The sequence below is a fragment of the Hirundo rustica genome, chromosome 2, assembly GCF_015227805.2.
Source record: "Hirundo rustica isolate bHirRus1 chromosome 2, bHirRus1.pri.v3, whole genome shotgun sequence".
NCBI lineage: Eukaryota > Metazoa > Chordata > Aves > Passeriformes > Hirundinidae > Hirundo > Hirundo rustica.
Window position 1 is genome coordinate 81,118,248 of NC_053451.1, and position 144,179 is coordinate 81,262,426.

Sequence of the window (144,179 nt, forward strand, 5' to 3'; positions counted from 1 at the left end):
ACTCAATAGTAACAAGAAATCATTATCCAATATTTGTAAAATACATGTAAGATGTTACTACTCTGTGTGTAATCTGTGTGTAACACCTGGTTGTAGAGGGACAGGACAATTTTTTTGAGCCTCTGGTGGATTAGGTTGCTTTACCCAGATAGTGTATGTGAGGAGAATATGGTAGCCCACAAAATGTCCTTCCTATGAGAAAGCAGAGAGAAGAGGGCCTAGACACAATGGAAATGAGATTTCATCTCCATGGAAGCTTGGAAAAAACCTGATCTCTCTCATGACTCTGAGACAAATGAAAGAGCTATGGCCCAAAGAGATAACTGCATGTGGCAGATTTTACACCAGAAATATGCACAGCTAAGCCTATCAGCTCCCAGTCATCAGTGAAATGGTAAGAGTTGTTGATGAACCTTGACTCCACACCGAAACAGTTCTACTAACAAAATACACAGGCCTGGGGCATGGGTGTAGAGAAAGGTGTTACATGAAGCAGTAAAATGTAGGTATTTAGGACTGAAATGAAACCTGAGAACTTTTTGGTCCCTGGTGGAGACAACACCACAGAGCACCTCTGAAGTACAATGCTTTTGTTAGGTAGTTCCTTGTTCCTTTCTCTGCAGATATATACAAAACTTTTAGTAGCTTATGTTCATGGTGGTGACTGTTGACACAATGCAGTCCTGATACTTTAAAACAGACACAGATCAAAAACTTTCTCCTTGATGAAGCAAACCTCACAGCAGATATGTGGAAACATGCAGATGTAACTCTGAAATTGCAACCAAGTCTGATTTTCCACCTAAATTCTTATTTGGAAGGCTCTAAAACCAAAAAAGGAAGAATATTTACCTTTTAAATGGAAGATGTAAAAAATATGAGCCGCATCAAAACTGTGGAAGTGCTACACTGTGCCTGAATGTATGCTGACAACATATCAGGATGAGACCTAAATGCACTTTGTCTCATACAGCATCCTTCCCTCTCCTCCACTGCTTCCTCTTCCATTGGATGAAAATGTGGGTTGTGCCTAGAAAAGGATTTACCGAGAACTCTGCCTGTTCATGAGAGCAGATTTATGGGGACACAACATAAAGCATACACGGCCAATATATTGTCGCTGCTCATGCTTAACTGGTTAATATTTCAGAGGTACTTCCATTAAGAGCAATGCATAATAACATACGTTAGTAAAGGTGGAAATAAATGGTCCAAACTAGATTACTGTTTCTACCTGATTAACATAATTTCTTCCAGCCTAACCAGGATCAAAGTTTAATCTCTTCAAAGCTTGTCTTGTATACATACATCTGCTGCACTTGACATTTTAACCAACATCTGTTTTCACTTATCTGATGTCTCTATTTCATTCTGCTAATGCTGAGAATATGTTCTTGTGTGCACATGGAATTTTATCTTTCTGCCTTCCCAAGTCAGTGTGGACATCTGGTGTTCATGAATATTTACTCTGCCCACTGATTTTGAGGAAGGACGGTGTCACTGTTCAGAAAAGGAAGTTAAGGTATATTGAAGTTTTAACCTCTTTGTTACAGGAGGCAGGTAGTTGTCCAGAGAAATATTTTTGTAGAGTGGACCGTGAATAACACTTCTAAGCAAGGATTGCTTCTAATGAGTTAGACAGGACAGTATGTGTCCTTAGTATGCCAATAGGAAAGTCAAACAGGATTTGAGGTTTACATTTTTCCTTATCTTTCTTCAGTGAGGCCAGATTCATCTTTGATTCTCTGAGATAAAGGCTGGCAATAAACTCTTAAGCGTAGTTTGTCTGGCCTAGATGTAAAATAAGTTAAAGCATTTATTTTAAGTTCTGATTTTAAGTGTCAACAATCTCTGCTAGTAACTTTGGACAATTTGTTTCAGTGTGGTTGATGCAGTGTGTGATATGAACAGAAACAGGGTCAGAAGGGAAGTTTTCCTTGGCACTAAGAAAATAGGGAAATATTTATTATATGAGTGGAAAGGGCTTGTCTTTCTCCTATATTTATTGCAAACAATTCTACTACTAAGGGTACTGTTATTTAAAGGTCTGTGTCAGGATAAAACTGTGCACATACAAGAAGAAACAGGGAATCTTGGCAGCCCTTAGCATAAATTTATCCTCTCTCCAAACAGCATTAACTGGTACAACCATTTTCCCACAAACTGAAAAAATACTACCTTGTAAGAAATGACAGTGAAGATCTACAAGACACATTTATAAATACACAAAAAAGCTCACTTGTGCAGTCGAAAATGGTACTAATCTCATTCCAACTGCATAGCAAATGCACTGAGTCAGCAAACACCATTTAATCACAATATTTTAATGGAACAGAAGAATATTAGTTTTGGCACGGGGGAAAAGAAATTCTCTTGTTACTAGAATAACCAGCTGATTGAGCATATTCTGGTTAATTGGAAAAATCCAAAGGCTCATCTCTCTAACCAAGAGCAAGTTTAACAATACAGGTTGAATCTATACAGCCAAATTCCCTCTCAAAGAGAACTGTCTCATCTTTGTTACCTATTGGGAACACTTCAAGCCCTCTGCAATCTTGAGATGAGATCATTAGTGTAACTGCAGTTATTGTCTTACATTGTAGTTTTTGCAAACCAGGGTGTGAGCCAAAAATTGTGTCAGGCAATAGAGTAACTATGATGTGCAGTGCTACATGCTATGTGTGAAGCCATTTGGTGATCATATTGAACTTGCTACTACAGATGTAGCCACAGAGATTATGATTAGGGATTTGTATGTGGTTAGAAACAAAACAGTACCTAGTAAACAAAACAAACAGTAGAAAGCAAACTATACAATTTTACAGCCATAATTTGCTACATTTAACTGGTAGCCCTGCTCTGGCTGGGCATGTTGGTCTAGCTAGTTGGTCTAGGTCCTCCAGAAGTGTTTTCCATCTAATGCAGTTCTGTGCTCCCTCTCAAGGTTGAAAGGTTAAATTATATTAACTTAGAAATACTGGCATTTAACAATGAAGAGTTTTCACTGATCTACAATATCATTCATGACATGAAAATATGCCAGGAAATAGATTACTCAAAATTTACTTCTCTGCAAGATAAAGATGTATATAAAGATGAAGTGTCATCAAACCTGGAGCACTTACAGTAGTGTCCTAGTGGTTTTTAGAACTATCGCTCCCAAGAGTGAATTTTACAATAGGTTGTGAAGAACACATTTCATAACATTACACTTCCATGATGCTTCCTGTTTTGATTCAGTGCAAGCTGGTTTTTTAGTCCTCCAATATGTAACAGGGAAAGAATTCAAAGCAAGGTTAAGTAGTAGTTTGTGTTACTACAGTGTGGTAAGTACAAATAGTTGAGATGATTTTCTTTTGAATATTTAATTATTTTTATTTATTTTTTTTTTTTGGTCAATCAGACAACCTGGTGATTGTAGCAAGAGCAATAGATCTCTTTATTTCTCCATATTATACTAAATAGGTAACAATCATGACTTCAAGACACAAGTTTTCTTTAATGGGCTTAATTTTTATATCATATAAATATTCAAAAGTTAGCTGCCCAAATCTAGGATATATTTCTTAGATTTCCTTTTTTGTAAACAACGAATATTTGCTGACTATTTGAGTAACTTCAGAGTTGCACATTTCACCCTAAAATGGATATCCCTCATTATCTCATGAAAGGGAGAAATTGTGACACAAGTCCAAGGCACAAAAATTCTTTAACAGCTCAAGAAAATAGGGTTTGCATATGCAGAACAGTTAAAAGAGTATTTTCAAGTGGTTAAAAGGACATGGTCAAATATTTTAAAATACTTTGCTGTCCATGTTTAACTCCTTTATTTCATTCTTTGTTTATAAATATCATAATAGACAAGGAATGCTGGAACTGCTCTATAGAATCAAACCAAAGTTAAACACATTTTGGCATCCTGACCTTGGAAGCAACTCCAATGCTTAGGAAATGTAGGAAGTGCTGGGTGATCCACCTTTTAGTCAACTCTTGATTTCCGGTAATTAGCCATTTAAAATTTTCCCATAAAAATTACACCTGAAGTGTAGTATTTAATATTCACTACCAGCCTAAATGCCTGAGAGAGGTATTAAAAATGAACATATTTGCCCGTTTGATCTCCAAAATGACAGTAACAAAGAATTCAACACTGCATTCAACATGTGCTGTGTGAGAAAAAGTGTTTGTTTATTGTATATCTGATGAACTTTTGATGACAATCCATAATTATAATGTTAAAATAAAGATAATATGATTCATAACCATATTTACTATATCTTTTTCAAAAATATACAGATCTTGATGCTATTTCTCCTCACTCATTCATACCTTTTCAGACTCAGTTGCATTTTATGTGGGTGATACAACATATGTCTAATTGTTCTTCGTTGTAACATTTTTTTCTAGCTCTGTCATAGTCTGGTTTTAAATCAGAGATAATATTTTTAAGGTAACATTCTAGGCATTAGTTATTTATTCAAGTCATCTGTGGATATTATACTTTTCCAGAGACCTGTCCATATTGACTGGAGTTTTCTTTCTCTATACCCAAATTAGAGATTATCACTGTTAGTACGTTCTGGGGGTGTTTTTGTTTTCCTTTTGTGTGCATTATTCCATGCTTACTAATGTTAAATTTCATATGTTATTTCATCCTTGAGCCACTGACTGTGGAGAAATCCTCTTGAGCTCCTTACAGACGCTTTTGATTTTGACTATGTAGAGTAATTTTGAATTATTTGAAAACATCACTGCCTTTTTATTTATCATGTTTCCAAACATTTAGGCATATATTGAGCAGCCAATGTCCAAATTTAAGAAATTCATGTGAGAGCTTGTTGAAAGCTTTTTGAAAATAGAAGGATAATTAGATCATACTTATCCACCTATTCATTGATACATTGAAAAAGCAGAAAAATTTGTAAGGCATATTTTTCCTTTGCAAAGCTGATATTGACTCCTTATCAATATTCTTTATTTATCCTGTGTTTACTAGTTCCTTTCTTTACATAGGCTTTACCAGTTAGATTGATATATATCAGTCAAAGCCTTAGTTTTCACTGTTTTAAATATATTTCATATTTTTCTCCTTCCATTCCTCTGCCTATGGATTAAAGAAATAGGTTACACATGGTAATAAAATGCTTACAGCTTCATATCAGAGTTCTTTAAAAGTTTGTTGGAAATTATTTAGTTTTATTCAGTTCACTGTACTTTCCTTTTTTTTTTTTTTTTTTTTTTCCTAGATCTCACTTAGGAAAGATTCAGTTGGAAGTACTTCCTCAAATTCATATTTTAAAATTAAGACCTGATTTGAGAATCTTCCAGATTACTTTTGGGTTCAGTCAGATTTTAGAAATTCACTTCTTTATTCCTCAGTTTTCTCGTGACAACTTACTGTATGAGTTCCTCACATTTTTTTCATTGTCTGCTGATACTTTTAACTCTCTGACAAGCCCTCTGCTTTTGATATGTTTGGAAGGATTTTATTTTGAGTCTTTACACCTCAAATATAGATTCTTGATGTGCTTCTTGACCTGACATTATGGGTTTAAATCTGAATTTCCAGGTTTATGCTCAATTGCATCTTTCATGGACTCAACTTGTAATTTTTGAGGCCTATTTCTCCCATGAATAAAGTCCATTTTAAGACTCATGTATTCTATCATTTCAATTTCTTAATAATTATCTTTCTCACATACATTTACCTCCCCTTTTCCGTAAACTTTGTCAATCTTTTTCTTCCTACAAGGTGCAGAACTAAAATATATTATGGTGATCGTGTCTACCAAATAGCAACATGAAGGTTAATCAAAAAAGTGGTCAGTGAATTTTATTGTGCTCTCTAGAATAATACGTCTCTTCCCCCACAGCTGTCTGGTAGAAACTTCCAAAGGGTTTCACAGTTCCTTTTGTACACACATATAGCCAAGATTAGTGCAGGAGTTGCCTTTTTTCCTTGTGGTGTGGCTGATCCTCCAGGAAAAGGTAAATTATACTGTATAAAAATGTAACACTCACAGCTCGACTTGAATTTTACCCAGTATACATAGGAGTTATTGAAAACTCTAATTATTTTTGTGTTTCAATCTTTGCAGATCCCTGATTTGTCTTTGTATATCATACTTTATGCCTATAATAACAAGTTTGAAAGCAATAGAAACCCCTGCATATAGTTATCTGGAGATTTCTATTTCTTGATTAATCTGTAGTAAGTTCTAATTCTACCCAGTTCTTTCTGTGTATGAGATAATTTCAGAAGTACTCATATCCCAAAAGAGTACTTATCTCTATTGCAGAACACACACTAAAGAAGGAATTTTTGTGACATAGGAACTAACCTAAACTATCCAGTATTTTCTTCCTTAAGTCATTCTTACTAGCATAAAAAACAACAGATAATATATGGGGAAGAAAAAATGCTTAAGATAGGCATTTGCTATTATTATTATTACTGTTCACATTAAAGTATTCAATCAGTCAATCAAATTAAAACTTTGGTTTTTTCACTGTAGTCATTAGTTGAGGATCCAACAGGATTCTGTTGGAAAACAAACATATTCTTTTTTTCTGTGAAAGATACTTGGATTTTCAAACCTTCTCTTTTAGCACACTAATTTTCTTTTATTATTTCTTTGACATCAGGAAATTGTGACTTCATTTGATATATTTTGTAATATGTAACTGAACACACAATTTTATTAGCATTATAAAAGCTCAGAAATATCCATTTAATACCTATGGTATTAAAGTTTCCACTTTCTTGAATATAATATTTAATTCCATATTTTTTCAGCTGACAGTGTCAGGTTTTTTTTTTTTCCCCATTTGGATTCCTATTATTTCTTTGTTATTTTACTTTGCTAACTTTTGGGGTGTTTGCTTTGTTGTCTTTCTGATTTTGATTCCATATGAAATAACATTCACTTTCTGCTCCATCAGAACCATTCAAGAAAATCCAGATCACTGAACATGTCATGAATCACTAAAAAGGCAGATTTCATTAAAATTTTTTTTTAAATAAAATATCTGAAAATATTAAGATTTGGATTTATTTTTTCATAAATATTTAACATTCTCCTTCAAAACAATAATTTTGCTGGAAGTGTGCAGCTAATCCTTTTCAAGGACATTTAAAACAAAATATTTACTAATACGAGTTAAAAAATTATGTTACAGTGGCTCTGGTTGACCTTACTATGTTAGGTATTAAACTGTTATCAAAGATAGTGAGAAGACCATAAAGCCTTACAAAGCAAGATGATGGTGCCAAGCGAGTCAAACAACATGAGATTAAACACGTAACTGATTTTATTATTCTAGAATAATAACATGAACTCATAATGGTTGGGAAGAAAAAACCCCAAATTATTGAATCTAGTCTTTTAACAAACATCACTTCGTTGACTAAACCATAGGTCTAAGTGCTATGTTCAGTTGTTTTTTGAGCATTTCCAGGGATGGTGATTTCACCACTCCCGGGAGGTCATTTTAACACTTAACCACCCTTCAGTGAAAAAATCTTCCTGATGTCCAACCTGAACCTGCCCTGGAACAGCTTAAGGCCATTTCCTCTTGTTCACCAGTTGCCTGATCTGTTAAACCTAACACATCTGAATTATTTGAAACTGACATTTCTCCTCTTCAGCAGGTATGAATAGTCAATGTTCTTTTGACAACAGCAGAGAAATGAGTCTTACAGACAACTTAGGTGTAGATAATGTGAATCTTCATAAAAACGGTTTGGGATCACTCCCTGCATAAGAAGCAGTGTGAGAAAAAGGTTTTCCAGCAGTGGTAAGTAATTTTTTTTATGTTATAGTATATTTGGCACAAAAATTAAATAGAGTGTCATTTTTAATAAGAAATTCAACCCATTTCCAGTTACAAATTTCTTTAATAATTTTCTAATTGAGCTAAGGAAAAAGAAATACATTGGGCTTGATTTTCTAAGATTGATTTTCTAATGTTATTTGACGTATTTGTTGTCATATCTCCTACAATATTATGTAAGTACAAAGAGAAGAGAAATTATACATGTGATTACAAGTGGGAGCTGGACCAGCAGAGATATACTGAAGAGAAAAACTTGGTAACAATTCCTCTATGGTTAAAGTTCAAAACTTTAAACATTCATTAAAACAGGACTGAACAAGGATTATAGTCTCAGAAGTATAATTTTATTCAAAAGTGTAGACTGGGAGGAAACACAGAAATTACACTTTTTCATACTTATAAAATACAGTTTAATTCTAAATTCACTATTTACACATAAATGAGTAATATAAGAAAATCATATTATGACATAGAAATCATGAAAATATTGACTACTCATCCCTGTTCTCTTATATACACAGCACACAGTGAATATTTGAGATAGATATTAAGATGAAAATGTCAGTGGAAAACATAGTGAGGTAGGCATTGCTTCCAGTTCTGTCTTCCTTCAGCCAGATCTCGATCCTTTCATACTTTCTTTTTCTCATCTGGAGAACAATGGCTGCTGGGAAGGCTCCCAGGAAATTTTTGGGAGACAAGACAATCAGTAGGACCTACTATAGCAGATTAATGAAAGAGCAAGGGGAGGAAAGATCACGTTTTTCAGACTAATACAGAGAGAGGAAAGAAAGACATATAAGTCAAGGAATAACAATGCAGTAAGTACCATCTCACTATTCAAAGAAGAATCCAATTACTTGTGGCTGAGGTAACACACATCAGTCTCACATGTTTTCCAGAAGCTTCACCTCTTGGTCTCTGACCTCACTTATTTGCTTTTATAGGATCCTATAATGGGATTTTATAGGTGAATATCCTATAAATAATCCTATCACAGGATTGCTCAGGCTGGAAAGGACTTCATGACTCTAGTTCCACCTCTTGGTCGGTGCTGAGGTCAGATCTGGTGTGACATCTAATTACTCAGGGCTTTGTCCAGTTTGGTTATGGATGGAGGACACAGTACCTGAGCCTAAGCAGCCTCTCTATATAGTCTAAAAACTCTCTGGCTTTGCCCAGCCTTCCTCTTTCTCACTGAATTCCCTGTGGCAGCAAAAAAAACCAAAAAAAATAAATCATCTTTCTCTATAGGGTCCAAAAATGACATCATGTATGTAGCTAGGTAAGTCACAACAGTGACTTCATAATGTTAGAGGTAGAAAAAAGGTGATTATCGCATTGCATCAATTCACATTACAGCATTTTTTTCAGACATTTTCAGGCATCTTTGTATGAGCTTGCCACCTAAGTTCTCTTTATACCCAAAACGGAAAAAGCAGAGCATGTATCATGTTTCATTCATGCGCTGTAGATGACTGAAATAGGTTAATCTAATTGTCATAGAACTCCATTGGATATATTTTCCGGTTGATCTATTGCTTGAAATTTGCTATGAAACTTAGTACAAGTGTCTTGGTTTGAAAGACAGGTATCTACTAGGGAGGAGCAGGGCCTCTCTAGGAGTGGGGAATTCCAATCCCTTCCCTCCAATTTATTATAATTTAGAAGATTAAAGAGGCTTTTCAGTCAGAGGTATGGGGAAAGGAATAACAGTTCTTTACTAGTAAGTATAACAAGGCAAACAAACAACAACTACAGCATTAATAATAAACAGAACCAGGAACCTCGATGGGCTTTGTTTCACAAAGCCTGGAGCAGTCTGATCTCTTGGGACCCCGAGAGCACCAAGCTGGAGCAGTGGAAACTCCGGGGCTAGTAGCTGGTAGAGCGGGGCGTCCCCAGCAGGCAGGGGGGATGTCGTGGCAAAGTGAGCAGTGCTGAAGAAGCCGCGATGACTGGACAGGGCTGGCCCAGCTTCAGCAGGGCAGGAGAAGGGGGCCTCGAATTGCTGGGCACACGAGCAGATGATGGTAGAATTCTCAGGACTGGACTTTCTGTTGACAGTGGACTCCTCCAGCAGCAAGCAGCAGCCTGACTGTCCTCTCCGATGCCAAGAGCAGGAACAGAGCCCTCAGCTCCCCCAGCACTGTCCTTTTCCCTCCCCCAAACTTATGTGATTTTCCCCCTCCCTTGGCCACTTCTTTTGTGTGTGTCAAGCACCCTCTAAGCATCAGTATTTAGTCTCTTAGCAATTTATGAGGGAAAAATTCTATAGGGAAAAAAACCCCAAACAAACATACAAAAAACCCCAACAAAACAAAACGAAAAAACCAAAAAAACACAACCAAACCAACCCCCCAATAACAAGTTATTTCATGTTTAACTAAAATTTGTGGCCATTACTTTGTACAGTTTATAAAAATGAACTTCATTAACCTTGTAGACCTGCTGTTCAATTGCACCTCAACAAATTTTCCCAAGACAGGATGCTCAATGTTGCTCCTCTTTTGCCAGTCACATTTGTTTCAATATGTTTGCTGGTGAGGTCACTTCTGATACCACCTAGCTCTATATTAGATATATGTATATATCCATGATATTAAAAAAGTCATTTAGAAGGAAGTCCTGGCTGACTGGTAAAAGGGAAACATAATAATTGTCTTTAAAAACTGAAGAAAAGAAAACCCTAGGACCAGTATTATTCAATATCTTCATTAATGACATAAATGAAAAAATCAAATGCACCATCACCAAATTTGAATATACCACGAAGCTGAGTGGTGTAGTTGTCAAACCTGAAGGACCTGATGCCATCCAGAGAGACCTGGACAGGCTTGAGAAGTGGGCCCATGGGAATCTCATGAGATTTAACAAGATCAAGTACGAAGTGCTGCACCTGGGCTGCGGCAATCCCTGGCATCAACAGAGGCTGGGGATGAACAGATCCAGAGCAGCCCTGCCCAGAAGGACCTGGGGTAGCTGGTAGTGACAGGCTGGACATGATCTGTCGAAGTGACCTCATGACCCAGAAAGCCAAATGTATCCTGGACTGCACCAAAAGCAATGTGGCCAGCAGGTCAGGGAAGGTGACACTGCACTCTGCTATGGTAAGACCTCACCTGAAGGGCTGCATCCATCTCTTCCAACACAGGAAGGACATGGACCTGTTGGAGCATGCCCAAAGGACAGATATCAAGATGATCTTATGAGGAAAGGCTGAGAAAATTTGGATTCTTCATCCTGGAGAAGAGAAGGCTTTGGGATGATTGAACTGTGTCTTTCCAGCACCTGGAGGAAGCCTACAGGAAAGGTGGGGTAGGACTATTTACAAGAGCGTGTAAGGGCAAGTGGCTCAAAGGAGTAATTAGTTCAAATTTAATGAGTAGGTTTAGATTAGATAAGAGGAAAAATTCTTTACTGCGAGGGTGGTGAGGCATTAGAATGATGGCCCAGAGAAACTGAGGCTGTCCCACCCCTGGAATTGTTCAAGGCCTGACTAGGTGGGACTGAGAAATCTGGTCTAGTGGAAGGTGTCCCTGTCCATGTCAGGGGGGTTGGAGCTAGAAGATCTTCAAGGTCCTGTTCCAACTCAAACCATCCTATGATCTATGATATAAAAAGTGCAAGACTGCTACGGCACAACAAAAATTAAAACATGCCAATTCTTAAGTTTTTGAGAGTATTGAAGGATGAACTACTGTTCTTTGGAAGAATTTGATGTTTAGCATTTAAACAAGGATATCTGTTTTTTCTTATACAGAGATTTTGAAGAAGTAGGGAATGTATTCTTACTTTATTGGTTAAGAGTAACTGGTTTATTTCCACATGTCATTTATTTTGATTTATCTCTTAAATATGTTTATCTGATTGGATAGAAATGACAATTCTGATACTATTGTTTTGTGGTTAAAGCCTAACATGTTATTACTATTTTGTCAAATTCCTCTTTTATTTCCCAAGTGCTCATTCAATTGAAAAATTTGGGAAGCACATTTTTGAAAATATTTAACATCTAATATTTCAATGTCACATTGCTGTGCAATTTGCCTATTAAAATAATTTAGATGCCAAGATAGTATTGTCATTTTAACAGGTGATTGATAACAGCTTGTAGACAACTTTGAGATTAGTGAAGATGAAGACAGTTAAATTGTCAACTGACCATGACATGAACTTCAAATCAAGCAAGTCCTATGGAAATATTAAAGTATTTTAGCTAAATTAGTGATAAGAGTAATAAAATGCAATGTGAATTTAATCTATTGGGACTTTGTTAATTTGTTCATAAGAATGACTGGGACCAAATTATGAAGACAGCATCACAGTTGTGAAGGCAGAGAAAACACGTCAGAGGACAGGTGAGTCACTTTGTGACTCATGGTTTTTGCAACCTTTTAAGACCTTTTAAGTCTGCTTGAACGGTACTTTATAGATGTGAAGTATATCTTGCATGTGAAAAACGGACCTTTGAATCTTGATTACATCAACTAACAGAAAAGCAAGTGCTTTGACATCCCAGATCTCTTTAACAAAAGGTTATATAAAAAGCTCCCACAAAATAATCAAAATCAACCCCCCAAACATCCAAAAGGCCCCCATAACAAGGTGTCCTGGGGTGACACGTAGCGCTTGCTTTGGCGGGTTTGGGGAAGGGTGATGTGACAAACCCTTATATAACTTAATAACTTAAAATTTTTGCAGTCTGGAGTTTGGCCCATATATTTCCTATTTTCAAAAGTCTTCATTATTGTCATTGAACTCCTCTGAGCTAGGAATTTGACACTGCTTTTTATCGATGGTGAATCAAAAGAATCCAGAAACTACTTTATCTCCTCAAGTTTCTCCTATCTTTGCTTAAGAACTCTTAGTTTGACATACTCTACTACGTTGAAATAAATATGATTTAAATAATTTGTTCCATAGATGGGGCAGAATAAGAAACATACATGCAATCAGTTGGCTAGTAAATTTTAACTACAGCTAAGCTGCCCTGACTCAATCACTAATTCATATTCCTATGTACTGAAGCCAGTAATTGAAAATTTTGAAATCTAATGCATGTCTTTAACATATCTAATCCTTAAACACTTTCAGTCTCTACCTTAAATGTAAAAGACAAGAATAAAAACAAAGGTGTGACTCTACAAATAAGGTCAAATATACATTTACTGAAAATATAAGAAAGTGCATATTCACTGAGGTTCAGTAAGGACATAGCATTACTTTGTTGTTTTTCTTTTCAGAAATTGAGTGACAATTCCCCTGAGGAAAACAAGGTAGTTCAAAATAGCATTTAACAAGCTAGTAAATAAACAGAACTACTGCCTTGCTTCATGTGGAAATTAGTCTATTAGATATGCAGGCAACATGATTTCCATGGTTACAAATGACCTGCTAATCTCTTAAATTATCCAGTCATCACGAAAAACAAGCCTACTAAATAATTATGCTAAAATGCAAGAACTGATTCCAACAGTGAAATTCTCCCAGAGAAAGGAGTTTTTTACCTGGTAAAAAGTTGCCCCACTATTTTGATGTAAGCTCAACAATTACTTTCTTTGAAACAATTTGCCATGAACAATTTAATTTTAAATAACATTATTTTATCCATCGTGCTAATATTGTAGATAAGAAGAATAGTAACCTATTGGGCAGAATGGGAGGTCTGTTGTATTTGAATACAAAGTGAAAACTCAATATAGATTTTAATATTCTTTGTTGCAAGGACACAATATATATTAGCCAGATGTGCTTCTATTTCTGGACTTTTCTACAGCTAATAGTCACACTTTTCCATGAAGTAAATTAATTCAGTTTGTTTATATTGAGTTCAGTTTTTCTAACTGAAGGGAAACAAACCAAACAAAAAATATATGTCATTTGAATGATCACTCTTCATCACATATGAACTAAATATATGTCTTCAGAAATTTACTCAGAATTTTCTAAATCTAATGTAAATCTAAAACTGTTCTGAAGTGGCAACAGGAAAAGCTCTTCATGGTCTCTTACATTAGATTGATATACGTATGCAATGACTGCTATGGGATATATATTTCATCATCATAATTTTAAATCAAGTGGTAAATCTGCTTTGCTATCTACCTAAAGACGGAGAAAAAACCATTTTGCTAATGACTGATTCTTTGTATACTACTTCAAATTGTAATTAATCCCAAATGCTTATTAATGTCAGTCCTCCCTTAATGTCTCTACTATAAAACACTGCAACTCCATTAACCTCATTTTTTCCTTTTTTTGGGATCCTTAATCAGCAAACAGCTACACATTTGATTTATTTTATCAGAAAACTTCTATAACTTTACCACAGGCATATAATATTTAATGTTTTTAAAGCCTCAGCACCTTCTAATCTTCATTATATGAAGATTGCTGCAGATGCAAACTAAGTTTATATACCTTACAAATGAAAAGAGATGGTTTGGTTCCACAGTAACCTTTAGTTCCAAATTTGAAGGAAAGTCATAGAAGATGAAATATTTTACAATGTGAATTTTCTGGGGCCTGACTTGAGTGCTGGGTAGAAATAATTGTATTCATTTTAAATGAATTGCCGGCTGATTTCTCTGTGACTTAAGATAACAGTGTGATTGTATTTTGACTTGATTGTTGTTAGGAAAATTAATCCACAAACACCAGAGGTTTATGTCCAAAAAGGAGACAGAGGAGTCCTTTTACTTTATTCGAATAAAGGGAGAGGCCATGGGGCATTTCCCCTGGGGTCTCTCAGTTTTTCGGAGGACGCAGCCTGCTTTTTATCCTAATTTCCCATCCGCATTTCCCTCTCTCGTTCCCCATTGGCAGAGGTACTTCAGAGGCACAGACTTCCCGAAATGCCTAAAACCTAAGATTCCCCTTTTAATGTATAACCCCCCGCTAATTTTTAATTTTTATGGGATTTGTGGGTTTTCCCAATTGTTGCTTTCACCTTTCAATATTCAATTTCATTTACAAAAAAAGTATAGTTTGTTTGTAAAGTCAAGTATCTTCTTTTCCATTCATCAATCAGTAGAATCCTTCCCATTGTTTCTCTTATCTCTCAGTGCTAGTTTTATCTACTAGCAGACTCAGGGCTTGTTTGTAAAGACAAATCTCATTCCTCTCATTGTCTAGATTTCACTTGAATCTCTTTAACTTTCCCTATTTAATAACTGAGTTATATTTTTTAATCAATACCTGAATTATGAGAACTAAAGTCTTTATCTCACATTTTATAGCATGGTCTTTCTTTTTGCCAGTCTTTATTATTTTCCTCCTTTTCAATTTACCATTTTAAAGTACTTTAAGAGAATGTAATCTTTTTCCTAATTTTACTTGGACAATACCACCTTCCATGTGAAATTTTTCACTGTATCCTAATAAAAACTTGCTCTTGCTTTTTTTTTTTTTGCCTTTTTTTTCCCCCCAAAGTAGATTAATTTTCCACCAAAATCTTATTCCAGCAGTTTAGCCCTTCAGTAGTGTTTTTGACATCATTGTCCTTTCTCCTTAATCCTAGGAACTTTTATCAATCATATTTTTCTGTACATTCACCAAAATGAGGGAAAATTATTAATAATAATAATAATAAATAGTAGCACATGGCTGCTGCTCTAGTTGTCTAAGTCACCACTGACAAGCTGGTCCAAAGTTTCTGACATGGTGATTCTATACAATGCCTAACACAATGCTACTCTCATCTTTCAGAAAAGCCTACATCAGTAACTCTGGTAATGCTGGAAATTACATGTATTTGTATTTCTCTGGACTTTTCCAAAAAGCTTCTTATACTTGTGAAACTTACTGCTTTTTTAAAAGCAATTTAAATAAACTTTTAAATAGGCTAGAGTTATAGCATGCTCATTCACCCTTTGTCCTGAGTCCATATTTCCCACCTTTTCCTACTTAACACAGAAAAGGAGATAGTAATTTTACATCTCAAACTGTATTATCTACAATATCTGTATTGTCTCTATAAAGGGATCTTTTATAATCTAGAGGGATGTTTTTACTCATCATAGCATCTCCTTCTGAGAAAGCCATGTCTAATATCCTTAGAACTTAGAGATCTGCTATCTTTGCTCTAGTGGCTATGGTTTCAAGCAACAACTTTTTGTTTTTAAAAGAAGCATATTTATTTACTGTTATTTTTTTATCCCAAAAACTGATTGAGGTGAGGATCTTTCACTGAAACCCACATTTTTATGCTTAACATCTATAGTAGACCAGATTCTGACTCAGACTCAGAAATAACATTTTAAAATTTTCACACTGTATTTCAACAGAGGTTTGTCACTCTAAATTCTGTCTCTATGATATGTTTTATCTAATTAGTCATCTTCATTTTGACCAACAGTGAGAACGTGGCTCTGATTATTCTATCTTTCAGTTATAATGAGGATATATAGAGAAGTTTTACAACATGCCTAAAAGGAAAATGTTGGGCCTCAGCCATTCTTAATGGACTTTTACCCAAAGTAATTTGATTTCTGTTTGTTTGGTCTCAATCAAAATTCAATTTTACGCTGCATACAGTATGATTACAACTATTTTAATTATGTATGCTTTTAGTATAAAGGAAAAAGTCTAGAACATGAGCTTTTTTGAATTTTCCCACTGGAGAATGCCTAAGAATTACTGAGAGAGGAGGACGGAATCAGTTTTAACACTTCATTGGAGCGAAGAGTTGTTTATGACTCTATTCATTTCTGAACGTGAACAAATACTACAACAAAGACATATATTCTTGTCTGTGGAAGGGAAAGACGCTTTCTTCTAATTAAAGGTTGGCTAGACTGCTTCCTACTTAACAAGAAAGAAAATGAATCTAGGGGAGCTAGTTAAGCTAGTCCATATCTTTTGAAAGACTTCAGGGGAAAGATTGACTATTAAACCAAATATGGTCCATTAAAAGAAAGAAAATATACTGTCCAATTGCTGTATAGTTTATTAAGATAGAGCAAGTCTGATGAATATTATAAAGACAGAACTTTTGATACAACCTTGGGATTTTTCTAAAGATTTATCACTGAGTTGTCTGTTTTAGATACTAACTGTTAATATTTGCATATTTACTGTAAGCTGGTTTGAAGAAGGCATAATTTACAGTGATAGGAAAACAATAAAACATTCAATCAATTCCATTTTAAAAATTAAGAAAATATGGACTGGATGCACAAATCATTGGATGGGTTAACTGTTGGTTGGATGAGGAGGCTAAAAGGGTAGCAGTTGTTGGCTTAATATTTGGTTGGCAGCCAATAACAAATAAAGGGCCCAAGGGTCAATGCTGGACTGTTATTATTCAATTCTCATCTGGATTATGAAATGGACTGCACCTTCAGCATCTTTTCAAATGGTACTAAATTAGGACAAAAAGATTGTAGTGCCAAATTACAAAATTCAGTCCATTGAGACCATGATAAAGTTGTAACTGGAGCCAGCAAAAAATGTGAGAAATTCAGTAACAGGAGATGCAAAATTCTGCAGAGGAAGTGATTAAACAATAAAAATTCCATGGATCTGTGCAGCTGGGAAGCAACATCATGAGCATGCCAAAATCCTAGTGGGTTGAAAGAGGAATAGTGTAATCAGCAGACTGAGGGAAGTGAATATCTTCCCATTCAGCATTTGGGGGGGCGGACATTCGTGCACCTCTAGTACTCAGACTCCAGTTTGTCTTCAAACAGGTCAGGGTGGAAATAAACTTTTTCTATTGTAAAATTTATTTTCCTTACTTTCTCCCGTTCCCCTAATTTTATCTCATTTTCCAAATCTGTGTGGGCTTAAGTCCTGCTTGCACAAGAGCGAGTACTACTATTCATCCACAAAATAGAGAAAGCTTTCAGATTTTGTAGGTTAAGAGTCTACCAAACCCTTGTGATATGTGAGTTTCACCCTACACCCACACTTCCTTCTGATGAACAAAGAGCAGAACACTTAATCCATCAGGACCCTTCAGGCCTGTGTGGAACAAACATTACATGGGCTAATGATAAAATTTAAAATGTATCTGCTCCTTGGAACATAATTTCCTTCCTCACTTTTTTCACAAAATATATATGTATATATAGTTACGTAAATCTTTATCCAATTATATATTTTATTATTTATTTTATGTATTTGTTATCTATTTTATACATTCAATTTATATATTTATTTATACTTATTTGTATAATATTTACATATCTATATTTATATGTCTTTAATTACTTTAAATGTACTCTTCTAGAGAACACACAAAAGTTTTGATAATTACTATAGGTGGATAGAATAGCTTGATGCTAAAATCTTCCACTTACGTTAGTAATATAGCTAGTTCCAAAAATTCTACATAATTTTATATATCAAAGCATCAGAGAAAGAAGGAAGAAACTGGGACTAGCTTTTTTAAAAAACTGTGTTTGGTAAGTAAGGTGAAAGCAGGTACTACAATACTAGTGATGTATTCAGAGATTCAGGCAAAATGTCAAAACTTGCACTTTTCCTGGAGCTAAGGACTTTGTAACATTGCTTATAAATTAGCAAGTACTGACCAGGTGAAAACAGCTCTATTCATGTTTTCCCTCAGTGGATTTGTAGCAGCAGTAAATGCTGCAATCCATTCAAGCCTCCAAAGGGTAGAGGCAAGTCTCATACAGAAAAGGCAAGAAATACAGAAATTATCCAGGTGTCATCCTCCCACATTTTTCTTATATCTTCTTTGACTGCAGTCATATAGTGGTTTTGTAAAGTACTCTATTGTCTGATTAGATTTCATTTGATGACCATTTTCACCTCGTGTGTGATGTGCAGTAATTTATACTTAATAAAAAGCTGTAGTGACCACCCTGATACTGAAGACACCAAATAGTTCCCTCCTTGGAATGCAAAAGCACTGTGCTACTGCAAATGTCATAATGTGGCAGCTATTGAGAAATGTTACCACTAAAAGGAGCAACCAGTACACCTACAGTTTCAGATTCCTGAGTAAAATACAGCATAAAATTACATTTTCAAGTACTGTTTTTGGCTGAGACAAGTTGGCAGAAGTCCAATTCTGTTAAAAATTTACTGCTAATAATTGCTGAACTAGAAAGGACTGATATTTTTCATACTGCTTCTGTTTCAACATTCCCTTGCTGTCAGCACTAGCCTTTGTGCTGTTCTAAGGCAATTCCACATCGGGAAGACTGAGGCAAAACACACAGTCATCAGCTAAAATAGTGCCAGAGTTCTTGGGATTCGCCAACAGAGTATAATAACTCTTCTACCTGCCTAAAATTTCACTTGGATTTTTTTACCAAGCAAATCCTTACACTTAAGTGCTCCCTAGTATTGATTGCTTTTCTGTGGTTTTGCATTAGCAGTATATAGTGCAGTGTGTTCATATTATAAGGTGATGAAAGCATATGAAGAGATTGATTTGATTATTTTCTTTAAGTTCCTTTCTTTGAACATCAGATAGTGACAGAGGTGAGAAATATGAAAATACAAGTACTTATCTTGAAATTTGAACAACCAGTTATCTGCCAATTCCCAGACAGAAACTGTTTGTATTGTAAATGAAATATTTCACCATGCTATTTTTAAAGGCATAACCAAGAAAAAGTTTCAATGTTTTTTCTTGCAGACCTTATTCCATGGCCTAAATTCTCTTAAATAACCAAATATTGTTATGATTCTTAATCCTTCTTCACAGATAATTTTTTACTTTTGCCTTTCTTTCCTTCTTCATCACCATTTGTAGCACTGTAACATAAGCTTCTATTTGACAGTCCTGAGGGTGGTTTGCAAGGCTCAAATTCAGCTGTATCTTTTTGCAGCATAGTGCCCACTTTGAATCAGAGTGTAAAGAAGTGACTGTTATGTCTCTGATTCAGGATGCTCTGCCCTGGCGTTCAACTCCATCATCAGTCCATGGCCTCTTGAAAATGTTATGGCTTCTCAAATGTATGTCACAGTAAATGCCAGCTTTTCAGATTTGCTTTGCTCAGATGCATTAGCCTGACTTTTCCAAGGTAAATTTCCCTTTGTTTTTCTCAGCCTGTGCTTTTATAATAGCTTTTGAAGTGTTATTTATTTTTTTTCAGAAGGTGTTTGTTCTTCATTCTGTTTTTACTTTATTTATGAATTTCATTAATGTGATTAGCTTTGATTGATTGACAGTCAAGACTACCTGCAGAAGGAAAAGACAGAGATGTTTCCTAGTTTAATATAGGATTGTCATCTGAGAATATGACAGCTAGCTGAATAGTAAGCTCCAAAAGTCATCCAGAAGTTTTGAAAACACCAGTATCCCCATTTTAGAGGATGAAAAATAAGTTAGTATAAAGATTTAGGGAATTTTGGACAACCTTAATGTGTGTTACTGCATGTAACTATAATGTGGCTAGTATCCAGAGTCATACCCAGAGCCACAGTGACTGTATGGAGTATAAATTGTAAGGCTTTTGAAACAAGGAGCTGCAGGTGACCTTTGTGGAAGAGGCCATGAAATGCCCCGTGCTTATTTCAACAGCCTGGTGCTGGGCTGAGCAGCCCACCTGTCAAGACTGCAGCCTGACAGGGAACACTGTGGTGCATTTTTAAGGAAGAATGGCAGGTCTGAGGGACTGGTGAGGCTCTGGATGCTGTGGAAACATGCAGAAGGATAAAGTTTTAGGAAGACACGGTAGAAAAGAGGCTGAGGAGAAGACAGCTAAAGGCAAGGGTGGATATACTGTCCTGGACAGAAATGACCCATATTGGCTTGGGGACACCTTGTGGATTGGGGACTCCAGCTGTGGGTGACCCTTGTCAGGGAAGGAAGCACTCCTAAGAGACTTCAGCCTTTGGAGAACACGCTTTAAAGCATAGAGACTGCTGAGGAACTGGGTGGCCATGGGTGACCTCTGCTGTGACATATACCCTGAAGGGCTGCAGCTGTGGATAACCCACACTGAGGCAGGGACGCCTGAAGCCAGTTGCCTGTTGACAACACATGTCAGAGAAGTGGAAAATGAAGAAGCCCAAGGCAGTGGAAGAGACAGAGGCATGGAGCAGCAGATAAAAAGCCATGCATACCTACCCTTCTGTGCTGTGTTTTCGCAATATGAATAGGATAGGATAGACTGTATGTAGCCCATGTTAAACATGAGAGAAAATTAGACTAGGAAGTGGTAAAAAAGTAAGTTATGTTTTTTATTAGGTCATCCCACCCCAGTACCCAAAACAATGATGAGAACATCATGTCAGTGAATGATACATTAAAAGAAGTAAAATTACAAAGTTGATGTTTTGTTCAAGCTGAGGTTAGATAGAGTGTAAAATTGTCTGAGAAGGGAAGGGAAAAGACCTAGGCTGAATGGGAACCTCCCTAAGTGATCAGCTGAAATTGGGCAGGGGCAAAATGCTGTACGTAAAACATTCATCATTCACCATGCTGATAATAGGCCTCCTTTTTCAGTCAAGAATCCTTGCACCAAGTAGCATCCATACTATTTAGTATTAGTAACTAGTAATACAAATACTTAGTATTAGTTCTTAGTACTGCAAAAGTAGAGCACAAAGGGTGCATGACTTGAAGCTGGGACTAGGCCCTGCTTCTCTTTTTGTAAGGGAAAATTTTTTATATGTGCATTCTAATAGATTAAAAAAATTCTACACCAAATCCTGAGCAAATAAATGGTGGTATTGACTATATCTAAAGTTATGCAAGAATATGTTAAGGAAATAAAAAAATGAGTAATATAACATTCCAATGGAATGCAACATAATTTTATGCTTTAAATTTCCCTTGTTAAGAAACACAGCAAACAGTGTTGAATGAAATGAATAAACTTTTTCTTTTTCTTTTCCACATAGTGCTTTGGAATGACTTGATTCATAAACACAGATGCTCTGAGTAGTGTCTAAGAGCTGTTCTGTTGAAAATAATCTTATGTGGCTTTAAAATGCCTCATCCACTTTTTCTTGCAGGCAGTGTTCTGCATGGCCTCTGAAAGCTCCACATAATAAAATTAGGATGAAAAAAAAAAAAATAAATGAAGTTGCTAGGTTCATTAAATAGCAAATGGAAAGACAGCTGCCAGGTTGATACATAAGTCAAATCTTCTGTGTGGACTTGCAAGTGGAATGCTGTTAGTGTATTAGCTCCTAAGTGTTTCAGTGTCACATGTCTAAAAGCTGAATGCAGCAGGTAAAAAAGCACATTTATTGTGATACAATAATATCAGAAGGAAAATCCACTTAATCTTCCACTTCAATAAACCTCACAATTCATCTTCTCTGGAAATAGTGCATTAGCTGTGTTTGCTTCTCACAACTGTTTGAGTCTCTAAAATTGTCTTTTCTGGCAACTTACTTTTTTTTTTTTTTTTTTTTTTTTTTTTTTTTTTTTTTTTTTTTTCTTTCTTTCTTTTTCTTTTTTTTTTTTTATTTTTTTTTTTTTTTTTTTTTCCCAGAAAATGCACTCATTATAAGTTTACCACTGCTAATAAAGACCTTATTTGATATTAGTAAATGAAAAGGACTTGCTGTAGAGTGCATGCTGTACTTCCAAGATTATTTTGAGCCTATGGACTACATTGTTACTGTAACTTTTGGTTATCCTCAGTTATCTTTCCTATGACCCCAGGGAGGGAATATAAAACTTCTGGAGCATGTAGAACCCTCAACCCCCCAAGCTTACCCAGAGGCATAGTATTCCATTAGGACAGCAGCAAAAGGTTTGGATAACTGCAGTGGGGGATGGAAAGACTCCCCCAGTGGTCCTGCTTTGATGGCATGCAGGCAAGCTGTGGGCCACAATCTTCTATCCAAGCACTGTCTAAACACAGACAGACACGTTCTTGACACTTAATTTACTGGGTGTATCATACAATGCTGATGTAGTTCTAGTCAGATCTAGTCAGATCTGTTAAACAGAAACTGTGAAATGTGCTCTGTGAATATGATGGGAAAACATGGTCAGGATTAACCGAAAAGGAAATGGGATTATTTTGTTGATTTGAAAGTGCTTTTAATTGGAAAAGAAAATAGCATTGAATATATGATGATATGCACTACTGACCAGCAAGTTTTCTTACATGACTGATGTGGTGGTCTTGGGGTTGAAAGCGCAGAGACAGCCATTCACACTGCTTCAGGGAATAGTGGGTGATAAGTGTTGAATGATTAGTTTTAATCTAGTTTTGGTTCTAGTCCAGCAGCCTTCAGAAGGAAATCACACAAAAGATATTTGGTTTAGAACAAAGTTCTGTCACCTCTGCTTTTTTTTTCAACACTGTAAAGATAGTATTTGAGTGATGTAGAAATATATATGTATTTCAGCAGGTAGGAAACCCACACTTGTGTTCTCCAGATGCAGCATTTATCTAAAGGTTAGTGGGTGATAGGGAAAACTGGTTTGCAGTGTGTGGGTTGACCCTGGCTTGATGCCAGGTACCCACCAAAGCTGCTCTATCAGTGCCCTCCACAAATGGATGAAGGGGAGAAAATACAGCAAAAGGTGTGTAAGTTGGGATAAGAACTGGGAGAGGTCACCCATTGCTTCGTGTCACAGGCAAAACAGACTTGACTGGGAGAAATTAATTGAATTTATTACCAATCAAAATCAGAGCAGGATAGCAAAACAAATCTTGAAACCTCACAGGTTGTTTCTGCCACTGTTGAGGGAGAGGAGTCCTTCCCTGGCTCTAGTGTTGAATTCCTCCCAGAGAAGACAGTCCTCCATGAACTCCTCCAACGTCAGTCCTTCCCATAGGCAGCAGACCTTTGTGAGCTCCTCCAATGTTTTTCCCTTTCCAGAAGGGGCGGTTGATCAAGGACAGGCAGTGTGGGCTCTCCACAGGATCACAAGTACTACCAGCAAACCTGCTCCAGCATGGGCTCCTCTCTTCACAGGTTACAGGACTCTTCTCCAGTGTGGGTGTCCGATGGGGTCAGAGCCTCCTCTCAGGCATCCACCCGCTCCTGTGTGGGTCTGCTCTATGGGCTGCAGGCGGGTCTCTGCATCTTCGTGGTCCTCCATGCAAGGGCACAGCTGCTACAACAGGATCTGTGCCATGGGCTGCAAGAGAATCTCATTTCTGGCACCTGGAACACCTCTGCCACCTCCTTGTCAACTGAACTTGGTGTCTGAAGAGTTGTTCCTCTCACACATGCTCCCTCCTCTATTCTCTTAGTGCAATTACATCTGTGTAATAATACTTTTTCCTAATTAAATATTTTATCACAGAGATGTTGCTACCTTCTCTGATGGCCTTGGTCAGTGGCAGGTTGTCCTGGAGCTGGCTGGTTTTGACTCTGTCAGACATGAAGGAAGTTTCTAGAAACTTCTAACAGAAGCCACCTCGTAGTCTCTCCTGTACCAAAACCTATGCAAATCCAATACACACAGATACTTATTCCGAGAATGTCCCCAAAGCTTTCTGTATTTTAGCTAAAATAAACTGAGACTTTTTTGGTACTTTGAAAAAGACAGGTGATGAATGAACCCAGTGCTAAACTCCCATCTGGAAATGGAAAGTAATACTGACTTTATCTAGCTGCTTTTCTTCCTGTTGTTAATATAAATGAGCTCAAAGACCAAGTGAAGCAGCATTTAGATACCCTAGCCCTGATCTTCAAGACTATTTGGATTCTAGTTTACCATGATTTTTCATGCTTTTCATGAAAACTGTCAGGAACCAAACCTTGTAAAATGCCCCTTTTTCTCCCTAGTGCCTATGTTTTTTAGCTCAAATTCAACAGAGTATCTCAGTGAAAAATGTGCAGCATGTCATCAAAGAACAGGACATTTTAGGATTTCTTAAATTGCCAGGCTAGGAGCTCAAATGCTTGTAGCTTTAAATAATTTTAATAAGACAAACTTTCTTTAAGATAGCTCTTAAAATCAGGGTGAACTTTTTAGATCATTCTGTTATCTGGGGTAAATGCAGAATAGTTCAAATTGAATCAAATTAACAACAACAAAAAATCATTTTGACTACAGTGTCATTGTGGATGGTGAGAGTCTGAAGTCATACAAACCAGCAGAGCTAGAGAAAGAACCAAAATGCATTTGGTTCTTTTAAGTGATAAGAAAATTTGTGACTAAGTAAGCATTCTTAACAGCTATGCTTCAGTCCTTGATCTAGTTGAAAGTGATGAAGTATAAAATAATCTCCCATTGAGGACTGACCATGTGAAATGACAACAGATGAAAGTGACAGTTTTTAAAACCACCGAGGCACAGACAGTAGTGCAATTTGAGGCCTGACATAAACAAATCACTCAAGGAAGAAAGAGAAGCAAGTTTAGGTTATTGCATAATGAAAAGTGTGAATAAATAAGCTTAAGCATCACCTTTCAATAACAAAAATGGGACTATTTTAAAATGAATTAATTTTTTTTCTCACTGAGAAATCTACTGACTTGATTGAGCCTTGGGATAAATATGGATATTAAGAAGTCAAGAGATGGTTCATATTGTGCCCTTCTGGAAATGAAATCTTACTGTCTTTCTTCCACTTGTGTTGTGGAATGTCTTAGTTAAGATTCATATCTGCACCTTGTTCTTACCTCAGTTATATTTGATTAGCATTTGGATTTTAGCATCTTGTAGCAAATTATCAGTCCTTTTAAGCTTATCATTCATCGACAGGTCTCAAGAATAATAGAAAATTTATTTTAGAGTAAATCTGTGAGGTTTTTACACAAATCACTCTCAAAAAGATACTTCTGTTACGGTAAAAAACCTCAACCCCCAAAAAACCTTATTCCTTATTCTAGAATAAAGCAAACTCACATTCTGTTACATTTTAAAATACTACATAATTATTGAGAAACATTTATAAATTAGATTCTTCCACCTGAAGGCCTATGAATTCCTTATAGGAGGACAGCTCTACATTAACACTATTTCTTGGGTAATTTCCAGGTCTCCTTTAGAATGTGGCACAGAATTCCTGACTAGAAATTTTATTTTTTGTTTAATAGATTTTGATACACTTTTTGGTCATGAATTCATCAAATTGATTTAACCTATCTCAGCTGTTAACATGCACAATATTCTAAACAGTAAGTGCTACAATTTAATTGTATGCTACATGATTGTTTTTCCTTTAAACTAATATCTGACTATTTAATTTCATAGCCCTTCATTCATTGTGGGAAACGGTGAATTCCCTAAATGAGTTAAGTTTTTCTATTTTTTTCTTCACCTCATTAGTTATTAAATAAAGCTGTTTTGTCACCCACAAAATTTTCATATTTTTAGGCTTAGAGTTGATTGACTTTATCCTTGTGCAGAAGTTTAAAACCTTTATTTACCTTTGTGGTTTTTCTTTATGTTTTCCCCTATTATATGTTGCCAATTATTGTCTTCAGGAAAAAAAAAAAAAAAAAATCAAAATCAAGTTCAAAATATTTACTTAGTAGCCAAATTATGTTTCCTGCTTATTTTTCTTTTTTTATTTTTTATCTCCTCTTCTAATAATTCTGTGTGGTTTTTTAATGATGTTCACTGAAATTTTGAAGGACCTATTCAGTGTAAATGTATTGAGTTATAGTCACTTCAAATTTATATTTATCTGGATAAACTTACATTTGTTTTACTCTGTATATTATTTCACATTGAATTTTATAGAATCATAGAATGTTAGGGGCTGGAAGGGACCTCAACGATCACCCAGTTCCATCCCCATGCCATAGGCAGGGACACCTTCTACCAGATCAGGCTGCTCAAAACCCATCCAGCCTTGAAAAAGTCCCACTGATGAAGGAGACACAGCTTCTCTGGCTGTGTGATGACCTGTTACATTGTCTCACCAGATTAATTCCATCAACTATTCTGAGTTTTGTGAAATTGTCATGCAGCTTTTTTGAATCAGATTTAATTTTTCTATACCTGTAATATCAACAAACCTTGTCATTTCACTGTTCTCTCTATTCACTGTAATAGACGTAAATGCATTGAGGAGTACAAGTCCTCACACAAATCTCTGAATGTTTCCTTTCTCTAACCATGCGACAAATTTTAGTAATACTTAATTATTTAATTGCATGGAATTTAGCTAGTAAAATGCATACATAATTGAAAATTCCATGGTTTAATAAAGCTCGTTTAAAAATATTTTAAAATGAGCTAAAAAAATTTAAAAACTAGCCATAATATTGCTGATTTGTTGGTTCTTAGTCTTTCAGTTTGTTTTAATGTCTGTTCTACACTTGGAAACATTTTCTCAAACTCGTTTCTTTAAAAAGATCTAGCAGAAGAACTTCCCAATCTCTCTATATAATAAACACAAGAATTTTCACCACAATAAAATAATGTGTTGTGTGACATGTAGAATTTTAATTTTATTTTCCCCTCACATATAATAATGCATTTCTCATTGTCTATTTTTTAACTTCCAAGACTCTTCACTGATTTTATCTTGAAGGTTCTAATCTTAATTAGAAGGTTCTAATCTTAATTAGAACCTAATTTATATTGGTTTGGAACAGGAGTCCTCTGAGCTAAAAATCAGTCTCAAGGCCATTTCTAAAAGGCACACACTACCTAATGAGACAACAATGTTAAACATACTGATATCTCTTCTTTATGACCTCAGAACACTAACATATTTTCATATAGGCAGCTAAATAAGTTTCAGGTGGTAATGATTTTCAGCCATTAGTGACCTGGACTGAATATGAACTTGTGACCTGTATGTGTACTCTGGATTTTAATCATAACTGTAAAGCCCCTCAGATCAAGTCTTTCTCTCTTTCATTTTGCCATTCTTTTTTTACAAAGAGGAGTTTAGTCTTATATTCTGATTCCTTATTCTATGGCCAAGTGGACCTAAGCCACTGTCTTATATGAGATATAATTTTAAATTATTTTTTCTTATCTTTCCTGATAATAGGCTATATCAGGAATCAAATAATAATAGCGGTCATGACTGAGGATTGGGCTGAAAAATAGTGAGCACTTACATAGCACTTTATGTACTCAAAGAGCTGTACAAACATTATCTAAAAAAAAAAAAAAAAAAGTTTCTCATTAGGAAATCTGTTCACATGTACTCTAACGAGACAAACAACCATGCAAAGATGCATGACAAATTACTTAAATCGTTCTCCTTTGCAAAGGGAATTGTGCCTGAAATGTAGTTCGTCTATTCACAATAGAATGTTTGTTTCTTTTTCATTAGTAGAGTGAATAGACATCATTCAAGGTGTCTCTTCAGGGTGGGTGAATGTGTTTTGTAAAAAAATAACTTTGGATTTTATGACAAATATTCTGCATGGCATTATTATTACGTGAATTAGCAAAGGAAACTTCAGCTTTAGCATTTAGCAGTGTGTGGTAAAGAATTTTAATTTCCTTATTTTAAAGGTTAAGTGTTCCTTCAAGCCTACTTGTTAGCATTTTCAAACAGAATAAACAGGGAACTTCCTCTATGAAAACTACTAGTTCATTTTATAAATATTTTAATGGAAATATGTTGCTTTCACATTCCTATCCCTAAGTGAGCAGTCAAGAATGAATATAAACAACTTATTTTTATAAACGATGGAGATTTTTCAATTCTAAGCATTTTTTTTAATTGAATGTAGCATTCAAGAAAACCTTGAGCAAATATATAAATCATTGGTCAAGATTGCTGAAGATTGATGAGGAAAATTTTACTCCTAAATTATTTATTAAAGCTCCATACTCATCAGCTCTCAAAGGCTGACAGAATGGTACTACTCATATACAATACAAAGAAAAGGTGTCTTGGTTTTGAAAGACAATTGTCTGCCAGGGGAAAATAGAGCCTCCCTTGGAATGGAGAATGTAAATCCCCTTCCCTCCAATTATTATAATTTTGCAATTAGGGGCTTTCAGGCATAAGAGTAGCAGTTCTTTACTAGGAATATTAAAAATAAAAAGGAAAATACAGATGTAGTAGTACAAAAATAAAAACAAGCAAGGAAGCAAAAAAGGATCCTGGAAAAAACCCTGATACAGTCAGGGATATGACCTGGCACCCTGGTGTTCAGGGTGTTGGAAGAAGTCCAAATAAGTCCTCCTGGTGTAACAGATGCGGTTCTGTGGAGTAGAGTTGGTCCTGTAGAAAATCCAGTGGTGGTGAGATGGGTCCAATCTTCCTCCAGGGATCCAGTGGACAAACAGGATACCTTCTCCTTCAGTACCAGTTTTTATCTAGCTAGGAACAGTGGCTCCTCCCCCACTGTGTGGAGCATCTCACAATGGGATGATGGAATGTGTCATGTCATTGGTGAGCCCTAATGGCCCATTATCAGAAGATGTCCCCCTGGAGGATGGAGGGGTGATGAAAGAGATAAGAAACACTGCCCCACCTGGATTTAATGGCTGGGTTATTATCAGGAGGCATCCTCCCCATTCCCCCCTGGAGGAGCAAGAGGAGGACAAAACCTCTCCCAAAAAACAAGCTTTCAACAGATGAAATAGAATACACATTTCTAGGTTATATAATCCACTACAAGGGACAATATGTATATCCATAAACATTTTAAATAATCTTTGGAAATCAATGTTCTTATCCTTCTTATGTGACAGTCCCTTCTTCTGACAGGTAGGGCCACTCAGACTTTTGAGAAGCCAAGTTTATTTTGATAGATAAAATACTGCTGAGTGACACACTGCAATTAAAATCATGACAGAAGCATGACAGCAATTTTTTTACAAGTCTACTTCTCTGGATAATCGTGGACTCTCAGTAAATGTTGATGAAATGGGCAGAAGGACCACTGGAGCTCTTTCCCTAGAAGATGTCATTACCCTTGCTGAACTTCCAAGCCTTTCCACCCGTTCAGTGGTTATACTTAGAAGCACTTGACCCCTTGCTTTCTCATCCAAGTCCCGTAATTTCCTTACTGGCATGGTATTTTGATATTTTCCTTCCTTCTTTTACACTGCTTCTTCCTAGAAGGTAAGAGCTGTCTGCATAAACAGAATCAAAACACAGCCTTTGTATTCAACTGGAAATACATGGGAAAGTAAAACACTACGATCCTGCACATTTTGGACCACATCTGCACAGCTTGGTATTGACAGTTACCCCTCACACCACCCATTCTACTGCACAATTTGTTACAAAACATTTCACACATTGCTTCATGGAAGTGAGCAAACTCTCTTTGCACAACAGTGTTGGTTCAAAGTGCAGAAGGAAATCCACAGCACTATCTTCACTTGATCACACGTGTGAACTGGGACTTTGCTAAAGACTTAGGATGCTAAAATGCCTCACAATCATTGCCTTTATTTTCCTCATTAAAAGCAAACAAGTGAAGATGCACACACAATATTAATCCAAAAGAATTATTAAATAGAAGAGCTTAATGCAGCAATTTATTTATTCTGGTGAGTGATTTTTATTCTTTACCAGCTTGAAAATGTCATTAAGAAACACTTACTTGTTTAAAAATTGAGCTGACCCCACAAAGACAATATAGAATACAGGTTTCGCAGATTTAAGGTCTGTATTATATTTACACATATTATGTGAAAATATGTCCTCTTTAACTTTAGGCAAAATTTAGGGAATGGGGCATAAGAAAAAAAATAACACCACCTTTTTAATAAAATTTTCAAAAAATTCTTTTCTTTAGCAACTTTTAAACTGTTTTGTTTGTGTTTTTTGTTTTTGCTTATATTTCTCATATATGAGCACATGTGATTGCAGCAACTATGTGTGACAAGCCAGAACTTTAATTTTCTCTTAAAAATACAGACTAACTTGTCTTTTCAGTTTTTACACAATACAACCTTGGAAAACAGGCTCAAGATTTTGAATGACAGCTGAAAGGAAAACTTGTGGGGTATGATCACTCATAAAAGTTCAAATAATCTTCCTTTTGAACAAAAGTACCGTACGATGCAAGTAGCAGATGCTTTGTAAATATGCCCTTTTTTTTCAGTTCTAAACTATAATCTATGAAATGAAGGACAATTCATTCCCAGGGAAGTTAAAAATTCATTTATATCAATCACAACCCCATTGAAATAAAACAAATCTTAAGAGACAAGAAATCAAATAACTCAGTATGAAATAACAAATCTAAATCAGGAGGTGACACTGAGGAAATAAAAAAAAAATACTAGTAAAATATTTCAGAAGCAGAAAAGGTTTGCAGGTGAACAAATATAGTCTCAGGAAAGCTGCCAAACATTCAGAAGTGAAATAAAAATTGACTAAATTTGAAGCAATTACAAAATTCAAGTGACTTTTTCTTTTCAGATGAAAATTAATGTTGAAACTCCCAGAGATAATCTGAATAAGAGTAGTAGGACTGTAAGATAAAACTTTTCAAGGACTCATTCTTGCAATGCAATAAAGAGAAATCCATAACTTATGTTCAGAAACTTCACACCAAACATTACTTCCTTACTGATCAGAATTTGACCATTTGAAAATAAAGGCAAATTTTGTTCCAGTACAGCTTATTTTTCTCTAGATTTCAACTTCATAAGCCTCCTTGTTTGACTTCATATTTGCCCTTGTTGACCTCCAGTTTTTAGTAATTTTTCTGAGCCTGTATTTACTTATCTGATGCTTGCTTCATTTGTATTCTCAGTCCTTTTCTTGTCACCTCTTAGTTTAATTTATTTTTTCCTAAGCATTTGTCTGATTAACTATAGAATAGAATCACAGAATGTTTGGGGTTGGAAGAGACCTTAGTTCTAACCTTCCTGCTGTGGACAGGGATACCTTCCATTAGACCAGGTATCTCAGACCCCCATCTAACCTAGCCTTGAACAATTAGAGGTGTGGAGCATCCACAACTTACCTGAACAACCTTTTCCAGTGCCCTTCCACCTTCACAGTTAAGAATGTCTTCCTAATAGCTAATCCTAACCTACCCACGTTCAGTTTTAGGCCACCCCCCTTTGTCCTATCACTACAGGCTTCTTGCAAAAATTCCCTCTCTTGCCCTCTCATAATCCCCTTTGAGGTACTGGAAGGCTCCTCTAAGGTCAGCCCAGAGCCTTCTCTTCTCCTGGATGAACAGCCCCAACTCTCTCAGCCTGTCTTAGTAGTAGTACTTTTCCAGCCCTCTGATCATCTTTGTGACCTCCTCTGGACTTATCCTATGTATGCTGGTGGCCGCAGAGCTGGATGCAACACTCCAGGAGATGCAGCACTCTCAGGAGAGCAAAGTAGAGGGGTAGGATCAGTTTCCTTGTCCTGCTGGCCACACTGCTTTGAATGCATCCCAGGATATGGCTGGCTTTCTGCACTACAAGCTCACTTTGTTGGGTCATAAATTTCTCATCAATCAACACCCCAAAGTCCTTCTCCTCAGGGCTCCCTCTAATCCATTTTCCACCCAGCCGATATTTGTGTTAAGGATTTCCCTGATCCAGGTGCAGGACTGTATGCTTTGCCCTGTTGAACTCCATGATGTTCACTTGGACTTGCCTGGCAAGGTCCCTCTGGATGGAAGCCTTGCCTCCAGTATGTCCACCACATCGCACAGTTTGGTGTCGCGGACAAACTTGATGAGGTTGCACAGAATCCTACTGTCCATTTCACTGACAAAGTTATTAAACAGGATTACTTGTCTGGAAATGTAGTGTACCTCATTCTGTTCTTTCTGGGCAGGATATTCAGTTTTCTCCTTCATTTCATGAGAGAGAAGGCTGTACTGCTGAAAAACCTTGTCAGCATGAGCATGAAGGATGTTTATGCCCTTCATATCAACCATTTGTTAAAGCATTTCAGCTACTGCAGTGAGGTTTTTGTTGGAGCACATAAGACATCAAGGAGTTTATGCTTACTTATTGCATCATGTGGGGTTTAATGAATTGCTCTGTGCAGGACTTGTGAGAGAGCCTGGGACATTGTGTACTATAAGCAGAGTGATGTATATTTCACTTCTATAATTCCTTATATACAAATCAAAGAAAGGTATTCAACATTTATTTTTAGGAAGTATTAGGACAACTAAAGACTGATTAAAAGTTTGTAAGTGTGCTTTCTGAGTGTCCTGTCTAATAGCAGTACACCAAAAACAACGAGAATTTCTGTTCAATTTTTTTTTTAATTTTAATGTCATTATTTTCAGACAGTACTCTATGTGAAAATGTCTTTAGAAACATATCCAGCTTTGCATTTGTGTTCTGAGGAGAAAAAGTAGATAAAATTATTAAATTGTGGGTTTGCTTATATCTGATATAATATTTTTTTCCCACTGAATACATTTTGTGGCAAGAAATTTCATTACATATGTCAGAATATTTTAAGTAAGATTGGTCAATCCTGAATCAGAATGGTTCAGAAACTTTTTAAAATCTACCCACATAAAGTTCCTGAATTCAAGTAAGTGATTCAAGGGAAAACATTGAATGAGATCTTAGAAGGAATCTGGGAATGCTGTTGTCCTAGGGTAACTTTATGATGCCTGTATCCCCAATCGTCTGTTCTGTTTGTGCTGTACATTGAGTCCTGTGCCTTTAAGACTGGTTCTAAGAGCAAGGAGAAGCGCGGAGTTTGTTTTGAGAAAACTGCCCGACTCCTCCACATTCTTCTGCGGACGGCGTGTCTGGCGGAGGCTTGGAGAGACTGCAGGACAGAGATTTTTTTTTTCCTTTGCTTTTAGTTAGTTTCAGCTAGCTAGGGCAGAGAATTTCCCTGGACTGTTTTTTTTTTCCTTTTCCTTGGAACTGTTTAAACCTGCTCTGGACTGAAAACCCAGGGGAGCACTGGGGGCTGCACCTGCGGCCCACCGGGGCCTGGACCTCGGCATTTTCCAGCAGCGCCGGAGGGACTGGGACTGGAGACGCTGAGAGAGAGCCGAGCTACACCCACGGCAAGGACTTTCTCAGTTTGCCATCTCACTCCAGAACAAGAGGTTTTATTGTTTCATATTATTCATTCTTTATACTTGTATGCACTTCATTTGTTTAGTAAAATAGTTTTTTCCACTTTTCTCCAAAGAGGGTTTTGGTTTTTTTCCGGACCGGTTGGAGGGAGGGGCCACGTGGGTTTGCTTCCTTAGAGGGATCCTATACAGGGGTTTTCTCCCAAATTTGTCCCAAACCAGGACAGCTGTAGATTGTGATTCAGGTGCTGTGCAATGGGTTGAGAGCTCAGCTGTTCCATTATTAATTGAAACTTAATAACTACTTCATATTCAATCTATCTTCAAGCCATACCATTCTATTAGTTGATTATGATAAAGTTTTCTTATATATACTTTAGACAAAAGGCAGATATCTTTCAGTCATCTCCAGCTAGAAATGAACTTTGATGACAAAACCCAATGTTAAAACAAAACAAACACCACCACCCCTCAAAAAGACAAACATTTAGTACACCTGCCCTATGTATATTATTGTTCTGTGGTTCTCCTAACTTTTAAATTAATATGTCTCTTTTTAATTTTTGTACTACCATATTTAGAAAGTTGTTTTGCCCTGACTCTTGAACTGTAGAACTATAAGACTTTAAAAAATGTAGTCAAGAAAAATTATTATGCACTTCATGAAATGGCTTGTCTCTTCAGAATTTCAGAATATGAGGGGCATCTTGCTCTTTTATATAGAACTCTTTTTGGAATAGATGTTAATTTAATCTTTTCCTGATATTCTCTTGCAACAGGTTGAGGTAAGAGTAGATGTGATACGTGGTAAATAAATGTTACTTTGCCCCTAAAGCAGTGCCTGTCATAGGAATACTTTTTACAAACATTCATTAAGTTCCTGAAACATAATGATATTATAATAATTTTACCAGAAAGAGAGAAAGAGGTCAAATGGAAATTCTTCTACTTTTTATGTTGTTCCCCATGTATATATTTCCCTCCTCTCCCTCTCTCTTTTTTTTTTTTTTTTTTTTTTTAATTGTTTTCAGAGTTAACATTGGTAATTAATTTTATTTTGGTCACATAAATGGTCCTATGATTGTCCTCTGAATTTACTCAACTCTGAAGTCTCAGAACTTCAAAGTACTTGAAGAGGCCTGTACATCCAGCTGGTCACTGGTGCTACTGAAATCTACTTGCCAGCCTATTTCTTTGAGATGTTTGGCTTTCTTATGTATTTTATTCTAGTTCTTTATCTTGCTTCATAATGCATCACAAAAATCCCAGGACAGAATAAATTACTAAACAAGAAGCAGGGATATACTTGCAGCTGGGAATATGTATTAGGAAAACTGCTGATAGAGATTAAAGTTTCTATGAGATTAGTCTTCAAAAAGAGCCTCTCAAAACTGTGGATTAGCTAATACATAGGGGATAAAAAGTGTGATTTTTTTTTGCCATGTTCTTTCCTAGCAATACTGAAATTTATACTGGGATCTGAATCTGACTTCCCCTGAAAAAATAATATTATACCAATAAATGACAATTTCAATTACAAATACTCTTTTAATTCCAGGCCATATTGAAAAGCAGACTGATCTGGTGCTTATTGCCCAGTCATACAGATTTCCCACATAGTACTGGGAAATTCTATCTCTTTGAAAGATTTGATCTTCTACTAACATAAGAGAAGCCTATTTTCTTTTTGAAGGAAATAAATAACTTTTTCTTGGATAGAAGATGTTTTTCACACCTTCAATCAAGCAGTAGATATCCTCCAAATGAAAAAAACACAACAAAAACAAACAAAAAACCCAAACAAAAACAAAACAACAACAAACAACAACAACAACAACCAAACAAACCAACCCCACACCACCAAAAACCTTTGTGTGCTTATGGAAACATTGTGACTGTCCTCCACCTTTGCACTTTTACATCAGAAACAGATACTGTTATAGAAACATGGAGGGAGTCTTCAGGGAAGGGTTGCCATACAGAGGGGCCTTGCCAGCCTGTAGAAGTGGATCAATACGAGCCTCATAAATACAACAAGGCCAAGTAGAAAGTCCTCAATGTGAGCTGGAAATTTGAATTTTCATCTTAGAAAGGCAGTCACAACCTGGGCTGCATCAAAATAAATGTGGCGAGTGGCAGATCAAGAGAGGTGATTTTTCCTCTCCACTCCACCCCACTGTCATGAGACTCCACCTAGAGTACTGCACCCCCCTCTAGACTCAACAGTGCAAGCAAGTCATCCTGGGGCAGGCTCAGAGAAAGGTCACAAAAATGATCTGAAGGAGGGAACACATCTCCTGTGAAGAGAGGCTGAGATTACTGGGGATGTTCAGCCTGGAGAGGAAACCTTATAGAAGCCTTCCAATATACAAAAAGTTCTAAAAGAAAGGTGGAGAGAAACTTTTGTTATAAAGGCCTTCAGCGACAAGAGAAGGAACAATGGTTTTAAACTGGAAGAGGGATAATTAAATTGAACATAGGCAGGAAATATTTTATGATGAGAGAAGTTGTGGCTGACACACCACTATAAGTGTTCAGGGTTGAATAGGGCTTTTAGCAGCCTGACCTAGTGAACTGTGTCACTGTCCACAGCAAGGGACTCGGAGTAGATCTTTAAAGGTTGCTTCAAACCCCAAACTTTTTTATGGTTCTATAAGAACATAAGCAAATATTTGAAAACAGATGTAGGAATCATGAAGTTAAACACAGCACAATCAAAACAGCTGGAGTTTCAGAAAATTTGAGCACAGAATTTCAAATGCGCGTGCAAATGAAATTCCCATTAAGTTGATGTACATATGAGGACTTGGGTGGGAGATCTCTTACACCATGTACTTGTGTGGGTCAGTACCTAGCATTTTTAGGTCATTGTATGGAGTTTAGTCTTCCAGCACTAAAGGGAATCTGGGGGCTGTAATGAAGGGATATTTCAACTATTAAGGAAAGTATGCACCAAGACCAAGGTACTAGTTCCAAAAAACAACTATTTGCAGTAGTAGGCAGGGAGATGGTGATGCTTTTGGGGTGGTTTTTTTTTTTTTTTTTTTTTTTTTTTTTTTTTTTTAACCTCTACAGCTTTGTGTCTGCATGGGGCCATCTGAGTCTTAAAGCTCATCAAGCTGGAGGTATCACAAATCCAGTCTAAGGAACTACCAATCAAGATTTCCAGGGCAGCTACTTGATCTTGAAATTCCTAAAGTCCACATAATTTTGACTGAAGAATTTAAATATTTATTAAGGGGAGTTGTTCTTTTGGGGGGTTGTGTGCATGTGGGGGGATTGTGGGGTGTAAGTCTTATTTGTTGGTTTGTTTAAGTTAGATCTGTTTGTCAAAGCATGGCTCAGGAATAAGAATTTGTGAGTGTTTTCCAGCTCACTCCTTTTCTGTTTAAATGCCTCCCAGGCCAACATACAACAGTAGCATAGTAATAGCAAGTTTTAAAAGGAACATAGGTTTTGGTAGTTTCAAAATTACTATTACAGCAGGGGGAGAGGTAGCTCAGTATCCCTTGCAGAACTTTTAAATCAATAGCTTGCATAATGTTACTTGTACTACCAGAGATTTCCTCCTTTATGATGGGTAAAAATATATTATATACATTCAAAATTTTTTATAAGTGGCATTTGTTCAAATTTTTGAAATGCAATACAGTATTTTTTTTTTTAAATTATTCTCCTACCTAAATACTTTCTGTGTATTTACTGACTGCCATTTCAAGCAAGATTCTGTTTGATATTCATCTAACTAGAGCTCACACTGAAAATTATGTCTTTCATAGACACACCATGAAATCACCATTTTACCCTTAAGACTGCATTGGGATGCAGTCTATTAAGTTTCCACAATCCTAGCAGGTTTTTTTTAGTGTGGCTACCCATCTAAATCAAAATAATCAGAATGAAGTCTCAAGGAGTGATCGCCGGATACGATGTAATGAGAGAACAAGTCAAGAGACTACCTTTTATTTGAATTCTTTGAACAATTCTTTTGCTGTGAAGCATAACACCTAAAGCTGTCTCATCTCACTTTCCTAATTAGTAGTATGGAGTGGAGCATCAGTATGATAGCCTGCTACTCCTGTGTCACAAGCACAGTGCACTATCACAGTTCCAATCACATGGATTGACAAATGTTATCTTGTCTAGTGGCAGATCTACAAACCAGAAAATTTGAGCATCTACAGATTAAATTCTGAAAGAGAATTCAAGTTACAATGCTTTATGTATCTCTGTGTTTGCAGCGTATAAGCCTTTTTACGGTGTTTTTTATAATTCTGTTATAACACTTATTTGTATGCAGAGTGACAATATTAACAGTTTAAATATTTTGGTGAGAGAAAAGGAAGTTGATGAAAATTTTACACCTAGAAGGAATATTCAATATTTTTTCATTGCATCAGTGTCAGAAGATTGATAAAGCTTTTTCTTCTGGCTCAGCCACTTTACTAGGTTTAAATTTACCTCAGGATATGGAAAGTATGTAAAACAAACCTTTTGTATTTTTATGTAGTAATCAAAATATTCTACCCTTGAGAGATACTCTTCTTCTAAAGGGATGAGCTGGAAATTACTTCTCTTTACAGTACAGAAAAATTGCAGAGGAAGGTTGATAGAATATATTTTGCTTATTCTGCTGAACTCTAAGCTTCATATAACTAATAAACCTTTAAAAAATGAAAGATAAAACATTGATTACTGACTCAAATAATCAAAATACAGAGAAAAAAGATCCCATTTCTAAAACTGGGATCATACATCTGGATTTTTTTTCTTTTAATTGTGTTGGTTCTGTTCAATGACTGAATCTACCCAACAAGAGCTGTGGGAACATTGTGGAGGGAAACTAAACACTTGATTTGAGAAATTAATGTGGTTGTTTTAAGTAATTTTATTTTCTCAGTAGCTGATATTGATTGTATTTCTATTTTTGTTTAATAGATATGACAAAAAGGTCTACCTCTTCTCTAGGTTCTGTAATATTACTTTGAAAGTATTTTTGTTAACATTCAATAATTTTAAAAATGCCTGGCTATTCTTGTGTTTTAACAATGTCTTTATTAGTGAATATGATTTCCCATTTGTGAATACAGGGCTTCCTTTTAGTGGCAATAATGCTGATTATTTCTAATTATTAATATATTAAAATGAGGTGTTTTTTTTTTTTTTCCAATAAAGCTGCTTAAAAGTGTTGGTGGTTTTGTTTCTGCAAATAAGGATTTGTTTCTGCAAATAAGGATTTGTTGTTCTTGTTCTAGGAGGATCTTTTGCTCCCATGCCATTGCCCAAGCCTTAAACATATATTGTCACAGAAGAAAAACATACGAATTTCTAGAGAGTGTCCATTAATTTCAAGCTTTATCCAGAAGAGTAAAAAGTGAGAGAAACAAGAAGGGAACAAAAATGTCTACAAAAACCACACTCATTCATTTTTATTTTCCTGCCTCTTATCTGTGGCAATTAGTTGACAGCCATTATTGAAATGAGAGAATCTTAGAGAGAATAAAAATGTCAGAACTCATAAGCATGTTATAGAGTTAAGAGAAGAAAACAAAATATAGCTGGTGAGGAATTTGCTTACATTTCATCACAGAAGTCTAGAAAATAGTCTCCGTTATCTATGACCACACTATCATAAACCTGTGCTTGTCTCACACATTATCTTTACCAAAGAACGTTTCTATTTCATTCAAAATATATATAAAGCTTAGAGTAATAAGGCAGAAGCAAATGTTGTTGCCTATCAAGTAACAGAAGATTACAGAAAATACTGATTCTGTGGTATGATTACTGAGAAAGGAAAACATAGTAGCTTGAACATAGAATTATAGTTTTCAAGATAAAGTCTGGAAATTTAATGTTTGTTAGATATTTGCAGGAGATATTTCAGTCTTTGTTTCTGCTTTTGCTTTCTTAAGATCACCCTTCCTATCACTGTGAGGTCCTGAAACCCTTATTGTGACAAAAAGTAAAATGTCTGCATTTGCTTTATGACTGTGGGCAATAACACATGCTCTTTTCTTCAGTAATATCTTGAGGAAAAGCAACATTTTTTCTATGACCATTTTTAAAGATTGCAAAATTCTGATGGAAGATCAAAGTGAGATTATTATGCAAGGTCATACTAAAATGGTCTTTTTATTCTACTATTTCCCAGAGTTCATTCAAGAAAGAAGGAAGAATAGCAGTGAAGAAACATCAATACAGGAATAAGAATATAATTGAACAACTGTTTAATTGAACTTACCTGTACTTAGAGGACCTGTGAAGAAAAGTTTATTGCAATGCAGCATATAGGTAATATGCTTTTTTTGTCTTCAGCCTTCATGAATCATTTGTATACAGAAAGCAGCTTACTCTAGGATATGTTAGAAAAATTGATAAAGGAAACTAAAGGGGACAGGGGATGAGAGGAAGAAAAGAAAGTACAAGGTCATGGAAGATTTACCTAGCTAGAATGAGATCAATATAATTTTTGTAACTTATTATCCTGACCCCAAAAGACGGTACAAAAATCAACAATGTATTGAAATAACTACACCTTCCTCAGCAAGATTTATGAGACAAAGGGGAAAGAGAAGAAGATAGCTCCTATATCGCCAAAGATATCAAATCTTCATTAATGTTGTGAAAACAAGATAATTTATATTTATTTTCAGTGAGCTAGAAAAATCCAATAGATGCATAAGCTCAGCAATAAATGTTTGCTGTAACACCATGCAGAGCATATAATTTTTAAGTGATATCTTCCCCCACCAGATATAATTAATGCAGCCTGGTTTAGGCGCAGTGGTAGAACAGTATTTTAAATTTCGTTCCTTTCTTCTGCATTTGTAGCTGACCTTTACTCTTGTATTTCAAAACTAGTGGCATACACAAGACTTGTCTTTAAAATATCTAAGAAAACTGGACTACCACTTGAGAAAATAATGAAGGTGGGAAAAGAGACAAAAAACCAATCAAAGACCTAGAGGTTACAGGCCACTAGAAATATGGATATATGTATACATATGAAAAGGCTGTTAAAAAGAGTAGATTTAAGTTTATTAAGAAAGTTGATTTAGGTTTAAGAAAAAATTATCAGAAATATCATATGTGTATTATGGAACAAATCTACATCATGTATTTTGCAAAAGGATTATCAACATCTTTAAGAAAAATCTTTGCATTTGAAGATCCATTATATAACTTAGTTATTCTTTTCTACACATATCCAGAATTTACTTAAATTATCGTTCTTATATGAAATATTATTCCTGTGTCATTCTTGATGAAGTGACTCTGGAATAAGTCCAGGATATGAGCCAAACATTTTCTATGCTTCCTTCACTCACATAAAAATGATCTCCAGTCATTTTGCTATTCAGTTACACTGTAAGTAGAGAGGGGAGCAGAACAAAAAGGTGACACAGAACATCCTATAAAGTACCAGACCTACATTTTATGAGATCAAGAAGAGAAGATCATTTTGATGATCTAGAATACTTCAACTGTCCCATAAACCATTCTTTTTTTTTGCCCAGAGGAAACTATGAGCTCAAGAAATAGTTTTTTCCCCTCAGTTGCTGTAATATGCTATTTTCAGCAACTAAAACATGGAAATGTACAATAGACCATTAAAAACTGTCTTTTTACATTATTTTCTCCTTTTCTGTAGACAATAGCTATATGTGTGACATAGAGGAAAGGCAAAAGTATTATTTTAATGACATCAGAAATGAAAGATATCTGCATATCTCTCTGTGTGGGCTTGATTTCATTTGAACTCTAATCATTCAGCAAGTGGTTAAAGCATTATGATTTTATGCATAGGATTTCAAAAGGAATTCTTGCTAAATTTCAGTCTTGCAGATTTGTCTAATTCATCCTGTTGATTTATGTTACTGAAGAGGAATTTTCTGTTGCATAATTTTGACCTGGACTCAAAATGTATTATTCAAGCACAGACAAAAAAACCTCGGTGGGACTTTTTCAAACGTGTGGCATAATTCTGCAAATTTGGAATGTTTCAAAGAGCCAGTGCCAAACCCTATATACTGAGAATATTTAATTAGATTAGTCACATGAAATAAAATTGTGAGCTACAATTCAAGGTCAAACAATAATATCTATTTTTTCCCTGTTTTATTTGTGAGTCCTGGTAATACAAGAGACGTGGTGGAGTCACCATCCCTGGATGTGTTAAAAAAATAACTGGACAGGGCACTTTTTGATATGGTTTAGGGAGCATAGTGGTATTATGTCAGAGGTTGGACTTGATGATCTTGGAGGTCTTTTCCCACTTTAATGATTTTATGATTCTATGAAAGCACCAATTAATTCACTGATTCACACAATGGCCTCTTTTAGTTTATTTAATGGGTATATTTGAGATCTGCGTAATTAATGAAAAGACAGAATAGGATCTTGGCATGTGACAAAGCAGCTTTATGTATAGTCTAAAACCACAATTTTATCAACAGTGGACAAAAGCTTTGATAAGATTGCTAATTTTAAATCTGGAAATATTTTTAAATTTGATTTTTAAAAAAAACTTTTAAATGAGCTTTTTAGAATTTCAATTACATCCTGCTGACTGGTTGCACTCTAAAAAGTAAACATGCCAAGAAATCTTAGGTTTGTTGTGAAAACTGTGGCATAAATTGTTGTGTTGTGATGCACCATATGTGGAAGGGTTAGGGAAAGAAAGGGAGAAAATATTATTTGGTGGCTTTCTCAAACACCAAATCAGCAATGTGTGCCCATGATTTTACCCTCTCCTTTTCCTCTTGAGTGTTACTTTTGCTTCACTGTAAACTGAAACCAGCCTAAAGCGATGACCTAAAGCGATGTGTATGTAAGATTCTTTTGGCTGAGGGACAGGAAAAAAGTAACTATTTTCCTAACATTTTCACCCAAATATCTTCTGGAAGAGCAAATGGATTAACTGATGAAAGCCATTAACACCCTCTCTGCAAGCATGGGTTTGAGACACTTGAACACTATTTATCTCTTAAAATGCCGAACCACAGGTCATTTTTATTTCTTTTTAGGTAGCTATGATAAGTGGTTTTTTTGTTGTTTGTTTGTTGTTTGTTTGTTTGTGTTTTGTTTTGTTTTTTATGATTAGTTACTAGCAAAAGGTTACTAGAGATTCTTTGATTGCAACATAACAAAGAGTTCACCTGAGTATTATATGTCAATTCTTGAATTTCAAATTAAATGAGGAAATTTTATTTTAAAGTTCTTAAATATTGTGGCAGCATGACTCACAAGCCAAGAAGCCAAGAGAGGAAACCAAGAACATTTGAACAGGTATGCTGAATTTCAGTGTGGTGAAAACCAAAAATTTTGAATTTTCATTTTTCATTATTGAAAATCTTTGCCCTAATTCATTATAAATTTATCTATATTCCATTTTGATAGTTCTATTTTCTCTCTAACACTCATAAAATCTTTCCACTATCTACAAAGGAAAAGAATGGACCCTGTTATTGGCTTTTTATCCAGCATATCTTTAAGAGAAATCGACCTTTGAGTGGTAAGTATTCCTTATATTTTTAAAATCAGCTTAATAGTACACTTCTGAAAAGCAGAATTTCTATTTTGATTATAATGTGAGTAAGTATATTTTGAATTATTAGCTTATCAGTGGAATAAAGTTAACATTGATTTAAAATACCAATTTATTTGCTGAGGAGAAAAATAATGCTTGGAAAATTAATGATGGAAAAAACATTCAGGGTTTATGTTAGCTGGAGGTTATAAAAGCATAGCAAAAATTAATAGGTCTGATTACTTTTTCTTATTGGAGGTCTCTGTGTGGGTTCACAGTGGGATTCTGAGCAGTTGTTATGAGTTGAGGTGTTTAAGGATTTTATTCATAGACAAAGTGAACAGTGAAGTTCTCCTGTATTAGAAAAAAAAATCAGGGTACAGAGAATCTTACTTGCAGGAAGCTAACCAAGAATTCTTTGTGCATTATGTGGTGCAATTTTCTTATTTGGTAAGAAGAGGAACATTTCCATTAAGTTGATTCTTAGATACAGTACAATTTTTAAAATAAGAGATATAGAAAATAGCGAGCAGAAAATGGTTATTGTAACTTGTACCAAGCAAAGTTCTGTAATTCTTTGTGAACTTTGTTTTGCATTTCTTATTTACCAGACTCATATTTTTTTAATCAATATATCTAAGTAATTAAATTAATAGAAAAATAAAACTATATGAAAAGTTAATAAAATTGCAATACCTTGAAGAATCTACTGTAGAATCTTCTTACTTGAAGTTATTAATACAAAGTACTGGCATTTTACAGACCATCAGTCAGATCTGAACGATATTTCCAAATGTAAAATATATTCAGTAAAGCTAGCTAGACTTTTACTGAAGTTCACATTTATCACCAATGACAACTTTTTTTCTAGTTAATGAATCATTCACAATCTGATTTTTTTCCAGTAACATGTCTGTTAATTTTTGGGTATGCCCAGAACAGTTTCAGCAAGAAATGTGGAAAAGTGTTTTGACTTTTAATGAAGGAGTGTAATATACACAGCTTAGAATGGCTTTTTCTCTTTTATTCTGGAGTGTTTTCTCACACATTTGGCCTGTGTCCTTTAGGATATAAAATACGTTAAATAACATGGACAATAAAATCATATTGAAAAACTTGAAGCTTAATTTGATCTATAAGTTTGACTTCTACTGTTTTCATTTCTGGTTTCAGCCAAATTTTATGGGATCTTGTGAATCTGACACTGATTTCTGAATGCGCAGCATCTCAATACACTGACACTAGTCACTACTAAAAGTTTTAGGTTAAACAGCTTTCAAAATGTGGCTTGTGAGAGATTACAACCAATATAAACTGCACAGTAGACACCACTTCATCTGACTACTTATAGATAAGTTTTGCTATTAACTGGTTGCCTTTAAATTATGGTTCCCTAAGTATAAGCAATGGTTTTTTTTTTTTTTTTTTTTTTTTAATAGTAGGTGAGACTACAGGTTTTTTGTGTTTCATTTTTGACATTGCATCACCATGTTTCAAAATGCAAAACTGGATTGAAGACCTGATGGCCCCAAGATTTAATTGAAGTCTCCTAAACCCATCTCAAATGACAAGCTGGCCTCTTCACACAGAAGAGTAAAATCAATATTTAAATAAAGAATGTACTGTACTTTATTCTGGAAAGTACATTCTGGAACTTTTTCCAACTAAAATTTATAAAAAAAATGTTAGATAACCTTTTTGAGGAAAGGACCCCAAGGGTATATGTACTAAACCCTTCTTTCTAAGTGTGTCACTTGACAGGCTGTGCTCTCTAGTTGGCTAAGTGTGTTTTAATTACAGAAGAGTTTGGAAGGAAAGAAAAGATGTAAGGTTGAAAAAGATTAATATATTTAATAGTTTATTTTGGGAAGCAGACCCAGTTCAAGATGAATGCTGAGGTTAAGTGAGAGTGAGAAAATAGTAATTTGAAATAGTTTTTGTATGAATAAAAAGTTAAGCATTTTAGATTTGTCTTTTATCACACTTAACACCAGCATATCCCAGAAAGAACTTCCTGTGCATCCTTAGAGAAATAAAGAGACACTATATATATGCTGGGAACCTGTCACTAGTGGGGTTCCGCAGAGCTCAGTCTTAGGTCCTGTGCTCTTCAACAACTTCAGAAAGGACTTTAATGATGGACTTGAAGAGACACTAAACAAGTTAGTTGATGGTTGTAATGCATTAACTGGGTTTATATTGTGTTTTATTGGATTTTAATTCTGTATCAAATGGTTTGTCCTTATTCAGCTGTAACCTAACTCCTCCACTCCCACCTCTCCCTTGTTGGGCAGCGGCTTGTCCCTGCCTCTGGGCCCTGCCCCCTGGGGAAAAGGCCCGAGCACGGGCAGGGCTGATCACTCTGGCACCGGACAGCGATCGGGGAAGGTCTCCAGCCAAAGCAGAGCAGGACCGGAGAATAAAGCAATATTTTCCCCCCGGACAAAGAGCAGGCTCTTTCTTTTTGCCATCGGCGGTCATCTAGTCTCGTGGAGAAAAACAACAGTTGATGATGCAAAATTAGGAGAATCTGTTGACTCCTTTGAAGACCAAAAAGCCAGAGAGACCGTGATAAGTTACAGGGCTGGGAAATGGCTAATTGTGGAAGCTTAACAAGGGCAAGTGCTGGATTCTGCACCTGGAAATGGGCAACCCTGGATGTATGTACAGACTGGGGAATGAGGTGCTGGAGAGCAGTGCTGTGGAAAGGGATCCCAGGATTCTGGTAGACAGAAAGCTGAGTATGGGTCAGCAGTGCCCAGGCAGCCAAGAGGGCTCCCTGTGTCCTGGGGGACACTGGGCCTAACATCGCCAGCTGGGCAAGGGAGGGGATTGTCCCACTCTGCTCCGCCTTGGGGTGCCCTCACCTCGTGTCATGTGCATAGTTTTTGGATGTCACAATATAAGAAAGATATAAAGCCGTTAGAGTGTGTCCAGAGGAGGACAACAAAGATGGTGAAGGATCTAGAAGAGAAGCCCTGTGAGGAGGGGCTGAGGTCACTTGGTCTGTTCAGCCTGGAGGAGACTGATACCTGTTGCAACTATAACTTCCTTGTGAGGGGAAGAGGAGGAAAAGACACTGATCTGTTTTCTCTAGTTACTACTGAGAGGAACAGGAGGAATTACCTGAAGCTGTGTCAGGAGAAGTTTAGGTTGGATATTAGAAAAAGATTCTTCACCCAGAGGGTGGTCAGACACTGGAATAGGCTCCCCAGGGAAATAGTCACAGCACCAAGCCTGACAGAGTTCAAGAAGCATTTGAACAATGCTCTCAGGCACATGGTGTGACTCTTGTGGCTCTCTTGTGTAGGTCCAAGAGTTACACTCAATGATCCCCTTGTGAGTCCTGTGCAATTTGGAATATTCTATATTTCTGTATATGGATGGGATCAGGAACACAGCTCACAGTTCAAGCTGAATTTGGTGAGGGGATGTGAAGGATGTAAAGAATAATAAAAGCCAGAATAATAAGAAGGGCTGGAAAAGGAAGATTAAAGAAAACTTTTACCCCCAGGCTGGAGCTCATAGCAACAAACATGGAAAAGGCTGAGGTATTTAACTATTGCTTTTGCCTCAGTTTTCAATGGTAATACCTCTTTCCATATTTAAAGCTCTAAACTTCAGTGAGCTTATGTCAATATTTTTACCCCTCTGTACTCCCAAATCCTTCTCTGCAAGGCTGCTCACAACTCAATGAAATAGAAGTTCATTTTCCATTCAATACTCTTGTCTGGAATCTCCACAGTCGAGATGCAGGACTTTGCACTCATAAGATTCCCATGGACTCACTCCTTGAGCTTGACCAGATTCCTCTGGCTGGCACCCTGGCATTCTGTCCTTTCAGGCATGTCAGCTGCACCATTCAACTTTCTGTTATTTGCAGATTTGCTGGGGATACACTCACTCTTATTGTATGCATTTGAAAAAGATTTTAAAGAGTATTGATCCCAGTGTAGACCCCTGATGGACACTGCTTGTCACTGATCTCTATTTGGGCATTTGGTCTCCATCAAATCTTTTTCAAATACTTTTCTTCATTATTTGAAGCAGACACACTTCTTATGATTCATCTCTGATAAACCTCTGAACTTGTAACTCTCTCCCCTCCACTCTTTCAAAATGCTTTGTGATAGTTGAAGTGCCTACGTTGGAGAAATTAATATTAACAAAGAAGGAACCCAGCCACCTTTGTAGTGAGGTCTGTAATCTTCACTCATGTTTCAGATGGTTTGGCAGAAGGACAAGCAGTGTAATTGCGTGCACCTGTATCATTTACATCTCTGCTGAGTGAAGGGAGGTGAGACATTAAAGACTATTTGGAGTATGACCAACAAAGACTTTAACATTACTACTTATCCAAGTTAATCTGCTGATTGTTCTTGTAACTGACATAACTCTTGTTAGTATTATAATTTATTCCAGGTCTATATACTATATAAATTAAAAATTTCCTGATGACTGACTTGATGAAGTATAGTTTTTAAAAGAACAATATTTATCTAATTTTAGCTAAACCTGAAATTAAGCTTCAGTGTTACCTAACACATACCGAAGATGTTCCAGTTTTAGCCATTGTATTCAGAAAAATTAGCCAGCATTTTTTGTAAAGCTTTGCAAAACTTCAAATTGGCCACCTTGTATTAGAAATGTTTTTCACTGAACTATTGGACTTGAATGGAATCACTCTAGTATTTCCTCATTAAAAGCACCCTTCTGTTTATCCAGACCTTTGTGAATAAGGAAGTAGCTTCATTCACATTTCCCAGACAAGCCTTTCTTAATGTGCATGTCATATTAATGTATGACATTTCCTGGATATTTGACTTGTATGCATGGATATAAAAGGAGAAGAGGAAACATAGCCACAGAAGAGGGTAGAGCTTGGGGCACCATTAGCAAAATGAACTAGAACAGGCACAGAAGAAAATTAAAGGTGAAAGAAAGAAGAAGAAAGAAAAATAAAAACATGTCTGAGATATGAGAGACTGAAACAGAAGGAAGAAAGAGAAAAATTAAATCTAAGCAAGAGAGGAGAAAACCACACAGCTATGATGAAAAAGACAATAGCAAATATAACTTGAAAGGCAAGAATAGTGATATATATGTCTGGGAAAAAGAAAAACTACTTAAAAGAATATCAGACTTTAGGATTAGTAGATTCAATTTTTTAATTCCAATCCCTGTACTTAGTTCTTTGGCAGATCTCCCATAATTGTGTTAATTTAAAAAAAAATAAAGAGAATAGCTTTATGATACTTTAAGGGTTTGCCTCATTGCATTTTGTGTCAATTTAAAAGTATGCTCCTTGGGAGTATACACTCTATACTGTCTTGGTGGTCCAACAGTTAAATTTTCATAACAAAAAGTAAAGTGACAATTCCCTTGAATATATTATTCTAGGTTTATAAGAAATTAAGGGAGTATTTTTTTTTAGTGAGATCGTCCTTCTCATTGAATAAAAATGTGAGCGTTAAAGATTTTCATTGTTCCATTTTTTATTAGTGTTCATGACACATTCAACCAGAATTTTTAAATAAGAAGATTGTTCATACTTTAAAGAATCAAAAAAGATTTTAGCAGGCATTTGTTTGCCCAGTGATAGTTTGAAAAAAACACATGAACTACCATCACCAGTTGCAGTTAACCATGTAATTTAGAGGGAGAAAAATAATATTTACAGATTTGTCACTTGGTAGTAACTTTCTTCTGAATGGAAGAAGTAATAAACAAGGAATTATTCTGTATTAACATCTAATAGCACCTGGATCTTTTATTGGATTTTCTAATTGATGAATAGATCAATTTAGTTTAAAAGAAAAACAGCAGAGAAAAACAAAAATACTCAGAAAAATGGCATAAGACAAATCACCCTCCTGCAAGCCACAGCAGCATAAAAAAGTGAGAAAGATCAAAAAGATGATCTAGGCAACTACACATAGGTCAGCCTTCCTTCCATCGCTGGAAAAAATGTGAAGTAACCTTCACGAAAACCCTGTAAATCTTGGAACGTGCTTCTGAACATTTCAAGGAGATAAAGGTTATTGGAAGTAGTCAATAAGGATTTTCCAGGGATAAATCATGCCTTCCCAACCATTTGCCTTTTATAATAAAATGCATGGATTTGTGGACAAGGGGAGAGTAGTAGGTGTCATTTATCTCAACTTTAGCAAGGTTTTTGACACTCTCTTCCATAATATTCTTGAACCCAAGCCAAAATATTGCAGTATGGATGAGTGGATAATGAATCTGGAGAAGAGTTGTTTGGAAGATTGGGCACAGAGGGCCATGATTAATGGATGGTACTCTGGCTGGAGGCCACTGACAAGTGCGGTACTGCACAGATCTGTCCTGTGACTTCTCCTGCTTAACATCACTACCAACAGCAACAGACAACACTCTCATCAAGTTTGCAGGTGATGTGACAGTGGGAGAAGCAGCCAATGCGCTTGAGAGGAGAGCTGTCGCACAGGGGGATCCACACAAAAGGGGAGAAGCGGAAAAACGGGAACCTTATCAAGTTCAACAAGGACAAATACAAAGTCTTGCTCCTTGAAAGGAATAGCCCTCTGAAGTGATATGCACTGGGCACTTCCTGGCTGAGGAGAAACTGTGGAGAAAGGACCTGGGTGTCCTGATCAAAAGGAAGATGAACCTGAACCAGACAGAGAGAGACAGAGAGGAGCATCCAGGGCTACTTCAGCAGAAGCTGGGAAACTAAGAAAAATATTATTTCCTTTTCACCAGTATTCATTAGAAAATATCTATTCCTAGCTTTAGCCCTCCAGTACAGAAAGGATTGACAAATTTCAATGAGTTTAGCCGCTGCCATCAGGGTGTTTTGAATCTGGAATGGCTGCTCCATGCAGAGAGACTGGGGGAAGAGGTGTCTTTCAGGCAGTTAAGAGGTGGCTTTGAGGACATGTCACAGCTACCCGGGGTCCTACAGTGAGATCATCAAGGAGATGTAACAAGGCTTTTCACAGTCTTGCGTGGCGAAAGGGGCCTAAATTGAAAAAAAGATGTTTTGGATTTGATATGAGATGATCTTTTCCCTCAAGAAAACACTGACTGTAAGAACTTGCCCAGACAGGCACTGTCCATCCTTGGAGGTTTTGGATAAATCCCTGAGAAACCTGTTTGAGCCAATACTGCTATGTGGACTAGAGAACGCCTGAGGTCCCTTACAGAATGAGTGATTCTTGGACTGTGACCTGTGTGCAGAGAGGTCCACCAGAGAAAGAGAGACAAACACCAGTTCTCAGAAACATACTGTTCTCCGCTTCTTTGTACGTCAAGTCCTTATTTCACTAATTTCAAACCATCTAGTTTCTTAAGTAGCCAGGACCTAAAAAAAGCCTTAAAGTTTTAGGGTGTGGCTCTGATTTGTTTATACAGAGAGTGAAAGATAGAGTATGAGTGAAAGATAGAGACACTCTGTGGTGTCCAGGCAGAAACACTGCCCCTGCCATGGTGTTGCTTAGACTTCTCACATCCTTATTTCCCAGGTGACACACAGAGACTCTAGCCCCACAATATGGTATATGGAGTTTCTTATCTCACAGCTGATCCCCCCACACAGAGTTTTTAAGACTCTGCTTTCTGGAAGCATAAATTTTCATTTAAACACCCCCCCCAAAAAGTGAAAAAACAACCCACACATAAAAAACAAAAACAAAAAACAAGCAGAAAAAAAACCCACTGAAGTCCCAGAGTGGCTTATATAGAAATACAGTTGTGGTTATAATGGTAATGCATGATTTAAATCTGACAGCTTGCATTTTTGTTGCAATGTCCCTTCGGGCACCTTATATGATCAAATTTTGTTTTTGTTATCAATTGTCTTCCCATCACAAAGATTCATTATCCTTAGTCTTCACTAATTAATCTTGAAGTTTCCTCATGGTTTTTCCGTTTATGTTCATTTCACTGGTCCTTGCCATACACTCATTTTTTCCCCCCCTGGAGAGTGTTGTCCTTTATTTAAGAACAGGCCAAGTAAACTATGAAGGGAATATGTTTAAGATTCATACTAATTGACAATAAATAGCCCCTGGGACTCAGATGCTGCAGCTGCCCCCCTATTAGATCACTATTCAGATTATCAAGTTAAAAGAATCCTTTCTGAAAACTCCACTGTACTGGGATACAAAAAAAACCATCAGACAGATCCTGAAAGTCTCCAGGGTGAATGTCTAGAGTCTGTAGTGAGAAATGGGCCAAATGACAGCTGACTTAGTATGGTCTGTTGATGGACCTAATATTCATTGCTTCTGTATTTTACAGGGAAGTGCAGCTGAATATTTGCAGCTGACTGACTGTCAGCTTTAGTTCAGCAGGTCAAGGTGCATAGAGATGTGAAGCTCCCTATCATATCAATACTCTGTCTCCTGTGTATATTTTCTGAATTATGGGATATTAAAATCAGGCATGCATGAATGTACAATATAGAGGCTAGAGACCTTAATGAGGGGGAGGGGAGTAGCTCAAATATTGTATCAGGCTAGTCTCCCAAGACCTGTTTTATGCTGATTTTTGAGCTAAGTGGTTTCAGGCTATGATTTGTAGAAGAGGAATGAATATATGAAGAAAGTACTTTGTTCCTTCCCTAGTCTAATTCTTAATATCTCTGGAGAACTTTGTATTGCCATTAGGTAATTGGTGTGGTAGATACTTAAGAAAATAGACTCTTCTGATCCTCAGGTGTTAGGATTCGAGCAGATAAACTATATGTGTTGTCACTCAATTGTAGCTCTCCTCAGCTAACTAGAGCTGAGGAAATACATTGAGATTTAGATTTTAAATAACTAAATCGCAATATAATATCACAGTTTTAAATTTTGGTACTGCAACCCCTCAAAGATATTCAAACATTCCGTTCCTGATTTTGAATCTGGGCTCTCAAATACATTATCATTTGTTTTCTCAAAGCACTCATTTGAGAACAAAATACTGGAAATTTAGAATATCCATTTCTCACCTTGGAACTACATTGCTCATAGTGAGCAAACTTTTCATACAGGCTTTTAGCTGTTTTATGGTATTTTTTATCTTATCCTACACTTGGCTATTGTTTTAAAAATATTATTTCAAAATCACTGAAATTCCTGTCTAGGTTCAGGCACTTTTAAGTTTATCATGAATGTGTTTAAGAAATTTTGGATGATGCCTAATTTCAAGTTGGATGTGGAATGTTCTTCTTAATCACAACAATCTGCCCATTTAGTCAAAAGATAGAAAGAGATAGAAAGACAATTTAAGTTCTGTCTCTCACAGAGGACTTCACAAAAGTAGAATCAACTTTTATAACTTGTTAGTCTCTTGGATTTTTAAATTGTTATAGTGTGTTACCCTGAAGACTCATACAGATTGCTTTTTCCTTTCCCATTTTAAAGCCAAACTCCTCACCGAAGTGAGGAGTTGTAGCAGCTCTTTTTATTATTTCACTGATCATGCCTAAACATTATCTGAACTGTTCAAATACCTGAAAGACATGAAAGCAAAATATATGCATGTGAACAATGGAGAAGAAAACGACCAAATTACTTCCCGTATCATAAATATTCCCAGTAGAATTTTTTCACTTATATCTTGGATGGCATACTCACAGGGAAAAAACAGAAACAAAAACAGAAACAAAACTTTCCGACTGCACAAAAAAAAACCCCAAACCCAAACCAAACTAAAGGCAAAAAACCCAAAAACCCAAAAAACTCAATAAAAAACCCAAACCCCCAAACCCAAATAACCCCAGAATTACAAGAAAACAAAACAATACAAGTTAATGGAAAGTACTACCCATTTAAAAAACCTATAAAATTTCTGGAAGGTTTTTCTTATTTATATTAATTTTAGTAGCAATTTTAACATAATTTTCAAATATATTTCAGTAAAAGGAACTGCTTACTCTCCGAAATTACATAAGGAATATTAAAAAAAAAAGTTCTTCAGCCTTCTTCAGAATGCCTATAGATGTAAATGTTATAAAGAGAGTATTTTGAAATTTCACTGGGGAACGTTTCAGTATTTGACAGTTGCTGATGGTGGATGAACATGGGAAGCACAGAGGGAGTTCTTAAAATAGTTCTTTCTGTCCTTTACAATATTGTTTTCAGAAACATCTAAGAATCACAGAATCATGAAGGCTGGAAAAGATGTCTATGATCATTTTGTCCAACCTTTGACTGAATACTGCCATACCAGCTGAACTATAGCACTATAAGGCCATGTCCAGTTGTTTCTTGAGCGCTTCCAGGGATGGTGACTCTGAGACCTCCCTGGGCAGTCTGTTCCAATGCTTAACCACCCTTTCAGTGAAGAAATTCTTCCTGATGTCCAGCCTGAACTTGAGGCCATTTCCTATTGTCCTGTTGCTGGTTGCCTTGGAGAAGAGACTGCCCCCCACTGGCTACAATGTCCTTTCAGGTAGTTGTAGAGAGTGATAAGGTAATACTGACCCTCCCTTTCTGAAGACTAAATGACCCCAGTTCCTCATAGTGCTTCCTTCCTTGTGCTCCAGACCCTTCCCCAGCTCTGTTGCCCTTCTCTGGACTCATTCCAGCACTAGAAAGAAAGCATCTTTCTAGTAATGAAGGGCCCAAAACTGAAAGCAGCTTTTGAGGTGAGGCCTCGCCAGTGCTGAGTAGAGGACGATGATCACTGCGAGGATCCTGCTGTCCTTGAATCCATTAACTTCATGATTTTAAAAACTTCAGAATGAGAAATTCTAAATGTATTAAGCAGGACAGTGTGAAAAAGAGTTACGAGAGAAAACAGCACTGAAAATACAATCAGAAAGCAGCTGTACTGAGTTAGTGAGGATTTTATGCGTTCTAGAAGAAGATTAAAAATTTGGAGTAATCAGAGGAAAAATATTGTAATTCCAGAGTACAGAAGGAGAAATATTTGCCAGGTACAATCAGATAAATGTAATATAGACATTTTAATTTTTGAATTTTAAAAATTTCCTAGTAAGACCAATAGCTATATCTTAAATTATCCATTTCATTGTAAGATGAAGGCAGTGTATAAGTCACAGCTTAGTGATACCAGGACTTATTTCAGGCCACTTATGATTAGTTACAATTATTATTTTTAATTAAAATATTTTACTTGCTAGCTGTGTTATTGAGATCAGCCTGGAGCCTGCAGAGCTGAAAATTCAGAAGTGGTACAGGCCACCCCCCACCCCCCCCAGAACAGAACTTAAAAACAATTAATTTGTGACTGGTCAGCATGACTTATTTGGTCCTGAATTTTGCTGTTAAAAGTTAAATGCACAAGATGTTTGAGGTTGGAAATTCAGGTAGTTCCTCTTTGTCAGTTCCAGCATGACATCTTTCAGTAAAAAAAAAACAAAAAAACCCCCCCACAAAACAAAAAAGTTGGTGGGGTTTTTTTTGATTGTTTGTTTTTTTTGTTGTTGTTGTTTTTTTAAAGAACAAAGCCAAATTTTATGCTGTTTCAAATATGTAACTTATTCATTTACCTTACTTAATTTATGACTCCTCTATGAAGATTTACAGTTTAAAAATAACATCTGTGTCTAGATAGGCATTATAGGCATATGTTATCTATGACTAGCTGGAGACAGTTCCATTTCTGGAGCAGACACAGCTAGAAGTGATGTCTAACAGAGTATAAAGCTGTCTAGAATGAAGGAAAATATGCTTTTTCTTCCAAAGTATATCTGACAAAACCACATCTCTGTACCAATTTATCTGAATACCTATGCCCTTCACATTATCTAAAATCTTAACTGCAATATTCATTACAGTATTCATATACTTAACAGACATCAGTTTTTCCTAAAAAGAAAAAAACTTCAGAGGCTGTTTGTTTTTTCTTAAATCAGAATAGAGTAACCCCGTGTTGAGCTACCTCATAACTCCATTTTTCTACAGGGTGCCACGAGCACTTTGTGGGCAAAGACTTGAACTTTGTCTGTGCTTATTAAAATATTTGTAGGCAACTCAAAAATGCACAGCTCAAAGTTTATTAATTTGGGGGCCTTTTTTGAAAAGCCTTCTATCTGTCCAATGCTGTAGAAATAGTGTGCTTTTTTATTTTATATGAAAGGTCATGAATTTTCAAGTATACCATAGGGGAAAAATGTTGCAGCCATTCTGGCACTGTATTTGAACTTGGAAATAAATGTTATGTTTTACATGAATTATATTATAAAGAGACTTGGCTACCCAAAGCCTGGAAAGTAGATAGTGGGACAAATAGACATGGTATTTTAAATGTTAAGACATGACAGATTTTAAACAGGAGACTTCAAGAGTTTGGCAATTACTTAGGTGGAAGATTGGAACATATATATATATATGTTTTTTATTACTTCCTATCTGAATCACAGTGGATCTGAGTGAAGTTTGCTAAGAGTCATAATTTAACCCCAGTCAGCAAACTAAGCCCCACACAGCTGCTTGCTCATTCCCCCTGTAGTGAAGGTAGAGTAAAAGTGAGAAAACTCATGGGTTGATATAATGACAGTTTAATAGATTAAAGTAGAAGTTACACGCACAAGAAAAGCAAAGCAAAGAATTTATTCACCATTTCCCATGATCAGGCAGGTGTTCAGCCATCCCCAGCAAGCTGGTCTCTGTTGGAGTCCAGGGCATTCCTTTGGCTGCCCTGGAGGGTCAGAGACCTGGACAGGGGGGTCTGGGACCCTGGCCCAGAGCCCAGAGGGACATTGGCGTTGATCTCAGTCCATGGGAAAGGCTTCCTGCACTGCAGGAAGGATTGCAAGCCACAAGAGTGTGAAAGATAGTAGTTTAGCTTATCACAGGGTGAAAGAACCGTAGATTTGGGGTTTTAGTATTGAAGTGAATGGGGGCAAGATGGAGGATTTGGGGTGTTGTCTCCTGCTTCTTCTTTCTTATTCCCTCACTCCATTTTCAGCAGTGACCGTGGTACAAAGTAGTTTAAAGAGATTGGGTCAAAGCAGAGATGACCTGTTTAGTATAAGTGATAGGTATTGGCAAATAATGATAAATAACAAATATGTAGCAATTAGTATAAAAAATAGCGACAGCCCCTGTGGGAAGGGTCGAGGAGTCACCAGATGCCTGAGCAGCTGCACAGACCTTTGTAGGGGACTGAGAAATTTGTAAGATAAGAAACAATAAACGAAGCCCGCAACCTTGAAAAATCAGAACCTGAAGACCCCGTCTCTTTCTTGCGTTTGGCTCAGAGCTTTGCAGAGGGCAAAAAGACTCTAAAACCACCTGAATCTCGGAGCAAAAAAAACCCGAGAGGTCTCCATCACATCAGCTTGAGAAGACAAATGCTATCACTCTTAAAGTCACCCCCTTTCCTCTTCTTCTCTTCTTCACCCAGTTTTATATAATGAGTATAATGATGGTAAGGGATGGCATCTGGCCAGTTGGGATCAGATGTCCTGGCTGTCCCCTCACCCCACTCCTTGCACACCTCCAACCTGCTCAGTAGCATAGCAGTGGGAGAGGCAGAAAAGGCCTTGACTGTGTTCACATGCTGCTTGGCAAAAACATCCTTGTATTATCGTCACTGTTTCCATCACTAATCCAAAACACAGCCCCACTGCAGCTACTGTGAAGAAAATTAACTCTATCTCAGCCAAAACCAGCATACTAAGTCATTGTAAATAATATTACATTATACATGATTACTATTAATCTGTCAGAAATATGTTAGTGAATTTAAAGCCTTGCAGCTCCCCTTTCTGAAACTGAAAGACTCAAACATAACAAACAAGAAAATCAGCATATGGAATGTTAAAGGAATTTTCTTCAGAGATCTTTTTTTAGAGAAAATTCATTCTATCTTTGTTCACCTTTGTCAGTCTCCTGATATATGCAGGAAATAAAATCATGCTAGGTTGATTGAAAACCTGTTCAAGAAAATCGAACTAAAGAGTGTCTCGGAGAGCTACATTTCTGAAATCACTTTCCTGTTTTAGGTTTGGTATTTGCTGCTAATGCTTGTGAACACAGGATGTCTTTGGTTCTTTAATGATTTTTGTATAGAAAATTATTGACCACACTTTTTTAAAGTTAAGTCTTTCAGAAAAGAGAAACTTTCTTAATGTCAGAGGCAGTGAAGCATTACATAGCCCTGTTATATTCAAATCTGGCTGGACAATTCATTCCAAGCTTAAAGAAATTCGACTTATTTCTGAATCCATCAAAGTACATTTATCAGGAAATTTGATTTCTCTGCATATTTCTTTGCATTTTATACCACACATTAACATGTCAGTGGGAAATACAAGATAATGAAAAAGTCTTGGTGATGGAATGACACCTGAAGTGTTTTAATGTCTCACAGACATTTCAGGAATGAAATCCTTTAATGTATATATTAAAAAAATCAAGTTTAAATTTTTTTGAAAGCTTGGTAAAAACATTTGGAAGCAAACTTACTATTTTCATATCCTTGCCTAAATGAAATACATTTTCTTTTCTTCAGGAAAAAAGTGTACAAATTATTTAAAAATAAAAATACAAGTATGAAGTTCTCTGAATGATTTCAGAAGCCCAAGCTGGAAGTACCTGGAAACATCTTGGCTAAACAGTTCTAAACACTTGTCTTCTTTATTCAGTTGCATTAACATCCCTAATTTTAATTTCATCCTGTGACAGCAAGCTATTTAAGGAAAATAAACTCAAAGACAGAATACAAGATCATGTTATATGTTGAGGTTTCATACAAATTTAATGAGTTAAGGTAGTTAATGCTTATTAATGGTTTAATATGATGATTGCACTGATTATGCTTGCAGAGTATTACAGTGTGAAATACTTTTTCTGTGTTATTATATTGTGCTCTGTATGCACCACAAATGCAGGACAAGTTCTTTTATTTCTAGAAGACTTCAATAAGGTTGAGTTGTAAAGAAATCTGGTAGATCTATATATTTTTGCTGTGTACAAAACATACTAATAATGAAGGGTCTTCTCACATTTTTTTGTTGTTTAGAAAGAGAACAGAAAACCTTATTTCTCAAAATATCCTGATGGAACTCTGAAGAAAGGAAAAAGTAAAAAAAATAAACACAATAAAAACAAAACCACAAAAAATATTGTATTAATAATTTTAAAAAATAAAAAAATTCTAAACCTATCCATTTTTTTAGTTATTAGTCACAGTTCTGGTCAAAGGCCTTTTATCAGCAAAGATCTTTTGGTGTATATTTCTTTACATCACTGTCATAAATGTGTGTAATTCATCAGATGATGAAGAGGAGTCTGAACCATGGTGTATAAATCATGTTCCTCATAATTTTACTTCTTGCTTACTCGTTGTGATTTTTGAATTACATTGTTTATTCTCAACACAGTGACTGGAAATGGAAGAGACAGAAAAGAAAAACAAAATAAAGGCTTAAAATAGACACTCCTCCCTCCTAAAGAAAACCTTAAATAATAAATGTGAAAAATAATCAACTACTTTTTAAAAAATTATTTGTTGCTGGAGTTCTAAATCAAAACAAGCCATATTAATTATTTGATTTATGTGTAAATAAATGCAGAAAAATATAAACAAGTGACATAAACAAGCAATATAAATATAAATATAAATATAAATATAAATATAAATATAAATATAAATATAAATATAAATATAAATATAAATATGCAACAATAATAATCTGTTTCATTTATTGGGACAGAGTGAGCCTTAAAAATTGACTTATGTGTAAAATTTGGTTTATATTTGAGTATTCCATGCAGTACTTAAGATTTGGTTTTGGGAGGGTGTCTTAGAGCACTTTATGGCTACATCTCATCTGAGGGCCTAAAAGCATTTCCACATATAATAAGACCAATTGTTTGCCTTGAACCTTCATCCACTCCATATTACAAGACTGAAACCAACTTTTTTTAATATCACTTAGCTTGGTTTCATGGAAAAAATATCTTGTAACTTGTCCCTGACATGTTTAGAACAAGTCCTCAGTCCTGATGATCAGGGAACCCATATCCTGGGATGGGGGTATCTCTTGTATACAGATCAGTTCAGGCCAGGTCTGTATATACAGAGGTCTTATTTTCAGATTCCAGATGTCAAATATTAATTATGGGGTAAATAGGAGGAGAGAAAGCACAATCCAAAATCAAAATAATGGATAAAATTGAAATGCACATTTTTACATTCATCATTTTGCAAACTCAGAAGAAAAAAGCAGTGATATTTATTTCCATGAAGGTATATCTACAGAATAAAGCCATTTCTTTCCAAGTTAAAGAGAAGGCTACAGAAGTCTAGAATAAAATTTAGGAGAAATAATTAACCTTCCCTAAAGTCACATCTCACACCATGAGGACATTTATTCCTTTTTTTTGTTTGTTTCTGTGTTAATAAGCTGCTCTAATATTTGAGAGGAAAAAATACAATAGTAATTAAGCAAGTTATTTAATCATTAAAAGTCTAAACTGTAGTTTTGTTGTCTGGGAAGACTGAACAGAGAGTCCCCATACTTGGCATTAAAAAGCATTTTAATTTGGTTTCCTAAGAACATAGGTTTAGGCAAAGGCGTAGCTTTTCTTCTTACCTACCTGTCAGTTCTCACACGAAAACTGAACCCTTCCCAAGTACAGTGTGACAGAAGAGTAAAATACAAGAAAATAATAGGCTGACCAAACCCAATTAAAACTTAAAATTTCATGAAAATTCAGGGCTTTGTAGCAGACAGAGCATCAAATTAGAGAAGCTGGTGAAGACAAATCTTGATTCTGAGCCTGTGACATTTCTATTCTCTGAGACCTGCTGTGTTTTCTGGTCTGGTGGGGCCACAAAAAGAGTTCAGGGTATGGTAAATGTAACAGAAGCTTGTCTTCCTACTAAATATCTTTAGAGAATGGACTAATTAAGGCAGAATTGAAAGCTTCCCCAAATATTACAGGAAACCATTTATTTATTCTTTATGATTTTAAAACACTAGCAAGCCTCATCATTCCCCTGCCTTGACAATATAAGAACAGTAAGAAATGAAAAATTGAGCACTTATAATGTCTCTGTTATTCAAAGTGTATGAAAACGAATCTAAATATAGAAACATACCACATATATTTATATCTTGCATGATTTAGATGATAGACATATATATGTGACAATAAGATATTTATTATTATTGCTATATTTTCTATTAATCTTTAATTATATTTATTAATTGTTTTATTGCAATGATATAAACACATAGAAGAAAGGAACCAATGATACACATATTTATTGAACCAGAATGATTATCTATTTAAGATCTGCTTCTTCTTCAAGTTTATTGAAAAGTTCAGTTTAGTGGGGCTAGCTTTTCTTCCATAAAATATGGGGGTTTTTATCTTATAAAATATTTAAGCAGTTTATTTGTAATCCTTTGTTTCTGTGAGGTCCTTTCACAAGAAATTACATAGACATCACCAGCCCTGCATAATCCAGTGTAGAGCATTACAATCTTAAGATGATAAAAATGTGGTGTCATAGTTTCTGAGACTTAAATTTTTGAATGAGTATATTAAAAACAAAGGTCTACTGTAGAGTATTTTAAGAGGTCACATTAATGTTCATTAAATGAATTTATTATTGTAAATTAAGTATTGTAATCTGTTACAACAAATCATTAAGAATGCCGTAGACCATTCCTACATTAGTGTGCTAAAATAAGATGGGATATACATCATTAAAGTGATGTAGTACTTGCTTTATATTTGGATATAATTACTGAAAGAAGATAATGACTATTTAAGTACAGCAGCAGTATAAGACTTCACATATGGTACTGCAACATTTTGAACTATAGAAATGGAAGTATCTCCTCTAAGGCTGAAGTTAAACAGATGATTCAAGTGAAGATGACAAAAGTATTTCTGAAAATGCTGGGGAGAGACTAAAAATTATACCAGCTTATTTTAAACAAGACAGGACAGTTTTCCTCACAAGGAAAAATGGTCAACAGCTTTGATTACGTTGGTAATATGATGAATTTTGGATTATTCTTATTAGACAACACGTTTGTTAAGAAATAAGAAAATAAGGTCCTAACTGCAATTATTCAAGTATATCTGTAAATTGATATTTATTAATTTCTCAGATTAAGTGAATATGTCTAAATTTAGCACATACAGAGAAACCTGAAAGAGATTTTTCCAACCATTAAAAATTCTTTTAGAAGGCTTTTGAAAGCAAGCATTATTCAAAAACATTTGAATATTACAAAACCTTACTATCTGGATAAAGCACAGTATCAGAGTATTCCTGTAAGGACAGAAATCAAAAGGGCCCCCCTTTTGTTATTGCCTCGCTCACATGACTTAAATTGTATTATTATTATTATTATTATTATTATTATTATTATTATTATTATTAATTTTAAATTTAATGTATAGGGATGGTGAGGGAGGTGAATTAATCCTGGTCACTGGATTAAAAATAATAATATGTTTTTTTTATTAAGTGAGATCTGCACTTGTTGCCTTTGTACTTCCGAAAACTTCTGTAATGTATCACCACACCCATTTCAGTAAGCAGAAGTGTCTCATAACATGTAAGCAGTCTAATCTTTTCCATGAGACTTATGTCGAGCCACCAAAACTTCCATACAAATATCAGTTTATTTTAGGAAATGCTGTAAGGATATTAACAGGATAGTTACTGGAAAATTAAACTCATGATAGTGTGGTTTCATGTTTGAATGCCTCACAGGAAATAGACTGGAACTTTGAATTAATGGGCTAGATCAAGAAAACACTGATAGATAGTTAAGTATTCATATCTCATATACTTTCAAATTAACATTTATAAGGAAAAACAGGAAAAGAAGAATAAGTTAAAACTCCATGTGCGTAGTTCCAGCATTACGTAAACTAAAATTTGCTTTTGCTCAGTTAACAGAGTCGTAATTTTTAAAATCCTGGTTTAAGCAGCTAAAGTTCCTGGGATGAAGGAGAAAACTGTCAACATTATAGTGTTGGAAAATGTGTCTTCTGAAAAATCTTTAATTCTGTCAGTACAAAATGAGTGTTTAAAACATTCCTTTGTATGTTTAAATATTGCTACCATTTTTAGTTCCTTAGGCTCCTCATTTTCTAGAGAAATAAAAACGACCCCAAACCAGATTCATGTTTCAGAGACATAAGTAAGGATCAGAATAAGACAGAAATAATTACAGGAAGGGATCTGAAGGTGCCCTGATTGAAGGAGAAATGCATAGCTGTTTAGAAATAATAAACAAACTTTATCTGGTTCACTTTTCTTGGAATTCAACAGAGAGATTCTCTTCAGGCTCAGTTTTCTGACCTGATCCACATAAAAAACAAATACATAGGATCAACTTAAGTGCTAAGGTAGGAAATTTTTTGAATTGAACATTATATAATACTGTAATAGATTACAGCATCATACTATTTTTTAAAAGCTGTAGTTTTGGAGCATGCATGTTAAAAGATACAATTTTATACCATCTACCATGTTTGTGGAAGTGATGTATTGTTTAGATTTGTGTTTTTAAAAAGTCTTTTTTGGGTGAGAAATAAAAGCAAATACTGATGATTCTAATGTTGGAGTCCTATTAAAAGTGTTAATTTGCTGCAGTAATAATTTAGGGGTTTAACTATAAGCTCGAAAAGCAGATTTAGAAGCGTGGTTGGCACAACTGTAATGTTAATTTGTCCTTTAACGTTTATTGAAAGCAATATGTCCAATATAATTATAGTGTGTGTCAAATAACCCACTGCTTTATTTTCTTAATGCCTGATCAGTTAATTTACTTGATTAAGATGACTTGCCATCTGCTAAGGAATTTTTCCATGGTTTCGTCATTACTTCTAAATGTTAAGAAAAGTTATAAAGCATTTCCTTTGATTTTGTTTAATCTCCATTTACTTTCTGTTGTTCCATTAAGCCCTTACTATGGTGTTCATCATCAATTTCTTCCTGGCTCCTACAAGAGTTATATGATAACTATTTCACTAAGCAGGACAAATGAATTATAGAACCATACAGGTGTAGTTGTATTCAACGTTAAATCAATGTCAAATACTCAGTACTGTGTTACCTTGTGAAGGCATTCAAATATTTATTTTCCTAAAAATATGACTATTGTCTTATAATTAAAATGATATTCAATTGAAACTAGAGCGTTTATTAACCCACTTCTTCCATTTCCTTAATTACCAAACCATAGAGTTTTACAAATATTGCCAAAGCAATGTGTAGTCAATTTAAACCTAATGAGATTACATTCTTAGTGTCTTGGCTGGGTGTAATAGAGAAACAGTAAGTATGATTATGCATTTACATGCTCTCCTTGTAATCCATAAATCTCACAAGTACTTTCTTGCCAGCACTGAAAGTTCCTCTGTCCAAACCGTTTTGGCAGTGTGTCCTCACAGTCCACAAAACTCAGTGTTATATTCTGAAACTCTTTGATTATGCTGAGAATATAATTATTTTTATAAATAGACAGCTGCAGAGAAGAAAATTACCTCAGTGAAAAAATGTCCTAGTTTTCTTTTTTATGGCTATCTTAGGAAATATTTTTGTCTTGCTGTACCTAAATTTTCAGGTTTATGTCTTTATCATCTCTGCTTGCAAGAAAGACTTTTGCAGATCTTAAATTAGGATTTATTCCAAGTTTTTTTTTTTTTTTTTTTTTTTTTTTTAAGTCGAAGTTAGAGTTGAAATTTCAAATACACATCTCTTTTTCAACTAATATTGATTAGGTATTTCACTTCTGATATTTTATTGACTGATCTACTGATGTATATACCAGCAATTCATGCTAACAAAAGGGTGTTACTTCATTAATTATAACTATGGGCAATTGTATGTTCTGGAGATTGATGCATAAAAAGTATGATGAATTTTATTATGACTTCTCTGGATGAGAGACATATTCTCCTTTTCCCCCAAGACTGCTGATACCACTTAATAAATATGAAAGCAAAGTCAGAGATGGGTTGCCTAAAGGTAAAGCAAAGAAAATTCAGGTCATTCTTCCACCAGAACCATCAAACAGACCCTGATGAATAATGCAGCCCAGGGCTGCAGGGGTTCTGCTCTATAAGGACTGGAAACATTATTATAAGACAGCCCGACTCAGTCCAGTCTAGCCCTGCCCAGGGAATCCCTGATAAAGTGCTTACATAGGTTTGTGTTGCAGGGCCCATGGAAAAGGTCAGCAAAGCAAAGCATTTATGCATACTTAGTGTTTTCTCACGGAAACTGGATTAATATTTTATCATTGAACATTCATCGTTGAGGAAATGCAAACTTTTTCTTCTTTGGGCCATTTTCATCAAGAGGTTTTACCTGAAATAAAAAAAAGAATGTTTCAATTCACTGCATGACTTTGTAGAACCATTTTTGATTTAGGCCTTTAGAAGTAAGGTTGAAGAAATAAAGTTAAGACTTGCACTACTGACTGTAGTGACTCTATTTAGCAGACAAGCCATGAAAACTTGCCAGTGATAGAGCGAATATGATCCCATGTCTGAAAATCTTTCTACCTGGAGCACTTATTCTGCACCAGGATGAATGAAAAACTATGCCTTAGCACAAGAAAACAAAAGAGGTGGGTTTTTTTGGGGGTAGAAATTTTGTTTAGAATCTTTCTGTGCAAATTATTTGAAATCAAAGCAGGGTATTGGAATCATCCTGAAAGTGACTGTCATAAACATCAAGATGTAGAGTCCTTAAAAAATTGCACTAGGAAAAGCTCCATTTGTGAGAGATGCTAAGGGGCTGATACCAAATTTATGATATTCCTGTGGTTAAATCTCTGCCTTGGGATGGGCAAGAGCTATGTTTAGATATGCTCTTTGCTGGTTTCAGAGTAAGAGGGCAACTGTACATCCAAAGTAGCAGACCATGTCATTATTTATGTTTCTTAATGCACAGTGATATACTTAGAGTTGAGACTGAAAGAACATGACATCAAAGAAAGAACACAAAACATCCTCTAGCAGGCTGACTGAATTCTTCTCTTAGAAGATGAGATGAATTACTAAACATATGAGTCAGAGGAAGAAACTGATCCTAGAGCTCCAGACCTAATATTATGTTTTTGAAAAATACATCAACTTTTTTTTTACTACCAGAATTTCTGTTAATATTTTTCAGGTAGTGTGCTCAAATATCCTTATTTTAATGTGGTTACATATAGTATTTTTAAAACATCCCATTTCTCATTGGATAATTTTTGTTTTCAAGTGGTAACACCTGTTTCTTAAGCCTTCGACTTCTATGGTAATATGAAATTAGGTAATGTCTTTGTGAGTTTTAAGTTACTTAACAGACTGTAATTGTAAGACTTGTTGTTAGCAGCAGACTATGCCTTTAATCAAGTTCATAAGAACAAAATTATGTTTTTCATATATCCCAAGACTGCACACCACAGCAGGATTTGAAAGATGAAATTCTGAGGAAGAAAGTTGTACAAAATTTTATGTGAATTAACAGGTATAACATATACCTGTTACTCATATACAAAAAAATCTCCAAAAATAAATCTACAAACATTCACTAGGCAAAGATAGTATTTTTGGCTTCTTTTCGTTATAGAGCTCTTCAGACAAAAAATAGTTTTTGCCACACAGAGTTTTATGAGGAAGAAGGCTTTTTAACAGGAAAAAAAAAAGGAAAAAAAAAATCCTTAGGAATTTTAACAATGTATCAATTGATTGCAATTGAGTCTAATGAACTCCTACTACAATGTCGCTACTACAACAGCCCTGCTAAGCCTGCTAAGTAAGAATGTGCTCTAGGCTAAGGTAACTTATGGTGGTTAAACCTCAGATCAGATGACAAGTGTTTGACAGCAGAGTCAGAGGTCTCACCTACATGTTGATTTCAGCTGCAGACTTGAAATATAGGTGTTTTTATATTGATAGGCAGGTAGGAAGACAACAGATAAAAGAAAAAAATAGCAACAAATAGTTTGAATAACTGTAAATTAAATATATCTTTGTTATTTAAAAAAATGGTTAAAAATAACATTATTTTTTTGAATTTGAGTTTTTATGAATCTTCTAAATTGATTTTTGAGAAGAGAGAATTCTTTCCTGTCTTTGTGTAATGTAGTAGAAAGGGAAACAGAAAGAAATAGAATAAAATATGTTGGGATTTTTAATGTATGTGTTCTTCATATGTACTTTTTTCATTATATCAAGTATGGATTTAGCTTTGGTGGATTGAGCCTGGCTGTTTACCAGGTGCCCACCAGAGACAGTTTATGTCCTCAAGGGACAGAAAATATAACTTAGAGTTCCATTTCAGTAGAGAAATACAAGGGAAGCATAGAGATGGAAATGAGATGCTTGTCTGTCTTTATGCAAAGCTGGAGACAAATGATGTATGGAAGTAGAAACATTTACGATTATGAAAGATATGACACAGAACACATCTCAGAAACAGGATCAGAGTCAGCAAAATACTGAAACAGCAGGTCACAAAAGGTACTGAAATGAGAGAAAATGAGAGAAATGGAGCCATGATATCTCACATTAAAGAGGTGAAATAAGGTAAATACTTTAACTGTGAGTTCAAACACCATACTATTTCTATACCTGAAGGTTTGACTAGAAAGAGTATTAAAAGTACTACATGATCAACTAGTACTACTCAATCAAGTAAGTTGCAAGTGAAGCGTTAATGTAAAATTCAAAATCTCAAAGCAAAAGTACAGCTATAAAGAGAGAATCCAGTTACCTCCATGTAAACTGAATAATATCCTAGTAAGGAACAGCATTGGAAATAAGCAATTAGAGAACATACATACCTGCTTATTGGCATTCCTAATTAAAAAATTCACAAGAAAAGAAACATCTCTTAATTTAGGCCTGAGCTGCACATTCAGCTACATTGAGAAAAGCCTGTTTGTAATGGAAAATTACATAAATTTTAATATTTTTGAAAGATTAAAATCTCCCTTTAGGATCTTTCACAATAATGCTTAATTTTAAAATAGCTGCATCCAGGCAGGAATGGTTATTAAAAGAAACAACTAAAATTTCAGTGTCCTGGGGACAGCAACTGTGGACAAGGGAGATCTATGTTATAGTTTCCAAAGGCTTTCAACAATATCCTTCATCAGAAGGATAAGACAGAAAATCATCTGTCATGAGATAAGGGGGAAGGTCTTCCTTTGGATAAATAACTGGATAAACATTGGAAACAAAATGGGAGTAAACAGTGTTTTTGCACTGAGGTCAAACCTTATAGTGCCACAGTGATCCATGCTGCAGCCTGTTCTGTTTGGCAAGCTTGTGACTGACCTGGAGAGAGGGTCAATAGCAAAAGATGCAGCTCCCTGATGAACACTGAGTTATTAACAGCAACAAAGATGAAAGCTGACTGTACAGTACAGTACTCTGTGACTGGACAGTATAAAAGAAAGAGAAATTCAGTGCTGATAAATGTAATATGGTGCATACTGTGGAAAAAAAAAATCTAATTTTAGAGAGAAAGGAGTGGTCTGAATTTGTTATTACCATTCATTACTAGAAGCTTTATGGCAAATAAAACTAATATTTTATTTACCAGGGTTTTCTGCTGTTAAACATATTCATAAATTATTGGGAAACAGAATGAATAATGAGATGTCAAGCTTTGTTAGTAATAAAAAATTATTCACATAGTTAAAACTAAAATTGACTGCAAAATACCACAGATGACTCTCAGGACAATAAAGTGGTAAATGAAATTCATTGTTGATAAATACAAAATAATTTTCAAGGGGGAAAAATACCAAATGCATTCTAATTATACACACAAAGTGATTGGCTCTAAATTAGCTTTCAGTATTCCACAAGGAAATTGTGTATAGTTTTCTAAATGTCAGCCTGGTGCTGAATAGCAATTTAAAGAACAAATAGAATGTTGAAATTATCAGAAAGACAATAAAGAACAAGATGAAAGACGTGACTCTGCCATTGTATAAACCTCTGGAACAGTCACAGTGCAAATGCTGCACCCTTCTTTTGCAGGTACAAGGGTGGAGTGTGACCCAAAAGGGCTGTGAGGTCAGTCAGAATAGCTTGACAGCTACCAAAGAGAGGCTAAATGAAGGAGGTATGTCTGAGATCTATAAAATCACAAATGGAATAAAGAAGGTTTTTCTATTTTTTCGTCGTACTATGTGGAAAACAGGCCAAAAACAGGCCGTAAAAGAGAGGGCCTGGAAGTCCACAACAAGACTTTCTATAATTGCAGCCTCAAGTTCAGGATATACTTGTGACATTGACTCCCATAAATCAGGAAGGTACAGATGGAAAGTGTATTTTCTCTGTTTTAAATAACCTTTTCCTTTGAAGTTACCATTGATCAGTATCAGAGACAAATCATTGGGCTATTAAATAGGTTTTTGGTCTAATCTGGTGGCACCATTCATAAAGTATTATAGTAAATTTGGGGCTGATGCATCATTACAGAGATATACACATAAGAAATTTCTTGCAGCTAACTTTGGACAAATCACTCAGGATGACAAAACTTCTCATGTGGAAGGTCTATATTTAGAGGAGTTAACCTACATGCTTCTCTTGAAGATTATGTTTAAATATTTCATAAGATATATCTATATCTATATCTATAGATAGATATGAGAATAGCATAGGTACAGCAGATACCTCATTTATTTCCTGTTAACATTAGGTTTAGTCTTCCTTTCTGAAAAGTTCTATGTTCTTACAAAATGACAAGTTTCCTGCAGTTTAAGCAGATAAATCTGAACCTAGATTTCACATTGAGGTTTTGGTGATACTTGGATTTGTGCTTCAAGACTCAAAGCAAGGCTCAGCACATACTTGATTAATTTCACTAATTTGTATTTTTATTTCCTAAAATCCTAAAATGTTTAATTTTTTTTTTCAATTTCATTTGTCATCTATTTATTGTTTTCATTAATAGAATTTGCATCATTTTACATCTCAAAGCACCATAAGGTAAGAATTGTATTAAATTAAATTAAACAATCAGTTAAAAAGAATTTTACCATCTGATGATTATATTATTCAAAATTCAGTGTAATAAACTTTGATCTAAGTTTTTACATGAATTATACTGAAGGTTGATGCATAAATTCCTTTTTAAGATTTTTATTTTCCTTCCAGTCAATTGCAGGCACATTGAAATAGTTGTAAGTGACAAAATACAGAATTAGAAATCTAATGATTATTTTCATATACCTGCTTTTCCCTCACATTTCAATGTTTAAATAGTTAACATCCACTTAAATGGATTTAAGTGGAGTAATAACACAATTTCAGTGGATTATTAACACAATTTGAATTGAAATTAAGAAATCTATGGTCACTTGCTAATTTTATTGACATTTAGGAACAGCAAAAAGTAATAGCCATGAATTTCTCATGGTGTAGTAAGTACATTCCTTCATGTGTAGAATGTATTCACATAGTGTTGCATTTTATACCTCACTGCATCCAAGGGAAGGAAATATTCCTGCAGTGGGTGAAGAAAACTTCAATGCTGACCTAAAAGATCAACAGAATTTTCACCCTCTCCTCTCAGCCATAAAAGCAGAGTGGGCATCTAGTCATGCATTGGAAAACCACATACTGTAATGTTGAGGGAGTTAATTGAAAAGGTATTTTGAATAATTTTTTGAAGTAAGATGAGAAAGAAAATAATAAATGAGAAAAGAAAGCCAAATGAATAAAAAGGCTTAGAGGCACGTTAACTCTTGAAGTAACATGTCCTAAAAGACCTGTTCTCTGGAGCTCATCAGTGCAGAACTTGTGCCATCTTGAACAGGACAAAACATTATTTACAGAGGTGAATTCCAGTTCTAACTCTGATTTCTTTCCAACAGTTGGATTTTCTGGGCCTAATTCCTCATTTAGCTAAATTAATATTAATGGAAAATGACACCAGAAGAGAAGACTGTGTTTAAAGGTCATGTCAAATCCACCTGCTACAGTTTTTGGAAGTAAACTTTTGCAATTGTTTGACAGCTATTAGAAAGTGTTTCATAGTTCATGAGGCATAACAACAGCCAGTAGCGAAGGAAACCCGGATGAAAAATGGACTAAAATAGTCTAAAACCAAAAGAATGCCAATATAATCTTATGAAATTAAATGGTGAGTTGTAAATAAATGGGGAATCTAGACAGAAGTCAACAGACCAAAACTGCTATTTCAACAAACAGAATAAAGAAAGGGATTTTGTAGTATTATTCTCTCTTTTTCCTTCTGCACACTCTCTGAAGATAGTGAGGCATCTGCTCACATTTGCCCTGGGGCTAAGGAATTAGCCACTCAATTTTCATATGTTGAACTTTTTTTCTTACCAGGAGACTTTAAGGTTGCCTCAAATTTGAGGAACTACAGCTAGTGTATCAAAAGATATCTTCTTAGCAGAAAGGTAATTCACCAGGTTGCAATCAGTCTTTCACCCGAAGTTCTGATCTTGTTAGGGAGATTAAATATTTGCAGCACCTAAACTAGCATATATATGCCTGGGAAAACACTAAATTAACAAATGATGCCTATTGGATGACTTTGAAAAATGGGCTCTCGCTCTGTCTTCCTTACCCTTTTGATTTCCCTTCTACCTACATATTCTACCCATATATGTTTTTCTGTCTGCCTTTTTTCATCTTGCATTAGGAGAAATAATATTGGCCAACCCCAGAAGGTACATCTAGATGAGACAAAACTCAAAAAGAAAACAGAAAAATTCTTAGTCAATCAGAAAATGGTCTTTGTTGACAGCAAAGCAAGCCAGAATTCACAGCAGCCACTGATACATATTTGCCAATCCATTATATAAGTCTATGAATGATAACTTATTCTACAACCATCAACAAAATAATATTTTTTCCTTGTATTTTCTTAATGTTTACTATTGTTTTCCTTCTTTCTACGCTTGTTTTCTCAAATGTAGGAAATAATTGATATTTGTATTTATTTACTGAAATCTTACAGAAAGAATACTTTCTTCCTGTCTGAAAAAATTCACTAGTCAAAGGGAGAGGTAGAGCATTTTTGGTGTGCATCTGGTGTACACCCAGGGTCAATCCATCACTAGGCATAAAACATGCTTGTTACTTCCAGAATGATGTTGTTGTTAAAAAGAGATTTTGGATTTTGTAGTTTTCAGTTCAGTGGTTACATCTATGATTAGTCCTGCTTTATGTACCTTTGTCTTTATTGAAGCTCTGGATTTTAAAAACATCCAAAATGAATAACAGACTCATAAATTTCTGTAGAATTAGACTAAGATCTTTATTCTCTCATTCCTTCAGCTGCAGAATAGGATTCTATATTTTTCCATGTGGGAAAAATGTTTTGACTCATGTCACAGATGCATTAGAGAATAGTCAAACCCATTTTCAAAGAACAATATTATTAATACAAAAAAAAATTCTTTTAAAGGAACGTGGTCCATATATTTAGGCAAAGAGTGTCCAGAAATTTAAAACAATTTCACATAGAACAACTGGTCTTTATTCCTTTGACATTGTTTCCATCAGGTGGACTTTTTTCTCTCTTGTTTATTAAAGCTGTTTTCTTCCCACTAGCTGCTGGTAATTTTCCAAAACTATCAAGAAGACTTTTCAGGGGAAAATTTGAGGTGATTAGTGCTAAAAATACAGCAAAATAAGGAAGATATATCAAGTCAGAAACTTACTGACTTAAGTTTTGGGGTGGGGGGGGGAGGGGAGGGGCAAGGAAAAATCTGTTTTAGCTCTTTTTTCCTCTAATTCTTTTGCTGTTAGTAATAATGGTTTACAGGAGGGGAAATATAAACAAATAAAAAGAGTCTTTTGTTGTAGGGTAGTGGTCTCTTTAAACAAAAGAGCTAATGATAAGCTTTTATTTTTTAAAAAAACATGCTCTTATTTGCTGCATAAGTGTGTTCACCTTTTTGATGTCTTTGGATGAACCACAATCCCAAATCAAATATTGTCATGCATTATTAAATTAAGTCAATTATATGTCAAACAGATGACGTTATGCATTAAATTTGTGCTGATAGAGACTGCATTTTTAGAGGGCAGTCAACACATTAAATTCTAAAAAGACGCAATATATTTTTCTGCTTGCAGATCCCTTTGTAATTCACTGGGATACATTATATAGAAGTTCCTACATGACAAATGCAACCCTAATAATTTACAGGGAAATGTAGTGATAAAGAATTCAGAGGACTGGAGGAAATACAAATCCATTATCAACTTTAGACATCGGGCTGTGTTGGCAGTTTTTAATTCTTCTGAAATTTATTCTACTTCTGGTTTTAATTTACCTTCATCTCACACCGCCCCATGTGACAACCTCCTGGCATCCATATGTTATTGCTATTAGAAAAAAAAAAAAAAGGGTCTAAGAGAGCCCATTAGCTCTTCTCTCTAAACTCTCTCTAAACTCTCTAAACCTGTTTAGTATCTCGTACATACTTACCAGGTGTTCATTCTTAGCTTTGAGAGGGTATCTAAGAGGCAGCTTTTCTGATTCTCACTTTATGCTGCATCCGACCATCTGTGCAGAGATTGTTTGGAATGTCTCTGATTTCTCAACCCACCAAACCCACATTCACAAAAGTTTACAAAACAAAACAAAAAACCCCAAACAAACAACAACAACAACAAAACCCCCCAAAAAATCCCACCAAAACCCCCAAAACAAACAAACAAAACAAACAAACAAAAAAACAAACAAACAAAAACCCAACCCCCCCCATAACAACAACAAAAAAATTGATTTGCCTGGATTATTGATTAAAAAAAAAAAAAAGAAGTCATACTTGTAGCCATATGATAATTTCTTGACTAATAGTGTCATGAAAATAGTATTTTTGAAGGGTAAACTAACCTTTCACAGGTTGTAATTACTGTCCTAGGCACAGAAAATTCCCTTGTATACATTATGGAAATGGACCTGTTCCAGATGAATAATGTAAAAATTTGCTTGGAAAAGTAGGGAGATACACAACACTGTTCTCCTGGGCTTGTTGCAGACATGACTTCATCTACAGCTAAGGCTTTCTTTCTAAATACTCCTTCTGTCCATTACTTATTTGTATTGTTTAGTATTTGTTTGATATTCTTTTCCAAGGGAACATATTTTAATTTAAACTTTCCCTTCCTTCCACTTCCAAAAAATTCTGTTTAAAATAAGTGTGTTTCAAATTCAATTCCTATTTACACACACCTGAATATAATAACAGAACAAACCAATGATGTTAATTCATGTGAGTAGAACTGATGAGAGAATCTGATCCAAAATAACTGAAAACAGTGGTATCTGCTAGTATCACACAGAGGGTTAAGTACATCTAAGGCTTATGAACTCCTGGATAAAGGTAAGTGCATTAGCTTTGCTTTGGTCTTTTGGGAATAGGAACAGATTGGCGAGATGACTTTTGCAAGTTCTTTCAGTAAGTCATGAACACTGGTGGAAAATAAAATACAGGGCTGGCCAGGTTTTAAGCCCAGACAATACATAATTCTTATCTTGGTTGATAGCTGATTTTCAAAGACACACTGGAAATGTTAACCCTTCCTTGAAGACTGATATACATTGTCTGGATTTAATTTTTTTCCTAATTATTGAAATTTAGGTGCATTTATTTTTACATTTTATTTGTCTTTATTTTCAACATGCACTATTATTAGCAAGGTTACTGCCAGCTGTCTCTGAATAGTCAAGATGGCAATATGTTCACATTTGGTTTGGACCCCAAGCTGAGAAAAGTCATACTGCACCTCAAGTGTGCTTCCTGATTTCCTTGGAAGACAGCTGGACTTGTAAACTGAACTTATTCCTTTTTTATTTCTGGTCAGAAATTATGCAGAATGTGCCACTAGAAGACCTGCCTTCAGTTTGATCCCCAAAATCAGCAATCCAACCTTAAGCTGACTTTTGGGAGAAAAAACAGTAGAACTACTTCTACTGGAGGTTTTGAGGAAAAACTAAAATTTCCCACAACAATTTAGAAACCCTAGGGGTAAAAAAAGAATGTGTGAAATATTTCAAAATTATTCTGTGGGAGAATTGCAGAGTTAGAATAGGAAACCACTCTTGTTTGACTGAAGACAATGCATCAGTTTCACACTTTTTTTTTCTCTCTGACTTGAAGCTAGAAGCCAAATCCCAAATATATTACTGAGCCTTTCAGATGTATCTTGCCACTTGCAGAAAATTACTGCTATTGCCTAAGGAAAACTCAAGGGTTGTCCAGATACAGACTGGAAAATTAAGCAATTTATAAACTGTGATCTAAATACTGATTTTGGATCATATTCATTTTATGCAATGAATTCTACTCAAAGCAAACAAAAAAAGATTTAATCTTATTAGTACAATTTCTTGATAAACTGCACAGTTTTAAATTGCAAATGATGGTGTTAAAATGAGGAGTGACTTCCAGCAATGTAGTGAAAAACTGTTAGCAAAATGAAAACTCAGTAAATGGCTCCATTCTCTGCTGTCACACTCCTATATGGATACAATGGATTTATAGAAGCAGCCTTTTTCTACTTCTTTCCTTGGATAGATTTAGTGATCAGAAAGATTGTCTAGGAATGAAATAAATTTATTATATTTTAATTTGGTGAGAAATTTTTTTTTTTCTCTGTAGAGAATGATTTCTTATCTCTTTCCAGCTTGGGATTTTTTTTTTTTTTTAATTTTTTTTTTTTTTTTTTAGCAGGCATGCATTGAGACATGTATTCATTGCACTTCATATTCATTACTACTTTTTTCTTTCTAAAAGCTGAAAAGGTTCAATTTATTTTACAAGACTATATTCTGCTAGTCTTTTCAGGTTCTGTTGCTAGAGAATGGGTTTAAAAATAACAAAGTCACTAATCTCTGAACAAAACAATTGAAGTTATTTTTTCAGGCCATGACCTGCTAAGACGTGAGATAATTTAATTGTCCTCTTACACTAACTAGAAACTCTGTGTACATGGGTGAAAGCAATTGCGTGTGAGTATGTGCTGAAGGACTAATCCTGCAAAGCAATCAAATAGTTAATGGAAGTCCCCATTGCATGTATTTTTATCCTTGACTTATGATTCTGTGATATTTCAAAATGTTAATCCTTATCTTCCTAATTCGCTTTGTAATTGTCCTCTTATTATTTTGCATGCACTTCATTTTTATAATGACTTTTATGCTCTGAAGGAGCAGATGAATTAGTTTCTTCCCCTGAACCAGAGGAATGAATAGTACTTTAAATAAATAATCCAGTCTAGATCAGTTGCAGATGCAAATGGGGATCCTTTATCACTAGCTGGTATTATTTAAATAGCCATATGAAATTTGTATCTCTCTGAAGACCCTTTATGGAGCTACTGCTTTTCAAAAGTGATTTTGTCTAGTCACTTACAGCCTTCTCAGTTCTTTAAGTCATTGTCTACAGGATACATTTTGTCCAGAACCATGCATTTAATATATTGAATCCAAATTTGAAGGGAAAATTCACATAATCTGGCAAAAGTCAGTTTGAGAGAAAAAGTGAAAATTGAGATGTCTTTTACACTGACAATATACTCAGTCCTGCTTTTCTGTAATACCTTCAGAATGAATTGCTCTTCTTTCCACTATTTGCCACCTAAAATGCTTCCCTCAAGTTCTTCAATAAAATGTTCCACTTTAAATTGTAGTTTCTCTGCCTTGTAGAACATTATTTAGCACAGCTCAGTAGAGGGACAAGTTTCTGTAACATATGGTACCACTGTGCTTTGGCAAAGGTGTGCTGATGTGCTTCTGCTTCGTCAGCAATGATTCAGGTTTGGAGCAACTCACTCCTGTCTCTGCTCACTGATTGACTTCAGAGCTATCTGGCATAGTGGAAGACTTGTAGAATCATCCCTCAGTATATACAATTGGGCTGTGTGAGTGTATTTTAATGCAAGAATGAGTTTAGTCAAGCTTTTGTGTGTCAGGGGTTTGTTGATAGGTTTGCCTGGTTTGTTTGTTATGTGCTTTAGTTCAATTTTTTTTTTTTTTTAATCTTTTAAATTCATAATTACACAAGCAAATATTATTCAGCAAAAATACGAAAGCATTTTCCAGTTCAAAGACTGTAATTTAAAAATAAGTTTGTTAATGTAAAGGTCTATTGCCTTCCTTCCCTCACCCCTTCAATCTAATTCAAACGTATGTCTGGACTTTGCTCAGATTTTCCAATGTCATTCCTACTTGGGCAGAAACCAAGTAAAAAAATTGTTCCTTACCAAAAGAAAATGTTTAATAGTCGGTTATAAGTAAAACCAGGTGGTTGCAACAAAACCTGAGCTTAGTGAACTGATACTGCAAAACCTCAAATGGTGGAAACCAATTAATTTTTGCATCAAAATATCAAAGCAGCTGGGTTTCACTTGAAGAGTTTTGAATCCTCGTGGCAAAACTTGCTCTATTCTCTCTATTGGATCCTATATGTGCTCATATATATTCCATTTCTCAGCAATAAACACATTCTTTTCCTCTGGATGGAACAATTTTAAACTCCATGGTTGCAGATTCTGAATCCTGACATTTTGAGATTTCATCCCTGAGGCAGACGGGATGGTTGCTGTACTCAGAACCATGGATTCATAAACGCCCTATCCAGTCTTCAGAAGGGCTTTGAGAGCTGGTTGCATGTCAGTCATCTGCTTTCATGCAAGTCCAGAACACTGTTGTCTGGTCCTCGTTATTGTTCTTTCTCTTCCTTTTCTGGGCAGCTAAAACTCAGCCTGCAGGTATAGCCCCATGGAAGAAAAGTTTGAGGTGTATAGAAAGGCCACTGCTGGGGCCTCCCATGTCCAGGGAGGTACCTGAAGTGTTGTCTCCAGGGAACAATGTTCTCTGAAAACTGTTCTGCCACACAGTCTTCAGCCACAGAGGCCTGATTTTGATAAATAGTAGCTTAATCTTCCATTTAAATAGTATGTTCTGTCTGTGCTGGGTGCTCCTAATTTAGCTGATTTGATGGTTCTTTTTGTGATTCACAGGGTAAATCTTAAATGTTATTGATTCTTAATACAATGTGAATGATCTTTTGATGTTTAGAAAAAAAATTCTATGCTGAATAGACATCTGCACTCATAGTTGCAAAAGACCTCTAGGTAGTAAGACGTAACTATGGATTTGCAGCCTATTAAGTCCTGTCTGAATTTTTTAGTAATAGTTAGCTCTTTGTCCCATTACTTATTCTAAATAATGAAATGTTTTCATTACTTTACTGGTATATTTCTACAATATTTTAAAATTTCATGGTCAGAAAGATTTTTATGATGGTTAAGGTTAATTCTTCCTTTTCCATCTTAATCTTCATCTGTCTTTAACTCCTCTAGTCCTTTTATTCACTCCTCTATTTTTCAGTTGTTTTTCTCCTACATTTTTCCCTAAAAAGTATTTCTTCACAAAAAAAATATTTTGCTTAACAGTAACTAGCTGTAGAAAGTTTTGTCTGGTTGGTTCATTTAGGGTTGTGGTGGTTGTTTTTTTTTTTTTTTTTTTTGTGGTTTTAGTAATGGTTGCAAGTTAAGAAAAGAGAGATGTTTTCTTTGCAAAACTTTTAACTAAGTTTCAGTATTTTTCTTCTCATTGTCTGTGTCCTGAATATATGCATATCATTCCAAATGTCAAAAATATTTAAGTTTTATCTGATCCTAAATTCCTAAGGGAGATTGAACCACTATAAAACCAGAGGTCAAATACAACTACTGATGCTGATTGTGATGACAGCACTGTTTAATCAAATTCATTAAATGACATTTCATCTGGCAAGGGCCAGGCATTAGAGTAATGTCGAGCAAAGCAACTTTAGAAAAAATAAGGAGGAGGAGTCACAATATGAGAATAGCTGTGAATCCTCATTCACTGCAAGAAATCAAACCTTTTTTTTTTTTTTTTTTCCCCAAAATTCTTCTCTTGTCTAACATCAGGAAGTGCACAGAGATAAATGCATTCACAATTTGGCAAATTCGTATATGGTTACAGATCATATTTGAGCTATCCCACCTACAAGTGGAAACAAGGTATGGGAAAGACAGGTGTCCCTCTCTCTTCAAAATAGTTTAGGTGTAAGTTTTCTGTCCCAGAAACTCCTGTAAACTCTCAGAAGAGAGGTCAGAATTTGAAAGTTTAGAAACAGATGCAAACTTCAGAGCCATTGGTAGTCTTCATACATCAGACTGTATGTAGGAACAGTGTGATATAACCAGTTCTCCTTAAAACCGACTGCCTTTTTTCTCTGTTGGGTGTGAGCGAAAGTAATGCAGAAGTTGAATAAGATTCACGCTGTGAATAAGGAATGCTGTTAAACTGAACTAGAACCTTTACTGTTGTCTGCCCATAGACCAAGAAATATAATTTTGAAGAGTATTACAGAATCAGAGGATCAAACAATTAGGCTGGAAAAGACCTCTGAGACTGTCAAGTCCAACCTACGACTGAACCACCATTTCAGCTAGACCATGGCACTAAGTGCCATGTCCAGTCTGTCCTTAAATATCTCCAGGGAGAGTGATTCCACCACACCCCTGGGTAGCCCATTCCAATGTTTAATCACTCGCTCTCTGAAGAAATTCCTTCTTATTTCCAACACAAACCTACCTCTGTGCTCTTATCCTGTCCTAGTAGCCTGGGAAAAGAAGGTGATCTCCACCTGGCTACAAACTTCTTTTGGGTATTTGCACACTTATTTCTAAACTGAGAGGAAGAAATCTTCAGAACTGGGAAGGCCTAAACCCATAAAATACCCATAAAAAATACTTTGGACTTTTCAAAACCTGATAATCCTGGTTTTCTCTTCAGTAAGAAATATTAATTTATTTTTCTTTGCCAGTGGAAAAGTATTGTACCTAGAGATTTTTTAAAATTTTTTAAAATTCAATCAAGAATGCTTTGAAACAAGGAGCTTTCCTTATAGCAAAGCTGAATAAAAGTTTTCCCATGGAACCTCTGGAAAGAGTCTTATAGATAGGACTCCATTCTGAAAATCATGCTCATCTCTGTGAAGTGCAAGTGATAAGAAGTGAGAAGTTAAGACTGTCTCTTTGTTCCTCTATCTCCCTTATACAGCAGCACCATAGATCATGATGGCTACAGAAAAAAACCAATTTTTTACTTCAGAGTGTACTTCCCACTTCCCAGGAAATTTCACACATTCTTTCCGTTCTGCTTCTGAGATGAATTTTGCATTTACAATTTGGTATAAATACTTGATTTTTGCATTAAAATGGCTGTGCACTTAAGATTACCTACCTATTAGCTGCAGGGTAGGGAAGAAGAAAAAGGAAACTCGTGGGAAAAAAAAAAAGGTTACCCAAAGGTATGTGAATCTTCCTGTGGAATAGTCAGTAAATTAGATTCTGTTTGTTAGATTCTGTTTGTTAGTCCTTAGTATAAATTGTTTGAGGATTATATAAGAAATGAAAAACAATACTCCACATCATTATTATAGTGAAATTAAATTTACATGAAATTTCTATCTATCTATAATATTATCATCATGCCATTTATCATGAAAAACATGCATAGCTTTGGTTAAAGAAGTCTATTCATTGTGTCAGCTGACTTTCTACAGTATGTACTTTTAACGGTATATTGCCCACTGAAATAATGAATTTATGGTAATTCTTTCCCCCCAAAAGTATATACTATGCACCACATTAATCAAATTAATTCCCACACCTAATGTTTTTTTTTTTTTTTTTTTTTTTTTTTTTTTTTTTTTTTTTTTTTTTTAAATTTCAAGTAATTATTTTGGGGTTTTGCCTTTAAAATGTATAACACAAGAGGTATTAATTTTGCATGCTTGTTTGTAGTATTTCAAGTCTTGAGTGGAAAGAGAAGTATAGGTCTACTGCAGAACCCAAATCCTGATCTGAGTTTTATTTGGACTGAACCCTTAGAAAACTTGTTAGGAGATGGATGGGTAGGAAATAAAGTGATTTGTAAGTTTTGCTGTTAAGTCAATTGCTAGAAGAAAGGATTGCGGTATTTTGTAATGAAGAGATAAAATCCAGGGGTCACTATAAGCATTTTATAGGACATAAATTTTAGAATCAAGCAGGACTTCATCCTTCATGGGAAATGATAACACACTAGATGAACCTTGCAGCTGGCAGAAAAATAGAAGGATAAGGGGAAGTCAGTCAAAATGCAACAGAGCTATAGACTACAGCAACTCACTAAACATATACCTCTTGCCTCATAGAATGTGTAGGACAGGCAAAAAACAAACCAAATGCAAACATATATAATATAAGACTTTAAATAATTAGTGGTATTACGAACTCATGCCACTAGTTACAGTTTGTTTCTTGCAGCCATCTTAAAAGACTTAAATTATCTTTTGAATGAATAGGTCAGACTGGTCACACATCAGACTCTATTTCTTCTCCATAAATCACAAATTAAAAGGTTAAAATCAATTAATTTAAAATGATGGTAACTATAGTAAATATAAGCAGAATACCTAACATCTTAGAAAGTTTTTAGTAAGGCAGTAAGTCTAATGAAAATAAAATAATTGGGTTTTAATAAAATGAATAATTCAGTGAAGATTGATTTGGATTATGGGAAGATGAGTTGACTTGTGTTCCTATCCCAAATAAGAAAATGCATCCCTTAGAAGAACACTTCCTGCTGTGTAGTTTCTGGTTTACTGCTGAAGGGTAGTATGGAACGCAAAAGGGCAATTTGCTTTTGCTAAATCTTAATACCAAAGTCTAGCATAAATTAACTGACGTGAGAAATAAAGAAACTGACAAAATAATAAGACATCAACATGGCTATTTGAGTCCTTTTTTCCTTCTCTTCTATGTGAAGTCTTCAAGATGTGAAAGTAATCTAGGATTTTTTAATCTCTAGCCCAATAGTATACACTATGTCAGATGGGAACCCTTCTGATATATTCTGGATGTTTAAATCCATGTGGAAACAAAACATAACAGGTGTAAAAGATCCCCCACATTCAAAAGTAACATTGGAGCCCAAATGAAGTCACAGAGACTAACAGTTACTAACCAGGATCACTATATTATGTGGATTCAAGTTTTTAAAGCCTGTGAGGAGGCCACAGAATCTTTTAAGTAAAAATATTTAAGAAATTTTGAGAGTTTAATTCTTTTTACATGGCTAAATATTGAAATAAATATTGACATAAAACAATATGTGAAGAGGTAAGTCTATGTCAATATTTTCTTCATAGTTCATATTTCCTGTATGAAATAAAATGTAGATCTTTGTTGATGGCAGTTACTTGTAACAACTGGTTGCAATATCAGAAAAGAAGCAAAAAAAGAACATAATGTTAAATATCCCATACATTTACTGACTAGGTAAATATGTAATTGGAGAGGAGCCTAAAATATAAGCTACTACACACTCCATCACATATATAATCATGATGACAGTTTAATTTTCAATAGATATTAAACTGTACTCAGCTCCCTAGCCCATGTAATGATCAACAGATCTCTTAAAATATTTGCTTGAATATGTTAGCAAATATAATGTGGGGTTTTTTTGAGAGAAACTCAGAAAATTTGTGTTTCAGTCACTTATTTAATGTTCAACTTCTCCAGTATTGTGTCAGAATTTGAAAAGCATTACAGAAAATAATGTCTTGCATTTTTGGTATTGTCATTATACTCATCTGGGCAATTTGCATAGTAAGCTGTTTATTATCCATGGGTAGGAATATTAGTATTAGTCATTTAACTGCATTTGAAATATATAGGTTTCCTTCTTGCTACTATTCTGGTAGAGGCAAATGATTTCCTCTGGATGATTAAGGAAGTGATTGTGCCTGCAAAGCAGATGCCTAAAGCTCTACCAGATATTAATTCTATGAGGGAAGCAGTTCATGTTGGTATCATTTTCTCTTTCTAAACTCTTAAATACAGAATTTGTTCAATATGTTTTGCTCTTCAAAAACAGAATTCTCAGAAAACTCTTCAAACTTCTGCTTTTTATTGATCTCTCTTGCTAATTATGATGTCGGTCTATCATTTTGTCTTTGTGACACTGTCACTGTACAGAAGACTGTAATGTCACCAGAATAAGTAGTTTGTGTTAGAGGCGCTGGAGGACTGTGGGACTAGCTATGGCTTTTGTTGACATGGATTCAGATCTGTGTGTTGTGCCTCTGGGATGACCTCACTGCAGTCAACAATTCAAAGTGATGCATTCACGTCACTAAATACTGTGTTGTTTTATTCCTCAGCGTGGAGGCACCTTGTGTGGCAATGTACATCTGTGAAAAATGAACAAATATAAAATTTTACATATATTCATGTTTTACCACATAAAAATGTTATGACTTAGCACTTACAGCAGATTTCACCTTGTTTGACTTTGGTCATGTGAAAATTTAACATCCATTTTAATCTGGCGATAGGGTAATGTATTCCAGGCTCAAATGAGTCTCTTATGCAGCTAAAATGGACAACTACCTGAGAGATTTGTCTGTCTCTCCACTATACACAGCATTAGCCTTGATTGCAAATTAAAAGCTTGGTCTTTAATCTTGCTTTAGTTTAAAGGCTGAAAGTTTGATGGTTTAACCTGTCATCACCCTAGGCTCAGTGCACAAAGGCTGAATATGGATAACTTTATCCTGCAGGAGTTTGAGTTAAAAACATAATGTTTAAACTGCCATACTGTAATATACAACAGGTGCAATTGATTATAAGAGCAGCTGAGCCACCAGCACACCTGAGTTTTTGAACCTTGTTTTAAGAAAGCTGATAATCAAAATGTCTCTGGAAATTGGAAGCCACAGTTCACATGGAGAAGTAGAAAAAAATCATCCACTAATGTGTCGCTGAACTTGTTTTAAGTACAGTCTTTCTTCTATCAGACTAAATAGTTGTTGCTAAGCCTTAAGCAATGAAATAGTTCCTATGGATTTTTTTAAAGAAAAGAGTTTCTTAAACCCGTTTTTTTATTTTCAAAATTAAAAGTGTAATAACATAGGTACCCTGAACAGAGTAAGCCTTGCAGAAACAAGAACTACTAAAGTCATACTTGGAGATCGTTTTTCCCCTCTCTGCCTTCCTAACTGGAGCTCCCTGGCCTTTGTAGCACTGTAACACTAGGGAGCACACTTTCATCAGGAATTATGTTGTCTGCAGCATCTACCGAGGCTGGGAGATAGTAAGTTCTGCACATCAGCAGTTGGGCACTCAGCCAACCCTTGCCCTGCTGCACAGAATGACAAGGCATGCAAAGATGACAGAGCTAATGGTAAACAATGACAGATCTGTCGAGAGTCTGATGGGATGCATCTCTTGTTTGTTCATGTATCGTACAGGAATCAGAGCTATTTTGTTCAGGGTGTGCTTAGATGCCTATTTGAACTCTTCACCCCGCCTTTTACAAAACAGACTTAGCAGAGCAATGGAAAGGGGGTTTTTTGTGAGTATGAGACGTACAGTAAGCTCAAAACTAGGACAAACAATTCTTAGAGAAGGGAGAAAATGTAGCATGTACATTCCTCTTCAATTTTATCTATTTTAAAAATCCTCTTGTTCTTATTGACCACTTAATAAAACCTCATTGTATAATTATTACTTCCAATAATCAAGATATTTGTCTATAGAATTAAAGGATTGAATTAAAGGTGCAGAAGGACAGAAAGGAATCCTTTCTTTGGAGTAGCTTTAGACTCAGTTTTCTTAATATAAGAACAGTTGCAATTTAAAATGCACTAAATTATTCCTTCCTTCAATATTTTCCAGGCAAATTTACTTTCTTGTTAAATCAGTTTATCTGCTGATTTATATTTTGATACAGGCCAAACATATACATCTTGTATATTGTACCTTGCTTTTAGGGAGTTTAAATTTAAAGTCTGCAGTGCACATTTTATACTTTTGATACACTATTTCGTTATGATGACCAAGTTTGTTTTTTACTAGGCTGAGGAATTATAGGTTAACTTTAACCTGAGTAACTTTCATATGATCCCACAAATGTCTGGAAATCCTCGCTATTTATTCTGTAGAAAACTTGTCTCATCAGAAAAAGTTATGTTGCACCAGACAGTGCTAGAAACTACTACTAATAATAACCCCAGCAAAACAACAGCAACAAAAACAAACACTGCAAAACCTCTCCCAGAACTTCAGTGGAACAGCTACCCTGAATCAGGTCTGTGGTTCATACAGTCCACATTTGTGTCCTTCTCGTTAGCTTCATGGAAAGGTTTAAGCTAACATACAAAGAGCAGTTGATAGGCAATCAGCTTAAATTCAAAACAATATTTGAAGTGTTTCAGGAGTTTCAGGCTTTTGATTTTCTTTGCAAGATTTTCCTGCTCTACTCCATTTACGCAACCTTGCCTGTCACATTCAGTATGCTGAAGTATGGTGAAACAGAACCTCACTGATTTGGTTTGTGTAGTAAGAAGGTTGAAATATGTAGAGCAGTGTATCAGTCCTCCAGATCCTCCTGTCTTTGGAGGACACAGGCAAGTATTTTTATTCTCTGGTAGTGAGCAACCCACTAACAAAGCACTAAAGTAGACTACTGGAAAAGATTCTGCATATGAAACAGCCATCATCTACTCTAAATAAAGAACTCCAGAGCTACCACATTCAATTAAAAAATTCCAGTTGAGAAATTCTGGTCTTCAGGGGAGTAATAGGGTATGTGATCATAGAATAATTAATTGCCATAAGGAGAATTGTATTAAGTCAGATTATGTAGCTCTTATGCACTCTACTTTGAGTAAAACTTGCCTGAAATGAAACTTATAAAATGTTATCCCACATAAGATCAGGTTTGGGCTACAATTCTAGAAGCTCGACACCTAAACCAAAATACAATCAAGTAAAAATCTTAGACTATAGAGTGAACAAATGTAAACCATTGATAACATGGCTGCACCATCAGTTTTTAAGCAGAAGTTCCCATCAATTTCAGCACTTAAAAATCAGTGCAATCTCTGCAGAGAAATAGATACAGATTAACAGTGATTATTTATCATAATGACTTTATCTGAGGATATCTCTCATTTAATAAATATATGCTTAGATTTCCTATTTGATACTTGGTCAGTTGTGGTATTCCTACTATTCTTCTGTGAAGAAGCAATTATCTGCCTTTACAAAGCTTCCGCTGCTTTTATGCAAAGCTACAAGCAACTTCTTGGGAGATTTGTAATCTGCATGGACGGACTCCAGCCTGTGATGTTGCAGCTCTTTTTTGTCACCGGTAAAACGACATCAGCCAGAGGTCATGGCTACTCAATGGGGAACCACTACATGAGGATCTACTTGCACACTCTATAAAAACTAGATGCTCCTCTGGAAGGCTTTACAGACTAAAAAGACTGAAGAGTTGGAAGACAAAAAAGGCCGAGATAGATCAACTGCCTGTTGAAAGGTCAATGACAGGAGATGGATGTAATGACTGGAAATGCTTCCCTAAATTCAGTAAACTGTGCAGAATATAGTCACTGTTACCACTTCCGCTTGAAATTTATTTAACTTCAAAACCTTTAAAACTAATTGCTTAAACTGTTTATGAAAAACATAGAAGACTGAATTCAAAAGGGCAAAATGCTTTGCTAAATAGTCTGCTAATTTCAAAACCATGCCAGATTTTACTATTTTAAAGACTCCCATGCTTTACAAGCAAAACTCTTTATATATTTATCCTATTAACAATTCTGTTAACTGGTAGGACTATACATACAAATCTGGAATTATGTATATCCAAAGTGTTCTATTCACTGTAAACCTGATCCTATATGTAATGAAAGTTAAGTTCACTGAAAAAATTATTCCTTTTGAAAGTGGGAAATGTAAAATTAATTTCAATACTGTTTTGTTTTCCCTCCTTTTTCCAGAAGCAATCATCTAAAGATATGCTAACTGAAGTGTGTAACTTTTGGCTTGTAAATGTTGTGTGTTTTGGAAGCTGAAGAGATATGCCTATTTAATAAGGGTTATAAAGAAGATTTAAATGCCTCTCACAAGGGAAAGGTTCTGCTGCCACAGGTTTAGCCCACATACAAACTTTTCATTCACACAGAACGGGGAAAATTCCCAACATAACTCTGAGTGAAATGAAATAACTGAAGAAAATAAGTCTACTGTAAGGTTATGAGGAAATACTGCATATTTTATGAAAAAAAAAAAAAGTCAAAGTCTAACGTTCTGTCACTGGTCAATGGAAAACGGAAGTTAATAATCAGTTAATTCCCAGGTTTCTGTTTTATTCCTTGCTTTCAGAATCAAACAAATAAACAAACAAACAAACCAACCCCATCATATATTTTAAAGCTATTGTAATCCCAAAATTGAATATACCATCAGGAAAGAAAGATGTATTTCACCTGTCATTTTAAAAAATGGTTACTAAATATAGACGCATTCCATCTAATCTGTTTCTTACTATTTCACTGTAGGAAAAAAAAAAACAAACCCACAAAAAAAAAAAAAAAAAAAAAAAAAAAAAAAAACCAAAAAAAAAAAAACCCACAAAAAACAAAAAAAAACAACAAAACCTCCCCCCATACACACTAAAAACAAACAAACAAAAAACCCCCACCAAAACAAAAAAAAAGAACCTAATAGAATTCTATTTGTGTCAGTCTGTTATATACAAATATTATCTATCATAAAAAAGCTATAGTGACTTTTAGTGTTCCTGTCTTCTCTAGAAATCACTTTGCATTTTCTTTGCTATGGAATCTTGCAATAAAATGCATAGAACAGGAAAAGCAAGTCACCTAGCAGTATAACCCACAGAAAAATGAATGCTTCAGCACTTATTTTTTATGGGCTAGTTAACCTCATTGGATTTATATAACTGCCAAAGCCTGACCTTCATTACTGTTGATCAGAGCCGAAATTTACTTCCATAAAAAATTATATTGACTACTTTAGAGAAATAAAGGAAAACACAAAAGGCACAGAACCTACTTACTCTTATTATTTGATCTATTTTTCTCAATATCTGAGGCTTACCATTAACTGCTACGCTGGGTAAACTGGTAAGCAAGTCTGTGTTCATGCACTAAAGCTTGCCAAAAATGATCTATCAATTTCCAAATGTGTAAGTGACTATCTAATAAATAAGAAAGGGCAAGCACCTTAATATAGAAAAATTTAAAATATGACCTACCTCCAAGTGTTAGGAACTGAATTGGCTCTGAGTTTTGGTTTTGTAATGCTACATGCATTTATACAAGGACCTTATTTTGCCAGCTTGTCAGCAATCATCTCTCACTATCTGATTATCAGAAATAGGCTTTTTCTGTCCTTTTATTCCTTTTATGTTGACTTCTTCATAATGTCTTAGTTATTCCACAAACATATTCTACATATTCAAAATGTTTGGATAATCAAAATTCTATTTATAAAATGCCATTATAATGGCATAATTAAATTTTTTAAAAAACTGGTAAGTATACATAGTAATAATAATAATAAATAAAACAATTAAAAAGACTTAATTATCTCTTTTTCCTTGAGACATGAGCAAGGTAAAGGACATGTACAAAAACTCAAAATGCTGCTCTAAACTTTGGTTGACTAATGTGTCTGTTTGGCCTCACCTTATAGTTAATCCTCAGAAATTCTGAATAAGTATCTCTGAAAAGATAAATACATGTAGTACATGTATTATTTAGGAAACATTGTCTTAAAGTTTATGTTTGTTTTATTGTAAACAGTAAAAAGAATAAAATATAATTTAAATATAGTGATATTTTCTGTTAGGACTTACATTTTTGAGATCAGTAAAACAATATGAAAGACAGAAGAAATTTAATCTGTCTATTGCCTGACTTTAATTATTTATTAATATTTAAATTATTTAAATTATATTTAAATTATAATAGTTAAATTATTATTTTAAAATTATTTTTTTTTATTTACACTTATTACTTGTAATTTTACATCTCCTTCTTTATTACTTTGTCATTTTAGCTTTTTGACTTAGAAGTTTTGCTTTTCCTTCTTGCCAACTTTTTTTCCTTTAATTATGTTTGTACTATTTTTATTCTCTTAACTACCTTTTTTTTTTAATAGAAAGAAAACAGACAAAAGGCAGTATTATTGCACATTACCTGGAGACACTGTAAACAGAAAAAATCATGCTTTGACAATCAATGCTAACTTTATTCATAAGAAGAAAGGCAGCATTTTACCACAAACCTTCAAGAATCAGAAGTCAAGACATGGGAATTAAGATTAGTTTGAAAATCATAATTTGGGAGAGGAGAGTGACATCCTTTTGTGCTGCTTACCCATTCAGATACGCTCTAAAAGTTTTCTAACTACAGCAGTGATTAGAGGCGTACTAATTTGGAAATTACTCTAGTGTATACCAAAATGTCAGTCGCTGGGTTGAAGAACAAACTGATACTCTGAGATATTTCTTAAAAGCTGAAATTGCTGCCAAGTGAGTGGCAAGGAGGCAGCTGTTCTGGAGTCTTTTGCTGTGGGTGTGAAATGTGAAATTTGGCTACTGACATCATTGACCTCATCTAGCCAAAATATACCTATATGTGAACTTTATGTACATGTGATTTTTTTTCCATTTGATAATTAGCTCAGCTAAATGTATGGTTGAAGGTGGATGGAGGCTTTTTTCAAAGCAGTCAAACATCTCAATGTTTTTTTTGAGGATATATGTATGTGTGTGTGTGTGTGTATATATATATACATAAATAAAATCATATTTCTAATAGTGATCTATGGGCAACATCTTCAGGATACCTTGTGCTGTTACCTCCCTGGTGATAATCTAGGCCTCCATTTAGTTTTTGAAATCAGTATTTTTAAAGAGATTAGATTAAATGCATCAAGATCTATTTGTATAAACCCTTACAGTAAATATTTAATTCAGAAACACTGGGAGTATTTCTTCTAATTTTCTTCACTTTTGAATTGAAAACAGCCTAAAAAGCCAAGTCTTGAAGAAAAGGACTCAAAAAGGTAGATTTATATTTGAGTGATAATTTAGGGATGTTAGAATTGATTTTGAAAATTTAATATTTCGCCCCACTGCTAGCTGCAATAATGCCAGTAGATGTTATATGAGTATGCTTGTTACCAAAGATTAGGGCTGGAAGTTTTCGGGTTTCAGTCCTCATGCAGTTGAAAAAAAAATAATTAAATAATGATCCTTTATGTATTTACATTTTAAAATCACCATAGACTTTGTAGAGTATCTGCAGATTCTCACTTATTTGATGAATGAAATAAAATAAAATGGGTTTTTTAGATAACAGTCCCCTTTAAATGACCCTTTTTAGAGCTCTCTGGCTTGTCTGAATGTAAGAGCTTTACAGCAAAGCTCTGAGTGTACCAATTTTTCTGTCATCCTAAGCGAAGTCAAAAAATACTTCACTGCTCAGTGTGTATTCATGTTTCTCTCTCTTTTCCCTCCTGAGACAACTGCAGGACTTGAACCATATCAAACCAATTTAAACTCATACACGAGCATCTTCACCAGCCATTTGACTGTACTATTACTTGGGCAAGGAATATGAGAAAAATGGATAAAATGTAAATTGTGCTGGAAAGAAAGTTTATTCTATAAGTTGTTCATATTAAAATTTTGTGTAAGACTGTGCATCACTAGATTGTACTTTTTTGCTGTTCTTTCCTATGAAAGTAAACTAAGACCTTAGTTTTCTGGATAATTTATAGTGACAGTCATATTCTTTGCCAGGATGGTGTTCATAGCAAGTTGTTCTTTCTGAGCTCTTATTTTTCTTCATTATTCATTAGATGTAAACCACTCATAGGTCAATAAAGTAAAATAAGTCACTCAAGCAGACCTTCCTGGGAAGGATTATGCAAAAAATCCCTGTGCTCTAAGTAAAAAAGCTAATCTTAAATACCTCTTCTCTCCACATAAAAGGGCAGTGGAAGTTCATTTCTATATTCTTCTGTTTTGCTTTGTTTTAACTTCCTCCATTTGACAGCATTTAAAAAGGTCGCCAGATTCTCTTTCAGATAACCACTGTACACTTAGAAATAGGTTTCAGAAACGAGATTAGTTCTTCCGGAATGATGATGCTGAACTCTTGACCTGCGGGGAGAGAGATGATGATGTTGACTTTCACTCTGCCAGGTTGTCTATTTCTAGTAATTTTTCCTCTAAAATTCAGTTGTGGTAGGTTACAAAGTAGAGGTCGAGGCAAATTAAGTGGCAGCCAACCCACTGCATTATTTTATGCCTGTGATCTGTCTTAACTCTCTTGGTCATTTAAATGCAGGTGATGGCTTCAGTGCTGAAATAGTGAGGTGAAATGTAACTTGATTTAACATTTTAACGAGAAGGGACTGCTCTCTTCCTCTACTGCCTCAATGTAAGGTCTTTGATGATAACCAATGGTGATGGCAAAGTATATAATGAATGAAGGCACTGGGTGGTAGTGCTACTCATAAAAAAGAGCTTGGAGGTAGTTAAATCTGTGGGTTTAAATTTAGACTAGACAAGCAATTTGTAATGAATTATTTATTGGGTTAAATTTCACCCACTTTTTTTTCCTGTTCACCAGTTGTCCACAAACATATGGCAAAATTTGTGGATTTATTCATTACCTAGAAAATATTCATTTATTTCCTCAGTGAATAAATTCTTGGCCTGCAGATTGCTCATGAGCAGTTCATAGGGAATATTCAGAAGATGCACTGTGTGTGTTAGTTTCCACGTCTGCTTCGATATGCTGTAAATTAGCACTATTATTATGACTAAAAGATCAAATGAGCAGATGCTGTGCTGACAGCAATATTTCAGCTAGCCCTTTATTTAATTCTTATCAGAACATAATGTAGTACACTAACATTACACTTCTGGATTTACCTGCAACATATTATAGCTCCTATTAAGTAAAGAATTACTTTCAGTCTGGATTAGTTTACCAGTCCTATTTACACCATGGCCCCAGCATTGTGTTGGCACAGCTGAGAGGACAGAACGATTTAAGTTCAGTCAGGAATGAATGTTTAACAGCAGGATGGTATTGCATCAATATTATCAGCAAAATCTTTATGGTTAAAGCCTTGCATAAAATGAAAATACATATTAATATACTTTATTTACATTATGGTGCATGCACTTAGCATCTGTAGAGAGCAAAGAGAGAGCTCTTAGCTTTTCACTCTGGCCGAGGGGTTTTCTTTGTTTGGCTTTTTCTTATAAAGCAATACAGAAGCATGCATATTTTTAAAAAATATATTTTGGGTATGGAAAAATAGGCCAGTAAAATTAGTAAAAATTAATTGGAACTTTCCCTGTTTGGAGAGGTGACAACATTTGTGTTATGTCAGTATTGTACATTCCTCACATGTTAAGGGTCACCTGTGCCACAGTGGAGATGGTCAGGTTAGCAGGAGTGATAAAACAATCATAACCATTTTAATAGGGTTCTTCATTGAAGCTGTTTTCATGCCCATTTTTTCCTTTTACCTACAAAAGATACCCTTCAACTTCTCCCTGTACATATTGTCTATAGACCACCACAGTACTTTTCTTTAAATCTCACTCAAGCAGAGGAACTTTTTCTCTAGTTCTTCCATATCAGAGCATGAAAAACCAGCATTTGGGGATAGCTCTTTAGAGGTGTCTCATCTGTTTCCCCAGGGAATAAAGAGAGGTGGAGAAAACTTCTTGTTATTTGAATTTGTCTAATGTTCAGAGGTACCCCACCCAAAACTCCCTCTCTGGGTATTCACTTAGAGGGTATGACTTGGTATGAATGTTTCTTACACTGCACTAATGCAACTGGATCTATAAATTGCAGTTGTGATGGACCTCTGTGAAAAGACAAATCTGAAAAGGAAGAAAAAATCCATTTTTATAATTTTTGAAAACTCAGCCCATGATGAAGTATCAGTTGAAAAGCGTATGCTATGAAAATGAAAGATGATACCTTTTAAATAAAATGTTAATTAATGAAACATAATTCTTTAAAAGAAAACAAAACTGAAATATTCACTAGAGGAATACTGAACAAAAGATTATTTTAACTTTATCACAATGGTAATGATAACAGTTATTATTACTACTAGGGGAGAAGAACTGGGTATGGTGTTCTCGGTTGAAAGTGAGGATTCCTTTTTCTAAGTGAAAGACCTACAGCAAGCTGCAAAACTCAGGAAGAAGGACCCTCCATTTGTCCAACTAGAGCTGTATTTCTGTGCAATCTGTAACATAAAATTTATGAAAGGGGAATAAACAAACAGGTTTTCTTCCTACTGGTTCATACCTCTACATCAAAAGTATGAAGTGAATTTAAAATTCATGAAAACAATTATATTCTTGAAATGAAATTTCCTGCTGCATTCAGTGAGTGTAGGAAAAGTCATTGCAAATGGTCAGTCTGGTTTAAGCAAAAAATGTGGAGGAAATTGTTTTAAGCTCAGGAACTTGGTGAGATACAAGCACTTAAAGCAGAAAAGAGAAATGAAGTTTCATTTTGTTGGGGGTTAGGTGCTCATATTGCCTGATTTAAGTAGTTCTTGTCACACTCCTTGTCCCACTATGAAGTGCCAGTTTTTCTCTTCCATTGCACATGGAATGTGGGAATGTAAGAAATCCCTGAATTACACACCTGGGCTCACTGCCTAACACTGAATTGCTGCAGTGCTTGTGCCAGGAAGCTAATCCCATTTGGGACCTGACCCAAATGATTCAATCTTATTACACCCAAAAGGCATTGTGATAGCTTTTATAGGAGATTTCAGATATCTGTGAAATAAATACAGGTAATGTATGTATTTCAGAAGAGTAAATGCTGATTTAAAAAATTCTTCAAATAACTAGTATATTTCAGTGCTGAAATTACACCTGCCAGTGTTGCAGTGATAAAACTGTTTGACCATTTAAAATACCTTTTCACATATATCATAAATAGAAATAACTATTTCAACTTGATAAAGAACAGTGTATTTATTTGGTCTTATTGAACTCCTTTCGGACTTAAGGAAATGAGAATGCTTTATCTCAATATTGATACCCTTGGAAAATGAGGATAGATAATATCCTCAATATTTATCTTAAATTTATCTTCCAATAAAGATAATGGATTTTTTTAGCTATGTTTTCACTTTATTTCAGTAATCATATTGCTAAAAAAAATAAAATTGTAACAGAATTATATGGGTTTTCTGCATTACCATCAGTTTGTTATTTACTTCCACTGAAATGCAAGTTCTCAGAAATCTTCATTGTATTTGAAATTATAAGAAAATATAAAGCTTCAGATATTTTGAAAATAGTAACTTTAAAATAGGTACATGTGTAACATTTTTGCAGATTCTAATTTTTAAAAAATGTGGAATTTTTATGGTGCTTGATTTAACTATTCATTAGTTGATATCACTAGACTATATACTGAATCATAAAAACACAATGAAATAACTTAGGAAAAATGATAGCTCAAAAAAAGACCTCTTGCCAGTATATAGAAATAAATATTGGGGCCTTTAATGGAAGGATTATGAGAATGGAAGGACCTCTGACATAATCTGAGTTGAAGGTGAAATATTTCCCCTACAGCAATAAAAATGAATGTGCAAAAATTTTTTTATAACCCACCCAGTGCACAAGATCCTCTGTAACCTCTGGTTGACTTGTCACTTGGAAGACAAATTTGCTCATAGATCATGACTGCCAGAGTGTCTTTTCTGCAACTGTATCAGTAATTAGCTATGCCTTGTTAGTGCTCAAGGCAAGTACATCTGTCACATTGAAATAAAGGCTTAGATTTTTCACAATTTTAGATAACATTTTAGCCTTTCTGCTTTGTAGCACCAACAAAAATCCAAGCTATTGACAAGACTGTGTCAATGGCTTTTTAAAATGTCCATGTTGTATTAGTCCATTAGGAAAAAAACACAGTTGTAACTCTAAATTTTTAAAGATTTTTTTTATTAAATACAGAGTAAAACAAGAATTCAGGTAAAAATGGGGAGAGCCTGTGATTTTAGTTTCGGCTTAAATCCTAAAGTCTGTCGAGCTTTTCTGTGACTTTCTGTGTCCCATCAGTTTCAACTGATTCGATGCAGCAAGGATCAATCCTTTGTCATTTAATTGTATTATAGCTGTCTGTGTCTTTGAAAACAATTACAGAGCTATCTATCAATCTAGCTTCACCAATAAAAATGACCTCGTATAATTATAACTAATAAAAAATTAGTTTATGCACATTGATTATGGCTATCTTACCAAGAGGCTACAGTTTATTAAATAACCTCATGAGCATGATGGATTGCAAGTATAATGAGGCGGATCTGTGTTAGTATATGATATTATCAATCAAAAATACAACAGTCCAGGTATCCTGTACTTAGGCAGGCACAGAACAGAAAAGAATGATGGGCTGTTCCAGAGTAAGCTGCCCTCCTGGCTGTCTTTGACATTTATCCTGTCTCAGTCCAAGAGAATCAGGGCTATTTAATTTACAGAAATTTAAAAGCAGCTTCAGACACACATTGGGTTGTACCATTCATGCTGTTAGTTATTATAGTGGTCTGTTCTCTTGCCAAATGAGGAGTCCTCTGATGTCATATGTCAAAATTAATGGGCATAAATAATGCATGGGATGCTAGATTACAGATTTGCTCTAACTAGGGAATCCTCAATTAACTACTTTTAGCAATTTTTGATACCTGGTGCTCTTAAGGTTTGTTAGTTGGAAGAAAATGTTATTTGAACTTAGAGGGCAAATGAATGAATTTATTAAATAGGTTTTGCATATGAGAGAAATTATTTCTCAATTTATATATAGGCCAATAAAACATAGAAACATAGAATATGGTTTTAGAAGAGACCCACAAGAATCATAGAGTCCAATTCCTGCCCCTCCATGTACCTGAGAGCATTGTTCAAATTCTTCTTGAACTCTGTTAGGTTGATGCTGTGACTACTTCCCTGGGGAGCCTGTTCCAGTGCCCAACCTCCCTCTGGGTGAAGAACCTTTTCCTAACATCCAGCCTAAACCTCCTCTGACACAGCTTCATGCCATTCCCTCAGTTTATAATTTAACATGTTATAAAATGACATTTTTTCAAGATGTTTTTCAAGATGTTTTTCAAGAGGGTTAAACATGGACACATTCTTCATTGCGGCATAGTTTTGCTACAAACTGTAACTGTACTCATCTATTATCCCTATTCCAACTTATCTGCCTCTTTCTTTGCTTAGTTTTCCTCTGGAAGTCTATTTGGGATAATATGTATCCCAAAATTTGTTGGCCACATGAATTGAATTCCCAATGAAAATAACAGGAGCACAGATGTACTGCCCCAGTGTAAACATTCTACACAGTGGAGACCAAAACTAAGACATGAAGGTCAAAAATTTCTGAATGTTCATCTTTGTGAACTAAAGAATTTTTTGTGGCATATATTAAACTGTAAAACATTTCTTAGCATGTCTATCACTTGACTTAGAAATAGTGAAACATTTTTTTCCTTGTTTTTAACTTAAAAGCTGTCTGTAAGTCCATTTGTTTTTATTCTCTTGAATTTGTATTTTTTGTTTCCAGGGCTTGATCTATATAGGAAAAACAGCTGTCATTTAATGAAACTGCCATGAGGCAGACTATAGAACTTTAAATTCTATGGTTTTTAAGCTTCTATTAAAAATGCAACTTAGAATGAAACTAGCTGCTGGTGGGTTCTCATTCAGACGTGAGAAATTAAAAAAGTCAAAACTTCCCAAATGTTAAATAAATCATCACACAAAAGTACAATAAGTGAAACACTTAATGTGTTGGCAGTGTCTTGCTTAAGACTCATGCAGCCATGGTGCATGTATAAGTTATTAGAGATAAAACAGTTATATAAATATTGTAAGCTTTATAAATCTTCCTTTAAAGGTTCCACCTGGGTTTTTTAGGCCAGTGTGGTTTACATGGACATCTTTTTAACCATAGAACCATGAAATGTTTTAAATATTTGCATATAAGTACTGAGTATCATAGCAGGTACTTTACCTTCATAATGGAAATATCAAAATTTTCTTCCCTGACTTAAAAGGTTATCAGGATTTTTGAATGTCTCTTTCAGCTTTCATATAATGGAGGTATATTCAAGTTATATGCTAAGATTTTATTATAATATCCAAATTCACTTAGGACATTTACAAATTTGCAGTTAGGGAATAAAATCAAAATGTGATGACTCCTATTTTTCTTGTTTTGCTGAAATTTATTTTTTCTTTAAGAAACCAAATGTTACTTTTCACAGAATAGTACGTGATGAAGCTCACACTGTATTGTGACTTCACACTTCATTTTCTCTCACTACTCTTATGACGAAGGACTGTTTTTGATGGATTAAATAGAAAAAATGAACTTTTAATTTTTTGCCTTTTTTCATCTGAAACTTATCTTACTCTTAAATAATTTCACCATTAGGTATTGGCTTTAATTTCAGTCCCAAAAATAGTTTCTCATTTTAGTTAGATACACAACTCAGCCATTTTGGACCCTGTAAATAATACATAATTTTTTTACTATAGGTGTTCCCAAATTCCTCATCCTACATTTTCGACATGTAACTATTTTTGCTGAGCTTCATCTACTTTGGGAAATTTCACATTTTCAAGTCAGAGAAACACTATAACTAAAACATTCTTTCCCCCCACCCCCTCAAATTATATGTCCCCTGATATCAAGTTAAAAATAAAGAAAAAGGACAGATCATATTTAAAAGAAATAAAACCTAAGGTTGTCAGTAATGTCAAATATTCACACCATGATTGAACTGGAATAATTTCATTCAAAAATTAACATTTTTTTTACTGGGAATGAGGTTTTTTGTTTCCCCATACTTGCTATTAACCTCTATACTGAAACACATACTGCAATGGGTAGTGAACACATGACATGATCAGCAGGACAAGGGTGTTGATTGTCCCCCTCTACTCTGCTCTCACGAGACCCCACCTGGAGTACTACGCCCAGCTCTGGGATCCTCAGCACAAGGAAGACATGGATCTGGTGAAGCAGGTCCAGAGGAGGGACAAAAAAATGATCCAGGAGCTTATGTAACTGTCTTACAAAGACGGGCTGAGAGAATTGGGGTTGTGCAATATGGAGAAGTCTCTGGGGAAACCTTAGAGGAGCCTCCCAGTACCTTAGGGGGCTTGTAAAAAAGATGGAGAGTGACATAAGGGCATGTAGTGATAGGACAAGGGGTAATGGTTTTAAATTAATGGGGAATAGATTTTGATTACATTTTAGGAGAAAATTCTTTACACAGAGACTGGTGAAACACGGAGAGGATGTCACATTCCTGGAAAGTTCAAGGCCACATTACATGGAGCTCTGAGCAACCTGGTCTAGCAGGAAGTGTTCCTACCCACTGGGAAGTGAGGTTGAAACTAGAGGTTTTTTAAGGCCCCTTCCATTACAAACCACACTAAGAGACTATGATCTATGACATTTGACACATGACAGTGATAGAAAGTACATTTATCTGTGTGGGCTCTAAACCATGGGTTTGGACTCTAAACCCATTGAGAAACTAGCGGAGGGAATCATGGACTGCTGTGATTTTGGCATAGTATGCACCTTGAGAAAAACTGCTCTAGTCCTTAATTACGTACATAGTCCCACATTATCTTCTCAGAGTAACTGATGTATACCTAGCAGAAAAAAACCCACAACTTTTCTGTTGTTGAGAGCTCTTTTCTCTTGATAACTAAGGTAGTTTTTAATTTAAAATGGATGTTTCTCCCTAAGTAGTTATTCCTTGAGATGGAAAAGAGCCATAAGTGGTGAGTCCTAGAATGTTCAGTTCAAAAGTTAGTGCAAACCTTATCTGAGAAATTCAAAGGTAAACCTGTTTGTAAGTCTTGTGAAGAAAATTGTCATAGGTAGGCTTTTTAGTTTTGGAAACGCTTTAAGAAAGGGGTCCCTTGAAATGCTTTGGATATGCATCCAAGTTCTAAAGAACTGTGGAATTTCACAAAAAAAAAAATCTGCACATGATTTTAAGTTTAACACTGGATGCAGTTGAAGAACAAGGATTAATTTTTTTTTATGAATCAAAAGCAGTAAATAAAATAGATTACATCATGAACATTTGTAGGTTTAAATATTAGCTGCATGCCGATATTTGCCTGGCTAGGGTAGCCAACGTATTCTAGAACTAGAAGTAAATCAATTTAACTCAGGACTGTCAAATACACAGCAATATATTATATAAGTAAGTGTCATCTTAAAAGCTGTGGTTCATTCACAGATCTATGGCATGCAAAATGTAATACAGGAAAGCTGGCAGCATAAGACAATTTACAGGAGTCTTCAGGTGTTGCAGAGCAATTATTTTGTTCTTTATCCAGAGCCTGTAAAATATTCCCTTGACAAAATGGTACAGATCTGAACATTTTGTCATTATAGGTGTCATACATATTGAACAAAAGAAAGATTTACAGTGCCCAGGGATAATAAATGAAATGCATTTTCAACCCCAAACTTTGAAATAATTATAGCATTCATAAATTCCAGGCATTTTTTCTGCATGTCTGTAAAAAAAGGAACTTGAATCACACTGGGGATCTCAATGAATTCCTGGCTTTTGTACTATCAAACATCATAATTTTACATGATGTCACAGATATTCATGTATCAGATAGAAATGGTATGAGATTTGAGGGCTTTCCATGACTAACTTTTTGATGGATTCTTTAAAATCATGAAGCTGATGACAGGGGAATTAATTTAATTGTGAGACAACAGCAACAACAACCACCACCATGTCACTTATTCTAATGGGAGAAAAGAACAGAAGAGAGAGATAAGTGTACCAGTGCTAGATAGAAGTAGCCTAGAAAGTCACCGAAGCATATCAAAATGATGAAATTAAACATCTGGAGAGTCATCCAGTAACTTGAGAGAGGTTGCTGTAGTGAACCGCATCAGGACCACCTGTCAATTAGTAAAAGAGCTCAGAGAAAATGAAAAATAGAATTCATAACTCAAAAAGAAAAGTGATAAGAGAAAAGTAACCTCAGATTATGATTTATTCAAAAAATGAGAATGTCTTTTTGCAAGAAATTAAAAATTACACTTTCCAAATCCCTGTCCAAATAACTGTCAAAATCAAATCTATTTCCTTAACAGCTTCAAAGCAGCAATCACATAAAAAGAATGGGATGGTGGAATGCATCAACAAACCAGGTGTATAAAAAATAGTTTAAGTAGGTTGAGGTGTTACAGCTGAGATGCTTTCAGGACTGAAGCTTTCAGGTCACAGTGTTACTTCTCAGAGCAGGCAATACCTCATTGCTGATGACTTGTTAAAGCAAAGACCTGCTGTTAATTGTTGCAAGGCTTTACAATGAAATCCTTTTGAAGTTACTGTGTGCATATTTTGATGCAAAGGATCAAAGATAACATAAAAAAGGAGGAAGTGTACAAAGCACTTACATGCATTCTTTGCACTGGGATGGATAACCTAAGGTCAGAGTAGCTTCCATATACATTCAGGTTGGCATGTTACTTTAAGACTGTATAAAGTGTTCAACATGATGTTTAAAGAGAGCACATTTTTTTTCCTAGATGCCTTGTATAATTTTGAATGTGCTCTTCTTATATAATTCTTATAATTTCAAATTAGATACCATCTCCATTGCCATATGAATGTCAGTTTCATCAGTTTGCTAACCTTATCAGGTAATGTACCAACCAGAATATTTTTCATTAAAATTTTTTAATAACTGGAGGTATGCTTATAGAGATGGGTATTTGCCATGTAACATTCAGCTCCCTGTCACGATTGGAAGAACTGATCTTTTTTTAATCTGATTTTCTTTGAGTATTCCTTCCAATAAATTATGGAGTATTTTGTGCTGGTATCTCTCCTAATTCAACAAGTTAATAGGAAACACTGAGAGGTTGGCATACAGAGCTGAGAAGAGATAAAACCAGCTTAACTAAACTATAAAGAATTTAAATATGCTTTGTCCTAGAGTTAGAAAATCAGGCTGAAAATCAGGCTTCTTTCCTGATACATTTAGCCTAAGTCCATACACTTGCCCAAATTCATTAAGTCCAGTCATAGCATTACCTCAACCTTATCTCAGAAAAAAAACCCAAAAAACCAGAACCTTTATCTCTTTGTCATCTCTGCTCCTAGCCAGTCTATTAGAACTTATTCATTTCAAAAGCCATCTGTCTTCTACCCTTAGTAGCCATCCAGGCATATACCAGTCCCTGAGGAGAGCATGGTGTGATTGCTGCATAATGAACCAAGTTAAAACCAGCGAAATAATGTGCTGGATTAGGTCTTCTTAGGTCAAGAACTAACTGCATGGATGGGGAGGAGGTAAATTGGAATTTGTTAAACTTGAGCTTTCTGTTCTCAATGCTGTAAAGCACAGCATTCACTGCTAAGTGAACCCCCAGTCCTAAATACTGATGTATTTAATCTACTCAGTGCATTTTGTTTTCTATTGTTGCTGCTACTGTGAGTGTATCTCAAACATTTACCTTATATCTCCATCTTTCCTGTGATCTTATGCATCAGATACAAAGAATTATTTGAGGAGGACTATTGAAAATCCATCTACAACAACAAAAACACCTTGTCTGTGGAAAATGTTTGAGTGGTCAGATTTTCAAAGAAATGCTGAGAAGTGCGTAACAACTGAAAAGGATGACTTTCTATTCAGGACACTTGTTTTAAAGGATATGTTTGATTACAGGAAGAAATCAATACATTTACATTGACTCACTCTATATGTGTTGGTACATTGTACAAATAGATCCAATTTTTTTTTTTTTTTTTTTTTTTTTTTTTTTTTTTTTTTTTTTTTTTTTTTTTTTTACTTCTAAATTAACACTATCTTTCCAGGTGGAACATATGTTTGTATGGATCTAGAGAAGTTGTTGCTGTAAAGGAGACATGTTGGTGTCCTCATTAGATGGTGGAACAGGTCTTACCTACGTCTGCTTTTATAAAAAGTTTTTGTTGACAGTATCTCTTTCAAAAAATGGGAATTTATTGTATTAATTTTTAAATATATGTGAACATCTCTGGAATCTCTACATTAATTTTTTAAAGTAAAATTGACTGCACTGCTTCTTATAAGGTCACCACTCTTTCAAGTTTCAGGATCCAAACCTGTTATATAAAAATTATTTCGGACATTCCTGACTCAAGGATGCTTTGAAAGTAAGTAAATCCTTTTCTATTACTAGAAGGCAGTACATATAGCACAAATAAAAAGAGTACAGAAAATTGACAGAATTCAATTTCCTTGTGATTGTGTAATACATTTGTTATTACTTTATTAATGCTGATGTTATACAAGAAATTTCAGTAATCCAATTGTGTCTCAAGTTTAGCTCCTTTAATGGGTTCCTTGACAAGGATGAGCTCATATAACTTACCATTGACTGTTCACTCTTCCCATGCAGTTACTCTCAGTGTTATGTGAATTAAATATTGCAATGGCTCATTGCTCTTGCTCTCTCAGAAAGCACTCCAATGGATTTCTATTTCCTACTTAATAAATGTGCTGCAGATTTCTAGCAAGAGTCCTAGAAATGCATCCTTTTGGAGAGGACCAGAGGTATGTCAAACAATGCTTAGTACATTTCTGCCCAATTTCAGGGTAAAAGGGAAAACCAGAAAGAAGTTTTCATGCTAGTAAAAGGGATCTAACAATGTGGTTTTGAGAGTGGGTTACCTGCTCTGACATGTCAAATTCAGTGAATCTAAATGAGCAGAACTTAAAGTCTTTGTGTCTTGTGGTGGTGTGAGAATTGTTTTATTAAGTTATGAAGTTATTTTTGTAAGATTTTTAAGTTATTTTATAATGGTTTAGTTCACTGTACACCCCTGTGTTCTGCATTGGTTTTCCCTTCTGCATCGGTTGTTTTGTCTATTGTAAAACCCGACGTTTTCTGTCATTCATCCCTTCGCTGCACCTGTCGCTGTCAATCCCCGCCCCCCCCTCCTCGTGGTCGCCTGCCTGTTACTCAGAGACCCTTCCCTGGCTTCTAGAATCCTCAGGGAAGGGTGCCGAGTGATAGGCTGGGGCCCGGGAGACCCCCTCCCATCATTTTGTGATTGGTCCCCAGTTCCATGGTTCACACCCCCGGTTAACCCCCCCGATCCCTGTGACTGGCTGACCGGTTGTCGCCACCCCCCGTTTCCACCCCACTTTAAAAGCTCGTGCACGCCTGCCCCCGGAGTCTCTTCTGGGCGGTGGGTCAGAGAGTGCTGAGCCCCGTGCTGCCTCTCCCCCTGAATAAAATCCTGTTTAACTGAGCCCAGAGGAGTCCGCCTTTTGATTAGCTGCCGTGGGTTGCATACGCCATCTGCTGGCCGTCGCTGAGAGGGGAACCAAGACCCACAGGGAGGAGGTGGCTCACCCGGTTTGCCACCCCGACCTCACCCGTTGCCGCGGTGCAGGAGACTGAGCTAGCCCGTGGCCGCGCTCATCAGCGCAAGGAACAGCACCGCGACAGCGGTTGGCGCCCAACGTGGGGCCCCCACCCTCAGGACACGAGGCGGACCCCGCGGCACGGACTGAGGCTGCAAGAGCCTGAAGAAAAGTCCTTGGACGCCCCGCTACCCTTGGTCGAGTGGCTTCGTAAGATCACGCTCCCAAGGGACGAAGAGGACAGCCTGAAGCGCCCAGCAGGTCCTCTTCAGGCAGCTAATCTCGAGACCCCAGGCTTCATCGCATCCCAGGAGGGGGTAAGCCTTCTTCGTGAGGGGGCTTACTTTCGGAGGGTGCTCCCGGTGTGGAGACCCTAATTTCGGGAGGGATCCTCCAGGAGTGGGGGGGGTCCCAGGCTGCGCAGCTCGGGGGGGTGGTGGTTAGCCTCATCCCCCTGCGGATTACTCTCCTCGGGGTGCTCTTTTGTTCTTTTTCGTTTTGTAAACTTTAAGTTTTGGGCAGTTGTCTTTTGGGTGGAAGTGTCCACAGGGGTTTTAGACACTGCGATTTTATTTTTCGGTGCGGACCCCCCGGGTTTGGGTTTCAGGTTTTGCCCGGTTTTAGGGGAGTGACCTCCGCGTTCGTTTTCTGTTAAGTTTGCTTTTGTCTGGGTGTCATCGAGTGGGCAGCAGGCAAGGGGGATTTGTTAGGTGTCCCCGAGCCCCTGATTTTGGTTTCGGTTTCGGAGAGATGGGCGCAAAACTCTCCGCTGCCCAAAAAGGTGTGTATTATAGTTTTAAGTTGGTTGTGGAGCTCGCCCAGTTAAAGGTTTCGAGGGGCGAGCTCAAGGGGTTTGTGAGGTGGCTTTTCCTGCACTTTCCTCATGTGTCCCCGGAGCAGGTGTACAGCCCCAAGTTTTGGACGGTTGTACAAAACAAAATCCATAATTTGGCACTCTCAGGGGACAAACAAGTCTCCAAATTCCTCAGTTTGGCTTTGCAGCTTTCAGCTGCTGTTACACAAATGAATAGGAAAGTGCAGAAACAGCCACGTCCAAGACAACCTGCCCTTTGTTCTCCCTGTCCCTCCGTCCCTTCTCCTTGTCCCCAGAAGAGAATTCTGAAGGGAGCAGCAGGACCCCAACCTGCTGGCTCAGGCTCCCCCAGGAATTCTCGACCCCCCCCGCCCGGGCAGTCCTAGCCAGACTGCTCGGGGTTTCTTGGGCAGCCCTGGCCGGGATGCTCAAGAATTCCACCCTTCCCCATCTTACCCAGTTAATAAACCTCGTGTTAGATTTAGTCTAGCTGAGACTCCCCAACCACAAAATGGCTCCCCTACCCCTTATCCCCAAGATGGAGGAGACCGCATGGCACGGTTTTCCCCATCCCCCTCTTCCTCTTCTCTAAATCCTTTTCTTCCTGCCCCAAACTCTTCCAACCCCTTCCTTTCCTATACTCCTCCCCTTCATAAAAGGGCTCCGCCCATGCCTCCTCCCTCATCGAAAACTCCACCCTCAGCTCCTCCCAGCTACTCCTCCCACGGGAACGCCCACATGACATCATCGGGTTCCCAAACCACGCCCCCTGCCGGAAGACCTGCCTCCTGGGCTTCCGGTTCCCACGCTCCCCCTGCTGGTTCCCACGCTCCCCCTTCCGGTTCCCACGGTCTGGGCCCGGAGGGGGCGGGGCCAGGGCCTGAGCCTGCAGGGATGCATGAGCCTTCCCCTGTTCCTTCGGTATCCCCAGTCGTTTATAAGGGCTCCCGAGGAGGGCAGCGGGTCCGAGCGATCCATCACCCGTTCCCCCAGTCCACCATCCGGGATCTGTGCAAGGCCCATCGAGATTATGGGCGGGACAGCCCCTATTTCAGGGGTTTGCTCCGTTCAGATCTCGATGCTGCTGTCGTTATTCCTGCGGACCTGAAGCAGCTGTTCTCCTGCCTGCTTGACTCAACAGAGTTCAAACTGTGGGTAGCGGCATGGAGGCAGCAACTCAGGGAGGCCTTGCCCAGTCTCCTCCGAGACCCGGAGACTGCGGTGGATGACAACGGGAACCCCCTCACTTTAGAACACCTTATGGGTGAGGGGAGATGGGCCAACCCATCGGACCAAACCTCAGATATCCCCATCAAAGCCCTCCAGATTGCCAGGGAGCATGCGGTCTCCGCATTTTTTGGAATGGTGCCAGACGGCCCGGTCGTACCCTATTACAAGATCATGCAGGGGGCCAAGGAAAGTTTCACTAAGTTTGTCGAGCGGCTCACCCGAGCAATCGAGGTGCAAGTAACGGAAGTGGCGGTAAGGGATGGGATCTTGAGGGAGATGGTGTTTGCAAATGCAAATAATATGTGCCGGAGTGCAATTTTGAGTCTCCCTCTGGACCCCCCTCCGACCCTTCCAGATATGCTCAGGGTGTGTCAGCTAAAGGTCCCCTACATGCAGGGAAACGACCGGGAAGGGAAATCAATAACACCAAGAGTTTCAGCAGTGTCTGGCACCCAAGGACCGACACGCGGACCGTATGTGCCCCAGAAGAACCGGTGTCTAATCTGCCGGGAGCCCGGGCACTGGGCGAACACCTGCCCACTGCGGGATGCCGTTGACGCTTTGAAAAAGAAAAGGGGGGAAGGCGGGGGGAGTGGGAACAGGGGAGGGTCGGGAGATAGCTCCCGACAGTTAAACTAAGGGGGGAGCGCAGGTCCGCCCGGCGCGAAGATAGAAATAGGGCGGACCAAGCAGCGGGGGAGGGGGAAGAAACATCTAGCGCCAATGATACGCTGCCTTTCACTGAGACAGGCAATAATACCGGACGTGACGTACCAGGTTTGACACACAGTACTGACCATGACCTTTCAAAGCCAATTTTAGTAACATCATCAAGGCATGAACCTTATCGGCTGCGGCTCACCGAAGCGCTCTATCTGAGGACGGCGGATTGGACCTTCCTTTCCATAAACACCAAAGAACAAGGAGCCTGGCCAGTCCAAGGAAAGGAGCTTGTCATCATCGGGGACTGTAAGTACACCCCGCAAGAGGTCGAGATTCTTCCAGGGGTTCTCGTCAACAACCCCGGAGATCTCGTCCTCTGGCTGCGCTGCACCCATCCACCCACATTTATTCCTAAGGGACAGGTGATCGCACAAATCATCCCTACCCGGGGACTGAACAACACCCCCGTGGCTTGCCCTGTGCAAGCCATCACTGAAGAAAGGCCCCGGGTAGACTGTGAGTTCAGGGTGGGCGGGGAAACAATTAACATCACTGGCCTTTTAGACACGGGGGCAGATGTGACTGTTGTGCCAGCCCAGGATTGGCCGTCACATTGGGCTCTGCAGGACGTGGCTGGACACGTTCAAGGTGTCGGAGGGTTGCAATTGGCAAGACAATCCAGGAGCATAGTGCAAATTAAGGGGCCAAAAGGACAATTGGCTAACATCCGTCCTTTTGTTTTAGATTATAAGGAGCCTCTGCTTGGCAGAGATCTCATGTCACAATGGGGGGTCAAAATTGACATACCCGACCCCTCAGTGGAAATTTCCGCAGCGTCCATTGACGAGCGTCCCACCAAGAAACTTAATTGGCTGACGAACAAACCAGTTTGGGTGGAGCAATGGCCGCTTTCAAAACCTAAATTAAAAGCGCTCGAGGAGCTCGTGAAGGAGCAGTTGGCCAAGGGCCACATTGTAGAAACCGACAGCCCTTGGAATTCCCCAGTTTTTGTGATTCAAAAGCCGGGGAAGGACAAGTGGCGGCTCCTTCAAGACCTCCGCCAAATTAATAATGTTATCGAAGACATGGGGTCTCTCCAACCTGGAATGCCTTCCCCGACTATGCTCCCCCAAAACTGGCAATTGGCTGTAATAGATATAAAAGATTGCTTCTTTCAAATTCCTCTGCACCCTGACGATGCCCCACGTTTTGCTTTCTCGGTTCCCACCATCAACCGGGAAGCCCCGAGGAGACGCTATCACTGGCGAGTTCTCCCGCAAGGGATGAAGAACTCACCTGTTATCTGCCAGTGGTATGTGGCCTCCTTGCTGTCCCCTGTCCGCGCAGCCGCGGGACAGGCCATCATCTACCACTACATGGATGATGTCCTGGTGTGCGCCCCGAATGATGACATGCTTTCCCATGTGCTTGGTCTGACAGTCGATGCACTGGTTGCTGCAGGGTTTGAGCTACAGGAAGAAAAGGTTCAGCGGATGCCGCCCTGGAAGTACCTCGGGCTCGAAATCGGAAGGCGGACCATTGTTCCCCAAAAATTGGCAATTCGAACAAAAGTAAGTTCCCTTGCAGATGTCCACCAGCTGTGTGGGAGTTTGAATTGGGTAAGGCCCTGGCTAGGTCTCACCACCAACGACCTAGCCCCCCTTTTTAATTTATTGAAAGGGGGAGAGGAGCTGAGTTCTCCTAGGGCGCTTACCCCTGAGGCAGAAAAGGCTTTGGAAAAGGTGCAGGACGCTATGTCCAAAAGGCAAGCTCACAGAATTGACCCAGAGCTTCCTTTCAAATTCATAATAATGGGAAAGTTGCCACACCTCCATGGGATGATCTTCCAATGGAAGAGCATCCCGAAGAAGGACCGTGAAGGGAATGATCCACTCTTGATCATAGAGTGGGTCTTCCTGAGTCATCATCGGTCCAAGAGGATGACCCGGCCACAGGAGTTGGTTGCTGAGCTGATCCGGAAGGCAAGGTTCCGGATCAGAGAATTGGCCGGCTGTGACTTCGAATGTATTCACATCCCAATTGGCTTGAGATCGGGCCAAATTTCAAAAGCTATGTTGGAGCATTTGCTTCAGGAGAATGAAGCACTGCAATTCGCTCTGGACTCCTTCACTGGGCAAATTTCTATTCATCGGCCTGCCCACAAAATTTTTAATTCGGAAACTAAATTTATATTATCACTCAAAGAGGTTCGCAGTAGGAGGCCCCTCAAGGCTCTAACCGTTTTTACAGACGCATCCGGAAGGTCCCACAAGTCAGTTCTGACTTGGAAGGACCCTCAAACTCAGCAGTGGGAGGCTGATATTGCCGAGGTGGAAGGATCACCTCAAGTCGCTGAGTTGGCCGCTGTCGTTAGGGCATTTGAGCGGTTTCCTGAACCCTTTAATCTGGTCACAGACTCCGCCTATGTGGCGGGGGTGGTATCCAGAGCAGATCAGGCGATTTTACAGGAGGTGTCCAACATAGCACTTTATGACTTGCTCTCAAAATTAGTTAGATTGGTCTCCCACCGAGAGCAACCCTATTTTGTGATGCATACGAGATCACACACCGATTTGCCAGGGTTCATCGCAGAGGGGAACAGGAAGGCTGATGCCCTTGCTGCCCCCGCTGAGATGGCCCCCCTGCCAAACATCTTTATGCAGGCGAAACTCAGCCACCAGCTCTTCCACCAAAACACGCCTGGCCTTGTTCGCCGTTTCCACCTTACGCGGGAACAGGCCAGAGCGATCGTGGCCGCGTGTCCATCATGCTCCCAGCAGGCTGTTCCAACTTTACATGCAGGGGTTAATCCCCGAGGGCTGAGGAGCTGTGAGGTGTGGCAAACGGATGTCACACACTTCCCACAATTTGGACGACAAAAGTATGTTCATGTATCCGTGGATACCTTTTCTGGAGCCGTGTTCGCCTCTGCCCACACAGGGGAGAAGGCCGGGGATGCCATAAAACACCTCATCCACGCCTTCTCCTTCATGGGCATTCCGAGGGAACTGAAAACCGATAACGGCCCGGCGTATAAATCCAGGGAGCTTCGTAGCTTCCTGCAGCAATGGGGGGTGGAGCACAAGACCGGCATCCCCCACTCCCCCACAGGCCAAGCCATGGTTGAGAGGACCCATGGGACCATCAAGCGTGTACTACATCAGCAGCAGAGGGTCCTCAAGACAGAGTCACCATCAGTCAGGCTGGCCAGAGCTTTGTTTACCATTAATTTCCTGAATTGTTCTTACGAAGGTCTCAATCCGCCCATCGTCCGGCACTTCGGTGCCAGCTCGCTGTTTGGGGTCAAAGAACGACCACAGGTCATGGTCAGAGATCCTGGGTCTGGAGGGACAGAAGGGCCACACGATCTGGTCACGTGGGGACGTGAGTACGCCTGCGTGTCCACCCCCACGGGACCAAAATGGATTCCAGCTAAGTGGGTGAGGCCCTATGTTCCCAAAAGCCCAGGGTCTGGCAAAATCAACAGTCCGCAAGTCACCGTGGCAGCGTGGAGGCGAAAAAGGAAAACATCGAACGAGGAGAGCTGAACATCAGCTCCGGGCGGAGCCATCCCTTTCCCTGCTGTTGTCAAATTTAAGTAATGTATTTGTTTAGTGTCTTTCAGTTTTCCACATGGCAGCAACCCGAGCCGGATTCCCTGCTCCGAGGAAGTTCCATCTAACCCTCGGAGCCCTGATAATGCTCAGCCTGTGTCTCCCAGTTGTCGGATGGCTGGTCCCGCAACCAAAAGCAAATGTGTGGGCGACCCTGGCGCGGGCAATGGGGCAGGACCACATTTGCCTCGCGGCCACTTCAGCAGACAACCCACTTATGACCTGCCTTGTGGGGATCCCAAATGGGCCCAAGGAGTTACCCGCCAAGCTCTTAGAGATCATGGAGCAGACCAATAGAGAGGGTGCTTCTAAGGGTCAATCCATCTCCCAGCTATCCCCACCTGATTCCTTTTTAGATGTTGAAATTACGTTCCCAATTAGAAATCCGTTTTTGTTGTGGAAAAAATATATATCCACCCTTTCCACCTTAAGTTTTCCCCTCAATGAATTAGAAATTTTAGGTTCATCAAATGCATCTTTTTGTGTTCATTTTATGTTTACCCCCCCTCAGGGTCAGGAGAGATCCTATCACTTTATTTACCAAACCAAGAATGTTTACACAGCCAAGATATGGTGCGGCCGGATCGCCCATGTAGAGATGGCCTCAACAACTGATAGGAAACCCCTGGCCCTTCCCAAAGGTGTGTTTTTAATTTGTGGGGATAGAGCATGGGCAGGCATCCCCCCTTACCTTGTAGGAGGACCATGCACTTTTGGCCGGTTGGGCTTGTTTTCCCCCAACAAGACCACTCTCATGAATTGGCAGAGAAAAAATTCCACTAGCAAAAAAGTCCAAAAAAGAGATTTGGCCTCGCTCGATGCCAACTGTGACTCGGAAATTATCCATTGGTCAAAAGTAAAGGGAGTGGCAGTCACAGTTTTTCTACCCTGGGTATCGACCGCAAAAGCTCTAGGTGAGCTGGCTCACCTAGAGTGTTGGGTAGCAAAACAAGCAAATTTAACTTCCAATGCGCTGGCCGGCCTCCTATCAGATGAGGAAGTAACAAGGCAGGCAACGCTGCAGAACAGAGCAGCTATTGACTACCTCCTCCTCCTCCATGGACACCGGTGTGAGGAGTTTGAGGGGTTGTGTTGCTTCAACCTGTCATCAAAAGCCGAGGATGTCCACACTGCCATCCGACAGATGCGGGAGATGGTGAACAACATAAAAAGAGAAACAGACGACTGGCTGAGCGGACTCTTTACCAACTGGGGAATCTCCGGCTGGGTTTCCTCCATCATAAAGACTGGGTTGCTGTGTTTGTTTGTTTTATTACTTGTTATCCTTGCTTTCGGACTTTTAAAAAAGATGTTGTATAATTTGGTTTCCGCCACCTCACACTCCCCCACAGTTAACCATGTCACCATGCCATCAGAAGAGGACCATGAGGAGGAAGGACTGGAGTTGGAAGAGGTGCTGGAGGGGACCCCAGAAGACGAAGAAAGAAATCCGGATGAAGAAGAGCATGAACTGGGGTACCCAACACAGCATCACTGACCTCCCTCCTCCGTTCCAGTCCCACTCCTCTTGAAAAAAACAAAAAAGGGGGAGATGTGGTGGTGTGAGAATTGTTTTATTAAGTTATGAAGTTATTTTTGTAAGATTTTTAAGTTATTTTATAATGGTTTAGTTCACTGTACACCCCTGTGTTCTGCATTGGTTTTCCCTTCTGCATCGGTTGTTTTGTCTATTGTAAAACCCGACGTTTTCTGTCATTCATCCCTTCGCTGCACCTGTCGCTGTCAATCCCCGCCCCCCCCCTCCTCGTGGTCGCCTGCCTGTTACTCAGAGACCCTTCCCTGGCTTCTAGAATCCTCAGGGAAGGGTGCCGAGTGATAGGCTGGGGCCCGGGAGACCCCCTCCCATCATTTTGTGATTGGTCCCCAGTTCCATGGTTCACACCCCCGGTTAACCCCCCCGATCCCTGTGACTGGCTGACCGGTTGTCGCCACCCCCGTTTCCACCCCACTTTAAAAGCTCGTGCACGCCTGCCCCCGGAGTCTCTTCTGGGCGGTGGGTCAGAGAGTGCTGAGCCCCGTGCTGCCTCTCCCCCTGAATAAAATCCTGTTTAACTGAGCCCAGAGGAGTCCGCCTTTTGATTAGCTGCCGTGGGTTGCATACGCCATCTGCTGGCCGTCGCTGAGAGGGGAACCAAGACCCACAGGGAGGAGGTGGCTCACCCGGTTTGCCACCCCGACCTCACCCGTTGCCGCGGTGCAGGAGACTGAGCTAGCCCGTGGCCGCGCTCATCAGCGCAAGGAACAGCACCGCGACAGTGTCTGGCACTTTATTGTTGGGCTGGTGTTTCAATCCAATACCAAGTACTGGTAAAAGTACCAAAAAAACCCCAAAAAACCCCCAAACAAACAAACAAAAAACAAAAACAAAACCCCCAAAACAAACAAACAAACAAAACAAAAACACACACACAAAAAAAAAAAAAACAGAAAAAGGTACATTTTCTGAAAAGAGTAGTAATATATTGAATCATGCTGACTCTTCACAATTAAGAGGCTATGTGGGTTTCCCTCACTACATTTCTGTCCTTACTTCCACATACCTGGAATGGAGTTGAAAGTTAATATTTCATGTCAGTAAGTCTCTTGTCTCATTTTGACTGCCAGAAAGGAACCAAAAAGGAATAATTTGTTCTTTTATTGAAGAGTTTGGAATAACTGGAAGATTCTATAGTCTATTAGCCCACCTTCCTTCCTCAAAACACTGCATATTGCCTAAATGGTAGAGCTCAATGACTGTATTTCTTTGTTGTCTCTTCCATCAGCCTGGTTCCTTTCATTAAGGAGTTTTTCTCCAATAAAGGGTTATGGATTTTAAGTAAAACAAAAACACAGTGGGGTCGTGATTTGCCTTTGATAAAACATCAAGGAATTTGAATTGCTATTGCTTTGGTACCTTTACATCTGTCACATAAAGGGTAATCTTTCACAAAAAAAATAAAGGCTTTATTTTCTTCCTTTTTCTCTCAACCAGTAATGTACCACCTAATATAACATTCTCCTTTCAATTATATAATGTTAGAAAAAAGCAGTTTTCTTCTGAGATAAAATTTTGTTTAAAGAACCATTATTCCCTTAAATTTGTGAACTCAGACTGTAGAGTTTTTCAGATGATCTTTTCCAGTCCTGGCTTTGTGTACATTTGGAATCAGAAGTTTGAATTTACTAAGCGGATGCTGAACTGGGGATAGTTCACAATAACTGAAGAATTCAAACTTTTTGTACTCTTTAAATTTTTATTTCAGAGAGAAAATTATCTTAGGAGCTGAAAATATTATGAAATTTTGGTTAATCACAGCATACAAATAAAAAAATCTCTATAGTGAGTGTTCACAGAAGCCTTTGCAATAATTAGTTGCAAGCAATCTTGCTGTGTACTGTCATACATATTCATAGCAACAGTTTCTTGAACATTATTCCTCCAGGAAGGGACCTGTGCAATGACGTAGTGCCTTTTACAACAGAATCTGGATTCTGACTGTAACTGATAGATAGGTCTCTGCTTTGCATATTCATGGATAATTTGCAGATGGAAGAAATGGCTGACCTTTTTGACTCAGTATGAAGTGTGCAGTCCACTAGTAATATAAATAGGACAAAATTTATTGGTGTGAAGTACAAGATCATTTATGCAGTAATGCAATTTTTCTCTGTAAGCTGAGACCCACTGGAGATGACAGATGAGGAGAAAAGCCCTAGCTATATTATGTGGTCACAGAATGACTCCATGCTATGATAAAAGAGGAAGCAATCCCAGCTCAAGGAAATTTCAGTCAAGGCCTTTTTGAGAGAGATGTTTGTGTACAAGACTTTGCTGGAACTTCCTTTATAATTATGAGAAATCAAAAAGGCGTGATAAAGAGCTATATGAATAACAGGAGACCCAGAATTTTTTTACTTCTTTGGAGAAAATAAAGCTGATAAAGAATCTAGTTATATGAAAGTTATACATAGCAAATTAATGTAGTGAGAAAATCAAGAATTCTAGAAAAATGATGAAATGTACACGCTGTGAACAAATACAGAGTGAAATAAAGCTGATATGAATCTCTGAAAAAAATCTTTTGGTGGAATAGTGAGGGGGAAATATTTGTTTTCAAGACTATGCTGACAACATCCTTTACCATTTTCATTTTATGTTGGGGGGTTCATATGTGTTAACCCTCAAACTTCAGAAAATAGTATCTGTCACCCTGGCTTTTCTGAGTTTTTTTAAAAGCCTTCTGATTGTTCATAAGATGGAGTCAGTCTCTTTGGTTTCTGTACAATATTAGGAGCAGTTTCCGCTTTTCTAACACACAAGTAACATAAACAAACCCTTTGTTTTTAATTCCCTGTCCTTTGTTTGCATATTTCTAACCTGAAAACAATTGTAACTGACAGTTGGTCTGGCCATTCGGCTGGGAGGTGATAACTCCAGAAGCCAATCCACAGCCAGACCCACAAATGTATAAAAAGTAAGAAATAAACAGGCAGAGGGGCTCTCGACCTTGGCTCAGCCTTGGGCTCTCTCTGAGAAGCAACTCTGCCCTGCAAATCTCTCGTCTCTGTGTGATTCCTTTGTGTGTTGCGATCACAAGTATCTTTGCTGCATTTTATTAAGCTTTTTGTTGTATTTTGCTGTTTGTTGGTTTGCTTTTTTTCCCTGGCACTTACCTTGTCAGAAGAGAAATAGCAGTATTTTCAGCAGAAATAACTTCCACCTCCTCTAAGCAGATCTGGTTGCAGCCCTTGAAGACAGCTTCTTTTCTCAGGTTAAAACTTATTCACATAAAAGACTTTCTTCCCTTGCACTCCGATAACTGCTCTTTAGAGTGCTCTCTTGATAGGTAAAATGGGAAGACAAAAATAAAACATAGTCTAGTCCTTACCTGTTAAATTGTGAGTTATGTTTCAGCAGAATAGAATGCTAGCTGATTCAAAATTATTTGCATTCTCAACAGTGCTGTTCATCAATTCCAGTATCCCATGTGTACCTGAAGAGATGGAAAACTTATTTTTATTTTTTAATTCATTAAGCTTTTATATTTCATTGCTATATTTAAAATTTCTCTGTTGACAGAAAGTTGTTTCTAAAGGCAAAGCAAACTCATCTACAGTGGATTATAAAGATCTGCCGTAATGAAGAGCAGCATGAGACCTTTAACTGTATTATGTCAAGGGTTTATTTGTTTAAAACAGAAGTGATTTTAAAATGTTTGAACAAGGTCCAATACAGAGTATCATGTCAGCTGTTATAAATTACGCTAATGGCAGAACTGACAGTTTCTCAAATAATTTTTTTTTCCAATGTGAAATGTTTTATAATAATCTGAAGCTACACATTTTCTATGCAAGGGATGCCACTGATTTTCTGCAGCCAGCTCTTGATAGAAGAATATCTGTGGATAGAAACTGAATAGATTTGCTCTATAGCACTGGACCCAAGGGTGAAGCTGAGCCTTATGTCATTTACTTGTGGAAATCTTAGAATTGTGGAATGACTTGGATTGGAAGAGTCCTTAAGGAACAAGTATTTATCTGGTTGCTTTTATTTATTTATTTATTTATTTATTTGGTGACAGTTATTATTATTATTATTATTATTATTAGTATTAGGTTTAACATGCTCATCTTTAGTAAAACCACTAATAAAAGGCAGTTTTTGTGGGTTTTTTCATTATTAAAAATTCTCCATTGTGCACAGAACTTGTAAGCACTTTTGTGCCCTTGAAGACTTTCCACATATGTATTCCTATGAATGCACTCGTATCTTCTCAAAATCAGGAATGTAGGCAATTTTCTCAGGTAACTGCATAGCAAGCACCTAATTTAAAACATAAAATTGAGCTGCAGTTCCCACCTTGATCCTGCAATAGCTTTGGTTCAGATCCAATCAAAGAACTAGTGAAATTATTAGGAGCCTTTCTTCTTACTTTGATAGGGCTTGGATTAAACTGCTGAATTTTACTTATTACTCCACAGAGTTCACATATTAGCTGAAAGCCACCTGTCTCAAATCAACCAAGAATCACACTGCTGCATCTGAAACATGGTAACAATTCTTTGTATACATCACTGCCTTGGAATATTTATCACTTTTTTGTCACCAGATCCATTTCTATTAAAACAAAAAAATATATATAAATAAAAAAGAAAATAAGTAAAGAGAAAAATATTTGTTAACAAATGATCAGTCAAGGGATGATGAACTTTCATAGGTATAGAAGAAGTCCTTGTTTATATACAGCTACAGTCTGATGAGGAGATATTTTGGGTCCTGTAGATACTAGAAAATTGGTGAAATTTGGGATCTTCTTTTGAGAATTTGCTTTTTCTGCCTATGATCCTAGCCTGCTAACTTTGTGAGGTTATGTCAACACTATCATACTTATAATTTTACTGGTAAATGTATGATTTTTTTTTTTTTTTCCCCCCCCTCCTTATCTTGTATGACCCTCCTAAGCTCCAGGAGTAAGGATCTTTCTGAGGTAAGTAGGGAGCCAAAGTTCAAAGTTCGGTGAAGATGAGGAAGAGATTATTTAAATTACTTCTTGCATGAAATTTACTGCATGCACAACCACAAGGTTTTAATTTTAGTGTAAAAGTAGACGGTCAACAAATTCATTCTTTTTTAGAGCATGATATGTGCATTTGAGACTGAGCTATCAGAAAGCCCACGCTACAGTGCTAAGGGAACTAGGTGCCTGATTTGATCATATTCAAGCTCAACTTTTTTCTCTAGATTGTGTTAAACCTCACCTGAACATGGCTTTTGCGGTAAACGTGAGACAAGTGCATTATTTAACAAGTGCCACAACAAAACAGCAATTACATACTCTACATAGACTCAACACCAAACAAAGAATTAATGTCTTTTTTAAAAGTACTGTATTTACTGTATAAACTGAACATAAAATCCAGTCCAGTGAGCTCTGCTTGAAAGTTGTGCCACAGTTGCAAGAGAAGCTGTGAAAAGAGCTGTATAACAATGAAGACTCTCTTCTACTCCACAGTCCTTCCTCATGACTTAGAAGAGTTTTGATCCTTACCAAGTCTGAGCTGCTAAGGGTGGCAGGATACCTGTCTCAATCAGGGAAACAGTGTAGTCTGCATGTTTATCTGTATGCCTTCACATATGCTGCACACATTATTTAAGTAGAAATTACTATCTGTGGATAAAAAGACTGCTAGTTTAGAGTATAGACCCTGGAGGGCCCTGAATCCCACATGTACCCTACAGTTAACTGAAATAAATTAAGAAATAATTAAAATTAAAAACCTGCTTGCCCTCTTTCCTTAAAAACAACTCAAAACAAACCATCATGAAACAAATCAACCAACCAACTAAAAACCCCAAAACAACAGCAAAAATCCCCAGACTTGTGTTATGGAGATTTCCAAGGAAATTGAGTTTTCAGATGAGAGTGAAAAGTCTGTTGACAGTAAAATGTCATAATATATAAAAGGTTGACTGTCAAATGTCAAAGCTGCGTGATAGACTAAATAGTTTCAATAGTTTAATATTCCCAGAAACTAAAAGTCAATTGCCAAAATATCATTTCCACACAGATATATATCCAACTGTAAGCATAACAGAAGACCTGTAAATTCTCAATCCAACAAGTGATGGTGATGGTCCAACAACAAATGCAGTCTCTGTAAGAGGATTCTGTACCTTTTAGAATGTACCATTTAACTAATGAATATCCCATGGAATTCCTCTGTAGCTGTAATAAAGGAGAATAAACAAGTCACAGACTAAATAAATAAAATAAAATTCAGGTTTCCAAATTTGTATTGCTTCATGTCTTAATTTGTCTCTCTCTTTTTTTTTTTTTTTTCCCCCATTTTCTACCACCCCTTTGAATGAAAGAAAGAGACCCAACCATTATATTAGTTGAAAGTTCAAAAGACTGCAGACCAAGTAAACCAACACTTTAAAATGCTGAAAAATAATATAAATTCATATGAACTGGACATTGTGACTTTTGTTCAGAGACAGACTCACCAAAAGTCACATTAAATAAACAACCTGTTTTGTGGTCTTCTCCTTTTTGCAGAAGGCACTTTGTTGGATTCTTTTCCCAGTAATGGAAAAATAATTTCAGAACCTATTTATTTCATCGTATTTTTCTCAGTTCTCCAGAAATTATTTTTAGGTTTTGGTCAAAGTATTTTTAAAAATGATATCATTATATAAGGTTGTATTTCTCTTTCCTTGGATCTATCTCTTGAACACATCTTTTCATAGAGCCTTAATGACACCAAAATCAGTCATAATAAGACGTTAGTTTTCTTTTTTTACTTTTTCTTAATATGTGAATACCTAACTCAAATCATTAGCATATAAATCAAACTTCAATATATCTGAGACATATCAGAAGCCTACAACAGACAGTGTAGTATGTGTTGGCTATGCAAAAGTAGCAGAGTCCCTAGATAGTTTTCACCCAGAAATACTCTGGCACAAGAAGATTCGCAAATAACAATTGGCAAAAGATGAAGTCAGTCGTCTTGTATCCTTTACAAGCAGCAAAGAAAAGGAAGCAAATAGGGAAAGACACTTCTAAGGTATAGCACAGAGCTCTGCCTCGGCCGACTGCTGCTCGGAGAGAGCCCCGAATGGAGCCGTGCACAACCTTTTATGCGGGGGAGGGTTTAGGGGTGGCAACAACGGGTCAGCCAATGGGAGAAAAAGGGGGTGTAACAAGGGGTGTAAACTACAAAACAGAGAACCAGTCACAGAACAGGGGTGGGGGATCCCCCGGGACCCCTCCAATCACTCGACGCCCCTCCTGGATCTTTCCAGAATCCAGGGAAGGGCCCTGAAGTGATGGACAGGGCGCCCAAGGAGGAGAGAGAGGATTGACAATAGGGGATCAAGGGGGAGGAATGATTGACATATAACGAACAGAACTCTCTAACTTGTAAACAAGTTAAAACCACTTACAACATGGGGGGGGGGGGGGGCGGTACAGAGGACGAACCATTATACAAATCCATATTAAAATTCAATCTAAAATCAGAACAGACAAAACTAATTTCACACTGCCACAGGACACCATCATCAAAACATTTAATTAATTTCTTCTTGTAACAACAGCTGCAGGAATTCATGTATCTGTGGAATGTAAATCATAGCCAGTTTATCCAAAAGATGAAATGTGAAGACTTTCTAAGTGCAGGTTTCAAATAATGTTTCCTGTAACTCTATTCCAAAATTGCTCATGAAAAGGAATTGGACAAGCACGCAGAAACCTCATTTCAAGAAGCTGACCAGTAGTTTGTTTCAGCACCAAAGACAGAAAACAAAACTCTGCATTTACCTACCCATTCACAAACCTAGTAACTGGGCAGCTGCAGCTTGTAATGCTTAGAACCAACTGTATTTTACAGAAGCTTGAAACAATCCCACATCATAAGGCACTGTAGCAGCAGTGCTTTTGTTCTTTGCAGACTGATTTATGATCAGGAAATTTTGCTTCCTCTAGAGATCAGCGAACATCCTTTCTGAGGGTTTGCTGTTTGAGTAAGTGTGGGAGGCAAGAGAATGCAATCAGGTAGCTTGGCACCCTGCCAGAGTTCTGGTTGCCTTCCCACATGTACAGGCTACCTGGCTTTCTTCCAGGACTGGGAGATGCTATCTTTAGAAGATGAGATGCCAAAGGTCGATTGACCATAGAGACATTTTCCAAGGCAGACTTCTTACCTCTGAACAGGTCGGAATTCATTTTAATGTGCTATTAATGTGCCATCTTTAAGTTTTCTCTGTGAATTTATCTACAAATGAGACATATCCTAGACAGCTGAAAAAAGAGAGTCCATCCACTGGGATGGAATTAATTGATAGAAACACTCAGGCAGAAACTTAATTCAAATAGGTAATCTGTATAAATTCTTTTGTGAGAAAAAATTTGTAAAAGTATATTCCACTTCCAATACTCTGTTCTTGAGATCTTAAAATACACAAGGGTAATCAATAAGAAACTGCACAGAACAATCCTTAGGATGAAATGCAGGACTTTCTACTGCATAGATTTTGCTATTTTTTTCTCATGTTGAACAAAGTGAATTAAGAATGACATTGAGGATTCTCTAGATGTGATTATGGCTCACCTTCACATAAACATTGTTTATACAATTGCCATTACATTAACTGATTTGGAGAAACTAATTTGCAATTTCTTATTTTCAGGCTGACTTGCAGATTCATTTTTCATTGCAATACAGTACTTTCCATGAATTCATAGATAGGATTGTGCAAGAGTGTTCAAGGCCAGACTGGATAGGCCTCTGAGCAAGCTAGTTTGATGAAAGGTGTCCTTGCCAATGGCAGAGGGGTTGTAACAAACAAAACTACATCATAAACAAACAAAGCAGGACTAAGAAAAAAAAAAAAAAAAAAAGAACAAACAAAAACCAACTCCCAAAACAACATTTTTAGTTGTTTATTTTAAATTGCTCAGTTTTCCTTCGTAAATTTTTGGTCTCACAGGTATTTGAGGGCAACTCAGACACAGTAATTTTCCAATATTTCTCTGATTTTGATATTAAAAAATTCAATTCATATATGTAATTTTCATTTACTAAAGTGATTTCTAAAGGTAAAAAATATACTAGCATTTTCTGCCAATTCCATATCTTAAGAAAATGCCTTATTTGAGTTTTGAAAGATTAATTTACTGGCATTCTTACAGAAGTTCAGAATGAAATGAGTTTGAGAGAAATATTTCAGAAAAGCAGCTGTAAGATTTTATTCATAAGTAAAACGGCTTACCTCTTTTGGTATGTTCAGCTGGGAAGATTTCTGCTAGGGTTTTTTTTGGACAGTCTACCACACTAACAGCTTTTACTGTTTTTTGTTTACATTTCATTTTCCAGGTTTGAGGTCAGGAAGTATAAAGTCCTGTGGAAGTGAGGAAACTCAGACGAGGCAACTGAATGTGTTTCCATATTAAAAGTATTCATAATGACAGAGGATGTAATGGCACTCTGAAAGGCAGCAACTAAGAAGAAGTGTCAGGATAAACTAGCTACTCATGTTTGCTCTAGTGGGGTGATGTGGTTAAATGGACAAATAATTTTCTATTAGTCAGAGATATATTACTTTTTATTGAAAAAAATTATGTTCATATTTTAAGAAGTATATTAAAAGTCTAAAAAAATCCAATTAGTTATTTAATTATAATATCCTACAAACTTAGATTCAGTATAACATTAAATTAAAAGATTACTTACGTGCAGTAGATAAGTACTTTCTAAAGATAAAAACAGTAATGCAAAGGGATAGTACAATTTTTTTAGTTTAGGAGAAGACAACAAAAAGGGTTTTGATACCACATGCTTGACTACTACAAAAAGTAAGATACTCACTGTTAAACAGCAGATATACTCTCTCAGAAGGGGTACTGAACAAGGTAGTTGATTTTCCACCTCTTAATGGCTTTAAATCAAGATGAAATGCTTTTCTGCAAGAGGTGTTCTGGGTAAACACAGCCTACGCTTCAGTCAAAGACAAGCTATTCTTCTAAAAAGATTTAGTGAGATGAAAAGGGATAGCCTGTGACACAATGACACAATATAATAGTTCTCTGGCCTTAAATGCCATAAATTTATGAAAACACAAAACTGTATCTTATTTTCTTTTATGATATGCATTTAACATGGATATTTCTATTGCTGTTCATGTCTTTACCCTTTCTAAATATAATACTTGTGCTCTTAAAAGTAAATTTACATGCTAGACCGGAGAAATTAAGGGCATGCTATGTAATTTTTATTTAAATCAAATATTTTATTTCAGTTTAGTCAACTTTTGAAAGCAACTCTTAGACAGCTAGAAGAATGTGCTCTTTCTATTTAACTTGCTTTGCTATTTACATTTAGTTATACTAGTTAAACTTATTTTAAGAAGTAAGAGGAAAAAGAAATTTTCTAGAGAAACCTTTTGCTAAGGTCAAGCTCAGAGAAGTTACACAAATTTTTGCTCTGCCATTTGTAACAGTTTTCTTGATTGTTGATTTATGAAACTTTTTAAAATGTTTGTGCTATGTCATCCAATCTGTGGATGAAGGTCTATTCTGTCCATGGTGATAGTACACATTTGAAAATAACTCTTTATCAGAATTTCTATTCCAACTTTTTTATTCCTCTTCTGGTTTTCCTTATTTTTCTTTTATATTTTATTTTATATGGATCAGTTATACTTGCAAACACTAGGTGATTTTATTACTGCATTGCCTTTAGGACCTGAAAAATTATAAAAAATCAATAAACTACATGTTGCTAACTGTTTCTTTCGACATGTTTTTACCTAATACCTCCCTGCATATGGCTACAGAGATTGTGAATTTTTACATCACAGCTTGTATTTTCTTTTTAAATGTACATCTAAGTTAATAGGCTAGATTTTACTATACCTGACCAAAAGACTTGAACAGAAAAGATTTAGAAGAATGACAATAAAGGAAAGAAATGTAGAACTAAGGCTGTTTAAAATAACATGCGAAAACTGAATTGAAGAATGCCCCTGACAAACTTTAAGTGCCAAAGATTAGAGGTGATTTAAAAACCTTTAAGAAGGAAAATGGGAAACAGTAACCCTGAGTTGTTCTGCTGAGGTTAAAGTCACTAAAAGAGAGACTGGATAGGCCTGTTAGGATATAGATGATGATGAAATGGTTAGGTTAGCCTGTGACTCAGAGACTTATTCTAAGAGATTTCATCTCGTTGAAAAGCGTAATGGTAACATTTGTCCCCAGACATGTTGACAGGGGAGAGGCTGAGCCTCTTCACCCAAGTCTTTCAAGATTCAGGAGGTATTTCAGATAGATAGAGAGTCTCTCGTCATTTTCTGTACTGTGACAATCTACCACATCTGAAACTGATTCAATTTCATGGTATCACAAGGCATGTTTACCTCAGTGCACTCTGCCTAGATTTTTGCTTTCTCTCATAACCATATTTCTGTCTGCAGGGATAAGGTTCTGCATTTTAACATGGAACTTTTGCCCTTCATGTGTCTTTTTTCGTAGCATGCCCACTGGGGTGAGAGTATCCAAGGCGTGAGAAGTGTCTGCCCTATTGTCTAGTTTGAATGCAGATTACTGCCTACAAGTGATTCGTTGTTTTTATTTTGTCCACACTTTCTCTTGTCTTTCATTCCCTCAAATCATAACGAATGCTGAGGTCTTTGGTCCTTTGCTCACACTCTAGCCACCACCAGTCAATCACAGCAGTAAAAAAGTTGTCAAGTAAATACAGTTAAACCACGTTACTGGCTACTGCTTAATCAAGCAAATCAGACTGAGAACAATCTTTCAACTTTCTCCACTGTGGCAATGTCACTGTTTCATTACTCATCGATAGAATATTTTCCCAAAGAGCAGCAGTGCCAATTCTGGTGACTAACTCATGATAACATATAAAGATGTACTAAAAATATAAACAATATAAACAATACTAAATAATTGTGAATCCAAAGCTCTTTTTTTTTTTTTTTTCTTTTTTTCTTTTTTTCTTCCCAGACTAATTATTTAGTGTAAGATGGAAGCCCTGTTATAACTACAAGCATAGTGTTTGAGTACACTATTTAGTCAACAAACCCAAGCAGGTGAATTGCATAGCCACTGGAAAATATCAAGGGAAACTTCAGAAAAAATGGTGATGTGAAAAATCCTTTTGCAGAGATCTTGCATCTTCTGAAAACTGCAAATATGCTATTTTGGAGTGAAACTCTATGCACTCTTTGTCTTGCTTTTTATTTACATTAGCCTAAGAGCAGTGGAAATTACTTTCCCTCAGTTGGAGACTGCATGTTTACTTAGAGAGACATGAAAAGCCTTCCCTGCAATCTGTCCAAAGCTTTTCACCAAAGTTTGGCTCAATGAAAACTTGGTTTTAGAAAATTATGTAGCAAGAAATCTGAAGTTCTCTGCCTCAAGTGGTAGTGGTAGTGTCTGCATAAGGTGTGCAAAACATATCAATAAAAATTTTAGAACTGTTAAGTACATCCATTTAAAAGATCTCTGAAAAACAATTAATTCATTACTGAAGATTTTTTCATAAATCTGATTCATGCATGGTTCTGTAGTACTCCTACCATGTAAAATAGCATATTGTGGATGGCTGCTGTTCAGTAGTCAATGTAGTTTATAGAGGGCAAAGCTGAAATCCAACAGGAAAAATTAAAAATTTTGGGTTAGTTTCATCCATTAACCCAGTCTAGTGTTTCTGTGTACAGACAGCACTGAAGATGTCTTCTTCAGAAATTGAATCAATGTAATGCTGAATCACAGCAATATTAAATTATGTCAAATGGAAGCAAGCAAAGCAGATGAAAACCAGACAATCATCTCTAACAGAGAGGAACAGAACAAAAAAAACCCCACAGGAAATCAGTCTTTAGATTCAATCCAATGAAGTTTGCAAATATTTGAAATGATATACAAGTCATAATATTTATCACTAATTAACAAACAATTAAATGGAGAGTAATAAAGAAACCAGCAGTGATTCAGGTTTCACTGTAACTCTGCCTGGGTTTTACTGAGCACTATTTAAGGTGTGAGTCTCTCCACAAATATCAGTCAAAGAACTGTAAAGGAGGAAACACTGCCAGAAGAAATATTTCTGTGATTTCAGTGGGGAAGGCCAATAAGGGCAAAAGATTAAAGTGGACAGAAGGATGAATGTAAGTGCAGCAATGAAATACAGGTGCAATAAAGTAGGATGATTTTGAATTAATGATAATTTTGCTATTTCCTGTTTCAGATGAAACTGGGAAATATTAGAATTAGCACAAATGTTAATTGTAAAACATTTTCTAACTATGAGAATAAAGACAATAACATCACTACAGAGAGTCATTTTATCTTCTTATTGTTAGATAAATAAAACAACTTATTCTTTGCTTATTTGCTCCCATAACAATCATGGATTCCAGAGAATTTTTCCCGAGTTACAGAAGTTGACCAAAGTTATTATCTTCCAGTAATCTTTTTTCTACTACTGTATATAGATAACTTTTATAATTAGAGGGTATTTAAATTTTACCTTCTTCCTGACCTTCTTCCCAGTGAAGTTCTATTTTTACATACACACATATGGAAATTTATTATTTATAAATTTAATTTTATGAATTATTAAATACATAAATCAGAAATATAAATTATACCTGTGTACCTAAGAGTGGGATTTGGTTCATTGCCTTCATATTAATTCAGACATGAAGAAGGAAAAAAAGAAACTATTTCTTCTATCTCAAAAGCATAAGTAATTGAATTTTATCTATAAACACCTAATAAAAAAAGAAGCTCAGGTCTTTAATTTCTCAATTATTTGCACACATAAAATTTGCACTATTTGGCATAAGAATTTTTTCCTTAAATCTTACATATTAATTTAAATAGAAATATAAATGTATCATAATTCACTAAATAACTAAAAACAACCGGGAAAGTTCAATTTTAGAGGACTCATATTTTATAAGTAAATTAACAAAGTATAAGATACCTAAAAAACTCAATAAAATAAGTAATAAGCTTATGGATATCCCAGCATGGCCACAACTGTTCCATTAGAATATTGAAGAACAGAGGTAACTAAGTCACAGAATGAATATAATTGGAAATCACCTCATGTAGTTCAACCCTCCTGCTCAGAGCAAGGTAACCCAGAGCAAGTTGATCAGTGTTGTGCCTACTTGTTTTTGAATACTCCCAAGGAAATAGACTCCACAATTTGCATAGGTAGGTTCCAAAAAATAAAATTAAAAAAAAGAAAATTATAAACCAAATTTTTTTTCTTATGCTTGAGTGGAATTGCCTGTGTTTTACTTTGTGTCCGCTTGCTCTGTCACGAGATACCATTAAGAAAAGTTGGGCTTCTCCCATCACAGGTACTTATATATATTGGTAAGTTTTTCAGGACCCCACTCCAGTCAGAAAACTCCCAGCTTTCTCATCCGCAGCTCATACCACAAATCTTCCAACAACTTCATCTTCTCCACAGTCTTACACCAGAATTTCTCCAGGAAGTGTATTTCTCACTTGTGCTGGAGAGCCCTGGCCTCAACCTAGAACATCAGATATGTCTCATCAGGACTGATTAGAGGGGGAAAAAAATCACTTCCCTTGGCCTGCTGGTGAAGCTTTTCCTAGCCTCAGCTTGGGGTGCTGTGAGCCTTCTTTGCTGTGCTACTTGGTGGGTAACCACTAAGACCATCAGGCTCTTCTTTGTCAATCTGCATTCCAACAAGTTTAACCAAATGTTTACTAGTGGATGGCATTTTTCCCCTTTAGGTGCATAATTTGGCATTTACCTTTGTTGAACTTTGTGATGTTCCTGTCAGCTCATTTCTCCAATCATCTGATGTATCAGAGACTCATCCCAGTTTTACATTTTCTGCAAACCTGCTAAAAGTGCATTCTACCCCATTGTCCAGATTGTCAAAGAAGATGCTAAATGGCACTGCTGCCAATATCACCCACTGGGGTATATTATTTGTGGCTGGTCTCCAGCCGAAATTCGTACCACTGATGATAATTTTTTGAGTCCACCAATTCAGCAAATTTCATAATCACTTTACTGTCCATTTGTCTAGACCATGGTTCATCAACTTGCCTATGAGGAAATTATGGGAGACAGTGTCAAAAGTCTTGCTAAAGTCGACAATATGCTCTCCCCTTATCTATGGAGTCAGTCTTCTCATTGTGGAAGGCTATAAGTTCAGTAAGGTGTACATAATTCCTGCTTCAGAGATCCACGATGACTATTCCCTATCACCTTCTTGTCCTCCATGTGTTTGGAAACTGTTTCTAGACTGGTCATTTCATCAGTTTCATAAGGTGAGACTGCTCACACTGTGGTTTCCTGGATACTCTTTCTTGTGCTTCTTGTAGAGAGCATTTTCCTTCTTCCAGTCATCAGGGACCTCCATTCCATGAGCTTCCAAAGATGATCAAGTGTGGACTTTTAATGGTACCAGACAGTCCCCTCAGCACTTGTGGGTGTGCTCATCCGCATCTTCTCTGTGTTGTTATTTTAGGTCATACCTCATCTGCATTGAGGGTAAGCTTCCCTTGCCCCAGACTTACCTTACCCGCAGATTTCAGGGTCCTGAAATTGCTGTAGCAATGTACACCTATAACAACTGAGATGAAGAATATACTGAATGTCTCTGTCTTCTGCTGCACCAAGGATAATTTTAAATTATTGAGATGTAATTATGAACTTTGCTTTATTGTACACAGGGCATATAACATCACACAAAGTTTACAAAATAATATTTTTTCACTTCAATAGCAAAATATGGTAAAACAGACTTAAATATAGTTGTTTTGGGAGCTGTTCTATGGAACATACTGATTTTAATGGAACATACTTGATTTTTATGAAATATGAAATCTTAAGTTGTGGAATTCCATATAAAGACATTTTTCACTTCATATAGTAAAAGAAAAGCTGACCTATTTAGTCAGTAAAATGTGTCCAAAAGTGTTGCTAATTTTTTCTATTTCTCAATGATAGTCATTCATTCTATGCAGTTAATACATATATTGCTGTGATAACAGCAAGTTATGATATTGTGATGTATTCTACTTGGGATATGTTTTTACTTAGATCTCAAATTTTACAATTTTAAGTGTAATTCTTCCAAGATTATAAGGTTTGATTATATAAAATCCACTTTTAGGTGTCTGCTGGGTAAACAGTTTTATTTGAATAGTAATTTAAATTCTGTTCAGAATCTTTAGAATGAAATTTACCTTAGATGTTTTAGATTTTTCTGTCAGAGTTAACAACTAAATGAAAAATATTGATTAATAATAAACTGTTAAAATTTTTATTTTTGGCATATAAATAAATTATTTAAATGTAATTTTTTTTGTTATTACAAAAAAGCCATATGGTTATAGGGGAATATGTATTTTACAAACAAAAGAAAATAATATGATCATGTAATTCAATTCTCAGTTTAAACATATCAGCAGCAATATTCTTCCACCTTTTTCCCTCTTTTCCCTTTTTGACAATGTTAACAAGACAAACTTATCATTTCAGTTTGGCTAGTTTCTGGGTTATTGCTCAAATGCTAACCCTTCTTTGGCTTTGGTCTACAGTGAATAAACCTACTGCAAAACCAATGGTAATAAGGCACATTATAGGTATTTTAAGTTTCATGTTATTGTTAGAGATCTTTCTGTAAAAAATACTTGGTGTTTTTTCTGTGTGAATTACCCATGTATTTGTGCAGCTTTTTACATCCTTTTCTTCTGACAAAGGAACTTGAAAATGCATGAAGGAGAATAGTCTTGGATCAGGGAAAATTGAAGTAGGATGGAAACTTCAGAAAGGAACAATAAAAATGTCTAAGACATTATTTTAAGAAGTTTGCTCTCTAAAGTTATAAAAGGAACAGAGAAAAAATGAAGGAATGAAAGTTTTATCATTTGGGCACCCATATGAGAAAATGAACATCAGGATCCAAATTATTTTCCTATAGAAATATAAAAATTCCCTGTAATGATTCTTATTTTATATATATAGATTTGTGTGTGTGTTTGTATATGTACATATTTGACTGAGAAATGTGTCATCTACTACCCAATATAGTTTTTAAAATATGTCTAGTATCAGTGTCAGTGTGTGGGTGTTAAATATATATGCATGTTGTAGTAACAATGGGAAATTTAGAGAGGTTGTTTTTCCTTTTCGTTATTCTCATAACTTGCTCAAGCTTAGAGGAATATATTTTATGTTTGCAAAAGGTTAAGAAATGCACAGATGAGTAAGTGAAAGTCACAGGAAATCACAAGTAATTCTCCCAGTTGCAACCTTTATACCTCATAAGAGGTGGAAGTTATTTCTTCATGATCTTTTCATTATAACAATGGAATACATGTTTAAGGGCTTTTCAAATAACTGTGAACTGAGATCATTGTCTAGTGGCTAAGTGTATAAACAAAAAGCTGTCAATATATTTGATTTTGTAATTGTTTTGAAAACATATTATTTTGCCATTACTAAGAGAATTTTTTAATATCTATCATTATTTCACTAATAGCATGCTAATAAAGAATGAGGTATCAAAACCCACAAAAATGCATTTTTTCCTTATAAAAGTCATGTAGGGAATATACCACAAAGCTTGCCTTCCTTTACTGTACAATATTATTTTGCATTTATTGCATTTCACTTGATATATTTAATAAGTTAAATAAAATTATCTAATAAAATAATAATCTACATATTAGCATATTTAAAATAACAAATAAATGTTCAAACCCTCTAATGATATCTAATGATATCTGTTATTTTTATTCAATCAATTCTGTCATTGGTGAAATTGTCACTGTAACTGAATTAGTCTGCAAATGAGGGCCACAGACTAGATAATTTGAAATCCCACATTCCTTGTCAGTTTACTTAATAGTTCTAAAACGTAAATAAACCTTCTGGCAGTTTCATATTTGCTCCTTTCTTGATAGATTTGCTCAGGTACTGGACACTCAAGGAAGCTACAAGATACAATACAATTTCTCTGAAGCACAAACTTTTTATGGGAAAAAAATGATTCTTTGGACATTTTTCTTAGTCACCAGGGAGCTGGATGCTGCAGAGGCCATCATTTGTCTTTAAATTGTCTAAAGTCAATTCTGCAAAGGCAAATGGGACATAAATTAGAATTCGGGTGAGGTACTCTTAATGCACTTGTAACTTTCAAAGTTATATTTAATTAACAAGAGGCACTACAGCAGTGCATATTTTCAATTGCCAGGTGTCTAAGCACTAAGACCAGGTAAAATCCTAATAAGGATATTATGTTGTTTAACAAGATATATAAATAGCCAAAACCTTTTCATTGTAAATTTAGTGTAGCACATTTCAGGGCTTTTTCCGATCTGGTTTTAAATGGCTTATCTCTATAGTCTGTTTGAGGCTGATTCCCAAATCTGAAGCAGTCTCTGATATTCAGGACTCTGCAGCTCAGCTTTCTAATAACATTTTTTTCCAATTAATCTCTGTGCATTTCAGGGACTGATATTTTGATTTAGTCCTGTCTGAAGAGGTGGGAGCATTCTTGTTTTCAAAGTCGCTGCACACCAGATGAACAAGACAGAAACTTTGTCTTTTCAGGTTTGTTTGTTTGTTTTTCCCCAGCGTAACAACTTTCTGTGCTGTGCATGTATAAGTTTGGGATTTCTCTTGGTTTCTACTTTTTCTAGTTTAAGTCTCAGATTTTCTTCCCTATCTTTTGTAACATAAAGTTGCACAATATTGTTTTGTTTATTTACACATGAGCTGCATGGAGTCATCTTCATTGTAAAAGATGTTTCTAAGTAGATTGCAGAGGCCATTCTCTTTTCATGTGTTATTACCTATATTAATATATATCAAAGAGTGAGATCAGTGTTTAATTTTTTTTTTTTTTTTTTTTTTTTTTTTTTTTTTTTCTCACAGACAAAATCTGTTTGAATAACAAAATATTTCAGGTTGGTTGACTGGATTCCAAGTAGCTGTTCAGTTTGACAGTATCCATTATATTTATAACGACAAAGTTTTCAATCACACACTATATATGAGGGCAGTTAGTTCTTCACCTTTTTTCTATTGGTTATGCCTGACAAGATTACTACCTGATGTTTGTTTGTTTTCTTTTATGGATCATTATTCCATGACAGTGTTTTTTTCCCAAATCAGTGCAGGAAAAAAATCTAAACAATATGGCTTACATTAGGGATTGTAATTTGCAGCAACACAACATATTGACCAAAAAATATGTTGAACTTTCCCTTTCTCAGGGTTTCCAGACAGAAATACCTTTCAAACTTCTCAGCAGTCTCTGAAACACTTTTAGTTGTATCTTTTCTAGAAAATCTGGCTTTTCTGGACATTCTTTTTTACTTCTAGAAGAATTCTTTGTCAAGATGAGAGAGGTTTTGAGTTATTCAGGAGTAACTCAGCTCTAAGGAAAAACTGAGTTATTTAGTGAACAGGAAAAATGAATTCTTAATCATGAAGAGCAGTGTGGGGACTAACATGATTATATTTGTGGGAGACAGATTTAAGGAGGAGGAATTCTAATTGCCAGATGTTAAGGTATTAGAATCCATTGGATTTTCATATCATAATGTGGCTCAACACTGCTCCTAATTCTACTTCCTACAGTTTACTTCATTAGACTTCAATCCCATTTTTAGTGCTGCTCAGTACTACGGCTGGGACATTTTCTAAGGGTGTGCCAGTAGTAACAGTGTTGCCTGTTCTTTCCTAAAAACAGTATTTTCTGGCAAATATGAACAAATTGATGTGTTTGAACAAGCATAAAAAATATCAAAGTGATTTTCTTAAATATTAAAACTTATATACAGGTTAGATATTGCCTAAAATGTTTTTTGTTATGTTTTGGTTGTTGGTTGTTTTTGTTTGTTTGGTTGGTTGGTTTTTTTTTTTTTTTGTTTGTTTGTTTTGTTTTGTTTTGGTTTTGTTTTGTTTTAAAGTTAATATGCTCTACATATCTATTTATTACAGATTTTCTTTTTTTTCAAAGTGGTGAGGATCCAAGAATTTTTCTTTTATTCTTCTCTCAGGTCTGTAGAGTCTATGTGTATATGGGAACATATATTGTTATATATGTATATATTCTGTACCACAGACAAATTGCTAGTTTTCTTAATTAACACACTGCACTCTCAAAGAGTAGTTATGTATTTGTCACTATCTCCTTCCATAGTCAGTGCCTATTAAATGTTCCCTGTAGGCCCATCGAACATGGGCTCTCTGTGAAATGAAGCATTGCAGTCAGGCAGTTTGAAAACAAGTATTACCACCCCGGCAGATGGAACATCAGTAATTTAGTACTAATCAGCTCAACTGGTTTTACATAGTTTCTGCCTTTAATGTTCTGTGCCTTCATTTTATGTTATTTACATCTGACTTGAGTGCAGCTTCAAAGGCTGGCAGCCATCAGTAGCTGACTGGAAATATCTTGCTATGATTAGATCCACCTTGTAAAGCAATCCCATGACTGGGTGGCCAGGAGAATGCAGATTTTGCTACACACCTGTAAAATTACTTTCCTTATGCTACACTGAACTGTGATTAGGTAGATAAAGGGCAGTTTGCCATTGCAGACCACCAAGCAACCATGCTGTTATCCTGTCAACTTGCAGTGCTGGAAAGACAGATGAAGACAAATGGTATATTGCTGAGCCACCTTTGCCCAGGCAGAGGTGAATGAAATGTCAAAATTAGGGTCTTTTCTGGACTACACCAGCTGCTATCTTTTCCTCACAGCAGCAGTTACTACTGCTGTTTGAATTATGATTAATATCACCATCCTCTTGTCAAAGCTGTTAAAATTTGCCTTTCAAAAAGGGCTATGCAGAACTTCAGGGAAGTAAAGGTTTTGTATTAGTTTCTTCAAAGATTTTTTTTAAATCTTTTTCAGAGTGCATTGTACCAACTGAAGTGTTTGCCTTTAACAGACAGTTATGCCTATTACACTACACTCAGCTCTGCATACTGTTGGCATTGAAATTATTCTTGGAAGAACAGCACCAGTTAAAAATCATTAATTTATACTTGCAAACTGAAAACCTGTGGAATTAATAAGTATATGTGTGAATGTGTGTATCCATCACAAAATACACCTAACCCTATATAAAAAATATTTTTTAAAAAATTTTTCTTTTTAAATATCATGTGGGAAATTAAAAACGGAACCTGAATAACTTTCAGCTTTTAGGTTTTGTATAGATATAGGCACAATGCCATTACATGCTGAAATATTCTTCCCAGTTGTATTTTTTATCATACTAATAAGTCTATTTACCTTGGTACATTTAGAAGAATTCAAATTATTTATAGGCATATAGAAGATACGACTCAAATCTTTTAAAAATGTGGGAAAGACCAGATATACCTAATTCAGGCATTTGAAGCTATGCTTTTAAATTGCAGGTCAATTTTTATGTCCCAGTACAGTAAATGAAAAAGGAGTTTTTGAAGGTCTCCAGGGAGAATTTCTGAGCCTTAACTTTGTTGCCTTCAAAGGTTGAGTGTGGTCTTTGTGATACTTTGATTTTGTGTGTGTATGCATGTGTGTTTTACCTCTTGTAGAGGGAAGGTCAATTTACTTCCAGTCATACTGACTGTGGTCAAGCAGTTCTCTTGATAAAAGTGGAACTTAACAGTAGACCACTCGTTAGTATGAGAAAGGATATCAATAGGGGGTCACTTGTGCTGGAGTTTCCCTTCATGAGAGTGGGACTGTGTTTTGGCATTTAGCACGTGATTTTTGACTTTCACATATTTTCAGGAAAAACCCCTAAGAACGTTAAGTTAAATGCGATGGTCTTAGCAATCATAACACCCTTTGATTGCTGCCAGCCTATTAGGATTTGCAAAATAAGACTCCAGTCCTTTTTGACATAACCAGGAAAAAAAAAAAAAGAAAATCTCTAGAATGAAAAATATGAGAAAAAATGCTAATAAATATTTAGATAAGTATTTTGAAAATAATTCCAGGAAAAAGAATAATGCTTGCTTATGGGCAAATAAAACCTTTCTTCCCAGGATGTGAAAAGCAAGGGTTGAAGACTAACCAAATACTAAAAATGTATGTGTTGAATATCTTCCTTGAAAGACATTTGCCTGATATCCCTTCACTTGCTGTGCTAGACATAGGATTATATTATTGGGAAAGAAACAAAACAACAACAACAAAAAATCACATAAACTTCCCCTGACCTTTAGGGACCAATCTGAGTTTCAACTTTTTCAGGAAGCAGTTTGTATTCTGAGAAAATGAAAAATTAAACAAATGTCTATTTAATGGAATGTAAATTTTTCAATATGGCACTCATGCCTCATGGAGGGGTAATATGACTTTGGGAAGTAAATTTCCTGCTGTTTAGATGCCTTCTGAATTGGGAAGAAATGTTTTCTGTAAGACTCTTTTTAACAGGCAGGGTGCATGTAACAGCCATTTGTCAGATGAAATTCAGAAGTTAATTAAATCAGTTTTCAAGTGTACATGATAAGAGTGGTAAGACTCCTGTAATAAAAATAAGGTATAAGACAAGCCTTTGAAAAGTGGCCTTCTCCTTTATTGCAGCAATTCCTTAGTAAGTAGAAGTTATTTAATTTTTTTTTTTTTTTTTCTTTCTTAGTAGCATTGTTCTTATTCAATTAGCTACAAAATCAGATGCTCTAATAAAGCCAGGTACAAAGTCTGTAGATTAAACTATTTCTAGATACTACCATATCCTTCATTATATTCTACTGTTTTATTTCCCTTGCAAAGGCAAAAAAACTGTTTCAGATCATTAGATAACTACAATCATTTAGAATTAAATAGAAAAATAAACAGTTATGGAAAATCTTTTCAAGTGAGCTGGTCAGTCAAAGAATTTGTACTTGTTAATACCAGTGACACAACAGAAAATGTGCCAGATATCCTGTTCTTTAATTTTTTTAAAATTAAAACCTTTATATCTGTGAATATTTTTATATTAGCAGCTCTAAAATACCCACTGTTCACACAAGATGTGACGCTGGGAAATGTTTTATCTTGTTGTTTTGGTATGCATGAGCTGTTAGGAATTTTTGTGGGAGCACTGAAGAATAGCAATGCTACTTTTTCAAGTCAAATAATGTGTATGCTGTGTCTATACTCTATCCTTCAGGATCTTTTGAGTTGGGTAATTGTCTAGGGAAGCCCTGGAAGGAAAATATTTCTGGATAGCAGCAGGTTGATAACAAGAAGAATGTAAGCAATTTCCTGTATCACAGAGGCACAAAAGAACCCTTATTGATAAATTAAGCTTAATACTAAAAGATTGCACACAGCATAAGTGCTCTCTATCCCATTATCTAACTTTCTCCTGTTCCTCCTGGCATTTTCTGCACCTGTAGTTTTTTGCTTACATGGAAAAATTAAAAGCAATCCACTGGTTTATAAGGGAGAAAAATTAATTAGAAATATCTCAAATAACACAAGAATTGCACCAAAGGAAAAAAACCCCCACCATTATTATTAAATACTTTCACTATTTTATTACTGACTGTATTTCATCTGCTTTCAAATCTTCCGGTGTCTTCAGCCGGTATCAGAGACAAATCCCCATGGAAAAAGGATGTTTTGTGATGTTTCAAAATATTTAATAATGTAAAAAAGAGAAGAAAATTTGAAATGCAACAGTTGTAAAGCCAAGAGGTAAATGCAAAAATTTTAATAGCACTGTATATAGAAAGTAGGAAAAGGTATGGAGGTACATGATAGCAGAAGAAAATTTCTCTTTGGTACTTGACATGTCATTCACTCTTCCTTCAAGGGGTGAGAAGTCAAATGAAAATGTAACTATGAGAATTTTTTTTCAATTTGTCTTATTCAATTACGTCAAGATACTGATTTTTTGAAATGTAAGGTATCTCAGTTACACTGATTCAGAGTTTTTAAGACCACTCAATGATGCCTTCATTGATTTGTGTTTGAAGTAAAGGATAAAACTCTTATCAAATCTGCAAGAAGCTGAGATAAGTAAAGGTTGAATAACAAAAAAATAATTTGCTTATGTCAGCATTGTATGTTGTAGGACCTATAAAAATCTTCAAAAAGTATTTGTTTGATTACAATACAAATATTTTTCATTTTTGAAGAGAGACCATGGTGTGGTTGCATGGCACAGTTGAACTTGCTTAAAATTTCAATGTATATTTGTTCTAGAGTAGTCCTATAAATCTGAGTATAAATTAAATATTTTTAAGTAATGATGTAACTCCTAAATTCTTAAGCCCAGTGTGGGTTCTTTATCTTCTTTTCTGTTAGAGCCAGGATTAAATGCTCAAGAGATGGTGTTCATGTTCCGACTCAATTGTTCATTAATTCTTATCTGTAGTACAGTCTCATGAGTTGTGAATTCTAGCTAACAAGGTGAAAAATGGCTCTATCTCTTTACAAGGTCTTTTAAGAACAAACTGCAAAATTATGAAATGACAATTAAATTATTTTTACTTTTAACCCAATAACCAACCACCCATGGTCAGCAACGCAGATTTTTCTACCCAATTACAAGATACCACCCAAACCCATGAAGAAGAAGGTGAAGAAGACTTAGTCTACGCCCTAAAATCTCCATCTTGCTTTACATACATTATTATATTCTAAAGCCTTAAACTCTACGTTTTCCACCATGTGATATTACATACTTCTCTTCAAACTACACACCCATAATCCCAGTGCTATCACTCAATTTTGAAAGCCTGTTCCAGAGCCTCAAGTCAAATGTAGTGTTTTTTTGGGGGGCAGTGCCTGTCAGCACTGAAAATCTAAAAATCTCACTGCCCAGTTTTCCAACAACCCAGAATATAAATTCTCTTAAGATCAACATTGATCCTCTGTCAATACAAAGACATTTTGTGTCTGACAGACTTGCCACCACTCTGTCCTGTAATGGATGGCATACTGTAATCATCATGGTCAGCTTCAATGTCAATGCCTCCCGGTAGTTAAGGTGAGTTAAGAAAACCTACAAAAAGTAATTAGAAAATGTCAAGGGTAAGTGTCCCTGACACACACAGAGCCTGATTCTCCTGCTGTGAAAGATATTGTTGAGGAATCCAATGACTAGCCTCATTAATGCTACTAATTATCTCCTGCTGTTTTGAAATGTGCATTAATTTTTTAAAAAGTTTGTTTAGCTAGGAGTGTGCCGAAAGTCGCAGTAGCAAAACAAGGTCTCTAGGTTCATAAAGAAGCCTATGGTAACATGAAGTCGCATTCCGACACCAGTATGTTCTTCCAATCCCATTTAAATCCAAGTAAAACTCCACTTAAAGCCAGCAGTCGGATGTTTATTCTATTATTTATTCAGGTGTACCAAAGAGATGGAATCTAAGTAAAACAAGCTTTTCAATTATTTTAGATGTGTCTTTATTTTAGTAAGATGTTGATGGTTCAGAAGAAGAAAATCCTAGGAAAAGTACAGATACTATTAATCTGATTGTTTAGCATTGATCTCAATGAAATCAAAAAATATTTTAAAAAAAGATTCAAAAAGTGCTCAAGGATCTATACTTTTGTTCCCAGAATATCAATAAAAACAAGAGCAAGAAAATTTTCAATTATCCTCAAAGGTTCAATGACTGTTGATGGTTTTGACACCTTTACTCATTATACAGGTTATTTTTAGAATGAGAGTTTATATATATATGTAAAAAGTAGATTTATTGTCATTTGGAATCAGCAAAGACATATGGAGAGTACAGTCACCAGAGTAATATGTTAAGATACAGCAAATATATGGAGATCATAAATGAAACACAGTGAAAAATATTTTTGCTTTCATTTGAATGCACGGTGACTCGTTGTGAAAGGAACAATTGCTGTTTGGCAAAGACAGGCATGGCTTGCGGGATGCTCTGCAGAAGCTGGTGGTGGTTTTTTTTGTTTGGTTGTTTTTTTTTAATGGCAGAGAAATGCATTGGTTCTGCTCACAGGAATATTTCTTTGAGGAGTTTTAATTTATGTATGTGTGGGGCACAGTACGTCCAAGATTTCCTAAAGATGGAGTTTTGCTTATGTCTTAGGCTGTGGAGTTGAGGAAAAGTACAAGTAGAAAGTCTGGCAGATCATGCAATGTTACCTAGTACAGTGCAGTGACTGTCTAACAGAGTATATGCAAGTGCAGCCTCGAGAAATAAGGGGCCTTGCCCAAAATTAGTGCAGTCTATCTTTGAGATATAAATTACATATGTACATAGGCAGGAGATTAACTTTATTTTCTCTTACCAATCAGTATTTTTCTAGTTACCATGTTTTGCTTTATGTTCAAAATTTGAGATAGAAACTCTGTTTTTTCACATTTTAAATTTTTTCTAAGTTGTGGAGGCAAAGAAACAAATTTGAAAAAGTTTTGTCTAGGCGTAACAAGAATGAGCACTGAACTTTCTCCCTGGTGAATGTCCCTCTCCAGGTGAACTCCAAAGGGCACTGTTTTGCCAACAAAGCTCTACCAGGAAGATCAGGGCATTAGCAGAGATCAAAGTTTTGCATTCACTCATCTTCTGTTCATTATACATGTATAGTTATCCAAGGCATTATATGGGTTTCAAGCTTTCTGCCAGATCTACTCTTTGTGATGCATGAGAAAGCTTGAAAGAAAACAGAAGATGATGTAGGTTTTACAAAATATTCTCACAGCCTCCAACAGTTTATTATCAAGGAACACCTTGCACCAGAGGAAAATATAAGAAAAAAATTCTTCTGGGACCACAAAGAGAGAAGGGGTTGACAAGAATTAGCAATTATATCTGAAACAACCTTGATGTTCATTTACTTTGATAGTGAAAAATGTGCCCCAGTTATTCTCTGTATATGAAGGAGAAAGTCTAAATCACCCAAAGAACTTGAGTGGTGCATATTTGTAGTAGCATCTGCTTTTCTGTATTAAATACTGTAGCTGTAATGTTTATTAGACATTGTTATTCCCACATCACCCCATATCATGTATGTTTTTTCATTATTAAAATTAAGAACAGCTATTTTGTAATTCCTTATATTGATATTGCAATTCCTGTTTTTTAAAAATAGGAAATGGAAAATGCCATTGCATTCTGTAACAGTTTGAAAGGATAAAAACAAAATTTTCCTCTCTTTACTTGGTATAGTGTACTGTAATGCTTTATAAATCAATGGAATTTTAATATAAATGTGTATTTTAAACATGATTCAAATTCATTTTCAAGTTTCTTTAGGCTATATTGGAAAGTAAGATGCAGTAGAATTGAGGTTTTCTTAGATGTGGGCCTACTTCAAAGAGCAATATCTGCACTGCAGTTTTAAACAAAAATTAAATCTGACAATTGCCTGAAACATTCAGAGACATTCTGGCAAGAGACACAGAATTTGAAAAAATACCTGACTGTCTGCCAAAGCCCAAAGAGAGATGAGTGAGTCTATTCTGAATGACAAATTGACATGAAAAATTAGGCCAACTGATTAGGACAAGATACTTATTAACTTTGCCCTTCTTTGGTGCATTTTGTTTTGGTGCCACCTGCATAAAGTATGCATGACCAAGGGAAAAGTAATGTCACTTTCCAAATTGTTGTTCTCACTTACTAAATTAGAATATATGATATAATATCTTCATCTCACTATTATGATGATGAAACATATGTAGATTTGTAAGGTTCTTGGGTGTTTTTTTAGTGATAAGTCCTATAGTCCTATAAGGTATTGCCTTTGGCCAAATTGTAATAAAATAGTTTGATGAAATTATTTCTTTAAACCCTAAGCTGTTAATGAGACTAATGCAATTAACTATGAACTGTGTTCAGTGAACTTTCTAGGACTACAGCTGACAGTTTACTCAAACATCGAATGAATTCTCAACTTCTACAAAGTACTGATGATGGTATTTTAAAATTATGATGTTTTTTCTTTTCTTCTTCTTTTTTCTTTTTCCTTTTTTCTTTCCTTTTTTTTTTTTTCCCCTCAGTCTTTTTGAATGGAAGATTGAAAAGTACTTAACTGACATAACCTTCTTTTCTTATTGTCATACAAAGAAGTTAATTTAAGAAAAAGCTTAAGGAACTATGGGGCACTATGTTTTACAGTCCCACTGAAAAAAATGTCACCATTGAGGGGTCTTGTTAATTAAGTCTTAGTTCTATTTGATTGAAATAAAAGTAGCAGCTGAGAGTTTCCGCTGTGATCCTCTATTAATAGTTTACATTTGTATTATTCTTCATGATCTTAATATCTAAAACTATTTGTCATCCTCTTTTTTGTCCTACCCTTTTCTTCCTAATTCCTACTGGTTTTCTTCTTTATCCTGTAATAGGTAGTTGGCCAGAACTAAAATTTTCTGAATTTAAATTGAAATATGATCCTAAGTCACATTCTTCCTGAAATAAGTAGTCAAGTCAGGTATTTTGGTTTTAAGGACCCACAAGCAGGTGACACTAATCTCAAGGTTTCCTTTACTTTATTATATAACTACAGAAAATGCCAATTAATGATACCAGACAGAAAATTCCAACTAATGATACCAGACAAATGGTTATTGTTGAATTCTGCTGTCTTTAATGCTGGTTTTATTTATTTGTGTTCTGTCTTGAAATTATACATCTAATAATCTCATGCAACTATGACTTCTCAAAGTTTTAATCTTCATTTTTCTATATTTTTTCTTGTTTTAAGTTTACATGGAGAGAGCCTATCAAGTCCATTGCTGTTTCTCACTATCAGTTATATTGCCCAGAACTGCTAACCGCTGAGACCACTGCCCTAATGAGAAAGTTTGAAGTCAGTATATGTCAGATAACCAGACAGATGTGTGTTGATGATGTTGAATAAGCTGTTTTCTTATCCAGTTTTTTACTGGTATGCTATTTAGACATTTTTATGTGCAATTTCAATATACTCTGTGTTCTCATATATGGCAATAATGTTTAATTCAAAAGATCTTGGAATACATTTTGAAGTGTATCTATGCAAAAAAACTCTGCATGGAATTGAATCAGGCATTTGAATTCTGTTCCTAATTTCAGCTGTTTGACTCAGCCAGGATTGTAGATCTGATTTTTTCTTGTATTTACGATCCATCTTAACCAGCCTGCTCAGGGCTTTCCTTTGAGAGCTTATCTGCAAAACAAAACCAAATTCTCCTTCAACATGGATGTTATGATTCATTTGTTTATGAAGATAAGGTAAATGAGAAGTAAACAATATGAAGAATATTTGGAAGAGGTGGAAACCTATCAATAGCCACTGAAGAAGCTCTAACACTTGGGAAAACCTGGGTTAGTAATTCTTTCTGTTCCACTGCTCACTATATCAATTCTTACTACTGACTTCCATAAATTGTCAAAAAAACTAGGGTTTTTTTTCTGAAGATACATGTATTCGGTTACAACTATTTTCTCTTTTCTCTCAATATTTTGAATCAGAGTATCATGTCATCCTGAAGCAAAATTATGACCAGAAACATTTCTATACCCCTTTTGAGCATTTCTCGGACTGTATCAGTTTTCTAGTCATCATGTCAGCCTATGTTCCTTATATATTTCTGTGTAAATTATCTCTTTAAAGAACAATGTTAAGACAATTATAAGATGTTTGACCTTTTTCATAAAAGTAGAGCATGCAGCTTTGGGGCACATAGCAGATTTTAGTTCAACATGTGGATGAGTAGAGTAAAATTACTATGTGTTCCACAATGGCTCCTAGTAGTAATTGAGGAGAGGTCTTTTCTAGGAACTGTGTGCTAAAGAAATGCTGCAAATATAGATAATGTAGACAGAAGAGTGACAAGTGGCTTAGTAATTGGATAACATCATGAATCAAAATGCATCTGTCGCTGATTTTTCTAGGTGAAATTTCTGGACAGATCCAAATCTGGTACTATTAATTATTTTTAAGGCATTAAAAAACAATGAAGGGAATTTGAGAACCCAAATGTGAGGATGGCAGGAGAATGAAATAAATTATTTTATATCTGTTTTATCAGTCAACCTCTCCTATAAGTCTCAAGGGCAGAAATATATCAAACAGTATAAAATTAAATTGCAACTGAAATTGAAGATGCAATGAAAAATTAAGTTGGAGATCTTTGTATGGACTCTGTACTTTAGAACATAATGTGGTGCCTGTAGATTAATAATGAATATTTTACATGTTCACATCATAAAATTTCTCCAAAAATCAGAAGTCTCATGACGGAGTAGTGACTAGAACTTGCTGCTGTTGTATGTGCAGAGAAAACAGCAAAGGAGTCTTGATGGATATACATTTACACAAGAGAATGTACATCAATGTCTTGTAAGGACCTTCAAGGTATAACATAATTCCTATATAAAACAGTTTCTGCATGGATCTTTTAAAAAATATTTTATGCTAATAGATTCCTTTATGGGTAAAGATAAAAGACTGTAGGATGATAGAAAGTGCCAGGGAAAATGGAGAGTAAAAGAATCTGGCAGCCAAAACTTCCAGGGATTAGTTGAATTAGTTATACATATCTCAGAATGGTGATATTTTCTGTTTATAATTAATGATGGTTTTATAGTGATCTGCAACAGATATTCAGAGAATATTCATTGACTTTGTAGAACTATGTGAAGCCATGAAAAAACAGGACAATTATAAAAAATATCATGGGAATCCTAAGGATTTCTGTGAGACATAATATTTGACTGATAACTTTGATCAAGGCCTTTCTAAATATAGCAGGCAGTCTCTTTTCAATAATCTTTTCTCTAATGGACAGTGAGACAGTTGAAGTATTTCTGATAACAAAACTAATCAAAATCTCCTGAAAATGTATTATTCTAAAAAAGGTGAGTGCAAAGATTAGGTGTACAAAATTGCTAAGCATTTCAGTCTCACTGTACATGATTTTCATTAGTAGGCAATATGGTTACACTGTGTCTATTAGAAAAAAAGCCTGAATTATCTAAAGGAAAGTTGTCCAAGTGTTAGGGATATTAAATATTAAGTAATGCTTACATTACTTTGGAAAAAAGCATGAGGTTAAATAAACATTAAGGTTTTTAAAAATATGCTAGCTAGGTGTTAGGGAATTTGCAGTTGTTGAGTACTCAGCAAATTGAAAAATTGCACACCTTAGGAGCTTCTCTCCATAGGTAGTTTGGATAAAATTGGAAACTTAAACCAAATTTTCTTTGGTTAATTCTGTAAGAAAGTGCATCCTTACACCTGGTATGACAGCAAAATATCTATATCTATCTATAGCTATCTATATCTATCTGTAAATAAAATCATCATGAAAATTTTAGGAAGTTTAATAAATCATAAGTTAAGACATATTTTTCTGCTGTTTCTGGTCTGCTTTGGTGAAGACCATAGATTTCTTAGTAAGGTACTTGGCTTCTACATTTTTGGGTGAAAAAAATGAGAATATAATTCACTTTAAAATTTCTTGAAACATATTCAGAGTTAATAGGGGAGCCTCTTTCTGAGTCCCAGCATAGAAACCATGTTTGAATCTGAGGCTATGATTCATATTTTTTTCTGTTGATCACTTGTAACCACTAAATATTCTTTAAAGCTAATGCATTATTTAAAAATCTCTCAATTTATTGGTCATGATGAAAATTGACAGTCTACAGTCCTTCAGAGAAATACTGAATGAAAATATAAAATAATACTGCAATATAGTTTGTTGACTACTAGTGCACTAGGATCTCTACAAATGCAGATTTCAATCACTTGCATAATTAAACATCAGATACCAACCTCTCTCATAAAGAACTTATTTTTCAAGTACTGTAAATAAATACTTGAGCAAGTAGCCATTCCCAGTTTCTAATTAGTCAGGCCTTTTGGCAGAGATGGTTCAGACAACATGGCTATTTAGATGTCATTTCTCCTTAGTGTGTTTTACAGCTCAGGGGCACTTTTGCTGTGGTCAGCATGTTGGCTTGCATGCAATCTTGATAATCTGAACCTTGAAGTCAGCTAAACTCAAATGATGTCAGGGCATCATATTCATCAGTTAGATCTGCAGCCATAGTTTACAGCCATGATCCATTATTAAAGGCCTATTCACAAAAACTACAGTTTGCTACAAATCAGAGGGTATGCTACTCATTATTTTAAAATGTATGGTCCAAAGTTAACACTAATGCACTGAAATTTGGTTTATCCAAATGTTTGTTGGATTCAATGCCTGAAACATATTAACCCTTTTGGTTTAATTAGATTGGTCAGATGTTGAGGAAGCTTCCAGACTAAAGTAATGACACTCATATCTTGTTGTTTAGTCTAGTCATATCTAATATATGGTTGTATTTAATATATATAATATATGGTTGCATTTTCCATTTTTCAAACACGTGTTTGCTATACTATACATAATAAGATGGAATCTAAGTTTGGCTTACCTTCTGAATTGTTTTATTGCATTTAGTGCTGAACAATGTCTCAGCTCATCAGGCTAGATCTGAGTAGGTATGTGTAAAAAAGGTCCTCTATGTGCCTGAGGGAATCTATTTCGCTTTAATACTGTGATACGCAGCTAAGAAGAATAAATGGAAGGGCAAAAATTATAGCTGGAAAAATGGAAAATCAAAAAGACTGAGCATGTCTTAATAAAAGGTATGTGCAGGAATGTTAGGATTGATTCATCACCTAAAGTGTCGAAATCCAGCTTAAAGCTTTCAGTTTCTTCAGGATCGTATACCTACGGTAGAATGTTTGTCTTTTCTCTATAGACACTTTTTTGCTTCTTTCTTTGAAAGCAGCACTTCCTATTGATGTCTTAACTGCCTCTAACCTAACCTCCACAGACGCCTCCAACCTTGCTGTTTGATGAGCGTACTTTCTTATATTTCTGGAAATCATGGCAAAATTGCAGGTTTCATATAATCTGTATTGTTTTGTTGCTGTTGCAGAAGTCCTTAAAAAATACTGTTAGTTTTTCTCTAAACTGCTGGAAATTATGAAAATGATTATAAGTTCTCAATTTAATTCAATGTGGAAAGTATTACTTTCATTTTGACATAGACATGTCAAATGTCTACCATGCTCTATTTACTTCCAATATGATATGCGACAGTGTGTGTGGTTTTGTGTCAGTGTCTATTTAGTAATTTATGAATAATTAGGTTGGTTAACTTGTATAATTAATTTTATATTTTTAATGCGAGTTGAAAAAATAATCACCTAATTATTTTAAAGAGAACGTTTAACAAAATTTCAAAATTTTTCTCTGTAGAAGTAAAATTTTGCCTAGAAAGAAAAGGTCTAAAATTAATCAGACATGAAAAATTGATTGTCTTTTTTCTTAACTCTTTTGTACAGTTAGGTTCTGGCATCAAAGTACAAATATTAGACAAAACTAAAAATCAGGAGATTTATGTATGTAGTCTGCATGCTTGAAAAGCAGAGATAATATATTTTAAAGCACTGTATCTCTTGACCCACTGCACAAATTCTTCATCATGTAAACCGTTGACTCAAAAGGTCTGTTTTATTATTTTCTTTCTTTTCTTTTCTTTTCTTTTCTTTTCTTTTCTTTTCTTTTCTTTTCTTTTCTTTTCTTTTCTTTTCTTTTCTTTTCTTTTCTTTTCTTTTCTTTTCTTTTCTTTTCTTTTCTTTTCTTTTCTTTTCTTTTCTTTTCTTTTCTTTTCTTTTGTTTTCTTTTCTTTTCTTTTCTTTTCTTTTTCTTCTTTTCTTTTTTCTTTTTTTTTTCTTTTTTTTTTTTTTTTTAAATTTTATTTTTCCCAACAGATCAAACCCTTATTCTTTGATCATTCTCTTATATGGCAAGCTTCTCCTCTTTAGATTAAATGTAACGTTATTGGGTTTTTTCTTCTTTGTCTGGTGTATGAATGCAGGTATTTGTTTTTCGTG